Source organism: Netta rufina (genome assembly GCF_964035555.1).
Source record: "Netta rufina genome assembly, chromosome: 4".
Taxonomy (NCBI): domain Eukaryota; kingdom Metazoa; phylum Chordata; class Aves; order Anseriformes; family Anatidae; genus Netta; species Netta rufina.
Window position 1 is genome coordinate 24155424 of NC_140127.1, and position 144179 is coordinate 24299602.

Consider the following 144179-nt stretch of genomic DNA (forward strand, 5'->3'; position numbering starts at 1 on the left):
AATAACTACTACACGTGTATCTGTGTTAGTGTTTTGATTCACATCAGGAGTGAGTTTTCAAAACGAAAGCCCTGATTTTCTCCACCTGCTGTATTTGGGCTCGTATCATGGAATGTCCTCTGAGACCATAAATTAGATTGTTTTTCATATAATAAAATCAGAGCATGCTTTTCAGGAGCGTACTTAATACCTCTTAACACCTTAGGGGCAATGAATCCATGGGACCAGTCTGAAGTTAGTCTGAAGTTAGTTCCCCTGAAATGGGCAGAACTGGTATTGCTTCACTCCCCAGATCCATCCAGCTAAACTTTGCAACTTGCTCATGCAGTCATGGGCAAGGTGCTACAATGCAGCTGGGATAACTCTAGCTGGCTTTTGATTTTTCTTTCTCGGTTATTGAGGTAGCGGTATTAGCAACATAAATAACATCATGCTTTTTAAATAATATTTTCATGTGTTGATCAAGACATCATTGCACCACAGCATTATTCTTATTATGTAGTTGGAAATCAATAGGATTAAGGGATGGAGTGATAAACTGATTTGTAGGCCATATAAAACTGGGAGTAAAAGTCAGGTGTCTTGTCATGCTGTTTAAAGCTGTAAGTGCTCAACCACATTTCATAATATCATAATGGATACCAGGGGATCTGTTAATGTCATCAGCTTCCAATTATTCTCTTGATTAACTGTTTATTTAGTCTCATTATACAGTTGGATGTTCTGTCTTGCTTTGCTGCTTACACATGGCATGGGTGTCCAATGATCACTTGCACCAGTAATCTCATCTCATACTAGGAAGGAATTTTAGGCAGTCATCTGCAGTTCCTACCAAAATAACTTCTTTCCACACCAGAAGCATGCCCAGCAAGAGGAAGCTAGCAGCTTTGGGTGGTTTCTGGTTATGGTTTTAATGTACCTTGTACATCACTAGTGGCAAACGATTTTCACAATACAATGAAGAATGAAAGTCTCTGTTGATATACCTTAGTCGCATAAAGTTAGCATTTTCTGTTTTTTGTTGTTACTCTTAATGCTTGCAGAACTCTTCTGCTGTTTGATTTAGGATTAACACCTAGTCATAATTTCACCTGCAAAGGTTCTCAGAACAGTTCTTACATGTCTAGAAAGAAAGACTTATGTTGTACAGTGAATATGTCAATAAAATGCAGCTAAATGTGAAGGAAGCTGATATAAAATCTCTCTCTCTGTATGGATGGCAGTTAATAACACCTGAAACTTATCAGAGTCCTCTTAAGAAGGAGCTTCAACACTCATGTAGTTTGGAGGATTTGATCTTTACCAGGTGAAGCTCTTAGTGCCATTATTATATTAATATATGTACAGAAAAATTGATCATTGCAAGGGGGAAAAAAACACACCTCAAAGCCATTATTTGACAGTGCTGAGTTTTGCTTCACCAGTCACTGTGATTTCAGCTTAACTTTTGATACAAAAATGCAGTCTTTTTAGGAAGTGAAAAGTCCCATTATAAAAATCAAGGTGTGTGTGAACCTGATATGAAAATGAATACAGGAACTAGATCAAGGATTCACTTAACCCAGCATTTCATCTTCTTGTGTCCCAATGCAGATACTCCTGGAAGTAATACAGGACAAATAATATATATATATTTTTTCTACAAAATATTTCTCTACCATCCAATAGCTGGCGCCTCAGGGATCTTCTGATCCAGAGGTGCATCTTCAGATCTGTGATTTTTTGTGATCCAGATTCTCATTTCTCTTTTTTTTTTTTTTTTTTTTTTTACCACTGTACCCTGCTGCAACAATGTCCACAGTTTAACTACATGCTGTGTTACTACACCTTTCTTTTCTTCTGTCTCCTTTTTTTTTTTTTTTTTTCAGCCCTCTCCCTTTATTGAACTAAAACAAGTTTTTCTTATTTGCCCTTCCTATGTCACTCATGATTATACAGATATATGTTGTATCCTCTTGCAATTAGTCTTTCTAGCCTATTTTCTATTTTGAATGCTTTTAAAATGTAAACAATAAATCATTATACAATTGTGTAAAGGAACAAGGATATTTGGTGTCATAAGCAACCTATAGATTCAATTATTGCAAACATCCCTGTTAAAGATGTTGGTTATCTCAGTATTTGGTACTACCAACAGGAAACAAACTCTAGAAGAAAGTACCAGCGTAATAAAAATATTCTCCAGACTTTTTGTAAATATGAAGATTTACTAATATTTATGTAAGAAAATGCATGAAAAAGTGCCAGTAACATTGTTTAAGTTAGTGGCTGTTTGTGTTTTGCATGTGTATGGGATTAAAAGAATGCAGTGCAGAGAGGGAATAAAAGTCATGTTGTCTTCTAGACTTGTTCTCTTCTCGAGACAAGTTCCTCCATTCCTCTTTGTTTCTGTACAAAACTCCTCATTTTTTCCAAACCCAGGATTCTGTCAGATCATATATATGCACATATGACTACACATATGATCTTATATATATATATATACACTAATATATATATAATATATATATATACACTAATATATACATACTATAATATCTCTCTATACACACACACACATATATGTGTGTGTGTGTGTATAGAGAGATATTATTATTATTATTATTATTAATTATTATTATTATTATTATTTTCCCAAAAGAGGTGAGGGGCTGGAGAGATTGAGGTAAATGTCACTTCTATAGCAGGGGAGATTTGCACAGATCTTCTCTTAAAAAAAATAAATATATATGTATATATATTTAATCTGAATGAACAAATTATTCAAATTATTCCTAGAAAGGGGGAAGACACCGAGATGCTATGATGTCAGAGCACTTCCATGTGTATAGGCAGTGTCGATGTGTTAAGTTCGAGACAATCAATTAGATCTGAGTGCTAAAACTACATTGTTCTTCAATTAGTCCAGAAAATAGAAGCCTAGAAAGGTCAGTTAAGAGGGGAAAAGAGGGGTAGAAAATGCACTGGCTGACTAAATAACTATGCATTAATTATTTAATTTATATATAGAAATGTAACTTAATATATAGAAATTATTCTGGTATGAATCATTTTTAACGGGTTTATATATCAAATTTATCCAAAACTTTTTTTTTTTGTTTTTTTTTTTTTTTTTTTTGTTTTTGTTTAGTGACATAGATTGACCTATTGCTTCCTTCTATTTAGGCAGCATGAAGAAAATGAATGAGAAAGTTATCATTTATATGTAAATAGGAATTTTCAGCCATAGTAGTTTTTATTTGTGGGTAAGTTTTAATCACATTTTTCCCCGGAAGGATGAGAAGTGCAAATTCTACAGAAAAAGTGTAAATTGTGTTCTCATTGCAGTTTTGGTGAAATGATGAGACTTTAAAAATGTTACATTACCCATAGACTAAGGTACAAAAATGCTAATTTATTGCTAGACTGCAGTGTCCAATTTGCATTCCAAATCAGACTGCAGAGCTCCCCAAATGAGTAGGTGCCCTCACAGTGTATTTAACCTATGATTTTCCTGAGTAAATTCATAACTGTGCATATTTCTATGTGCTTCCTCATGTACACTCACACATGTGGTGCTTCACCATTTTAAGAAGGTCCAATTTTTTAACAGGGAATTCAAGTGTACGGATAATTTTGGATATTAGCAATCAGAGAAAGAATTGGTGCAAGCATTGTTTTAAATCTGAGCCACCACCAAATTCCTTTTTATTGCAACATTGATGACAAATAATATATGGGGTGCATATAATTTGCAGTGATTAATATCGTACTAAATTGTGCTTGCATGTGTGTATAAACACCCACATGCGTACAAAATGATAGTCTTATAAAGAGGTTTTCTAGGATATTAAAAAATAAGTGTAATAGTGTACATTTGTTTTTAGTTCCAGATGATATCGATATGTGAGAAGGGGGAAATGAAGAGTCGTATTATTCTTAAATGTGCTGATACGGGAGGGGAGAGGGAGGGAGGGAGAAAGAGAGAGAGAGAGAAAGACAGACAAGTAATACAGCATAAAGAACCCACAGGCATCTGGGCTTTCCCACTTCTGTAGCAAATAGGGGGAATTATGGGTTGGTGGTCTGCTTCACGTTAAGAGGGCACCCCTCCATCTGTTCTCAGTACAGTCTGTTTCCAATTTAAAACACAGATTTCAATGCAAACCTCAATCTCTTTTCTCCATTTTATATGCAAAGTGAGGTTTACAAATCGGTGTCATTGCCATAAGGGCTCAGACCAAATTTCCCCCCAAAATTCACAGGCTGTTCATTTGAATACCTGCTTACAGTGGTACACAATGGGCAGCTTTGAGAAGAAAAATTGATAATCTTCACGGAAGAGTAATTTGAATGAAATTACACTTGACAGCCCGTCTCCAAGCAAACAAGGAGAGTGAGGGAGCCTTAGCTAAGCTCTGAGGACTTGCCTAAGCCTCTGCTGTTGGAGCTTCCCAGGGAAAAAAAAATCCACACTTTTTCCTACATCTGACTGAAGCTTTTGATTAATTCTGTGTAGCTGTTTCTAGTGAAGAAAGGTAGCCATGGAAGAGAATATGGAAGAGGGACAAACACAGAAAGGTATTGTGATAAAATTGCTTTCTGTTTGTGAGGAGATAATTATTTTGCAGTTCCTTGTTTGCTTTAGCAGCATGCTGTAAGGTGAATATCCTTATGTGGCAGATGGGGAAAGGTTGCCTTTTTTTTTTTTCCCCTGTATCACTTACGTTCATTTATCTCTCTGCAGTAGCACATAGCATTAATATAGTGATTTTCATCTTATATTTAATATTAAACAGATCTAAACATCAAATTTCACATTTATACTTATAATTTTGCAAGCATTTGGTGCAGACTGCCTGCCAGACCAGTCTTTGTTAACCTTCATTTATTTCATGTTTTCACGCTTGTCTGGCTGGGTCAAGGGAGCCTAGTGTGAACTATGAGAGAGCTACTCACACAATATTTGGAGCTAGTTGCTGTTGAATATCTAACAATGTAACCAGTATTTACACCTTGAATGAGAATCCAGTCTGAACAAAGACATGGGATATATGTTGTATATAGTTAGGCAGTACTGATATTTCTCTCTGCATTTTTTCCACTTTTGTTTTACTATGTGTTGAAGCAGCTTTGCTATTTACATTGTGCAAATTTGGATCTTGTTGAATTTCATTTTGCACATTGCAGCTGAAATTGCTTTAGCAAGATGTACGTAGCACATTCAGAGCATTTCTGTTCTAAGGTTTCTAGTCAAGTTGATAATAACTGAACACAAGGGGATGTTAGCACTTAAAGATGCAATTTAAGGTTATTGCTGATTGTTTATTAATTTGTGAATCTCTGAAAAACAGTGTTCATAATGTCCCTATACTTAAATGCTATTCTGTACAAGAAGCATTACAGTCAAAGGAATCAAGATTTTTTTTTTTCTCCTTTCACTTTAGTGCAAGCACAAAGGGTAATCCTGATGAATATTTGCTACATTAAATCATGTATGTTCTTCATTTTACATTTATTTCCATTTCTGAGGAGGATTTAAGAACTCACCAAGGTGGTTAATATAAATTGCCTGCAAAGGCATATTTTTCTGAGCTGATGACATACTCTGTTTTCTGCTCCCTGATCAATCTGCTTGCTACATGTAAATGTCATGCTTTCTCATTATAAGTGACCCATTTAGACAGAATACAGCTTTGGATTGTTTATGCTCTTAATTTTGTATACATGCACGGTACATATAAAGAGAACACTAAGGGTAAATCTGCACCCTTGGTGCATGCATACTTATATATAAATAGATTAGTATCTGCAGGTGATTTCAGCAGTTCCTTCGGTTAAATTTTATTTGCAAATAGCAGACTTAATGGGAAAATAAAACTTTTCTGCATATAAAATCAGTGCTTTCATTACATGTTTGAATTACTTAGGTTTTCATTTAGAAATTGAAGATATGCTTTTTTTTTTTTTAAGTCTGAAAGACATTTTTTTTTCTCTTTAGAACAAGTAAATCCAACTGTTTGATCACTGAATCAAAATGTTTCATTGTTATTGCCTGAATAAACAGTGTGAAATGCAAAGTTTCTAAATCTTAATGGGGGGAAAAATCAGAGAAAAAAATGAATCAATTTGTATATTAAAAGCACATGTTATTGATGAACTGTGTCCTCATTGTTCATATGGTAAGCAGTTGAATGACCAAATAGCCAGGCAAAATGGTGTGATTAATAGTGTGATTACAACAGCTAACACTACTTATTCTGCCTCCCCTCCGCCCCCCTTCCCATTTACAAAGCCATGTGTTTCGCCTTTTTTCCCCTTTATTGGTACCCAGCTGTCATCATGGACAGTGACAAGAGAATGATAAGAGCTGACAAATTATATTTCTTCCTTACTGGTGTGGAAGGGGGTACTGCTTAGTTGCTGTCACCATATTTGTGAACCTGTCATTTCAACCTGTCGTGTTCCTACTTTGGATTCTGATGACTTTTAAAATGTATTTAGAGTTTGAAGAAAATGTATGGCTTAGGATCAAAAAGAAAAATTCCTGAGAAATAAATTTGGGGGGATGCTTGAATGCAGATGTTGGAATTTTAGCAAAGTATAGGGGATGATCATGAAATCATGGATCCCTTTAAGGTTTGAACTTTTGTACTTGAAAAGTGTTGACTGTTGTTGACTACTTGATACTCCCCTCTCGTAGTGCCTGTTTTCTGCTTTTACTTAGCATAATCTATCTATTATGTGTTTTACTGATATCTTTAGTATAGTTCCAGACTAGTTCTTCTGACTATAGTGCCCTAAGAACTTTAATTCCTATGTTCTGATTTTCATCCTTCTGCCATTTTGAGTGGAACTGTTTGTTTCTTTCTTCCTTCTCTGCTTCCTACAAAATCAATGGGAGTGTAAATTGCCACTGCTTACCAACTCCTGTGCTCTTCACAGCAGATGTTTTGAACCTCCCACTGAACAGCATTACGTCTTCCTAGCAGCCATGATGAAAGTGAATAGTTTGATGCATTTCATAAATATGATAACGATAGTTCTAATAAGAGCCTTGCAGTTTCGGGAGTCTTGTTATTTTACAGTATGTTATGCAATAAGATATTGATATGTGAAAACATAATTCTTACCATAGTGATTCCAAATAATGATTTTCTGTCTTACACAATCTCTGTACATTCTAGCGTTTAACACTTACAATTTGTTTATGGCTTTAACTTGTAAAATTGTCAGCTGGGGAATGTATCACATCTTGTTTCTGTAAATAATGCACTACTGGAAATGATACAGTTCAAATAAGGATCAGAAATCGGAAAGTGACCTATTTTTTTTCCACTGATATTTCCTTATATTGGCCTTGGAAAATGTTGTTTCTTTTTGCATCAGTATCCTTCATTTGGTAAATGGAAATAATGCTGAAATAATGCTGTTGTCCAGCAGTTTTCATGTGTGAGACTGTTAAAATCTAAACCACGTATAATCTGTATTTATACTTCTGCTTTAAAGTATTGGACTTTTTTTTTTTTTCCTTTGTTGGTATCACTTTTTTTGGTTTGTAAGACAGTGCAGGTCAGGGAGGACGTTTCAAATATATTTTCTAGTCAGCTATCTGTAGCTGTCCAAGAAATGAAGGTGCATAGAAAGTCTGGATGAACTGTGTGCTACAATATGCTAAAAATGCTAAAATATTCTAAGAAAGTAAAAAGTCACAACATCTCAGAAATATCAACTTGTTAACAATTTCCATAACACTGACATTATGCTTCATGCCTAGGAACTATAACTTTGATTGCAAATTTGCTGTCTGGATAATCCAAGATAACTAAAGCCTGTAATTTTGGTGACTGGCTTATTATTCAGAAATGATCAGGTCGACTTAGAAGCATAAGTTTAAGTCATGTCTTTAGGGATGCATGCTAATTTTGAAAATCTCATGCATAAATTAGCATGTGTGTTAGTGGTAGGTCTCAACTGCCAGTGTCTGAAAGACAATGACGTCAAACTGTCAGCTATGCTATGTGGAAAAAGCTCCAGCTCCTGCAGAACAGGTCCTCCCTCCACGAAAGCACTGAGTGCAATGATGTTCCCCACCCCAGTCATTCACCATGATAGAAAACTTCAGAGGGCAGGCACTGTAATTTTTGCATTGTGTGGCACTTAGCAGTGTGGAGTTTAGAGTTATTCTCACTACATATCTATTTCAGGAGAAAAAAAAATCTATAGCACAGCAAAATATACACCACTTGAAAACAAATATGCTTTTTTATGGCTCATCCATAACTTTAGTAGTTTGAATTCCTTTATAAAATAAACTATTGGGAATGGACAGAGCATCTATGTTTGCATAGCAGCAAGCACAGGGAAGAGATGATTTTATTTTAGCTTTCTTGGCTGTAGCATACCTGACAAAGATGGAAAAGGTTACACTGGTAGCATAGAGAAGAAGTACATAATCTTATTGTGACAGGTAATGGTTGTATACTAGAATTAGTGAGTTAGCATTTGGTCTGAATTAGTGATCTCAGTGGATTTGCAGTCTATTACCAAAGCTCTTTTGGTTTGGTCCACAGCATGCCAGTGAAGGAGAGCTTTAAGCAGTTTCAGAAGAATGTCATGGAGTCTAGGGTGCTATCTCATTAGTGTGTACACAAATACTCTGTTTCATGAGAAAGTCATGAGAAAGAGGTTTCATGAGAAAGTCATGAGAAAGAGGTTAACTGCTTCCTTTTACTCTGGTATATGGAGTGAATTAGTAGGATAATATAAACATGCTGAAAGTGACTTTTATTTCCTATTCAGAAATAAAATAACAGTAGAAATAGTCAAACCATTGCTGACATCCTCTGCAAGTTAGTCTTTTAAATCTTTTTACTTCTGAAAGAGAGTTGTCATCCAGTTTTTCATTTGACTACTGCTCTTAAGTAGGTTAAAACAAAAATGAACAAATCACAATATTTAGCACTTTGATTTTTGTGGGTGCCTATATTTGTAAATAAAACCAAAGAGTTAATTTCCATCCTGTAATGTAAATGCTAAACAAGTGTGAGCCACTCTTGTATCTTCAGTTAGATTCTTATGTTATTAGCACTCTGTTTGGCCTTCTAGGGCCTCTGAACTATAATCAGTTTTACAAGTAATTTTGAAACTTTTATATATATATATATATATTTAATTTGGTCTTATAAGTAGCAAGTACAAGAATTTTGCCAGGTGATGTTTTTCATTCAAAACGTGGATTTGCACTGCTTCTTGAAGAAAACCTGATGGGCAGAGGTCAATTTCTCTTTCCTTTGGGAATATGTTTTAAGATCTAAGCTTGTGTTCAGGCTGTATTTTTACAGGTTCCTTCAGAGTAGCATGGTCTTAACTTTCAACATATTTATTAACCTGCTCTTAAAAATGTATGTGTGTGTATGGTAAGAGTCAGATAAAATACTCACTTGACAATTGCAAAGCCACTAACAGAGTAATTTTCCTTCTTAATCAATGTTAAATATGGAAGAAAATTTTAGCATCTGGCAAAGTCACTCATTATATTTCTTGATTAATACTCCTTAGTGGTTAATCAATTATTTTTATTAAATAAAAATGCCATGACATCATTCAATATGAATTTGGAATTAATTGTTCTAAAATTGTACGTTATTCTCCTTTAATGTGATAACTACTGGATACATTACTTAAGATTCTTATGTTAGGAGCTGTAATTTGAATATCCGTTGTTATTCAATAAATTGTGCTGTTATCCACAGATAATCAATGATGGAAATAAATTTAGTCTTCCTTGTTTATTTAATCTTTAACATTGAAGTGTCTCTCTTAATAGCAGAAAACAGTATTTCTTACTGACTTAATGTGATACTAGTCATAGACATGAAAATCCAGCATTAATATGACCTAATTGTACTTTTCTATGAATTCTTACAGGGCAAAAGTATTCAGATGAATCTTTCTTTCAGTGTGTGAGAATTTAAGACTTCTTGGTAATTTTGACACTTATGTGTCAACTTCATAAATAAGCTATTTTAGAAGAAAGTTCTTTCATATGAAAGATATGCAAATGTTTAGAAAAAAGTGTCAAATGTATTCCAAATGTCTAATTTAAACCAATTGTTTAAAAGATACAGTATCAAAATAGTACTATAAATCTGTGCAAAACTTTGCACGATTTTGCACCACAATTGGGGGAAAACCAGTATGCTCTTTTTCTAATTACTCTGAAAAAAATTGGCATTTAATTATGACAAAAATCTTCACATATAGCAAAAATAAATTAGATTCAGTTTGGTGGTTAGGCGCTAAATGGAATTGATATATCTAAAAGTATTTATTTTATATTCTGACTATGCCTTCATTTCTGATCAGCACTTTAAACAATTTTGCCAATGTGATTTTTCAATCTGTCTTCTGCAACTGGTGAGAATCTGGTCTTTCCTGTTAAGTCTCATATGGTGTAGGAAGTAGAAAATCATCAGCTACTACTGAGTACAAGAATTTATTTTTCTGTTTGCATTTATAATACTCCTGATATTTGCACTTGAACAGTTTCTGAAGAATTTTCATTTGGTTCACATAGTAGAGGTTTCTAGTAGTTTTGTTTTTTGTTCCCTGGTGGTGATAACAATACATCAGTGAAATAAATGAATTATTAAAGTCAGTATCAATTTTAGCAAAAATCTGTCATTTTAACCGGGGTGTGAGGGAAGCTATTTGCTGCACTTGTGACTTCAGGCTTTTTAGCAGAAGGTGCATTTGCTGCAGTTTTGGTATATACCTTTGCAGGAAGGTGCTACTGCTGGAGTATAAATAAAACTCAAAGTATAGTATTTGCAGCTCCAATAAGTATCCCTCACTTCTTAGTATCTTCCCATTTGTACCCCAAAGAATGTTTTGTTTTTCTTTTTCCTATTCATAAACAAAACCAAAACCAAAGATCTTTGAGGTTACTGTCCTGCTTTTCTGTTTCTCTGGAACCCTTTTCTTTTTAGCATCTGGAATGCATGAAAATGAAATCCTACAGCGTCTTGTATTACATGTTCGCAGAAGAAATCAAAACAAGTGCTACATGAGGGACTGAAGGAGAGGGTTATAATAAAGTACAAGAATCTTAGGTGATCTGGAGTTTTAATCTTTATTAAGCAAGTCATAGCTGCTCACATCCCACTCCTCTAACTGCAACAGGGTGATTTTTCCATAGGTAATTTATGAATTAAATCACACATTATGGAGAAATATGAAGGAAGACAGTATAGTAGCATAGCAAAGTGATTAAGCAGGGATTGCTTTGTATTAAGGCACAGTGGGGAAAGAAGAAGAGGTAATTATGCTGGTAGAGGTTAAAGTGAGGCGGTATGATGGAAAAAGGGAAGGAAAAAGAGGCATGACTTGAAACACCTTTGAAGGGATTCAGAAGCTTGAAAATGCTATGGAATGATTGGAAGACAGTATTTGACTAGAAAGAATGAAAGATACATTTAGTCTTTCAGACCAGACGTGTAGAAGACCTTAATGGGAATTCTGGCACTTTATGCACAGAACTTGTGTTTTGATGTGGTGTGTTTTTAAATGGCTTCCAAATCTTTACATTTTGTCTTTGAAGGAAAAAACAAACAAACAAACAAAAAAACAAAAACCTGTTAAGGTGTTGATATCATATATCAAATTCATTAATTTTTAGTACAAAACAACTCAAACACAAGCATTCTGATCAGAGTAGTAATAGATTGACATTTGTGGATTAATGTTGGTAAATGAATCATTTGAGAAGTTTTAAAAAAAAATAAATTAGAAGCATAAGTTCAGATTTTCTTTTTAAAATAGAGCATGTGTAGCTTAACAGTTTTTGTTTTCTTGTTTGTATTTTCCTTCTGAGAGTAACCTGTAACATGCTACATTCATGGCAGCTGCATATATGAGTAATATTGCAACAGCAAGCAATGTCTTAGTACTTTGAATTTATGCACAGGTAAGGAAAAGAGGGAGAGCAAATTTGTTTTTACCTTAACTCAAAATTATGAGAGATAGGGAAGACTTTCTTGCTTGGAAAAGGAGGGTATATCACTTCTGCAGTAATGTGATCACAGTTGACCTGTTGGCCTAGATTCTCTGGGGAAGGAAGCCAGCCTGCACACCCCGCCTAGCAAGGTGATGTAGCCAGTGTGGGAGGTTCCACACTGTAGTGGCACCATCTACTACTGGTGAATCAGCTTAAGCTTTTCGTGTGCAAATCATTAAAACTTGCCACCCCCTGATTTTCCACCAAATCTTCTCGGACTCTGTTAGGCTATACGCAATAGCAAGCAGACGGCACAGTTTTAGATCAATTTAAAAGCCTTTAGAAATTTACCATGGGAAGAGTCTGGTGTCTCTTTACAACTCTTAAGTGAGCTGTACTGGAACATGTTTGGCTGTAGCTAAAAATTTAGGCTTCCAAATTTTTATACTGGAGGGAAATAGCAGAAGATCATGGGATCATGGTGACATGGATCTGGTCTATCTCAGGGGATATATGAAGTCTAACGGAGCCAGGTCCTCATGCCAATATTTGGATGACACAGTGCTCCGATTCTTGCCTTTCCAGAACAAAATAGCTAATGCATACATCTTGTCATGTTCTGCTTCCACCTACCAAATCACTTGCTTTCCATCTTCTCTAATTTTCTACTAGAAATCTCATCTCAGACAACCCTTCACCTTCAAAAGCTCTTCTACTTTTATAAAGTGCAGGTTACCAACAGTATGTTGGATGCTTTTGTTGTACTTAATATTTATAGGCTAGAATCTGCATGCAGAAGTTCATAGTGGATGCTGTCATAAGTTTCTCTGTTACAACAAAGAGAATATGGACTGTGGTGGGCAAGACATTGTTGCAGCTACTCTGAGTGAATCCTCCAAGACTGTACTGGAGGTTATGGAAAGGCTATGGAAATCTGGCACTGTTGCTAGTTCTCTTCTGTTCTGTCAGTAATTAAGTCCTGACTCTTAGGGATATTCTTTAACATTTCACATTAGTAAGCATCTGCAGTTTGGGGTGTTTTTATTTTCTTTCTGATGGTGTTTTTCTTTCTTTGTGGAGGTTGAGTCTTTTCTCAGGGATGCTTACACCTGATATGCTCCCTTTTTAATAGGGAGGCAGGGAACAACTGAGCAGAAGGTGCTACAGCTATTTTGAACAGACCCATGCTTCTAGACCTTACCTGAGTACAATGTTAAATACGTCAGATAGATGCTGTAGGAGAAAGGGGATGTAGTAGCTGCTACTGGGCCATTGGATTGGTCCATTGTGGAAAAACCTTTAACTGAGCAGACTTCCCTGAGCAGATCTTTATAGTTATTTTTACTGATAATAATAATGGTAAATAATACCATTTTGAATCCTGCATGTGGCATAAAAGAACTGACAAACTTTTAAAGGATAGTGTTTAAATAAGGGTTATACCATTAACAAGCACATACATGTTGAATTTATGGGGATAGTAGTTTGCTAAGTTAATGTAAATAGTAACAGAATATGCATAGATGAGGATGGAAGTAAATGTTTGAAATTGCCTTGAGAAAAGGACCGCTGACTACTGGCTGCTGTTGTTCATAAAGATATTCATTTATATTATTGAATGGTGTATTATTGATTTTTAAACAGAGTAGCTTTAGCAGGAAATGCTTCCCACTATATGTGGTTTGCTTGCATTCATGACTTACTGATTTTCCACAATATATAGAAAAGGAAGCTTACATTTCTAGCTCAGTGGTACAAATACAGTGATTTACGTTCTTGTGAAATAGTCTGAGCGTGTTTGATTTATAAACCGTTTTTCCTATTTGTTGGGGTGCTTCAATATAGCAGTACATTTGTCTTCAGAGATTTCCCAGCCTTGTGATTTCTCATTGAGAGGTTATTGGCTACCTCTGATCAACCAGTCATTCTGATCCTTCTTAAACTCTTTCAAAATAATAAACAAGCATATCCATGATCTTTCCCTGCCTTTCCTCTTCATAGGTTGTATTTTGTTATAAACCTCTGCAGATTCTGTTTGTAGTTGTCATGCTCTTCAAAAGCATCTTAATACCATGTGGCCTAACAAGATTGCTGAACTAGACTGGAAGAGGGAACAATCTTTCGTCTTCCAAGTGTTCCTTCATAACTGGCTTGAGATCTGCTCCTTTTCAAGCCATAAAATGCTTCTTCCATTTTGTCTTGACTGCATTTGCTACATAATACTTTTCCTTTGCTAGAAAATTCATGGTCCTAGTACATATTAAGGACCACTTTGATTCACACTACCCAGCACTGTTGTAAAAATTAGTACCATTTGATTGTAGATTCATATATTGCTCTTGATTTTAGTGTAATGTAATGCCACTGAAATAATAGACCTAAGTACCTTCAGTATCTGGAAAATCAGTAACCAGGGCTCTGATCCTAAGACTTACATATATGTTTTTGCTGTCATGCACTGTCAGTAATCCCATAGGTTTTATGCAGATTATTCACTTATGCAAAAATGAAGCATGTGCATGGTTTTAAGATTAGGTCCTAACGTTGCCACAGAGTAATTTACATGTAGCTGTCAGGTTTTTGGCAGGAAATCTGTGAGAGGACACGGTGAAGCAATTAAATGGGGTCTGGGAGGAGACTGGAAGGAAGGCTGAATGGAATTTGAGATTTTAATATATATATATTTTTTTTTGCTTGTTTGCATGGTATTACAGTAAATTAATATGCTTTGAGGTCTACAGGGGCCATCTGTAGGTTCCAAGAAATGCTGTTCTTTTTCTCTGGCAGGTTTAATTTTTGTTTATGTTTTTCCTTTGAATTACTAGAGGTTGGACACACTATTAGGCAGAGTAAAATGGACCTTCTAGCAATATTGAAATGTTTTGCTGGTGTATCTTGTTCACACACTTAGGCCAAGCTGATTATCAAATTTACCATGCAGATGGAATTCTGCCCAAGGCAGGCTGCTAGTGACCTTCTTTTTACCTTTCTCCTGTAATATGGGAATGGTCTGCTTTCTAAGATTATCTGGGAGCTTAATTTCATAAAGTTCATGCTGCTAGTGCAAGCACATGCAAAACTGGTGTTATACTTCTTATTATCCTGTAATGCATTATAAGTGAGACTTTCGGTCTTTCAATGCAGATCTGATGCAGCATGCTGGTTGTTTGCCTGTGCTTTGCGGGGAAGAGTGCAGTAGATCTTTGATTTTAAAGCCTTCTGAATTGAGTGTCTGTTACATGGTTGTCTGTGATTGGTGGATTCTGACATCAATGTCTGATGTGAACACAGAAAATGGATATTTGAGATTATTTTTTTTTGCCATGTTAATTAACTGTCCTATTAAAATCTTAAAAAGAAAAAAATATAACAAATTTCAACTATTTGTAGAAATAGCAATATAGAACTTCTAGTTTTATAATACCATTCTCTTATGCAGATAAAATTAATCAGCAAAAGATGCTTGTCAATGTAGCTAACCAAAGTTTAGTAAAACATGTATCTACAATCACACCCAGGGCATGTAGTGCCAAGGCCAGAAAATAAAAGGAAATTTATTGCAGCTGTTCAACAAAATATGGAGGCATTTCTCAAAGATGTCATCTTTCAAAATTATTATAGGTTTATGAACAGTGTTCACTAGTGAAAACACTGGAGTAATTATAACCTAGTGGTGAGTAGGCCTGTCAGGTCAGCTGTGTTTATGCTAATGGTTCAGACAAGATATGTTTTTTGCCTAACCCATCTGCTGCAGTCATTAAATATTTAAGACACAGGGGAACCTGTTATGTACGTTGGGGGTCCTTTATCGGTTTTGTGGACGTGTTTGCACATGGGGGACTTTTGCTGTTAATTTTTTTCTTCATTTTGGCACACGTCCCATACCATCATCTGTACTGCCTGTGCTTCCAACAGATATCTTTCCATTATTACCTGTCATACCCCATGCTACATGAAAACACGTATTTTCTTAAATATTTATTAACAGCCTTGTTACTTTCAGAATCCAGCTCAAGCACCACTACCTTTCCTGAATGCATCTGAAATATGCAGGTTTAAAGATTTTAAAGTACCTGTAGCTGTCTGTTGATGTATTTTGTGAATATTACAGATGTTCAGAGAGCTGAAATACTCTGTTCTCTATTCCTGAGAGACGAATGCAGTTATGTACATGTTTGTGGAGTTCTCTTTTAACTTACGGTTATTCCTACTTGTCTTCCTTGATTTATTTCTCATATAGTTTTATTTTTATTATTATTACCTCTTAATGTAGACTCAACTAGATTTGACATAGCTTCTGCAGTTACTAAATCTTGTGATGTCCTCTGGGATCTCATTTTTCTCTTTCGGTTGTTCTTGCCCTCATAATTCCTGATCTGTTTTGAGTGTGTACAAACTCGGTACTTAAAGTTGGAAAGACTGACTGTCTACTACTAGAGATCTGAAGGTACTGCCACTCAAAAATAGCTGATCTGTAATCATTCCTTTAATCTAATATCCTGCCAAGGCAATAGACTTCAGAGTTGCTACAGAATGTGATTGTTTTATTTCTAAAGGGATAATTTTACTAGGCTTTTTGTAGTCCTTCAGGGACAATGAGTTACACAGTGGTCCAGATGTAACAACCAGTATAAGAGTAGCAGTCATTAAACTAAATTACTGCAGTCAGCTTTACTGTCCTTAATTTTTATTATTTATTTATTTATTATTTATTTATTTTTTTTCTGTTAAGAAAAATGGAGGAAACAGTGGTCTGTTTTCTAAGTGCCTTTATGGTTGTTGGGATAGAATAGCAGTTGCTCTGTCAGTGTCACAGTGTTTATTTTAGTCTCTGAATTAATTTTCTTGGTTGCTAGGCAATTCTACTTCATAGTTTTAATGGAAATGACTAATTCATTCTCCCTCTTCTGCTCTCATTCCATAATCTGCAATGGTTTGAAACTAGATTTCTCTGACATAATGCTTGGCAAATACTCCTGTCAATGTACAGTTTTAGGACTATAGTTAATAAAATATGTCCAGCCCTATATTTCTTGTATGTTCCAACAAAGCCATTATAAATCTAATGTATTAAATACATTAATACAGAACTGGGCTTTTATGTGTAGAGGATAAATATCTGCCCTCATGTCTGACATTTTAGAAAGTTCTAAGGGGTGGGTTGTGTTTGCAGCTGGTACCAGCTGGGCCTTTTTACCTCCAGTGGTGATGGTGTAATATCTGCAAGCTAAGGAACTGAGATGCTCAGCATTTATAGTCAGCAGGTCTTGCTTATTACTTAGCAGTGCAGGAAGGTTCAAAAATAGGTATGAATATTCAAAGAACTGATAACCATATTATTAAAGAAAACCTCTAAACAGTTCACAGTTCCAGAGCTATTTTTTTGTACTGGAAAATATAACACCTTAGGACAGTTTGTTTAAAATATTGTTTTCTGATTCTTTAATCCTATTCTTATTAATGGCAAATATGAATCAAAAATAGCTTTAAATGAAACTTTAGGATAATGCAGAAGCTGGTAAACTGCGCAACTTGGAAATGACTGAAATCTACCTCACTCACCTGTAGCAGGACAAAAAGAATCCTGTGGCCCAGAATATCAGTGGCCATTTTCTGTTGGGCCCTGTGCTCCTGACATCAGTTCAAGGTCTGGCAGCTTGTCCAAAGTGTGAAACCTCAGTAAGAGTAAACTATTAAAAACATCACAGCAATAATTTCCAGCATGCTTGATAATACTCACTGAATGAAATCATTGCAGTAGTGATACAATAATACAATCAAAAATTGTATTATTGGATTAAAAAGTAAGCTAGTAACTTACACATTACTGTTTTAGAGATAATGGTGTCCTAAGAAATTTCACAAAATGTTAAGATACTGGATCAAGATATGAAAGATTTTGTTTGTATGGATTATGGCTTATGTATGTTCTGCATTCTTCAATTTGACCTATAGGAATTACTACAAAATTGTGTCTTTGAAAAAAATCTCACTGTGCCTTTGTTTCCCACCTGTCAAAAATAAACAGAACTTTTTTTTTTTTATTTTTCTTCCACCTCTTCTATGATTTGCTTATTGCGTTAGTAGGTCATAGTCTTCCCACTTCTACAGTGGGACTCTCATTTTAGTTGAGGCCTCTACATACTACAGAAAGATAAAGTATGCAAGGGAACACTTACTGATTTGTTTTAAAAAAAGTACAGCCATTAATTAGTGTTCTTTTTGTATTAAATGTGAAATAAAGGGTAATTGAAGTATCTTGTCTGGACTGTCCCACTTTAGAGTTTCTAACCAAATATTGTATTCAATTGAACAAAACTAAAGGAGTTGCAATCATTATGCACATGGCATATGTGTCATTAAAATGAAGAGTGATAGACCTTGATTTTTAGCAGAGACATAATCTAAGCAGAATGGTGTGATATACATATGGCGGATGTCTGTTCAGTATGCCAAAAGAAGGAACAGTTCAGAAAGTTGTAACTTCAGTCCCTTTCAGTAGAACTTCATTTCTTAGTGATAATAGACATGTGATATGAAAAGTCCAGAACAAATATGATCAGTGTATCTTTTTGCTCATTTCATGGAACTGATGCGTGCCTAATGGTGACAAACTGGCCCATGTTGCTTGCTAGTTTGTTTAAATAATGCATTTTCTCAAGAATATTTTTCTCTTTACAAAGGTGATCACGTTTTTGTCTAATGATGGACAAGTTTGTTTTGTCTTTTCAGCTGAAAACATACCTCTATTAACAGCATGATTGAACTTAACCTCAAATACAAAGAAAATTTCAGACTGAAGGAGATTAGCAGACCTAACTCATTAGAAATATCTTCAATAGACTGTTTCTTGTATTCAAAGAAAGTAGGTAAATCCATTTGACACACTGCCCTCACCAGAAGGGACTCTAAGCATCTTCCCCAGCTGGGCACAGGATGAGTGCCCTATCAGGCCGCCATGACGGAAGCCTCCACCCAGAACCCAAAACAATACCACCATCTAATTTATCTTAGTGGATATACTGTGTTGAGCTCTGTAGTGTTAGAGCAAGATTTGTTTTTGTTCTTTAAGCTACCTTGTTTAAAGGTTGTTTATACATCTTTCTTTAACACTGCTGTCTAACAAGATGTATGCCTAGATTAAGCATTGAAATAAGCAGCCTCCTGCATGTCCTGCCCCTCATTTTGTTGTAAGTCTGAAGTACTCTTAAATAGCAGCTCTTGAAGTCACATGATATGAAGAAAATCTTGGCAATTGCATTTTAAAGGCAAATTTCTGCAGTTCAAGTGTGCACTTCAAGACTTCAAAGGAAAAGTTGTTCTTAAACTTATGTATGTACCTTATTCCATCCACGGGACACATTATGCAAAAGTTTTGACCATGCTGGTTAAGTGCATATGTCCTATACTTATGCTTCCAAATAACTTGAAATACTGTTTTTGTTTGTTTGTGATAAGTGTAGTTCTCAGGGTTTTGGATTTTAATTCAATTTTAGGGCCAAAGTACGTGATGGACCTAGCCTTTGCAGCTAAGACACTGTACAACAGTGACAAGCAATTCTACCTTCCTTGGGGTCTGATTGCATACAGTAAGTGTCAAGAACAGAATGACTGAAAACAATGTCAAACTATTATCAATTTCCCTAAACACAGAAATAAGAAGGTAGGATTTATTACAAAGGAAACAGTAGAAATTAGGTCTCTGAAATTAGGATCTCTAGTATGAGGGAAAAGAGGATGGAACTTTGTTTCAACATCCAGTCAAGAATAATAAAAGCAGAGGAAACTTGCTGGAGAGTATTAACAATAATGCTAACCAGTCAGTCCACTAAATCACCAATTCATGTGCCACATCCCAGATGTGTATGTGAGGACTGTGTATGTGAGTCCTGTCTCAACTCTATTTCCTTATGCTCTGGAAAACAAAAATGCTTTTTAAAGGTACATCTTTCAAGTGGGAGAGAAGGGAGGGGGACAGCTGTATGACTGTTTCTGCTGGTCAACTGTCTTAGAGTGTCAGTGGGAAGTGGCTTCCTGCTGTGATTTTCGCAGAAGGAATTAGAATTCTTCTCCTTCTGCTGTTTGATGAGGACTGTGAATTTCCTACATTTGTAATTTTATTTAGTCCATAAGCATTTGTTTCCTTGCATGATGGGGAGGTAAATTTTAGGAAAAACAAACAAACAAAAGAAGTGAATGGCAGAGTTTTTATTATAATCCAATATCTGAATGTAGACTAGTCATAATATATTGGCATATTTGCCACTGCTTGTAATGACTACCCGAAAGTTGATCCAATCACTTTCAGGATGAGCTCTTTGAATTAGTATTCTGGTGACAGTAGAAGGATGTGGCCTGTTTAAATCCTGTAAATCACAAGAAAACATGAAGAAATTGCTATGCCTCAAAGGCAGATTACCAAAAGCAAGCAAAAGGAAGCTTTTAAAGTTGTGAACTTGGAATGGTTCATTGCTCACAAACAGTAGAACCACAAGTAAGTTATTTGGTCATGCTAGATCATTTTGAGTTATGTGATATTTTGAGTTAAGTGATATTCATCAGCATGTTATTCGTCAGCAAATACAAATACTTGTTGATAATCTTGTGGAATTGTCTCCTTTCTGCAAAGACAGCTTTTTTCTTTATCGATACTTTTTGTTTTGCTATATGTTCAACATCTTAGACATCTTAGATTACAGAGATAATAAACATTTCCTTAAGGGGTCTAAAAAGGAGGTTTTGTAACACATAAATTGCAGTGGCCTTTAAATGTCAGTACCCTGAAATACTGTACAACTAAGTACTTGATTCTGCTAGAAATGTGAAGGAGGAGAATGGGAGTGGCAAAAGGAGAAAGCAAGTGGAAAAATTGTTTTTCCAAGTATTTCCATTTTTTTTTCCTCAAGAACTCAAAGGAAAGCTTTGCATGAATTTTATATAATTTTGACACAAACCTACAGACTTGTGTAATTTGAATTACTTTTCGTAATTCAAAAATTTTGGAAAAACACAATTCTCTTGTTTCTATCTAACCTTATGGCAGTTTCTTGGGAAGGCTGAGAGTTTTATTATTATTTTTTATTTATTTATTTATTTTTCCTGCTGTAAGTTCTGTCTTTATATTTTGACACACACAAACTGTTATTTGTCCATAAGTAAACACTGCCATTCCTGAGAGATACATACTTTGCAGAAAAGGGCAGTAAATATACAGCAGATTGGCTTAGTCATAAAAAAAAAAACAAAAAAAAAAAACAAAAAAAAAAAACAAACCAAGAATGCTTTTCTGAGCAGAGGTATATATGAAGTAGCAAAACGTTTTCAGAATAGAAATGTAATATGGGCCTGCGGTCTTTTCACCTAGATATGCTAGGTGAGTGGGAAGTCATGGCAATTTTATTTTTCATGCACCTTCTGTCTCCCAACCAGTAATATATAAACGTGAAATAAATTTTCCTGGCTATGTCAAAACTAAGCAAGGATGCACCCCTCATTTCCTCAAATGCCTTATAGGCCCCAATGCCTAAGGGCCCCATCCATGAAAGTTACCATATTTAACAGGGCTGTGGAACAGGTGTAATGTAGCTGAGGTTGAACCTCCTCATTTCTGTTCTCTGAAGGCAATGCTTTCTAGAGAGTAGCAGCTTTGCACACTCACTGGATAGCAAGTTTAAAGACAGGTTGTTTCCGGCTGAGGCACAGTGGGGGTGGCTTAGCTGGAGCTTCTGATGAATGATCTGGAGATCACAGAGAGAAAGCAGCTGAAGGGGATATGCAGGAAGGAGGATGGAAAATGAGGAAGAAAGGTGGCTGTATGTGATGGTAGGCAACAGAGTTTAATTGGTAGTTGGGAGATGAGATGAGATGAGATGAAGGCTCTGTTCAAAAGAGACAGAAAATGTACTTGCTAATAAAGATCTGGGAAGGGTTTCTTATCTGCTCTGAGAGAAATAGCAGAAAAACAACAACAACAACAACAAAACCCACAACCCTTTGTCTTATGCCTCATAATTTTGAGGTTTTGGGGATTTCAGTATTTTGTGAGACTTTGTTCATATCTATCAACAAGGAGAAACTGTGGTTTAGTAGATCCAAATAGTACTTACTAGTACTATACAACTAGTACTATTAGGCCCTATTTTTTTTTTCTATTTCTCTGACAGATTTCATACTATGTGGGACAGGAATTACATTAATGTCCTGACTTATTTTACACACAGATTGTTATCTAAAATTGTTTAGAGGTGACTACATGTTTATTACGTGTCATGGCCTGGATTTCTGTTTACTAATACATTTTTTTCATTAAAGGAAATATTCTGTACCTCATTGGTGATAAAATTACTTGGTGACACATCTCTTGAGTCATAGTACATGTTAGGTTGTACTAGGTATGCAGTAACTATTGTATACCATTTTGTAAATACTGCAGTTGCCAGAAAAGCAGCGTGCACAAGTTTTTGCAGAATATTTTTTTTTCTAGATTCTGTGGTACCAACTAAGTTCTATAAACGACGATGAATACAACTTTAAAAAATATTTGGAGGAAAAAGTGCATTTTGTAGAGTACCCGCCTTTCTTGTGACCCAAGCGTTAGGTGTTTCAGAGTTGTGATATTGAAGAGACCAATAAGTCTTTCTCTACTAGCAGCATGCATAGAGCACAATTGATTGTTGGTATTTCTTGCCAAATTAAATTAGGAGAGAGGAAAATGGAAAGTGATCACAGCTTTCCCATGCTCTACTGTTGAGCAAAGCCAAGTAGGTCTGGGGGTGAGCTAATCTGGAAGAAATAAATGATTGCCATTATTCATTGCCACTTGAGAACAAAAAACCCAGAGTGAATAGGACTTCCATCATGAGGAAATTTTGAGCAGCTATGCAGCACACAAGGTGGCTGCTGCCTGGAGTTGTATGGCATGGCTGCTTAAGTTTTCAAAATTTCCAAGTAATAAGGATTAAATGCAAATATCAGTCTTATTTTCAAGATGTTTTCTACATTTATGACATTATGAAGCAGATGGGTTCTGAAGGCTCAGGAATCAGAAAACAAAGAGTACAAGCAAGCAAACTTTTCTTTCATTTTCAATTAAAAAAAATGTTTTGTTTTAAGTATTCAGCATCCACTTTGGGGATATGGGATATGGGGCCCTGGTATCTTTACAGTTTATGGCAATTAATGTAGTCTTACACAGATAATTAGTCTACAACAGCAAAGCTTGTGACCCTGCTGCTGCTGCTTGGGTGAGAGCTGTCCTTCACTTGTTCCTTTCACTGAGACATGGACTTTCTGGCTCCTAAAGCAGGTAATAACAGATCTACTCAGAGGCTGTGTGTCTGTGGGAGTTGTAAAATGCAGTGGGTGGATAGATACTGAGCGTATAACGTTAGGTCATTATATCTGTTCAGTGAAGACCTTCAACACTTGCAGCCACTGGAAAATGAAGCATGTCTGACAGCTCAGAGACTGCCAGGGTTGTATGGTGTTATATGGTTGCGAGGGAGCTGCTGGAGTTTCTGACATAAATAGATGGCTTAGAAGTGTTTAATGTAAAAATAGAGCCATTAAATTAGAGGGTCTCTTGTCTTTTATTCTGTGTCTAGGGGATGTGATAGGATATCTGCATGATATTTTACTCTTGCTATTTGCTATCAAAGCACAAAGCTGAGAGAAGAAAGCCAGAATCCCTCTTCAGCTAGAAGGCGTTTCTGTAGCAGTTACACTGAATCTGTGCAAAGCTGTGTCAGGGGCAGCACTGGCACTGTGACTTTAGCCAGAGAGGAAGCCTTGAGGACTTTAGCATTTTCCCTGGGCAACAACAGAAGAGAGAGAGAAAATGCTACGTCTGCTTCTAGCTGAAGAGTTCCCATGAACTCTTGGCCCTGTATCACTAGTTACCTTGTAGTGCTGTGTAGGATGTGCACATTAATTTTTATAAAAACATTGCTTTGCTTTGAGCAATAAGTCTTAAACATAGTCCAATGATAAAGCTGTTCTTTGGTGATACTTGCCAAAAGCTGAGTGCAGCATGTGCAATTAATCATAAAGTGTTCCTCTAGGACAAAAGCGTAAATTATCTCATTTTTACTGCCCTCAGCCTTTGGCTTTGGGAAATGCAGCACAGTGTCAGAAAGCATTTGTTACTGGTGAATGTATTTTCTGTGGTTTCTCATGGCATTGGATTGGGATCTGCTGGGAATTCTCCCTGAGCTGCTAACTAGGAAGACAGGTCAGAGTTGCATAGGGGAGAGGAGAAAGCTACTTAACAGTGAAAGCAGACAGAGTCTGGTTTTCCCTTCTACATGGGGTTTCAGAAGTGGAAAGAAAGCTGTAGTACTTTCTTCCCTTCCCAAGTGCTTCTGTGAACATCAATGCCAAGCAAAATTTGTGAAGCTTTGTTTCCATGGAGGCAATCAAAAATTCTGAAATCATTCTCTCACAATGATTCTCATTTAGAGATATGTTGAAGGGAAACCAAGGTACTAGCTTTTAGTCAATGGCAAATTAAAGTAAGGTGATCTTATGGAAATATGTAGAAGCTTCACATACAGTCAAGGATAGCAGACTGTGCTGTACAAATTCTTACCAAATCAACAAGAATTGGAAATCATGGTGATTGATTTTTTTTTTTTTTTATATAAACTAGCAGATACTCCCTCTTTACCAGGGCACCACAGGCTTTGAACATGATGCAGTCAGTTCAGGTAATTCTTCCAGTGCCCAGTTTTGCAGAGATGCAGGAGAAACCATGCTGTGCCCCATCTGACATGGATTGGACTCCTGACAGAATTTGCACAGACACAGCAAATCACTGCTGGATATTTGTGTGTGTGTGTACCACAAATTTCATGGACCAATTCCAAGGCGATATTTAGGAATGCTTCAAAGAACAAATTAAGTCTGTCCTATTGCTATTTTCAAGTCCCTTCTGTAAAGCCTAAAGGAAATCCTAAAGTTTTGAAAGAAAAGCTTGCTAGGTTTCCCACCCTGAGGGCAAATTAACGTGTTTTCCTTTAACTTCACTCTTTGGAATAGCGGGAGATTTTTTGGCTGAAACTTTAAAGACTTTAGCCTAGAGGGATACCCTACATAAACAGTTTCATCCTAAATAATTGATTTAGAAAAACGACTAAATAAACTCAAGTGTTTTACCATGGAAAATATTGGCAGAATGATGGAAGTCCCTAATTCTGAGAGAAGTTGAGCATAAAGAAGCGGGCGAAAGGTGTGGGAATAGCAAATTAACATAGGTATGTATCTGTATTGCTGGTGTGGAATATCTGTGAAGAATGAGAGGTTATGGGTTTGATAAAATATATGTTGTGTAAACTATTAATGTGTATAATGTTATAAAGCACTATAATAATAATTTGATGTTCTGAACAGCAAATATGGAGATGAATACGCTGTGTAGGGAACAAGGCAAGACTGTAGACAAAAATAATCCTCCTGGAAGCCAGAAAGGAGAGCCCATGTCTTAATTTTGCATGGCATAGTAGCATGGGCCTAGGGAGCATTTTCAAGATATAACAGTGTGGATTTAATTCTGGAGGAAAAAAAAAAAAAAAAGAAAGGAAGTCAGAAGCACAGAGGAAGGACTAAATGCTCACTAGTGTTGGATCGAAAGAAAGGTGGCTGGAAGTGAAAGGATTGTGAGTGGCTCGCCGTCTATGTCAACTAACTGAACTATTAGTGCTGCAGGAAGATTATGTAATTGTGGTAACATCAGATTGCTGCAGTATGCGTTCATGTTGTCAGGCAACTAAGACGTATATGCAAAATATTAGGAATAAATATGTAAATAAACCCTCAGTGGTTTAAAAAATAGCATGCTCTACAGAGACTGCAGAAGGCTGCAGCTCTGTTTTGCTCTCTGCACGGCTCCTCAGATGCCACCAGTTACTATACGGAATTAAATGCCTCCAAAACAAAACAAGAAATTGCTGATTTTCATTTAAAGTGCCGGGGCAATATTGCTAAGAAACTAAAGAATGTAGGTAAATATATATTAAATATGTATCTTTGCATTTGGCAATATGCCATTATGTACATTTGTTTCTCTTGATGGTTGCCAGTTTCATAAAGCAAATTATTTAAATTGAACAATCTGGATGCGGAGAATGGAAGTAGCAGAAGGCAACAGGGAAACGATGGGGGAAGCTTTAAAGCTGAAGCCTGAACACGCCTGTGGTAACGTGCCTGTGAAGGTGCAGCACACCATGGGGAACACGTAGCTAACCCGCTAACCATATATCGTTTTGAAATGTGAATTCAAGGCGCAGTATTTGTGCAGTTTTTGAGGCCCCAGTAGTGTTGTCCCCACCCGCTGCAAGGGCAGGGCCGAGCCGGGCCGAAACTGGGTCAGGGCGCTGCGGCCGGGCCCTCCTCGCCCGCCCGTTGCCGCGGCAACCGCAGCGCCCCGCCGCGCATGCGCGCGGGTGGCCTGTCCGTCCGTCTGTCAGGTCGTGCGCGTGTTTATCCTTCCCTTCTTATGTTTACATCAATATATGCTATTGAAATGGTATTCCAGAATAAAACTGAAAACACGCCATAAAGCTAGGACTGGTTTCATCTTCAGTGTTTGTAGTAGTGTGTTCTTGATATCCTTAGAGACAGCAGCTAAAACACCAGTTAAGTAAAAATCACTTGTGTAAAGCCACCTTTAGTAAGAGGCAGCACAAGGTGGACGCTACATGTCTGCATGGTGAAAAATAAAGACAGGGGAGCTATGCAGTATCTTTGCTTAACTGAAATAGGTTTGGAATCTGTGGCTCCAAAAATCTCAAGCAAGGAGAGAAATTCCTTTGTATCTTACTGAAGAGGAATCCTCTGTCCCAGCAACATATCTGAAATTAGTTGAATATTTCAGAACCATAATAGATAAAATACTTACCTTCCTGAAAATTACAGGTTTGTCATTATTTTCAGAGTCTCTTGTACCAGTTTAGAACCTAAATGGACAGGAATGTATGGGAAATGCTCTTAAACTGCATAGGGCAGATCACAGAATCACAGAATTGTAGGGGTTGGAAGGGACCTCAAGAGATCCATTGGGTCCAACCCCCCTGCCAAAGCAGGTTCCTTAGAGCAGATTGCCTGGGTAGGCGTCCAGACAGGCCTTGAATATCTCCAGAGAAGGAGACTCCATAACCTCCTTGGGCAGCCAGTTCCAGTGCTCCATAACCCTCACCGTGAAGAAGTTCTTTTGCACGTTGATGCGGAACTTCCTGTGCTCCATTTTGTGGCCATTGCCCCTTGTCCTGTCCCCACAAACCACTGAAAAGAGGTTGGCTATATCCCTCTATCTCCCACACTTCAGGTATTTATAAACATTAATAAGATTCCCTCACAGTCTTTTCTCGAGGCTGAACAGACCCAGGTCTCTCAGCCTTTCTTCATAGGGAGGATGCTCCAGGGCCTGTATCATCTTTGCGGCCCTCCTCTGGACTCCTCTGGAAAAGAGATACTTGTCTTTTTTGTACCGGAGATGCTTATCTCTCCATAAGTTAAGCATCTTCACTTGCAAGTGAAGATGAGAATTAGTAATGTTGTTCATTGCTGTTTTAGTCACTTTTCTCAAATGGGTAGAAAATTGCAAAATTCTGCAAAGGGAATATAAGTTGCTAGCACTTTCTATTTATTATTAGCATTTATATTAATACTATAAGCCGAATATTTTGATTTACCTAGAAAAGCCCAGAGAAGAAAGAACTGCCATTTATCGTAATCTTTAATATAAGTTAATTTAAACAAGGCATCCAACGTTCAAAAGCAATTGGCAATAATTGAATTCATACCAGTTTCCTAAAAGTAGTTCAAGTACAGAGGAAACTGATTTCAACATCCATAAGTTCATAGCTGACCAAATTAACTGATTTCTACAGTTGAAGATTAAACTTGAATATTACCACTAAAATACTTTGCAAGGGAAGGGCTGTGAATGGAAGCGGAAGGAGGTTTGTAATTGAATGGAGATTGAAATCTTTCTCTTGACCAATTCAAGGCATCAATGAAACTCTCGCATCTACAGGAAGCTGGCTTTGTTAATGACATTGCTCCATGGACTATGTGTTCATCTGCTTCAGTCAAGTTGCTGGTAACTGGAGGAGAGGGTATTACTGTTAATTTGACAGGCATTGGTAAAATCAACTTAAAAGTATTGTACTAAGCTGAGGGACATATCAGGTTCTGTAGTTATATATTTTTATTTTTATTTTTTCTTACTTGTTTATTTAAAAAAATAAAAAGGAATTGCCACTATCAGTTTTGCACTGGTTACAGTAGCAGCAGCTTGCAGCTCTATTTTACCATTACTACTGACATACGGACCCAGGCTTTCCTACACCTTTTACATAAATCAGCTAGTCCAAACCATTGGGAACTACAGTGTGGTAATGTTGCATGTCTGGACCTTACAGAGCATGTAACTCTTGTCACCTTCGCAGTGCTTCCTTTTCCTATCAGCTTGTCCAATATCACTTATTTTTGCTGAAGAGGTAACCAGCATTCTCGACCCTTCACACCTGCAGATGTTTTGGAACTAGCATAAAAAATACAGTTTGGAACCCTGTTTTATATAAACAAAAGTTGAAACTACTGGGGATTTTAGAGGGGTTTTAAAATATTTCAAAACATCCATGCTTATAAACAAAGAGCACACTGGACTGCCAAGAAGAAGAAGTGGGTAAGCTCCAATTCAAAATATCTGAAAATTGAGAGTGAGAAAGATATTTATAAAACTTAAGAAATGAGGGTGGATGAACACCAAGTCAATGCCACTGGTGCAATGCCACTTCATGCTCTGCATATACTTTAGGCAAAAGGGGGAAGAATGTGGAGTTAACAAGTTTTAGTACTCTCAATACTTTTTTTTAGGTTCTCTCTCTTTTATTTTCTCAGAAACTATCCGTCTGACTTGGTTCTTGCTCTGCATAGTTAAATAAACCCACCTTTTAATAAAATAATTTTAAAATTAGTTGATTTTTTTTTTTTTTTTTTTTTTAGTAATAAAAGGGTTTAGGGAGAAGAACGGGGCATTCAGATTCTTTTTTTTTTTTTTTTTTTTTTAACATTATTACAGTTTCTAAAGTAGTTAAATTGTCTATTTTAACCTTTCACCTTTATTGCCTAATTATTACCTAGGCTATTAAAAACTTTTTAATTAAAAAAAAAAAAAAGTATAAACACAATATATAAGCATTTTTATACCAGTATAAAAAGGCCAGTATACACGTATTAACTAGTCTATTTGTTTTCCTTAGTCAAAAGATCAAAGAACATTCTTCTCATTCATTTTGGGTGCATGTTTGGAGGAACTCCATGTCATTTGAAATAATTAAGTATTCCTTGAATAAGTGGGTGGAAATCTTTTCTAGAAACATTTTCAGCTTTTGACTAGCATTTTTTTTTTTTTTTCCCCCACTATTATGTAGGGAGACCTTAAATAATATGCCTCTGCAGTGCTTTGAATTTCTTTAAGGCATGAGTACATTGTATTTCATTGGAACAAGTTAAAGAATGGGAGGGACAGAGCTGCAAAAACGACAGGGTCAGTAAATAAAACAAGCCACAATTCCAGTTGTTTGCAGGAGGGCCTCAGATTTCTGGAGGCTGTGCTTAAGGAATTTATGTTCAAGTGGGTCCACAGGATAGCACAGGACATACGGCACAGTCTTAAATCTCACAGCTTCTCTCCCTTTTATTTCCTGTTTGTAGCTTCATAACTTCCAATGCGTTATGTACTTCCAAAATGAACTTTTGATTTAGAGAAGATTTGGGAATTTGATCTTGTTCACCTATAGTGATACATTGTCCTCCTTCAGTTAGCATATTTAGAGATGGCTAGTACCTGTAGCAAGATGTATATTCAGTACTCACTGAATATCTTGTTTTAACAGATGGACAACAGTGAGCATACATGAAGGTGATGCCAGGTCCCAATTAGCAAAGTGTCTTAGGGACAAGGATATCTTTAAGAGGTTGAGGAAAATAACTTTCTCATTCAATAAAAATGCCAAGGCCCCCAAACAAAATAAGCCTAAAAATCCTAACACTTTCAATTTTGATGAGTGATTTGCTGTATATTTAAAATAATGCATTCATTTTTCAGAAAAAAAAAGGTATTTTGAAATTAAAATTATATTTTTTGTTAAATATTATTTTATTATTATTATTTTTTCTCCTGGGGCTGGTTGTAATGTCTGTTGAATAGCCTACTGGAAGTGAAAGTTAAACCAGAAAGAAATTTAAGGCACTCTAGAAGAGATGTGAAGACCCTTTTTCCCAGTAGAGCCTGAGATCCCATAAGGCAGGACTTCTTACAGTATATTTTCCAGTTATGTTTAGTTGGATTGGTGGTTTTGAAAGTGTTAGATATAACTTCTGTTGTATTCTTGGGGAAAGAGCCCATAGCCTAATGGATTTAAATATCACAGGGTCTCTTTACATTTTTCTGTATTTTGAGATATTACTGAAGTTAATGGAAAGCCAGTAATCATCTGTCTCCTCATTTCCCATTTTCACGGTAGTATTATTGGAACATATCCTACAGTAGTCTTCTATTTTTCAAGTTTTCTTGGAAACTTGAAGTTCCTCTTTTCATTTCGCTTCTGTAGCAGGACAGAATTAAAAATGAAGTAAAAAATATGAATGGAATAAGAGGAAGAGTAGTTTTTCATTTTGAGATAGCTTTCTGAAATACAGATGCTGGGTTTTGACCATAATTTTGTCACAGTTCATATGAAAGTAGAAATACATTTGCATGTATGCAGCTTTAAACCACAAATATATTAGTTGTAAATCTTGACATTTTCTTCCACAAGTTACTCAACTCTGCTCCTCAGTGGTTTACATCAAGTGTTTGCATCTTTGACTTCCAAACAGACTAATTTTAAAGCATATCTATGATTTAGGATAAATGAAAGCTATTTCTACTCTATGCAAATGTGTGAATATAAGCTATCTAATACCAACAAGAAGATTTAAAACCGTTTGATTTATTCTTTTCCTTCTCCATCTTCTCCAAAGGCTCCAAGGTGCTTGTCCACAGAGTGGTATCTGTGGCAGTGGTTCATGTGGCTATGGTGGACAGTAGCTCTGTATTTTCAGGTTCTCAGCTCAATCTCTTGCAGTTGTTCATGTAAAACACGTGGACAATTCAGGACCCATCCAAATGGAGTTAGAATTTAGGTTATGTGCATTTTAAACTTCTCAATAAAGCTCACAAAGTTTTGCCTAATCCTGGAGGCTTCTAAAATCTGTATGTACCAAAATATTTAAGCTGCATTAGAGACATCCTAGAGGTGGAACTGCCAGTAACTAGCTTAGCAGGTTTCACATCTTTATGCAGTTCATCTGTGTGCAGGATGTTGCTTTGCCTGTGCTCACTTACAGGTTTTAGCCTGTGAAGTGTGATCCAAAAATACATTTGGGATGGGGAGTGCTAAGTTAATGGCTACAGAATGTGCTTGACGTGTCTTTCTCACCCGCATGTTCCCTGTCCCTGAGTATGTTCTAACAATCTAGCTGTAGGTCAGCTTACAATGGGACTCCTTCCATCTCTGCTGATGTTGGATTCTACTGAAAAGGACTGTATGTAGATTCAGTGGATTAAATAAATAAAAAAAGAGTATGGAGCTGTAGAGAGCATTATTATGAAGCCTAGTGTTTTCATGCACATTTTAAATAAGCTCTCCCTAAATTAATTTATTGAAATAAGAATTTCAAAGTTCGCTTATTGTGCTGGGCTCTCCGATGGTGATATCCCACTTCTGATGCTTGTAATTCTTGCCCTAGCCCTCTGTAGGGAAACTGTATCTTCTGAGGATTTCAGGGGTACTGTAAAAGAGATGAGATACCAAGGTTCACTTTGGACGTATGTCTAGGTGTATCTAAAACAAAATAATCTGTCAAGTTCATTTGTAATGTAGAAATAGTAGTCACTGTGTATCATAACTGTGTCTTGAGGATTGTGTTTTGTTGTTTTGTTTTTTGGAAATGTAATACGATGAATGTGAAGCCCTCTAAAAATACAGCTAATTACTCTCAGATACTCAGCTTCTGTGGTTGTTACTCTTTTAAAATCTTTACAATGGGGTTCAATTAGCATGCACACCTAGTTTCAGTCTTTTCCATCACATTAGAATACACTGGACAAAGCACTCAAGACCTTAATGGGTGCATTTTGTATATATTATTAAAGCACTTTCAATCTGGCCAAATATATAATAAAACATAAACTCTTGCCTAAACAGCTTAAATCTTAAATGATACTGTACATGAAATATGTACTCATCTTGTTGACACTTTCCCCATGCAAATATTAGGCATTTTAATATTTAATGTATTTTTTCCTTTGAGATGTAGAAAAATAAAAGTAGTAGTTCATAGGAGTTAATGGAAGATATTTTAAGATGAATATGCTGGGGGAAAAACAAAGCTCATATAACGAGTGAGACATAACAAAGGAAACTGAAAAACATTTTTTCTGACATCTTCCATATGAAGTTGTTTTATTTATAGCTCATTGTTAAATGAAGTATTCATAAATGAGGCTTGAATAATTCTGTGAAATGTGATAAAGTAACAAAGTTCTGTAAAGTTTAAATTGTTGTTTGTTCTGTCATTTTCTCTCTCTTTTCTTTTTATGTAAATGCATTCCAAATCGCTTTAAGCTTCTTTTTTTTTGGTGACTGGTATTAAATAGGATGAGGAGACTGGAAGGAAATGGCTTTGTTAACATCCAAAATAACTCATATTGAGCTTTCAAAGAAAGCAAACCAACATGGAAAAAGGAAAATAACTTAAATATTTTTTTGTTTGTTTGTTTTTAAATGATTACTATTACAGCTATACTTACCGGTCTTCTTATGGTCTGAGTAGCTAGTTCATTCCAATGTAGTCCTCACTGGGGTTCATACCACTGTTTATGACTTTCCTGTGGTCAGAATTTATTTTCTGTCTGTCTGGAGAAATTCAGCTACACTGATCACAATTGATCATTATTTTAATCAGTAATAGTAAAAATAAAGCCTAATTTTACTGACTGTCCATAAAATATGAAGCAGTATTTTATGTTAATTGAACTGAAGGTGCTTAGTTTGCCAGTAAAAAATACATTATTATGATTGCATAGAACAATTCTTTCCAAGTGCAGAAAGATTTAATATGCACTGAAGACAACTTATTCATACCTTAGCCTAAAGTAGCAAGAGAAATATTAAATCAGAGTAACAATCCTTTATGTGCCTAGGGTGGCTGCCAGGCTGTGTGTGTATATATATATATACACACGCACATATACACACACCTGTAAATCTGTAAACAAACTGTGCAAAAGCAGTATCTGCTATAACACCAGCATAATCAACAGTAGTTGTGACTGTCATTATTATGTCCAGATTTCTTATTAACTTCAGTTGTAGTGAGTAGTTGCACCTCTGTTCTATGCAATACTTCATTACAAGTTTTTCTCCTTGTTCTAGCATTATCTGAATTTGCTGATGTAAGCATGCTGCAAGAAGCAGCTGGCTGCAGTGAACTTTGATAGCTGGAAATAAAGGCTTGATTCTGTGCACAATCTGGGTGTCCTCAGTTATTTGCTAGTTGTATCTTTGCAACCTTCACAAATTTTCAAAATATTTTAGTTTTCCGTCATTAAATGTTATAGAGTTAGTTTTAATATAGAAGATTGTAGAAATGTCATGATAATAAAAATACTTTAAATCACCTTCAAATCACACATACCCTTCAAAATTAGGCTATGTATATGTATATTGCTTTGCTTCATTTGTATATATGTTGCTGTTATTAAATGTTTGTGTAAATAAAACAGGGATCAGTAAAGTCTGCCTAGAAGTTGGCCTTTTAAGCAAACAAAAAACTACTAGAAACGATCAAAAGTGGATTAAGAACCAGTCTTGTATATACTTATATTTTATGTTATTACATGAAAATTTACAAGAATGTAAGATAAATACCGATAAGATTGCTCCAAATACATTCAATATTATTTAACTGGTTAGATCTACTTAGGTTTCAATGGTTTGAGCCAAAGTTATGCAAGTATATGACTGTGCCTCTCCCAAACTGTTGAGTAATCTGTAATTTTAATTCCTTCACTGGTTGATTTGTTCATCCAGCGTTAGCGTTGCAGTGGTGTTATGTTTACTGGCATGCTTTATTGAGCTGGGCTGCCAAAGCAGATAAGTTTCTCAGGAATTTATTCAGGACAGTAGCTAGCGTGGTGGAATTTTATTTTTTTTTCTTCATATAAAATTCATTTCTGAGTTTCATTTTCTTGACCTAAGTGTCAACTGATACAAGAAGCTAGTGCAGAAAAGCATATTGCCCTTCACCTCCTGTAGGTGAAGGGCAATATCATTGCACTCTCTTTGGTGATTTAATTTCTGCTGCATCAGAATATGAAAGTCCCCAAACTGTTCCTTAATCCAGCCTTAATATTTTCTGTCTGTCTGGAGAAGTTCAGCTACACTGATCACAATTGATCATTATTTTAATCAGTAATAGTAAAAATAAAGCCTAATTTTACTGACTGTCCATAAAATATGAAGCAGTACTTTATGTACTATATAGTACTTTATTTATGTACTTTATAGTACTATATGAAGCAGGCCTCTGGTGAGAGCCATGCTACTGATCTAAGACAGAGATCTCTCCTTTTCTTTACTAATTTAACTTGGATTTCTGCTTTTCTTTACTAACTTAAAAAACCACAAGGCACCTTAAGCTTTGGACATAATCAAGCTGTGGACCTAGACTTAAATTAGTCTGAAGCTGGCTAATAGAGATACTTGGTAGCTCTTTTTTTTTTTTTTTTTTTTTTTTTTTTTTTTTTTTTTTAATTTGGCCAGTACACGTGGAAATAGTAATAACTGCTCAAAAATACTGTGGTTGTCCAACTGCAATCTGGACCTGGAACTCTCTCCATAATTATATCGATTTCTTTTTCTTAAGTATTTTTAGTACTTGGTATTCAGTATTTTTCATCCAAGTATATGATTCAATTTAATTCTCTGTAAATGTGCTCGCAGTGCAGAGCTGTGATAGACATATTGACATGTAGATTGATGTGCTTGCGTGCTGCTTGGTGAGATGTCTTACTGACTTCCGGGTTTGCATCTTTTTTTTTTTTTTTTTCCTAAGAAGCTTGGATTGTCTTTTTGACAACTGACACTTCTCTTGTGCTTGCCATTACAAAACTGCATGTGATGGTGACACTGCTGGTTTGTACTTCCAGAGGAAGAACCAAATACAGTTCTTCAAGTTGTTTTTCCTGTTAATACTGTCAATAAGCACAAAATACAAAAACAAAATAATGTTTATGAAATTGTTAGTTACAGGTACCTAACATTTGTCTTTCCCAATTAACTCTGTTTATCCACTGTCATCCTCCTAGAAATCTTGTAGTTAACAGTGATGATGACAGGCTTGTCTTGTGATGAACCTATCAGCCTGCCATTTTAATGACAATAAAGCAAACATTTAGTGCATGTATATTAGCGTTAGACATTTATTTCAGCTTTTGATTGGGATGTCCATTCTATCTATTTATCAAGTGCTGGTGCTTTGTGTGGATCTCATAATCAAATAATCAAATATTGTTTTTCTATGAGCTGTGGTTTGATATACATATATGTAGTAGTTACTTACAGCAGACAGTGATGTACTTATCACTTTCAAAACACTACATGTTAAATTTTTTAGGTATGCAGCACTTACTAAAAATTTCAGAAGTAACACGAAGTTGCTCAGCATGTGCATTCTATGTTTATTGATATTTGAAATGCTGGCCTGATAAATTATTGAATATATTTATCTGGATTAACTCTTTAGGGCTTACTAGTAAAATAAAGTATTTTTTTACCTTAAAGTTGCTTCACACTTGTCTTGATTTTCTAGGGAGGTTTTCAAGGCATTCTGTATGCACAAGGTACTTGTGATATAATCCATTTAAGTCGTATCTATTTAATTTGAACCGTAAAGTCAAGTGCTAGTCTGCTCTTCCTCTGCATTAGCATGTCTGGTATTCTATCTGCATTAGCATATGGTAAAGGTCCTATTTTGCATAGATATCAGAAGTGTATGGGCAGCAGCTCATTCAAGACCAAATCAATTTGCATTTATGGCTTACTCTTTAAGAGCTACCTCTTCATGTTTTGTTCGTGTCAATAATCCTTACACCGATTCTTCTGAGACCCATAAAGAAGACTTGTCTTTGTAAATACCACCACTGGTGCTATGCAGCTGCTGTCCTAGTTGTTGGCTGTGTTCTTGGTCACCTCTTTTAAACACACATAGAACATTTTTGGTCATCTGGCAGGTATTATTATTATTATTATTATTATTATTATTATTGTTATTATTATTATTATTATTAATGCAGTACTCACTAGTGATTATTTGCTAGAATCACCTTTTATATGAGTCTATGAATTTTAGAATATATTATTAGCATCCTGACTGGATGGTGTGCCAATGTTAATTAAGTGACCTGAATAAATTATGTTGAACTCCCCACCCCAGGCATGAATTCTTAGCATGTGAAAAAGATAGGTCTAAATAATCTGTCTTTCACTTCACAGATGATAGAGATGAACATATCAGTAATTAACTCAGCTGTGATTACCATGTCGTGCTAGGACACTAAATGTTATAGCATATATAGTTCTTGTCTAAAGAGGATGAAAACACCAAATTGCAATTGAATAGTAATACTCCTCTTCTAGTAGCACTCTTGTACTACTCTGATGTTGCCCATCTCAGAGATTTCCAGGATGAAAAGCAGTAGGTAGAATAGTCAATGTATTCATACTTTGCCCTTGAAGGAAAGGCTGTCTGTAGGCTAATAAAGAGGATATTTTATTCGAGGACACTTATTTATTTTTATTTTTTAAAGCCCATCTTTGTAATGTTCCTAGGGTCAGTATCTGAATAAGCTATACATAAACTAAATTAAGGCATCCCAGAGAGATTTTTTCACATCTGACTCTCTTTGGAACCAATCCAAAATTTGATTTTCTGAACTGTGCTAATTAGTCTAAATCCCACTATTTTTTTTTTTCAGCTGCATCTGGATTCACCTCTTTTGTGCTCTCAAGTAGCTGAGTCACTGTCTGTATGCCAAATGTTATGATAAATACCCACTTTGAATGAGTTATATGAAAAAAGACTTGACATGATTTTTTTCATTTTTCTTTTGAAATTAGTTAATATGCAAAAAAGTCATTTTCTTGCCTTCTGTTACATACAATTGAATTATCATTACTACAACTAAACATTTGCCACAGAAAATAAAAGTCATTTAGAATATAGAAAGTATTTTTGTACTTTCTTAAAGATACATGAATTCACCAAGATACAGACAAGCATACCTAGATTCGCATTTGCATTCCAACAGAACAGATACATGGCCTTAAAATTAAGATCTTCTGTCTTTCTAAAAAGACTTGGATACCGTTATTGTGGCTTTCCAGGTTTTGCATCATGGTAGCTTTGAATTTTGGAAATTAATCTGTTCAGTGCTTTAATATAGCTTAAGTATGCCTTCTTGATTAAGAAGCTTTACACGTTATATATCTTATAAGTGTGTAAGCAGTTCCTAAAATACACAATAGTAGGTGATAGGGAATTTCGCTGTTCAGTGGTATTCCAGGAAACAACACCATCTGTGCTTCTCTCTGGATTTTACTAAGGGAGTTCAGATTGCAAAACTTGCTCATATTCTGGCCATCTTCAGAGAGGCCAGCTTCAACAAGTCAAAATGTTTTTTAGATGAAAAAAGTACAGTATATTTTAGCTGAAAAGTATACAATTCCCCATGTTTGTTTATTTTATTTTATTTTTTCACCAGCAGATGAAATTACATCTGGATGTTTAACTAACCTAAGCATAAAAGTCCAAGCTGTATTTTCAAGTATTCAGATTATTTTCTTGTTTTTCTCTGCTTTCCACAGATAATTACTAACCAGTGAGTATACCATCTAAAAAGATCTCTGAGCTTTTTAAAGCAACCAGGTTAAAAGGTCTTAAAAAGTGTTGGGCAAGTGTTCTTGATAAACTGTCGTCTTGTGTACAGCATTCATGTAATAACAGTTATTGGGACAGAGACCACATAGTACACATGTTCTCTGATAAAGACATTACAGCGTAGTAACATCTCCACCATTTCTCTCCCTTTCTTAATTGTTGTGTTCCATCCAAGATTTTTCTCCTTGCAGCTTGTATAACAATATCACTTCCTTTTACCTTGCCTATTTTATGGTTTTGTTACTGCTGCAGTTTCATGTTTTAGATAGGTGTTTGTATTGGAAAACCATCATCTCGGAAATTAAAACTAAAAAAAAATACATAAAATCATTGCTAGATTATGTGCCAGGACCCCAAGGCTGGGAGATCTGTCTAATGAAGGTTACATTTTCAACCTATGTGGAACAGTTTCTTTCTGAACTAAAATGTAGTCATTACTAAAACAAAAAAAGGCTTTTGCCAGCACTTAACAACTGAGTAATATCTAAGATGTGCTGGTTTTATACCTTGTTTTGAAGTTGGGAAACAATTTTTTATTTTTTTTTCCTGCTTAAACAATAAGCTCAGAAAAGACACAGATGTAGATATAAAATCCAAATACAAACAGCAATAAAAGTACGAGTGCATGTTTGTTTCTTGTTGTCCAATACTTCCAGAAGTACTATTTAAAAAAAAAAAAAAGCCTTATTGTACCGTATTCTTTTAGCAATTTTTTTTTTTTTTTAATTTAAATTTACTTTTAGCCCTAAATCATAAATAATACATAGTGAGTAACCTGTAATTCTAAAATTCTCCTAGGGTGTACAATTTGCACTACTTTCTCACTGATATTGCTTGTAAAATAAGACACTACATTATTATTTACTCAGCTTGTTATCAATTTGTTATTGGTATCAAAGTTGTTATCAATTGGCTGACTGCAGCAAAAAACTGTTCGATTTTTCCTTGAAGAATGCCATGGACTATTATACTTATTTAAATATATTTGCTATTACCAAACTTATTTTGATGTCTATTTAAGATATTTAGTGGCAGTAACTCTCTCTTTCCTAGTTGTAATATAGTATATCAGAAGTAAAGGGTCAGCTCTTAATGAGGCACTGATTTGTATGTAAGAGGAAGAGATGATAAGGCAAAGTACAAATGCATGTATGACCAACACATGGATGTAAATGTTTATTTCAATAAGCTGCAATACCTGTGTTAATGTAGTAAGCTGTTTTAAAATAATTTGGAAGTCTTTGCACACGTGCTTTTAAACTTTAACTTATTTTTTATTTAGCTTTTTCTGGAAAAGCTTCATATTTCTATGTATTAGAATATTCTATTCCTTTAAGTAATAAATATTAAGACAGTGTCTTTGAGGTACATAATAGCTAGTTACAGCTCTTAAAGCTTTGTGTTTGTGATATTAATTGCCATTAATTTGATCATATTTTGAAAATTAGAAGAACGGATATTAGGTGGCTGGTGCTGAAATGTGGCCAATTCTCAGGGAGTACCAGTTTTCTGACACTTGAATTTCATTTATGATAAGTGTAAATTGCTCAGAAGAAAAGACTTCAGACCTACTATTTAATATATTCATAGCTTAGAAACAGTAAAATTTAAAAATATTTCTTTTGTTGCTATTTCTTCTTGTGTACTTAACCACATAACAGTGCTCTGCATTGTCAGCAAATAGAGGAATGGCATTAGCAAGATGTGCTCCAGCCGTAGTTTTGTTGCTATAGAAACTGTTGCCTCTTTCTCCTATATCTAACAGCATTCTAAGCTATGTAGGCAGAATGGTCCAGTCAAATCAATGTAGTGATTTTGTACGAATGCCATTAATTTTAAACTCATTCTTATGGACAAATTATGGACAAATTCTTCTGAACTGTATTTACAAACACACTGTTTGGCTGGAGAGAGTTAACAGAGAGGACAGAGGTGAAAAGGGGCAGGACTGCACTAGTGAGATTTCCATTACCTTGCACAAAGCATAGAAAACTAGGGAAAGGAAAGACCAGAAAACCCTTACCTTGTTTCCAAAATGTTTATTTTGGAAACAGGTGCCAACAGCAGGTTGTAGAGGTCATGCCATAGGGCCTCTGGCCTGAACTAAACATGGACATTCATAAAATTATCTTGAATAAAAAGGTTTACTTTGACTTCTGTGCAAATAATCCAGAATTTAGTGTTTAAAAAGTGGATATTCTGATCTAAAACCTTTGGGGGAAAGGGGTTTATTTCAGGTTCTATTTTAATAACTTTAACATAAACAATAATTGGGATATACCTCATGTTTATAAGCAATTTGTAAATTGCCTCAAGTGCTTTAGAAATGAACTGCATGGCAAAGAAATTTTATTGCCAAATAACTAAAGGCACTTGCCCTTTGAAAAATAATCTTGGCATATGTTGTTTAAGGAAATTGCATTTTGTTTCCTTTGAATCTTTCTAAAGGTACATGATTTTCACTCAGAAAATAACATTCTTGCTTTAGTTAAATATGTCTGAGCATTTGTATAGGTAAGAGACTTAAGATTCATTTTTTTTTTTTTTTTTTTTTCGGATGTATTTAGTAAAGGTGTCATATGCCTAGTATGCCTAGTTGTTGAATGATCTTGATTTTTCATAAAAGTTTTATTTATTTATTTATTTATTTATTTATTTATGGTAATACTACTTTAGCCTTGTAAATATTAAAATGAAGTTGTGGAAGAAAATATTTCATTGAACTATATATTTCAGGTTGCTTCAACCTTCCTGTACAAACAATATCTTTCGTAGTGGTCACTTTTCACACACTGGGTGTCAAAAGTTTAGGATATTGAGATTTGTAGGAAAACCTTTATTGCAACATAGGTCCTTATTGTACTGGATTGTAGCCTTTAGAGAAGTAGTTCCCAAAGTTTGTCTTTTGGGGACATTGTTTTCTTTGCCACATGTTATGGTCCATGATGGATCTCCCTGAGTCATCTTGGCTGTGTTGGAAACCAAGACAGCAGCTGAGCCTGGTTTAGATGACACCATCTTTTAAAGCTGCCTGGAAATTTTCAAATATATGGATTTTAAATCTGTGTTGGAGTGAATACCTTGTATCTTCTGTTGGATCTTCCCCATAACCTCATGTTTCAAGTACAATTGGCAGTTATTGACAGCTTCTATTTTCAAACTGGTTTATTGCACATTTCCTTATAGGCACGCTGACCAGGCTTATTTCACAATGAATTTCAGGATAATAATAGACCAAAGGTGATAAAGCTACTGAACCTCTTCAGGGATCTTCATTCATTCTTCAGGGATGTTCACTTTGAACACTTTCTTTAATGTGCTATACGTGCATTGTAACTCAAATTGAGAAAAAAAATTCATGTATGAAAAATGTTTATTCTGAATTTTGGGAATAATTTGTTAATTTAATTTACTATTACAATAATGGATAATCAATTTTCTGTATGTGCAGTATAATTCCTCTCAATGAGACTTCTTTCCATATGTTAACTTTACGGAGACTTAGAGGAAGCTTTTATGACAGGTACCTATTTTTCTGTTTTCTATGCTCTTCATGTTCATAGGAGATACAATATATGCTGGAATAGTGTGTTTATCAACAACAAGTTATACTAATTGGACTCTAGAAGTTTTGAATTTAAACAGAAAGTTGATGATTGAAGCTTTTTTTTTTTTTTTTTTTTTCTTTCTTCTGTCTGCTTTATACTGCATGAAATAGTGATATGCAAAGGAGGCAGTAAGGCTGTTTGTTGTAATGAGTTTATGGATTTCTCTGGAAATTTGCTCAGTGACTGAGTTGCTGTATAAGAGCTCTCCAAATTTTGCATGTTTTGGTTCTGTACTGTGAGTACAGTTTCTTGCTAAGAGAGAATTGGTAAGGTATAAGCTTCATTTAATGGCCTGAGGCATCAGGTTTATTCTCTCTGTGGAGCATAAGCCGTTGCTTCAAGGTCATTTGTATGCTCTTGATTTTGAGATGAGTTTGGGTACATGCAGTACCCATTGTTTTTTTCCTCAGTGCTCTGAAAGAAAAGCAAGTAACAAAAGCTGCATATTGAATCCAAGTATCTTAAAAACAGTATTTTCACTTAACTGGCTTTCACATAGGACCACTTATGAGAAAGGCATTTTATTCTTACAGGAGATGTGAAATGGGTACCTGGGGAAATAGCTAACAGAAGCCTACAGAAGTAATGAAAACCAAAGAATTCAGAATGAATTCAAAAGGTGATGATGCAGAGCAAAAAACCTGTGATAATAAAAAGTCTGCAGTGGGGGTGGCTCTATTAAATGATTTTAGTTTTTCAAAAGCTATTTACCAATTTCGTGTATAGCTCTGCTGAACAGGAAAGGATTTGGTGACTATACTGAAAGAGTTTACAGGACACTATTAAGAGTTAGATGGCCATCTGGGGACTAATAATGTCTCTTTGTGAGCAGTGAGATCCACATGTGCTATAGGGTTCCTACTTCTGCATCCTCTAAGAGCATGCAGTGGCTTCTAAGTAAAACCACATTTATTAATGTTTTCCAAAACAGTTTTATATGCTGTGCCACTGAATCCTGGTATAGAGGTTTGACCTATTGACTAAAGATTTGACCTATTGGGTAAGGAGGGAAATCTGTGTGTATCATCTAGAAGTGGCACAATTGAATCAGACTGAAATCTGGTTTTGTCCTAATGGGAGTTCTGTGTATTACTGCAATAGAAATGACCCACAGGAAATTATGGTGGTTTTTACTGTGAAATTTTTACAGGTTTACACACAGATTTCTAAATGCTTTTAAAGGATTACACATATTTAAATTGGTAAAACTTTTAGGTAGAGGGTTTAGTGTACTACACATGTTTAAACAGATTTTTATTTTTTATTTTTATTTTTTGTCCCAGGTTATTTGGTTTGCTTATTTTACTTTTAGTTTAGAATTGTCACTACCTTCACGTAGGCTGAAAATCCCAACTGCATTGTTGCATGTGATGTTGGCATGCTTAGATTTTGTTTCACCTAGTAAAACAACACACTGCTGGAAGTGTATTTTTATTTTATTTTATTTTATTTTATTTTATTTTATTTTATTTTATTTTATTTTATTTTATTTTATTAGAGAGGAAGAGAAAAATATGGGGTAAAAAAGACCTTTTTTATTTTTTTAAACAGTGTATAGGCTTAACAGCATGTTTAATACATCCTCTTAAGAATAAGACAGTTCATTTTTAGGATTTCTTTCAGCTTTTGCACTGAAAAACAGGGGCTGGAAATTTTGATAAGTATCTTCATACAATACAGGCATGTTCTTTTCAGCCTTATGACAGTTGGTGAATGTGCATTAAGAGATCATCTTCCTGTCCCCCACAGGAGATCACCTCCACACAACATATGCAGCATTTATCTGCCAAAATTCAGAAGTCTTTTGAATCAAGCTTTTCAAAAAATTCTTCCATCTGGAGCTCTTAGTGTTTTCAAGAGACTCCACAAATACTACCAAAAGAAATTCCAGAATGTTTCAGATCCTATAGTTAAGCCGAAATATATTTTTAAAGGAGAACATCTTCTGAGCATTGTAAGATAAGAAGCACATAATTTTAAAGCTCTGTATGTATGTGTGTGTATTTCTGTGTTTTTATACATCAAATGATGTATAAAACATTTACATTTAAAATGATGTATAAAACATTTACATTTAAAAGAGGTCAGCGTCATGAACTAGCATCAAAAAATAAATAAAAATAAAAATAAAAAATGCCATATATTCCCTTGGATATTTAGTTTGTGATGATCTCAGTACATCATTCTATTTATTGATAGCAATACTGATTCCAAATTTATAGTATTGGCAAGTTACAACTTTATGCTGATTTTAGATGTGAAAATTATAAAAAGACAAGCAAAAATAGGATGACAAAATTGCAAGCCCTTTATATTTCTCAGCCTATTCTCTTTGGCTTACATATACACGATCTAAGTCCCTAGCTGCCTGGACAGGGTAAGGAAGGAGAAGAAGTGATATTATGAATACTAAACAATCTCTTCAGTTCAGCTTTCTGGCTGGGAAAATTGTAACCTTTTTTTTTCTTCTAGCTCTGCAAAAGCATGCTTTCAGTTGTGGTGCTCAGCACTGAAAATTAGTATTGAAGAAGAGTGGGAAGGAAAAAGGAATAGCTGAACTGCTGTGATTTTATAAATTCCCTAGAGTTTGGACTATTTACTTTCAGTGCTAATAATTTGGAGAATGACAGTTGTGGACTGTGATAATGGTCAGCACTCGCATACTTGAAGTAGCTTTAAATGAAATTGTGAAATAATTTGAGAGTTACATCATATCAGCTGACTTCTTTTAGCCAAAGGCTCATTTTATAGAGTTCTTCTTTCCTAACAGGTTTTGACAATCTGATTTTTACAAATGGTTGTCTTGGTAACCCATTCATTTTGCTTACATCTATGAAAAAGCAAATGAGAAAACGGTAACCTGACTAGAATGGTTTCTTAAATCTTCAATGATTTACTTGTTTTTATGTTCACGCCAGATAACACAAAACCTGGAACCCAAAGTAATATAAATATGTAATATGTAACACTGAATAATGCTGTCTGTGTAGCTCACAGGCAGATAGATGCTCTACCCTCACTTACTCAGTATATAACTCACAGGGGTTTTAATTATAAGCTCTTCAAGGCAGTGACCTCATTTTCAAAGACATCTGTAAAGTGCCAAGCACAGTAATGGTGCTATCAGAAACAGAGAAATTCTACAAAAGTAGTTTGTGAAGCAGAAATTGAATTCTTTTGTTTTTATTTTTTTTTAAACAAACCTTTCCTTTATTTACATACTATTTAAATTGTTGTCAAATTTATTTGAATTGTTATTTTTATATCGTGTTTTAAGTTTATGACATCGTGTTCTCAGCATATGGTAGTAGGACTGAGTATTTGTAGTATGATTGAACATTTGTTTTTTTACTCTTTATTTTAAGTTACAATACTCGAGAGGGGAAGGGGAGATTAAACTTCACAGGAAAATTTGATTACAAAATATGTAAATAACAGGCAAACTATTGAAAATGATCATAAAATAAATTCTTATGGATTACTTAAACAACATGAAATTAGGACATCTCTTAGCTTTTACAGTCATCTTGGATTCAACCTAAAAGCAATTGCTATAATAGCAAATAGTCACACATAGAATCTGGGAAGCAAATATGAAAGGCAATGAGGAATTCAGTTAGTAAAGTGAAAAATGAGAAAGAAAATTCTGCCAAAATGGAACACAGTTGAGCAGTCTTAAAAAGCACACTGGTTAAGGCATGACTGATCACATCTCTAAGTGAACAGAATGAAAGAAACAGGAAAAAAGCCAAGTGCCTTCATGATACACTGTTAAAGATGTAAGGCTGAGAAAAAAATAGCTCCTGAAAGAAAAGGGAAGCAACCAAGTAACAATAAAAATAATATCAGCATGAGTTAAACTGGAAAAGAAAAAAATATCAGGAGAGCATAAAAGCAAAATGAATTCATTTTAGTGAAATGGTAAGGGGAAAGGTAAGGGAAATAAAAGCTTTTAGTTAATTATGAAGAGATAAAGAGAAATTAGAACTGATATTAAATAGGTAAGATTAATGCTGTTTAAAAAGAAAAGGATGAGAGCCAAATCCTAAGGTGTTAATCACTTGAATTTTGCATTGTCTTTTTCTTGTGGAAAATTGAAACAAAATTTGGTCTTGAATTTTCTCTCCCTTTTCTCTCTCTTTTCTCCACCAACTCCCACAGGGATGATAACTCTTAAAATTAAAAAAGAAAAAGCTTTTACATGTGAGTGAAAGATTTGCTTTTGGTTTTATTTTGGGAGATGCAGGGTTTCATGGGTTTCATTTTCCACACCTTGTTTCCTGACATGTTATTTGAGTGAATTGCTCTAAAAGCTTGTTGCAGAGCAAGAGTTCAGGATATGCTTTTATTAACAGTCATGTATTACATCTTACCTCAGATTTCTTTATTATTTTTTCTTCTTCCTTTTTATTTTATTTTATTTTATTTTATTTTATTTTATTTTATTTTATTTTATTTTATTTTATTTTATTTTATTTTATTTTATTTTATTTTATTTTATTTTATTTTATTTTATTTTATTTTATTTTATTTTATTTTATTTTATATTTTTCTAAAAGAAAGGACTGAGAATTTTTTTTTTTTAATATGCCAGTATTCACCTTCCAGTTCCAAACTACTGGAAACCAGCAGAAATTGAGAAAACGGGAAAGTCTTGAAGAAATACAATTTGAACCAAGTTAGTCTATTTTTTGTTAGTTATATTATTAACTTACAATATGCTTTCTCTTATTCTGAATATGGCATGCTGATGTTCAGAAGACACAAATTCTGTAATTCATTGCTGGAAAACCTGTGGTAGTGACCTTCTGTGTAGTTCAACTCATTGCAGTGGTTTGTGGACCGCTTACCCTTTACCCCCATTCTGTTTCTGTTGTACTTGAGATTCAAGGATTTATCTGAGCATTTTATTGAATGCCAGTGTGTCTCAAACCTTACCCAAGTCTCTTTTACTTTTGACCACTGCTATATCAGCTTTTACATGGCCTGTGCAGCTCCAGTGGGGACCTGCATTGTTACCTAATTGATACTGTGGAGGATGTGCTGCGGATATGAGGGATATATTAAGGTTTTCCAATATCAAGCTTATAAGCTTATATCCAAACTCTTTTGTGTGAATTTCCTTGCTATTATCTATTCCCTGAAATCATATTTTACTCAAACCAAAGTAAATAAAAAGGCAAGTATAAGCATTTATTTATACAAACTTAAAACAGGCAGAAAAAATGCTTGTGTACAGAATCATAACAAAAATTGCTCTTAATCTATTACTGTAATGGTACATATGACTCTTCCTCTTCATTCTTCAACTTGCTTTGTTTCCCTCCTGACTGTTACCAGATGTTTTGGCTTTTTTTCCATGCATTTTTATTTCTTGAAGTGTTTAGATTTTATAGCCAATCACTTTCAAGTCTTCTCAGGGATTTTGACTGATTTAATCTTTTTTTTCCTGAAATTCTTTCATGTGTTTCCTTCCGGAGGAGACAGTTGCCATTTAACATGACAAGAAGTTTGAGTTGCTTTCCCAAATTCTTCCTTTGGTGAAAAACTCCCTCCACTAGTGAAAAACTTACTGCCAGTAGCATTGTCACAGGAGGGAATTTGTATACCCTCCCTGTTTTGGTATGTCCCCAGAAGGCATCAGCATTTAGATTGCAGTGGGCAATCTAAGTCATGTGTGAATGCTAAGTGCCCGAAGTCATTGGTCAGTGGATTTGCTGAACAGAAGTTCCTGGTGCCTGGGCACATGGCTGTACATTGCATTTTGGGTAGGCAAGACCTTGACTTTACACGCACAGAGTAATGTGAACACATACATTTTATATTTTATTATTCATAAAATAATTTTAAATCATAAAATAATTTGAAAACATGGGACATAAAATAGAAGGTGACGTGCAGTGGGTTAAACATATGTATTTAGAAAGATCATTAGTGCTCTGTAAGAGAGCATGCTGACAGTTTTTACATCACTACCTCATGCATATATTATCTCTTTCCTCCCCTTAATGGAACAGATTTTCCAATGGAACATTATTTTTGTGAGTAATTTGAAATGGAACTGTAATTCCTCTCTGCTATGTATTTTTTGTTCTAGAAGGCTTTTTGGCATGAGTTTTTGTAAGACACCTTGAAAGTAAGCCTTTACTTTCTTGCTTGCCTTGTAACTATACAAAGATCATGAGATATGAGTATTTGTGCTCCCCCCTCCCCTCCCTTTTTTTTATCACTTGGCAGATCAGAAAAAATATCTTTTTGAGAGAGATTAATTGCTGAATGGGGAAGTCAAAGATACCTATACATTCCTGACACTCTCCTAATGTTTTGCAAGAGTTAAAGTTGAGTTGAAATGCTATCTGATTCCAATGATTTGTGATGAAGAAATTTGATGGGAGCAAACTCAAGTTTAAGTTAGGTAGATATGGACGATGCAGGCAACCTCAGGTAGATTATGCTGTGTGTGTATCTAATAGCTTAAACTTTGTATATACTGAAATGCTACTGTGGACTGTTTATGGTTTCAGGTGGTCTTTTGTGGGGAAAAATAAATAAATCTTGCAACTTCCATTTAAATAAGCTTTATGCAAGGCAGAATGAGTTTCCAGCCTAGTCCAACATTATAATGCATCACTGTTGGCTCTCTTAGTCACGTCTGTCATCTGTTGAGAACATGGAATCGCAGCACAGTGGATGCATCAACACTCTCCCTTAGCTGGTGTACACTTCTCATGCAGAGGGGCCTCCAGGGATGCCTCAAGGACAAAATAGTTGCCTTTCTGTAATATGTGCCCTTGAAAATGCATCCTGAACAGGCTCTCTGGTATTTGATTGAAATTTCTCTTTACAAAGGTCTGCTGTTTACTGGATTGGGTGGACTTCTCTGCCATGCACATATGTCCAGGAAGCCACCAGCCTCACAGGGCTGACATTGACAAAAGGGTGCCCTGCATCCTTCCCAAGAGATTCAAGATACCTACCACTGATTTTGTAGGCAGTCCGAGCTTACTCAGAACGACATGGAAACTAAGCACTAGCCCCAGGGGTACAAACACAACACAGCAGGTTTCTGGAAAAGGGCTGGCAAATATGATTGCCCATATCACCTTACTGATTAAACTGAATCTTAGTGTGAGACCTAGAAATGAAACTTTGCTTCTGAAAATTTACCTCTATTCTCAGAGGCAGATTTGCCTTTCACTCAAAATGAACAAAGGAACTAACAAACTAATCTGTTCATTTTGTTGAAGGTTCACAACATGGAAGAGTTTGACCAAAGTGTTTTTTGTTTGTTTGTTTGTTTGTTTGTTTGTTTTTTGTAGACCTAAGCAAAATTAATCTTGGTCCAGGCTTTTAGGTCAGAATTTATAAACTGTTTTTTAACCAAACACTTCTCTGAATGTTTAGATGGTGCTCACAATCTTTTATAATCTTAATTGTGGTAAGTTTGCTCCATCTAAATCATCTAAAGGCAATGAGAAAGTTATTTTAGTTGCAGTGAGAGTGTCACTCACTCATATTTTATTACAAATCTGGATTTCACAAATTCTGATGTGCATTGAAACTGAAGGTCTTTGGAACTGAAATGAGATTCTTGTGACAGTGAGCTTTTATAGTATAATATAATGATGCATGATGCAACTGTGATACTTTATTTAAATATTGTGTCTTTGATATTTAATTCTGTATTCGAGTAATACATGGCTCTATCTGTGTTTTTGTGTGTGACATTAGTTACGCTTTTCAAGGAACATTTTAAAGGGTCAGCTATGCAGGCATTTAGAGGTGGGCAAGGCATCTCTTGCACATGGATTTTAACAAAGCCCATCATTTCAGATACCTGCTGTCATAAGTCCCTATTATATTTGCTGTTGTTTGAGCTGAATGAGACAGTGATGACTGATCAGAATAAAAAGTAAAGTGAACAGATTGATATCTACCAGCTCTTAGCTGGCATACATTTTGTCCCCAGGCTCATCCAGTAAAAGTATTCCCCAAAGTAAGCACATTATTTATATGAAATAATGAAATTTCTATGAAATATGAATTTGTCTGTTTCTTCTGTTTGAAGAGAGTTATTTTTTGTTGGTTGCTTGTGTTTGGTTTTGTTGTTGCTGTTTGTTTCAAGTGCCTGTAGATATGCAGTAGAAAGAAAAGCGTCCATCTGAGATATAGATGTCACTGTCCCCAGATTAGTCAGAAGCCATTTAGACATTTTGAACACCATTAATCACCAGCCTTGAAAGCAATGTCAATTGTAGTACCAGAAATATCTTCCTCCTAGTAGCCAAAATCACTGGAAATAAAAATATCTTTCCTGACCATGATCTCAGGAAGCCTGAGCCAGTTTTTTCTAGAAGGCTTTCAGTATACTCTGGTTGTACATTGTGAATTCCTGTGCTCTTCTAAGCTCCTGCAGCTGTGAAAATCTGCAAATGAGGAGCAGGAGGGCAGAGCAGCAATTGTTTACCTGACTAGAATCCTGATAAGGCTTGGATTTTATTTTTTCCCTGAATTTCTCTTGTTTTTGTCTTGTTTCAGGATGAAATGTGTATATAAAGGGAAAATTGGTAAGGAAAGTATAATTAATATATTATGGGACTAAAATGCATCTCAATATTTACTTTAGCAGAATTCCCTAGTTGGTAAGGCAGAAAAACCCTATGAAAAACCCTTTATTTTATGTCATTTTACAGTTCTGGTTATGTCCATTTGTAATTCATATCAGAGTACATGCTTTGCGTTTTTGAAATTACTTGCATTTAAAAAAACATCCATAGATTTATACTCATGTTACTTGAAATTGATATATGAATACATGTTACTGGTATAAAGACAGCTCATAGTGGATCTGAGTACCAGGATTTATTTAAGAAACAGCAGGACTAGAGTTTTTCCCGTGCTTTATTATCTCACACTCTCACTCAGTAATGTGTCCACCCAGTGAAGTCCATCCCACCACCTCCCAGCACAATTTTCAGTAAATCTCAAGTTCCTTGTTCAAAGGTTGCTGCTGGCCCATCATGGTTGGGCAGAAAGTTGTGCTAGTGTCTGTGTTGCCTGCACATGTATATATTGGGCATCATAGACTGAGGACCTTGAAAGTACCCCAGCATTTGCCTTCATCCAGTTTGCTGATCTCCTGTATCTTCTCCTATTTCCAGGATCTTTCCTTCAGCCAGAATCTTCATCTTTTCCAGACTTCCTTTTTCTTTTTGACCTCCTTTTCTACCCACAATCCCAGGACCCCAGATTTCCCAATCTAAGCAGCCATTGTGCATGGGATCAGCCTCCTAATTTGTGATAGTCTCATATGTGTAAACACTGGAGGATTTGGGACATGCCACTTTTAGTCCAGGTGTTATCAAAATTTACAATCAGCTGGTACTGACAGCAGCTGGCAAGTTGCAAGCTTCTGCCTAATAGTTCAAAAATTCAGTTTTGGACATTGACCCCTCCCACACAGATACACCCAATTATGTGCCACCTGTTAGTGTTCAGTTTAAGCAGAAGGATTTTTTTATTATTATTTTTTTTCCACCTAGGACTGGTACTGGTACTGCTAAGATAGTACCACCTGCAGTCTGGCCTAGACTCACACTGATTGCTGAACCACTGCCCCACATTTTTCCCTAGAGTTTCATGGTGCAACCTCCCTCAGGGTTCTCTGCTTATGTCATGGTCAGGGTGGTGTGGTGTTGGCCATACACTCACCTTTTGTCTATAGATCAAAACAAATCTCAGTACCCTTCTGAACAGCATGTCCAGCATACAGAAGGATAAATACAAAATATGATGGGTGAAGAGTTAAGTGATGGATCCATGTGTATGGTCCCCGTGTCCCAGAAAGGAACACTGAATGTAGAGCAGTGACTTGCTAGAAGTCTGTGTTTCCCTCAAAGTCTTCCTAAGCTGGAGTAGGCAGACTTGTAATCCTGCAGAGCCTGCAGTGAGAAGGAAGTGTTGTATACACATTGTATAATCTTGGAACTATGAAGCACCTTAGTGAAGAAATACAAATGTTCACACACCTCTGGCCCTAGAATATATGGGTAGGACAGTTCACAATGTTATCAAACTGTAAGATTTTTTTTTCTTCTTTTTTCACCTTGTTAAATGGTAGTTGATGAAGCAAGAAAACATTTACATATTTTGTAATGATAATCAAAACAATTAAGACTATTTTTTCTAGTTTCTTATAAGTGCAAAAATGTGCTTGGAAATAAAATGTTGCAGTTTCTCTTTTCATGTTACATGAGAAATATGAATATTTAATAAAATACTGGTTGTATATCAATGTCTTCCACTGAGAGTTACCAATCTGCATTTATCTCAGATACAGTCTTTGTAAGGTACAAATATCCTTTGTATCTTATAACTGCACATGCTTGTGTATTTGACAATGTGCATTTATAACCTTTTTATAGATGCTTTGGTGCATTAAAAAGATATCTGATGTCCAAAGAATTATGCAGAAAAGCCTACTGACATCGAGTGAGTGTATAAGGATCTTTGCCACCATTTTTGGCAGTCAATTAGCAATCTCTTGTTTATTTATAAACCCCTTTTTTTTATTACTATTTTTAATTTTGTTTGTTTATTTATTTTACCACTGTTCTATAATACACTTCCGAATTCTAATTTTTAAGAAAAAGTACTCCTACAGGAAAAATTCATACAAGTAGGTTGTGTTAGAGAGAATTAATATTCTGGTCATATCCCCAGTGGCAGCTGAAATGAATCCGGTCAAATAATTTCAGGCATAAAGCTGTGTTACTTGCAGCTTGTCCATGAATTTAGCCATTAAGTAATTATGTATAAAGAGGAGTATCTACTGCTTTTGATTTTTTATATATCAAGCATTAGAGGATGATGTATTTCAATAAATGAGCATGAAAAAATCATTTATTTATTTATTTATTTATTAATGATTAACCAGAATTCTTCCAAACTATGCCTAGGTTAGTGAACACTGACTAAAAGTCTGATGCTTGTCTTGTCTTCTGCCTTCACTGATATGAATAAAAACTTGAATGTTTTTCTATGGAATTTATATTTCATAAATTGATTACAATATCAGTATAGTACAGAATTAAGTTTCTAATATTTCTTTTTTTTTTTTTTCTCATTAATTCTGGATATAAAAAACAGATTCTGTTTTCAGGGTTTCCATCATAGCTTGCTATTTGCGAAGACAATTGAATTTGCATGCATATTATCATGAGTAATTTTTGTAAACATCATGACTGTTCAGGTTTTTTTATGCATGATAATAAAACTACCACCATTACTAGGCCAACTCCTGAATTAAAAAAAAAAAAAAACAAACACAACCAAGTATGTTGATTTCAATTTTGTTCTTCCTCATTGCCACTATTTCTGAAGGTTCCTAGTGAACACAAATCTTTATGAACACTTTGGGAGGTTTATTTTGGGTTGAGGGATTTTGTTTTCTACAGATTTCCTTGGATACACTGCATATCAGATAGGCACAAGCAAGGAACAAACATATTCAGGGAAAGTTATAGCAGTATCTGGGATTATTACTGGATATTTTTGAAGTTTCTTTAAAGCTGTATTTCCATGAAAAAGCTAGTTGCAGAAATATATTGATGCTAGATATGTGAATGATTTGGTGACTTGATGCAGTGAAGGACATTAAAGCATCTGGTAACAAAGTATTCTGGTTGTGTTGGATGCCAGGTTCCATCAGTATAACAAAAATCAAACTGGCTGTTGTAACTCTGAGCATTCAATGAGTTTAGATAGAAATGATTGAAGAGAACGTCCAAGAAGAGGTGGGCAGAGAATGAAGGAGTCTGATAAGTGAATGGATTTTGCAGCAAAAGCTGTTTAAATATCCTCAAACTAAAATATCTGAAGTTTGAAATACTGCAGTGTTCCTGACAGTTGAGAAAATACCTAGAGGTTTTTCTGACTCTTCAGGAACTGTTTACTTAAGTTCTGCAGTGTATTTGCAGTAAAGTAGGTAGCATTGTGATTTATTATATTTTACAGAGTGCAGCCTGAAGTCTTCAGCTTCCAGAAATATACATTATTTTTTTTTTTCTAGTTTGTACTTCTCCTGCTAAAGAATTATTTTTATTTTATATTATTTAAATACCCTGAAATACAAATAAGCCTTCTGTACTCTATACATACTATTATGGGCTTGATAGAGTTCTAAACTTCCTAGAAGGACAGTAAATTGCTGAAATGTGCATATTGCCAACTTGCAAAAATCCAACCCACATTATCCCTTCCTCTTGAAGAATTATTTCTCTCCTAACAATAGATGTTTAGGAGTTCTCATTCAGCATTTTTCAAAGCATTTTCACATTATTCTGCTAGCAGATTTCCCTGTAAGTGAGTGAACAGCTGGAACAGAATTCTCCTGTCTATTAAAGCCTTTTTCTTTCTAGGTTGCAGCTGTAGAGACCTTAATAAAACAGCTCTTCCACTGCCCCATTTCATTGGACTGTGCAAGTGAAAATATCTGCACTCTGTGACCTTCTGGAAATGAATGTAGGTTCCAGATCTTGCCTTGCATTTAATGTGTACTTTTTGCAGGCAAAACTAGTGCTAAAATTTCAGTTGTTACATCCTGTATCTTACAGGACAGAGTAGTACTTATATCATCTAATAGGATATGTTTGTTTTTGTTTGTTTGTTTGTTTGTTTGTTTTTTCTTCCAGCTTTGCAAACTTGAGAAGGCCATTGTGAAGATCTCTCTCAGTTCTGATAGAGAAAAAGAGACATACTGATAGATTAGGAGATTCGGATAAACTAAATGTATCAATGAAATCTTTTATCTGTGTTACCTCACTGAATGTAATAGATTCATAGTAGTGCTAATGAAAACAAAAATCTTAAATGGCATCTAATGCAGAAGGAGAGCTCTGACGTATCTAGAATTTAGGTGTCAGGAGGTTGTTTATTTATAACATTTCAGCTGAGAAAAACACAAGAGCTTTCCATTCTGTTACTCTCCAAAGTACATTCAAAGCCTTCATGTATTTTTGTTGTAATACTGACATACTAGTAAAGAGTGATAGAATAACATTGACCTTCAAAGAATTATCTTAATTCTTGCTTATCTAAAGTTAAGAAGTTGTATTCCTACAGAACATTCTTTACCATTTTAAAATCAGGAAGGTGTGTCACTGTTATGTTCATCTGTGATGAAGAACCAGTTATTTAACTGTTCTAGATGTATAAATATCCATGAAAATATTCACATGAAAATATTTTCTTGAATTTCAAGGTGTGTGTTTGTTATTAGTTTCCACAAATGTTGTATTTCATTGTTGATTTGTAAGATCTTGGACATTCAATTTTTCACACCAGGAACATCCTTAAATTAGTGGATGTAGAAATGCTGACAACGAAATATTTGCATGCTTACAGAAATTGTTTTAAACATGAAAACTTCTTTATTGACTTATTTAATCAGGAAATGGTCTAGATGGCTTCTGGAGGTGTATTCTTTCTCATCTTTTATCTTATGATAGAGTGAAAATCTCCACATCCCAAATATTACTATACTTAGTGTAGATGTTCCAGACAGTTCTGTTGTTCCCTTTAGGGTTAGGGAGTAAAGAGAGAATCAGCATATTTTACTCCTTTTATACCTTTCTCATGACATCTAGTAGAGCTTTACAACTCTGCATCATCAGAATGCTAGCACTGAAAATAACCTATAACCCATACAAGCTTGGTAGGTCACTATGGTTCTTTTAACTGTGTGAAAAAGTAAAAAGCTAGTACAAAATCTGCTCTTCACAGTTTGTGAAGTGCCAGGAACCTCTTTGCTTTTATAGCTGCCATAGCTGAGAAAGCAAAAAAACCCATCTACTCAGACATAGCTGTGTAGTCCATGCTATGACCAATAGAACTGTTTTGAATGGTAAAGCTGTTAAATCCTTTGAACAAGAACAAAATTAAAGAAAAAATATTCAAAACTAAAGTTTGATATAATGATAGTATAGAGGTTAGAATGAAATCAGATTTACAAGTAAGAAGCAAGATTGCCACAACTAGGAATCCATAAGGGTTAGAGTTTGAGCTAATTGCTCAATTGGAAGCCCTGAGATACCTTTAAGCTATTATCTGTGAAATCAACATCTATCATATTGATTTTTGATGGTCAGTGAGAAATGTAGTGTTCTACTTCTGTGGTAGAAGACGTGTAATTAATCGTCCCAAGACAAATAGTATGTCGACTATTAAGGGAAGGAAAGGAAAGAGATTAAGGGAAGGAAATAATTAATATAGCAAACAAATATGACAAACACTAACATTTATAATAAGCTCCTTTATTTGTAGGAGAGCACACTCATACTTCTCTCCCCCCCCCCCCACCCCGAAATGATGGAGATGGACTGTCATTCAGGTTCTTTTCTTGTACATGTCTTTATGCTCTCTTTAAAGTTTTGTATAGACTACCAGAGGTTTATATGACAACGATGTCAATGATGTGTCTTACACTTAGCCAAACTCTGCAATGACCTGGTTTTACAGTCATCAAGACATAGACGTTTTGTGGAAAAAAAATCAGTAGATAAGGAGCTCTCAGATTCAACCCAATACACAGAGATAATGGTATCAGGAAAAAAAAAAGTTGGTGGAATTTTGCTAAAGCATTAGTGTCAGACCATTGGCTGAAGACTGGAAATAATGCTCAGCTAAGCCAGCTCATCACTTAATCTTGAATACAGCAAATGCTTTTATCAAGATCAAAACCAAAAACCCTTAACTGTCTTTTTTCTTCAGTTAAGGAAGAGAAGTTACTGTTATCATCTTTAGAATAAAGTTACTGTTTTATTTAATACTGTTCTTTTTAAAACAGGGAGAAAAATGCTTATCCTTTTGATGTCTTCAAAATAAAATTCAAGATTCTGTATCACATTTATGGATGCCAAATAGGTCCTGGAAAGTTGTATTCTTTGCAAACTTCCAAGACAACTAGATTTCTGAAAGATGCTGACAGAGCAGACTCTATCTTTAAACAAATACTAAGTCAGAAGAAATTTGATAATGATCCATGAAAATAATTTCCCTATAAAAAAAAATTTAGTCCTGTTAGCATGAATCTGTTACCCTTGCCTAATGAATCCCTTAGCTGAATATTGATAATTTTGATAATAAGTATACCAAAATTTGTTTTTCCCTTTACTCCTTGAAAGTTGCTTTGTAAATTGTTCCTTAGGGATACCTGGTTTTGCTCTACTTATTGTTAAAGTTTCCATTAGGAATGTTTTCAATATTTTTGTAAGGTCAATTTATTTTGACCATTACTATGATCAAAATAAATATAAATATGGAGTGCTATGAGATGCACAATTATTTTCTGAATAAACATCCATAGATAAAAAAGTTCTTATATTAAATTTTTGATATATTTGACTAAGTTAATCTGCTTGAATGAATAATCCAAGCCATTAAATATAAGACTTCTAAGCATACATGGTATGTGGCTTTAAAGTCATTGTATACTAAAAAAACATAGCTTTTGAGAACCATAAATTAGTTATTGACTCAAAGTATATGTCCCCATTAAGTTTAAGTAGTTTCTGACATTCAAAACATTACTTTACAAGTATGATTTTAATAAAAGTTGCTAGACCACTGTTCATCGTTGCAGAAGTAGCTTTTGAATTCAAATATACTTGCAAATATAATTCCTAAGATTCCTGAAGTTATTTGCCAGTGCTCTATCAGGAAATGATAGAGTGTAAGAACTCATTTTGTCTGAATTAAGAAAGCCAGAAAGCTTTGAAATCTTACAGCTTATCCCACACTAATCTTTAACAAAGTGCTACACACATGGGGTATCAGAACAGACAAGGAAGACTGCATGTCTCAAAACAGAGCAGGTAATTAAAATAAACTTTATATACATTTTTTTTTTTATATACATATTTTTAACTGCAAATTAAGGGAGATGTTGTACCACTTTTTTTGCTATCAAAGGTTGTTAGGTTGTTTCCTTTATTTTTTATTTTTATTTTTTTAATAAAGTAGTTTCATTTTTTCCTTCCCCAAGGAGAATAATGAACTCATGACTCAGTTCTGACATGATCATTACTCGGTGTATCAATGAAAATGCACTATTTCCTGTCTGTTTAGTGTTAGTAGGAATGAAGGATCTCAGATCTTTCTATTAATTTATTTGCACAAATGTATATGCACTCACTTTGGCTGGTTTCTACTTGATTCTTTGTCTTATAAAGACAAATTATTGACAGCAATTTTGACCTGTGCTTCATTGGGAACAAATGTTTTGGCAACTGGCCATTGTAACAGATTTTCTGGGTGATAATGCACATTCTACAATGATCATGCCAAAGCCTGGCATTTCAGATAGCTTCCTTTTCAAGAGCAGGTGTTCATTTATTCCACATCATTCTGCAACCTTGGCAGATGAGCAAAAAAAAAAAAAAATAAAAAAAGCAGCTTTGATCCAGCTCCATAGAAAGACAAGCCTAATGCTTAGGATAGTGGGGGAATAGGGAAGGATGGCAAATTATACATGAATGTACTACTTCATTAACTTGTCTGGGTTCTGCAAGTTTTAAATATTGTAATACTTTGCCTACTTAATTACTTATTTAAATCATTTATGTACTGATGAGTTTGTCTGGACAGGAATCTTAAAGTATCACTAAAAGTATCACTAAAATTCACTTCACAACAATTCCTCCAACCTTAACAACACTGATTGAATAGTGTTTTTTTTTGTTGTTATTGTTTTTTGTTTTTTGTTTTGTTTTGTTTTTTGTTTCCTAATTGCATTAGAGTTCTTTGTTACAAATAACATTTACTAGTTCTGTTCTCTTAAGATGTACAGTTTTTGAATATCTGGACTTTGTCAACATTGTTTTAATTACATATAGTGTAAACCGACAAAATTCTTCATTAATGCAAAACATAACACATGTAAATGTGTGAGGCCTGCTAGGAAATCTATGCTTGAGAACTGAACATATAATAAAAAATACCTACACTGTATCAATAGAGAACATTCTCAGGCTGTGCAGTTCCATGTCTATCATACACTTGAGGATGATAAATATTTGATGAGTTTAATTCTGTACTATACTATTTTCTATTTATTTAGATTGCAACCATCTCTGATCCCTTGCATACAAAATAGTAGATATTTTATCTTTATAGCATTCCTTCACCTTTGCACAGATGTTTTCTGATACAGATGTTTTCTGATATATTTAGAAAATACCAAAATTAATACCAGACTGGCAGGATGATGGAGAACAAACTTAGATTTATTGAATTTGTCAAAATAAATTTTAAATGATATGGAAAATTCAGCAATGTCAAATGCAAGGCAGCACTACTGACCATGCAAATACATTAAGCAACTGACTAGAATAACAGAGTTCTGTTAATTTGCATGTGCTTGTGGGTCACAAAACAAATATGAATTTTTGCTATCATGCTCTCTGGGAAAAAAACAAAACAAAACAAAAACCACACACACACACACAAAAATAGGTAAACTCCAGAGTACTAGAGTAAAAAAGAAGAACATATAAGGTAAATAACTGTCACAAGTTATCCTAGAGGATCTGAGAATGGACTTAGTCACTTCACAAGATCCTTCCTAGAGTGGTGATTGCACTTTGGGTAGTTCATGACTTCTACATTATATATATATATATATATACATACACATTTATTTCTGCTAAATGTTTTGTTGCACAGTCATCACTGACTCTTTAAGGAAAAAAACATCATTTACAATATCTTACCCTACTCAGCATATTTTGACTGTTTATTAAAAATCTGATTTTCATGAACCTGTCTTTAAAAACAAAATAAAACAACGGACACAAAATTATTTTCCCATAATTGTAAATAATTGGGCATATAGCTGAGTCCACTGCTAGTGGCCTAAATTTTCAGATTTCAAAGTCTGATGAAAAAAATTTGGTGGTTTTTCATATACAGAAAAGCAAATATACATATATATATATATATATATATATTTTTTTTTTTTTCTTTGTATCTTTAACTGTATAAACCTCCTGGCATGAAATGTTGAAACAAGGATAAGCAAAGGCATGTGAGAAATTATGTAATGATGAAATATATTGCTTCCAGCTTCCCTATGTGTTTGTGTGTTCAGCATGGAAACTAGTTGGTAGTGTCTGTTTGGAGACTTTATCTGGGATGTTATTTTTAAGGTAAACTTGTAGCATTTTTTTTTCTCTAAATATTTTCCCTTTAAAAATTCTGTACATATATAGCTGCCTCCCTGACCATATGTTCTGCAGCCACGCTGAGACTTGCCCACCAGGAATTGTGTAGCTATTCAAAAAGTGACTCTGCTCTGGGTGTTCAGTGATGGAACCATTTACCACAAATTGACTTTTTTTTTTCCTCATCATCTCTTTGGGTGAATTCTGCTAGGTCAGGAAACTGATGAAATCCCTGGAGGCAGCTGAATTCTTGTTCCCTGTGTGCTTGTGGCTGTAACCTAGCCCAATTCCAATTAATGCATGATTGAAAAGCAATTTGCAAAAACCTTTCTGCTACTGCATGTAACTTACTGGATACGCTCCCTGAATTAAAATAAAATTGAATATCAGATTCTAATTTTTATAAAAATGCAGTGGAATGACTAGCAGTGATCTGAGCATAATTTTGAAAATTTCCGATATTTATCTGCAGCATGTGGAATTATAGTCAATTCCACTTGTTACAATAGCAGTTAGAGCACTTTTCATAGTACTCCCTGGTGATGTTTGCCTGCAGCACATACAAATCTGAAATCCTTGCTTAGGGAGAGAGATCACTGACTTTGGAGAGAACTTGCAGGCATTCTTCAGCACTCAGGTGCTCTTAGATTTGGCTGTCTGTAATGAAAAAGACATTGTCTTTAGTAAACTGTGGAAACAAACTTGTAAGTCACTGAAAGTCATTGTTATCAGCAAAGAATGTACCATTCAAATATTCTTTATCATAACACTTAAAGCATGAGCTGTTTGCAATTTGCTTGTGTTTTGTGTATCTTAGCAAACAGACATTTGCAGCTTTCAATGTTGGATAATATCCTGTTCATGCAATATAAATTGTCAAATCAACAGTGTTTCAAAAAAAAAAAAAAAAGAAAAAAAGTAGAAAATGTGTGTACTGTTGTCTTCTAAGATGTCTTGTTGTAAACTGTCAGTCAGAACATGAATGCCATTAACTTTTCTTTTTCTCTTATGCATATTTAGTATTCTGCTTGTTGGTATGCTCTCAGTGTTGTTGATATCTAATCAGAATAACTACAGTTCACTGAAAATTCAAGACTATGTTACCTTTAAAGAACCATTCCCTAGACAAATCGACAAAATACTGATAGTTGACTTACCAGCAATTTCTTGAAGGTGACATCTAACATGCTGAAAACTATTAGCTCTTTTCAAAGGAGAAAATGCTTTTCATCATTGGAGAAGATGAGGACTAAATTTCAGATGTTGTATTGTTGCCCTGCTTGACCACAGTCTCTGCTTTTTCATTGCATCTGGGGCTTAGCTTTGTATGTCATTTATAAAATGAGACCTGATTTTATTTGTTTCCTTCCACTTGCAACCATTTTTCTTTAGCTAAAGGGATAAGAATTTGACTGCAGAGCATGAGAAAGAAGGAGTTGCCTGTCCTGGGAAATATGTTTGTAGGTGTTAGCAAAATGAAGAAAAATAATAAGTTGTGTTCTGAAATAGATAGCATGAATGACAATGGCACCGATAAATTTAATAAGAAAGATTTTTACAAATTCTGTTTCATTTCCCATGTGTATAGGATTTTATTTGCCAGAAAGCCCTCTTCCAACTTCTTAAGTACCTCCCAATGTGAAGTTTAGGGCTCTGTTCTGTGTTGCCCATTCATGGAAGATGGAGTCCAAGTATTAGCAAGTAAACTAGAACAAGCTTTTCTGAGATCCAGCTAATGTGTGTAATTACAAATGAGAAGTTCAGTACTCTTTAAGTATCTTCACACAGAACAGGTAATGGAAAAGGCAAAGTTGCAAGGTTATCTTAATTTTAATACTTTGTTTTAGAAATCATCAGAGAAAACCAATAATACATATTTTCATAAAGTCCCAAAAACTGTTCCCATAGTGTTTTCTCAGTGTCTTAAAATAAAAGGAACAGGAGAACAGGAGTTGTACGCCTCATATAAAATTTTTATGTCCTGAAAGACAAAAGGTCTGAAAAATATCTTAACATCATATTTTTCCCTTCAAACTTTTTTTTTTTTTTTTTTTTTTTTTTTAATATTTTCTGGAGTGTTAGAGGGTGGGGGAAGGTATTAAAATATCATTAAATATGGACAGAATTCCTTCTTGCCAGACTGTATGGCATTATGAATATCCCCTCACTTAAAAAAAAATAATGTCAAGAGGCAGTCAGGATATTGTCTACTTTTGGTGTGTGGGGATGATATTAGGCAGAAAAGACTTCCATTTGCATTCTTCCATTTGCAAATGTGGGTGTCCTGACTGTATCCTCTTGGCACACTGCAGGCAGTGCAACATAGTTCTGTTCTTGTGCACAATGAGTTTCCCATTCCCACAAAAGGTGTGTGCCTGCAGTAATGAAGAGGCATACTCGTAATCCCTGGAGGTAGGATTCATCCTTGTGTTCCCAAATCTAGACCTTTACAATTGTAAGTCTTCTTGCTATTTTTCCTTGAACAGCAGTGACTGTACTGTGACCTTTTATGAACAGATTTTTCAAGAGTGTTTGCACCAAACCTGCATAGGATTTTACAGTTTCTATCCATTACTTTAAGGAACAAGAATGCAGAACTTGGCTTCTTTCCTTTTCTGCTGTATTTACAGTGAAAAAAAAATACAGATCAGTAAATTAAGGGCCACATTTTGCATAAATGTTTACCTAAGTCAAAACACCAAAGTCAGTTAAGGACAGAATTTGACCTTTGCATTTTATAAGAATCCTGTGGTATTATGAGCACTATGCCTCTGCTTTGTTATTAAATATAAAGGCAGTTTAATTACTAATTATAAATAATGCATTTTAATGGAAGAGTTTCATATGGAAGTTTTAAAAAAATTGACATGAACAGTAGGTGAAGAGGTTAGCCATAGAAAAAGCTGAAAAAGAAATAAGGAGGAAAAAATGAAGCTAAAAGGACTGCCGCAGAGGAAGTCCTGATAAAAATATATTCTGTTTATCATCAATGGTAAAATGGCAGTACTCTTTGTAGAAGAAATACATAAATAAACAATCTGTAAAATACGAAGTAATTGAGTTGGCATGGAGAATTTGACAAAGTTATATAACTGTTGCCTGATTAATATTATTTAGAAAAAATCTATGGAATTAATAAATTAAAATATTGTTTGAGTCTTTAAAAAATAATTAAAAAGTTTTTCCTGTGATTAAACTTTTATATCCTGTCTTCAACAGGTCAGTATTTTGGATTACTTAGTTTCATTAGAGCACAAAAATGCTACAGCATAAAAGACACACATTCTCTTTGTTAAAAATACAATTTAAATTATGTAGATACTTACAGGTAAGTACGATAGTAACAGATATATATCTTTTACATTAAGTTTTTTTTTTCAAATATGCTTATCTTTTTATTTTTTTCAAACATTTCTTTCTGTTGACCTTTTAACTTTTTTTTTTTAATTTTCCAGAAAAATTTTCCAGTAGTAAAATATACTGCTATTAGAATGGTGTTGAAGAGACTGTAATACATGATCTCAGTAACACTTGAAGTTTTTTTGTTTTTTTTTTTTTTTTCTTTTAAAATTGTTTTTACACAGTGACTTATACATTTTTAATTTTAGGTTAGAGAATTATATATTTTCCTTTCCACTAAACATTTAGCCTTTTCAGGAAATATGTATACATATATATGCCATTGATTTTTTAAATTTTAAAGTTTCTGTTTCATTTGTATGCTTTAATTAAACTATACATAATATTAAAATTATATTTTAAATAGGAGTTCACATTATTCAGTTTGTGATTTCTGAATAAGTAGACTTATAAAATGTAGATAATACAAATGTAATACTCATCAAGTAATGGTTGACCTTATTCACCGTGGGACTTGCAAAAACAATGTTAGGTAAAAATCACTGCTGTAAGAAAGAGAAATGTCTGTTATTTTTTCTATGGGTGATAACAGCTATGTATTCCTAAAGCAGCTGTTCACTTTCTGTAGTGACCTTATTTTAAATCACCAGTGTGTTTGATAGGATGATATATTACATTAGAAATCTTTTAAGCTCAAACCTTTTGAGAGAATAAGCAAAAGTCATCTGTACCTCAAAGGCAGACTGGCACACTACCTGGAAATTTTCTTTGGTTTACAAATAAATAAATAAAAACTTAAAAAAAAATGAAAATGTTTTAAATAAGGGAAATCTAATACCGATATTACACATTATTAACAGAATTTAAGACTGCCACTGCTCAAGTCCTAATATTTGCTTCATTATATCCCTGGTTTTATTTTGCATATGTTATACTGTCTTGATTTTTGCTTCATTTCTTTTTCTGGAACTACTTCAGTGAAATAATTTACAGGAAGGTAGGTATGTTTGGCTGTGAAAAATGAGATTAGAGAGCGTCCCATAGCAGTGGAATAACTGTGAAGATCTACAGAGTAAATATGCTGTATAGCACATCAGTGGAACAGGAGATACATGGTAAATGAGAGCTTATGCATCTAGGGTCATTTTCCTTGATACAGATTTTCATACTCTTACTCTTTAAAAATTGTCCCTTCACTGAGTACTTGCTGAAATTAATGTTCCTGCTGGAGTCAGTAATAGATGTTGTCTAACTCTAGTGAGATCTGGCTTAGGTTTTATATGTATGGTCTGTTTTGAAGCCAATGGATGTCTGGCTACTACAGATGTTTTTGTTCAAAAGAAGTACATAACTTATTTCAAGATCTTGGTAGAGGAATTGGTCAATAATGACTCAATTCAAGTGATTTTTTTTTGAGGTTAATATGATCATTAGAGACTTTGGTTATGACCTGTATGGTTATAGTTGTTATCACTGAAAAAAAGTGAAAGGATAAATTTGTATTGAGTAAATCATACCTTTAAATTGTTTATTCTAAATTAATTGCACTTTGATTTCTGTGTTTTATTTGTCTGCAAAACTGTTTATTGATAGATTCAAAAGTTTGTGTTAAATGGGATTAAAGAATTATTTGTCATATAGAGGACTGTAACACACATTCAAAGTTTCACACATTTTCACATACTTACTCTGAAAAATAGACAAAATGGCATTCATTAGTTTTATGGAACTGTTGTCCTTAAAACTGGTCAGGTCATGACTGGATTATTCGGACAACACAGAAGGTTGACATTTGTCTGTCCCATCATTGTCTATTCCTTCATCTTTTTATTCATTTATTTATTTTTTTCTTGAGGTGTTGAAATGACAGTCATATATAAAGTTACCTAATGCTTCCATTAAATGACTATAGTTTTATTGCCAGACATATTTTATATGTTCAGAATATTCAAAAATTTGAATATTTGAATATTTCAGAATATTCAAAATTTCAGACAGGAGCTTTCTATTTTTTATTTCTTTTTTTTTTTTTTTTCTTCTTTCTGTTTTAGTTGACATTATTCTGTCCTTTTGGATAATAAATACAAACTGTGTGTGCATGTTTCATTGAGGAGTATCTCAATGCCTTGGAGAGGAGTGATGGAATTAGGTAGGTAGAACAAAGGCTGGGGGGAGAAGAGGGAGATGAAGCTGCATTTCCACCACTCATCCCACAGAGCAGATGATCCTGCTCTCTCTCAGCTTTGCAGAGAATGAGCATGATTATCTGTTATGGTTGTTTCTCAGGCAAATATGTGTTCAAAGGGATGAAAGTAGGGTGGAGACAGTCTGCAGGTAAAGGGAGCAGATAAAGTCAAAGAGACGATTTTGAGATAAGAACAATGGAAAATAGGAGGATATAGGATCAGAAATTGCACATGATGTGGAATAAAAAGCAAGGTCTATGTGATGCCAGATGAAAGAAATTTTCACTCACTACCACATCCAAAAGCTCAGTATTTCAGAGATGCAGCATTTCACTGCTATCAGCTAACAACTGCAAAACCTACGTGCACTATCAGATTTAGTAGTGGAAAAGTTTATAAAGAATTAGAGATCATTTAAAGCAGCTGAATATTTGATATTGTCCTTATATACTTATTTCCTCTATGTCCTGAACAGCTGCTGAGAACAAAGTATTCACAAATCCTCTAATTGCATTTTCATTATTTCTGAATGTTAAGCATGTACAACTGTAAATGACATCAGTAAAGTGTGCTTTGATCACATAAAGGTCTTATATAAATGTAAGTACTCTGAAAAATCATATTCAAGCTATCCCCATACCTGGACAGGCTGGATGGGGCCTTAGCCAACCTGATCTAGTGGGTGGCATCCCTTCCTATGGCAGCGTGGTTGGAGTTAGATGATCTTTAAGGTCTCTTCCAACTCAGAGCCATTCTATGATACTATCATGAGGACTACCATGAAAAGTCATTTGCTAATTACCCTATTTGTTCCTCTGTTCCACCACCTGAAAGAAAGGGGATGTTACCTTCTCTAAAAGTTGTAATTTATGAATACCACTGAAAGTTTATAGAATGTTCTACTTAAACAGATGAATGCACAGAAAATTCATGGAAGAATGTTCTCTGGATTGCAAGATTTGGATAATGAGCTAAAAAAAAAAAAAAAAAAAAGTTGCTTAAAGCCCAGTGGAACTCAGCCTATTTGTGAATGAGGAAAAAATAGTGCAGAATCACACATTTCAGTACATGCTACATAGTAGTTTTCCATTTGGGAGAAATAGCTTTGTTCAGGGATGAGGAGGTGGAATTAGTTCTATGAACTCTAAGTGAGAGGGATGAAAAGAATACTTATTTTCTAGTTTTGTGTTCCATAACATTGCCATTCACTTTATAATGAGAATACAATTCTTAATGTTATATAAAATTAGTTCTCTTACAAATCGTTATTGTTTCCAGCAGATCAAAAACATGGTTATAGGCATCTACAATAGTTTCAGTCATCATCTATGCATTACTGATACATATAACTAGTTTTTAACTTATTTATTAATAACCAATTTATTCACCACACAAATCTAAATTACATGATATAAAAAGTAAATGTAATGGGCAAAGCATTTTAATTGCTATATTTTGTTAGTGTGAAACTTTGTTAGTGTGAAAATTGGACCAAATTGTTTGTATCGTATTTTGAGGAATTACTTTCCTTCATTCCCTTTAGCTTTAGAGTGATTTTGAAGCTGACAATTGTGTGTTAGCTCAAGCAGTAGTATTTTTTAAAAATAACAAAGATTGTGCATGTTATACCCTATGGGCTTGTGTTTCAGGAGGGGACTGCTCTGTGTCCGTAACTTTAATGCTTATGAACTGTTAGATTAAGATTTGACTCATTAAACAGCAATAAACCTAATGTACTGAAGAGTATATAACAGCTAATCAAAACCCAGTTTTTTGTATATTGTCAGAATTGTCAGTGTCCCATAAATATGAGTCTTCATTTATGTTCATAGATTAATTCAAAGGTGTGAGTGAATATATTTTTATATGTATTTGCATCAAAAATTTGAATTAGTACTTTCTCTGGAAATTTTGCATTAGTTCACACTGCAAAATGCGTTTGTCCAGGTATAAAAAAAAAATGAAAAAAAGAAAAAAAATATTCTGAAGCATGTACAGATCCCTACGCCATTCTGCTAAACCATCAGCAGTCAACATTAAGAATAAATTCTGTTGAGCTGTGATTTCAACATCATTAATATTGTCACTATAAAACAGTATCATTCTAGAACCATTCCATCATTCAAATACATATTGTCCCTCAAGCAAAAAGTCTACCATAGAGCCACCACTGAAATTGCCTGTAGTCTTCAAGGCATTATTAAAACTTGAGCTGGCTGCCTGAAAAAGCTGGAAGGAAACAGAGGCAGAGACTTGATTTTGATATTTTGGAAAAACAAAATTAAGGTTAGTTTTTTTTAGGCCTCAATTTTTTCCATTACTACTCCAGGCACTGAATAAAGAATGGGAGTCACTCCTGTTCCTTCTCTGAAAAATAGAAACAAGACAATTTCAAAGCACAGTTCAGATCATAGGTGAGCTCTGAGCTACACAACAGTTTTCATTAGCTGGTAAGTACCTGGTAATAATGGAAGTGTCCTAGTGTGTTAAATATGTTAGGAAAAGTCCAGTTTGTGTCCACTTTTATAATTATTTTTTATATAGAGCAGCCAGGTTCTCATTCTTATTAGATTTTGCAGCTACTTGTATAATACAACTGTCAAATAATATAAATAGGCTTAAGGAAAAGCAGCAAAGATGGTGGCAGTTGGATAAAAGGACAAGGAGATGGGAAGTGTTTTATAGGGGCTTGTCATTCCAATAAGTTTAAAAAAAGTTATTGGCATAAAAACACTTACAAACTAGTACTGTTTATTGTCACTTATATTTGTGGACTTTAAGTGTTTTCATAGGTGATTACTAAAAAGAACAATTTATTCAAGGATGAGGTCATTCTATTTGGACATAGTTGTGATATATATCTGTCTGTCTCCTATTCTGATATCTGTCAGATATTTGTCTCCTATTCTGTCTTTTATTGAAGTTATAGTGTTAATTTGATTTTAAGTTTATGAGACAGGCCACATGTTTACAGTCAAGCACATTCTCAATACCTTACCAAATGGAGGTTCGTGTAGGCACCTAAGTGGTAACTGAGCCAATTTCCTTGACAAGCTGTGAGATGTGCAGCCAGGAGCTTTCACTTATTTAAGTTCTTTGTTACAATTACAAATGACAGGGTTGGGAAAGGTGGCACTAGTACCTTAAAGGAAGCATACAGCATGTAGGATGATCATTTACCTGTCAAATAATATGAAAAAAAAAGTGATGAAAAGAAAGGCTAAATTCCAGTTTGACTAGCAAGGTTGATAAGGCATTTTGCTTTAAACATGTAGTTCCAGTCAATTCAAGACAGCTTTCCCATGTTGCCAAGACTTGTGTAGTAGAAGAGGTGCAGAGAGTGGCTCTTTGTGATGTTACCCAGCTAAACCTTCAAATGCATCTTCACTACATGAAATCTAGGCCTTTGGTCATGACTCATGATGAACCTCTACTGCCAAATCATTGATTCTCTGCTATCACAATAGCTTAGATCTGTGTTCTGCTAGGAAGGGCAAATCATGTAGCCTTCTCTTTTGTTGACATTTTGGTATCTAGTAATTCTCATCATTTTTTAGGATACTTTATCAGAGTATTTTGGTGCCACAGAGAAAGCCAACAAGGTATTTATTCTTGAAAAATCTGGCCTGATGAAGGAGTACAGGCTAGTGTGACAGAGTACCTAATCTAAATCTACCTTCTTTTCAGTTTAAAGCCATTACCCTTTGTCCCACCACTACCCTCCGTGACAGTGTCCCTCTCCAGCCTTCCTGTAAGGCCCCCTTTAGGTACTGGAAGGCTGCTCTAAGGTCTCCCTGGAGTCTTCTCTTCTCCAGGCTGTATGACCCCAACTCTATCAGCCTGTTTTTGCAGGAGAGGTTCTCCAGCCCCTTAATCATCTTTGTGGCTCTCCTCTGAACTCATTCTAATACTTCCATGTCCTTCTTGTGTCAGGGGCCCCAGAGCTGAACACAGTCCTCTGGGAGGGGGTTGAGAGGTGGGGGGCTCAGTATGTACTTGTTAATCCCTATTTACTTTTGTAGATATATTCAATTCAATGTGTGTGTATGTATAAATATATATATATACATAAATTTATTTCTATTCCATGTTGAAAATTATGATAGAACTATGTATATATATTACCCATATCCAAATCTGTATCAGTTTCCCAGGAAGAGAGGCAGTCATTTTTTTTTCAGATTTCAGTATAGTTCAGGAGGATGGAACACAACAGAAACATGTTTGTTATCTCTGGGAGAAGTAATGGCATATATGTCACTCCTAATCTAGGAGAAAGAAAGTACCTTTTATTGCTTGCTGTGTAAATTGCCATGCTGTGTGCTTGGTAGGAATTAAAACCATGTTTACTAAATTTAGGTGTGTCTTTAATATTAGTTGAAAACTGTCTTTTAAATATCTTTTAGCCCAATTATACATCTTTAATTTGTCTTTGGAAGTTTGTTATATCAGATGGTGATAACATAGAAATTATAGATCTCTCTGACAGGTGGATTTGCTAAATATAGTTGTTTGAACAGCACAGTTATTCTATTGTGGGCTTCTTGAAATAATATTTCTTCTTTTTGACTGGGAAGCATATTTCATATTAGTACCACTGTGCATTAAAACTGAATTATTTGGAACCCATTTAAGCAATCCATTTGAGATTTAATTACCTTGAATATAATTGAACAAATATGTTGAAGGCATCTGATGAAAATGCAATTCTAATTTATACTTCTGATATAGAATGTACTGTGATACTGTGATAGATTATTAATGATCTTACTGGTCTGGGTTTTTTTCTCTAGCACATACTTTTTTTTTTTTGTTTTTGTTTTGTTTCCAATGTGTAATTGTAACTGTAATTTTGAATAGTTAATAAAAACAAGGGACAGTTCTGGATGAAATTATAGCTAATTTTAAGTAGTGTACAAAAATTACAAAGTCTGTTGCCCTTGTTAGGTTTTAGCTGCCATTGTTATCCATGACTCAGAACAAGAGACTATCAATATGAGTTGAGGGAGTGCATTGGTTTGTTTGTTTGGTTTGTTTTGTACTAATTGCACTATTAAAATGCTCTATAACCTACAGTTTCCCACACTTTTCAATGAAAATAATAGTGAACAGAAATAATGTCACAATCTATACATGCACTTAGAATTAAAAAGGTAGTCTTAAATTCGTTTGCAAAGTAATTCTTTGAAAGTTGTGGTGATGACTGTGCTACTGTTTTCCCATAGAAAAAAAAGTGCTTTCCAATACATTTTTCCCTTTTAACTATTGTTGGCACTTTCACAAGGAGGTTTTGCAAACGTAAAAGAAAATTTAGAAGAATTAGAAATAGAAAGAAAATTATTTGTCGGTTATATATCCTGCACTAAGGAGAAAGAGTTCACATATCACTCAAGCACAAGAAAGTAAATGATTGTGATGATGCGATTTGTGTGGATAATTAGCAAATCACAATCACAGCTTCTGCTTCTGCTCAAGGTCTGAACCATTTCTTTCCTTAATGTAGAAAAAAGATCACATAAACAGATGAGGTCAAATTAAGTTTGGCTGGTGCACTTGGAGGTACGTTAGAATACTTGCACACATACACACAAAAAGTGTAAGCATAGTACACAGATTTGTCTAGACAAAGACCGTGTAAAGAACACTTTACAAGCCTTTTAAAACAGAATTTTATATACCTATACCAAGAGTATTACTAATAATAGACAGTAAAGATTCTACTGAGAGGAGCTGAGGTAGCTGCCTATGAGATCTTCTCTGACTGGATAATGGATGTATGCGATGAAACATTAATTTTGGTGGCTAAAAATAGCCGGTATTTGGAGTTCAACATTATCCACTTAAAATAAAATTCCTTGTCTTGTCAAAAACTATTACATTTTCTCTGTGGAATGACATAAAAAAATAAAAGATCAATGCAGTTCTTCCTGTTTCAAGTACCAAAGAAGAATGGTACTTTGAATTACTTCCTATCATTTGTGTAGAAATACATAGTCCCAGCAGATCTAGATTTTTGCCTGAGGAAAAATATTGGTAAATTTAAGAATAGTAAGTATAAATGCTGAACTGTATGAGGTTAAATAGGCTCATTTTGCAGAGTAAAAAGTTTGAAAGTACTGGTGCCTCTATTTCCAGAGGAAAACAAGCATCAAAACCCTATACAATTTTAAAAATCTTTTCTAGCAATTATTTCTGTGTGTTGTAGCTACCTTGTGAATATGGTGTTCAGAGCTCTGAATGGCTGTCACTGTCATACAGACATATACATACATGGTACAGCTGAGTCACATTCTGTACTGGTGGTTCGAAAGCATTTTGCTAGTTAAAACAGCATTTCTTTTGTTCTGTTATTAAACAGCTATTTTCACATTCTGAACAGCTTAAAGAAAAGAATTGGAGCAAATGTTACCTACAGCTCATTACCTTTTGTGGTTTATGAATGATACGTGATATCCATTTTAAAATCTGGTTTGTAAGATTCATTGCTTTTCTTTAGTTTTGTGTTGGTTTGACAACACTGCAAACTCTAGAATTACTCATTAAGTAAGTAGCCAGTAGGCCTGTGGAAGAACTAGATAAATGATAAACGAGTGTTTACTCAATTCTGTCTGCTCTACCTCTGCCACAGGTTCCTTTTTGTCTTTTCTGTCCTTCCAGAAGGTAATAAGAAGGGCTCTACAGGATGTAAAAGTTGTTAAGGAACTGGAGAGATTTGGTAGAGATTTTGCATTTGTGAAGCTGCTTGTCAAACTAGGCAAAGTAGTGCCAGAAACTTGAGCATGCATGCTGGGGAGAGGGTTTGTTGTGGAACTAAGCATCAGTTTAGAGATCAATGGCTGGAGGAAGGGTTGTCCTGGTATAAATCAAGAGCAATTGCCCTCACTTAGTAAGGTAAATAAGTGGCAAGAAAGTTCAGTTTCTACAACTGTTTCTTAATCTGTGCCTTTTGAGTGCATATCTTCATCTATTATTGTGAGGTATTCCAGCAAGTGAACACTTGGTTACACCCTCAAAATGGTGCTATGGGGTGGAGAAATTCTGTTGTCGGTATCTGCAAATGAAAAACATGGAGTAAATCTATGGCGATGGAAGGAATTGGATAGGATACTCTCTGTGGTTCCCTATTATTGAGGAACCTCCTCAGTAATCCAACAGCTGTATTGTGAATATTGGAATAACCTGGAACTGACACTAATCTGCTCTGAGAAAAAACATGAAACTGTACAAGGAATTCACTATTTAAAATTTCATGTTAATCAGCTGGCCTTCTACATTTAATAGGTCAAGTATCAACTGAGAAAACTCAGAAGTTCAATTAACATTTGTCCTCTCACAGATTTTTCTGAAATGATGGATTATTATATCTGATCAAATCTCTCTTCACTTTACAGAAGCATTTCTCAAAAGAAAAAGTTTTTTTCTTTTCTTTTTCTTTATTTTTTTTTCCTTACTTGTTATGTTAACGTACAACTTTCTTTTTATGTAGGGTGCTTTGAATGTTGCATCAAATGCCTGGGAGGTATTCCCTATGCATCTTTGATTGCTACCATCTTGCTGTATGCTGGCGTTGCGCTGTTCTGTGGTTGTGGACATGAAGCACTTTCAGGAACTGTCAACATTCTGCAAACCTACTTTGAGATGACAAGAGTTGCAGGAGATGTTATTGATGTCTTTACCATGTAAGTTAATACTTTATTTTATTTTTTTCCTTTTCTGTGAAAACTGATGAAAAATTCCATGTGGCATATAAATTTAACTCAAGAAATTTTGTTGTAATGAACATTGTAGAAAGAATTATTTAATGTTGGATAAGCTCAGATGAAGTTTTGATAGAGCTGATTTTTTTTTTTTTTTTTTTGCTAATTACAAGCAATTTTTAATGCAATTTACTATCATTTAATACTAAGAGTACTTCACATATTGACGGGCCTGTTCCATACAACATGTTTGTTTTTATCCTGTGATAATTATTTGCTGAAACGTGTAAAATTTTCTACTCTGCAGTCCAAGCAAATGAAGCAGGTGTGTATAACAAGTAACAGATCAGTTCTGGGAATAAATGCAACAGGGAAGTAACTGAAGTGTTGTGCAGAACCTTACTGCTTGTAGTGTCAAACTTTTGTTGCCTCTGGTTTTCCTAGAATTCATCTATTTTGAAGCTTTCATGCTTTCATGCACCGATGGGCTGAGGTCAACTGCATGAAGTTCAACAAGGCCAAGTGCCGGGTCCTGCACCTGGGGCGCAATAACCCCAAGCAGAGCTACAGACTGGGAGAGGAATGGTTGGAGAGCTGCCAGGCAGAGAAGGACCTGGGAGTGATGGTGGATAGTCGGCTGAATATGAGCCAGCAGTGTGCTCAGGTGGCCAAGAAGGCCAACGGCATCCTGGCTTGTATCAGGAACAGTGTGACCAGCAGGGCTAGGGAGGTGATCGTCCCCCTGTACTCAGCTCTGGTGAGGCCGCACCTCGAGTACTGTGTTCAGTTTTGGGCTCCTCGCTACAAGAAGGACATTGAGGTGCTTGAGCGGGTGCAGAGAAGGGCGACGAAGCTGGTGAGGGGCCTGGACATCAGCAAGTCCTACAAGGAGCGGCTGAGGGAGCTGGGCTTGTTCAGCCTGGAGAAGAGGAGGCTCAGGGGTGACCTTATCGCTCTTTATAGGTACCTCAAGGGAGGCTGTAGCGAGGTGGGGGTTGGCCTGTTCTCCCACGTGCCTGGTGACAGGACGAGGGGGAATGGGCTTAAGTTGAGCCAGGGGAGTTTTAGGTTAGATGTTAGGAAGAACTTCTTCACTGAAAGGGTTGTGAGGCACTGGAACAGGCTGCCCAGGGAAGTGGTGGAGTCACCATCCCTGGAAGTCTTCAAAAGACGTTTAGATGTAGAGGTTAGGGAAATGGTTTAGTGGGGACTGTTAGCGTTAGGTCAGAGGTTGGACTCGATGACCTTGAGGTCTCTTCCAACCTAGAAAATTCTGTGATTCTGTGTGATTCTTTTCTACTCTTAAAACTTATTTATGGAAGGCCTTTGTGAAAAATTTTCAATGTTACTTTTTTTGGGAGTCTCCTTCACTTAAGTAAATTAATAGCATTTAATAAAGAAGTTTACTCTAAACATTATAATCTTATTGTCTCACTCAAATGTGATTTTCCTGGGTATTTGAAATCCAAATTCCTATCTGGCTGCTAGTATTCCTAACTAAAGTGGAAGAATCCTACCCACACTTTTGTAAGCATTTTCCTTATATGTTTTTTGGAGAAGTGATTTGATCATCCATCAAAACATTGATATCTTGCAATGGATACTTCCATGTAATCTCAGGGCTTAGCTGTTGTCAAAAGTCAAATCAAATACAAGAATTACTGGGAAAGTCATAGAGAAACAGAATTTTATAATGGTAAATGTATGGTATAAATCCATCTTTCATCCATATCCTGAATACTGTGCACAGTTCTTGTCCCCCCAACTTTGATACACCACAGAAAGCAAAAAAGAATGATTAGAGTTCTGTAATAGAGGCTATATGGTTAAACATTAATTACACTAGAGCTAGAGAAAAGGTGAATAAGAGGTCTGTAAATGTCCTGAAGGAAGTAAGGACATATTGTCTCTTTTCCAGTACAAGAAGTAGGAGGTATCAGAGGAAACTAGCAGGTGTCAGGATCAAAAAGCAGAAGGAGTGATGTTTTTTCAATTGTATAGCAGACCTGTGGAACTAACTGGATACTGTGGATGCCAAAATCTTATATGGTTTCAAGGGAAATCTTGGAAATAATGGATAATCTTGGAAAACAAATCCATTGACAGTTTCTAATGGCATATAGACTTATCCAGCTCAGGAAGTCCCAGATGCTGAAAGAGCAATGTGGAATTATCCTATTGTCTTGCCAGTTCTTACTCTTTTATATCCGTTGTTTGAGATAGGAAATTGAATAAGAGAGGTGTACAGTCTGACCTGGTTCCACTGTTTTCATGATGTATCACATTTCATGAATCTGAAATCTCTTGACTTGTGCAGTGCTATGTCAACATCCTTCCCAAAGCTTCTTTGTGAACCCTAGCAATATTTGTGGAACTAGTAGCCAGAAGGAGGAATTTACTAAATAAGTACATGACTGCTTCACCACATGCAAATTTCTTCTGTCTAGGACTGAGGAATTTAAATGTTCTTGTATGATAATATATTAGGTTGATGGGAAATATGTGACTTCTGCTTTGAGCTTTTTGACTTGTCATTTAAAATAATGGGTCTGACTTGACTTGGCAGCTGAGGTTCATTGTTATCCTGAATGAAAGATCAATCTTCTTACTAGGCTCTAACTTATTTTATTAGTCCCTAGGAAGCCATTAGTGCAGAACAGCCACAAATTGATGCTTTCTCTTTACAGAAAGTTTTGTAGCTTCCCTCTATCAAATAAAGAAAATATCAAACTGGAGATATTGTTCAAATTTCACTGGAAATGATTAAGAGAACGTAAAGGTGATTTTTTTTTCTTGTCATTAAGTTATTTGGCATTTCCAGGAGCTTTTTGGTTTGTCCATTTGTTTACTTAAGTAAGTAAGACTTACTAAAACAAAATATTTATTTGAAAGATATACTAGGATCAAAAGATCAGTTTATTCATTTGTGAAAGATATCTCTAAAATTATGTCTTAAAGGGAGGAGAAGGTAATATTTTTAAAAGCAGATGAGCCATTGTTGGTAACTGGATAAGCTCTAGGAAATATGCAATTGTCAAATTTTTACCGGCTTAAACAGATAGTACTCTGCTTTATAAATAATACTGTAGGGTGATGCAGTGCTTGGTATTTTGTCATAACTATTGATTAACAGTTGGCAATGCAAAAGCCCTGCAGTAACTATTCTTTTGAAAGGCAGAAAAGTAGAAACAAGTGGTGCAGTTTCTACATTCTTAAAACTATGCATACTTAAATGGAAAAGCAACATTATTATTTTTTTTTTTCTGTTTACAAATAATAAGAATAAAAAGATCTAACAGGTTGTGATACTAAATTACACTTAGGTTATGTAAGCCATTTCGTCTCTTAATGTTTCTGCTGCTCTGAACTGTGTCAGGCTGACCTGAAGCCCGTCCCTCAGTGATAAACGTGCGAGAGAAATGCTGCAGTGGAGCGAAGCGTGTTAGATTCTGTTTCATCATGCTAATGGTTGCTGTCTATATATATTTATTAGCATGGTGGATTTCAAATGTCATTCAGTATAAAAATCAATCCATATCTGAGAACTATTTGTGCAGGTGGTAAGAGATAAGGGCTTTTTTAGCTGTGACCACAACTGTGTTTGTTCTGAGCTCAATAACAGCTCACAAAGCATCCTTTATCTTTGTCAATATAGTTACTCATTGCAATTTAAAAGAAGGAGCAGACCCCTATAGAGAATGGAGCTTCTCTCTAGAGAATAAACAAAGGATGTCTGAAGCACACTTTATGTGCCTGGAAAGAAAAGCCAAAGTACAACAAAGCATTCAGAAAGGTCAGTGTCACAGTAACAGCAGCAAAAACTCAGTGTCAGGGCCATGAGGGCCCAGCCTCCCTGTACCCTACCCATTTCAACACCTCCCTTGGTGCCTCACAGGGACACTTGGTGATGGGACTGGGGCTGCCCCCAGCAGGGGTGCTGGGATGGGCCTTGGCCACAATCCTGCCCTACCAGCCCCATGAGAAGCAGCTCATGGCCCCCATCCCACATAGTATTCTGATGCTTGGGGAGGGTGGAATTAATTAAAAACCTATAATGAGGCCTTCAAGTCCCCTTGGAGGGACCTGCCCTTGAGGCTTCAGCCAATAGCAGCAGCTCTGTGAGGCAAAAGAGGCAGTCTGAGCACTAGCTCAGCAGAGCATACATGTTTTTTCCTTCTAGATTCATGAACCCTCAGTCAGGTTGTACATATCAGCTGCATTTCATATTTGCTTTGAAAATATTAATGAGTAGCACATATTCATAATTTTGAAAGATTAAGAGTGGGTTTCCAGGTGGTTTTAAAATTCCTTAAATACCAGACAGTTAAACTGATTTCCTCAAGTTGATGATTTCCCAAGTTAAATTATGGAGTAATCATTGTTAATACTTTAAGATACTGGAAACATCCTGCAGAGATGCTAGGTAGGGTAGAAATAGTGCTTTTATAGCAATGGGTTACAGTAATGAACTCCCTTTTGAACACTTGTTTGGAAAACAGACAAAAAAAAACAGTCCTGGTCTATAATATGGTTCTAAAACCAATAGGTTCTAAAAAGTAACAAGGATTTTGTAAAAGAATTTTGTCTCAGAGTACTGGATTACAGACTGATTTGAAATTCTTCAAAGTGGTGTGGGTAAATCAAATATTCTAAACTCTTGGAAATTAAGAGAAATCAGAAGTATTAAAATACATGTACATATTGTACAAACAGGTAGTCCTTACAGATAGAGAATATCTTCAAAAATCACAGAGCTGAGCGTAGATCTTCACTCTTTACAGTCATTTCTAAATGTGTGGACCTTTAGTAAATTGGATGTTTACTGAAAACGAAAACAATCAAAACACTTTGAATTGTCAGTGAGTGGACTTTTGATAAGGACTACCTTCTGTTACATCACTTCATTGGTTTCTGAATCATTTTTGTGAAACTTCATTCTCAGACTTCTTCACTACCAACTTTATAACTTTTTTAGGGGATACATTATTTTTTTTTTTCCTCTTTTTTTTTTTTATTTATTTTTTCCTCCAACTGAAGAAGTTCAGGGAATTAAAATACAGAAGTCATAAGCTGTGTTTGGGATGCAAATTCCTTCAAGTGAAAGTAGAGTGGATATTTTAGCTCCTTGTAATTCAGAGGGATTCTAAGAACATAAATATGGTGGTTCAATTTACCCTTAAAACTGCCTTTATAATATTTTAACTCTAAGGTCAATGGTTTATGTTGCCAGCTCTGGAATTTAACAACTCTGTAGGCTTCACGGAAACTGGAAAATCTGCTTCAGGCAGATGTGGTGTTCGGTCATTTCTCTGCTGGCTTAATAAACTGCATTGAACAATGTATCTGTGAAGTAATGGATGCTAGGTTCACTTAATAGCTGACTTAGATAAGATTCCAAAGTCAGGAGAAATTGATGGACAATTGTCCAAAACTATATTGTATGAACTCAATTGTCATGTTTTTCTGGTGTTTGGAGCAAATTTCAGAAGATAGTTTTAGGCAATAAGCAGCACAAGGTATGTTTGTTGTATATCCCAATAGCAACTTTTCACAGCTCTTTCTTTTTAGTGTACAGGGCCAGCTGGTGCCATCTGTCATGTTTGTGATATATAGGCCATGAAACAAGGGAATCATGCTCTTAGAGTAGAAAATGAAGAAACCTTCCTGACGGTATCATTAGCAACATTTTCCTACTACAAGTAGAACTAATTCAGGTCATTGTAAATTCACTTCGTTTTAAAGGTGCAATACCAAACAGTATACTAAATGAAGTTACTATATGTAAATCTGTATTCGCTATTCTCACTATTGGAACTGCTATAGATACTCCACAGGAGCCATCTTCTTACAGCTAAAAATTTCCTTCTTTTCAAAATGCAGAAGCCCCAGATTTGGTTGTCGAAGTGTCCAGGTTTGATGGTTGTTAATGACTAGCTGGTGTATAGTCATGGTTTATTAAAAGGATATTACCTAGTAAAATAGTGTTTGCAGATGTTTTGATTTGAGGAAGAATAAGAGCACTCATGGAAGCTTTTATATCTACCCCTTACTGTTTGAAAACAGTGTTTTTTCAGGTAGATGAAGGAATACTATTCTGATCTTCTCTTTGTTTGTGTTGGTTTTGCAGTTATCACAAGTTAAATATTGGTACCACTAAAAGTAGTCTTTTTGTCATTAATATTGCCTTAATATTAATGGAATACTGTGAAAAATATTACAGAGAGATCTGCAGTAAAGATTAGCTAATATGAAATATGTTTATAAATATTTGCATTAGATCATATGATATTTCTGTTTTAGTCATCTATTTAGCATGCAGTAATACTGTTTTTCCCTATACATGTTTGTTCTGTTACAAAAATCCAGTGCTTAAATTTATTATAAGCTTGTTATATATAATATATGTATATATTATATATTTATATTATATTTATGTATATATTGTATTTATTCATATATATGTATATTATATCTACATAATGGAGTTGTAAGTAGTATCAGCCCTACAGAAACTGATGGGTAGACCATGCTTGGTGCTAATGTCTTGTTTGTACTATATTCATTTCATTTATTTTGGATGAAGTCATGTCTGATACAATGCACTGAACATCCATTAGCAGCTGGAGTTCAGAAGGAGCACTCCTGGAGCATATATCCTATTTAGTTTCATTGCAAAGGAATCTATACTGTACAGTCTAAAACACAATGAAAATCATATCCCAAGAAGTGGGGACATCTGAGGGACTCACAGTAAAAAGGAAAAAAAAAAATCCATTTCTGAGCCAAAACATTAGTGGGGGTGAGCTCATAATCCCTACTGCTGAAAGGCTGAAGGTTGACCTTCACTCAGGTCAGCAGTAAAAATGCTAATAAGGGTGATAAGAATTCCCACTAACAGCACTGTGTGAGGTCTTGTGTCTGGATTCTGACTGTGTGTAGGAGAATGTAATTGTTTCTGGAAGGAAGGCCTATCTTTGACCTATGTACCTTGTTAGTTTGTTATAATTTGGAACCACCAATGAGAGCACAATATCATTGAAGGTTGCATTTTCCATTCAAAAGAATGCAGTTTACTTTACTTAGGAGGACACTATTTCCCTGGAATAGTTCAGTCACATGTAGAAAGTAAAACAGCATATTAAGGGTTAGATGCAAAACATAGCAGTCCAGATCTGGTATCATTTAGTAGATGTTCCAAATATGACAAAACACACCAGCACTTGAGAATATGACCTTCTCAAGATTATACAGTGATTAAAAGTAATGTTTGCTACATATGCATCTATATTGTGTAGCCTAATGTTCTGTTAAAAGCAAAATCAGTAGCTGTGTAAGTAAAGTGTGGTATTTGGAAGGTACCTGAAAAAATGCACTTCTCATTTCATCAAACAGTTGAATAACGGAATTCTTAGCAGCACATGTTAATAGCAGCAGAGAATACATAAAGAATGTTTTAGTCTTCATCGGTGCCAATACAGTCCACTGCTTTAAGCAGTCAGATGTATTATTTAATTTTTGTTAAGCAGATTTTTTACTTGGTTGTCTTGAATTTAGATTGACTGTTATCACTGTGTGCCTGTGATTTGAAGCATTTGCAATAGGCCTTTCTGAGCAGGTAGTTCATCTCCATATGACTTTTTAAAGCAATTTTATTTCCATTTAGTCCTAATTTACTTTATCCAATTAATCTTACAGACATAAAATGGAAAATGTATATACCTATGTATATACTAACTCTGTTCTAACTGAAACCAGGACATGTGCATATTGCTATATCCTTTATGTGCCATGAAAAACTAAGACAACTGGTCTTTGTGCAAAAGATTTGAAAAGAGTAGAATTGACCATTACCATGCCAATCTAGAGTTTTAGTATCAAGTTATTGGTTTTATCCTATTACTATTTACTGCACATGACTCCAAGTTTACATTTGTAATAATGAAACAGAAATCCTGTGTTAGGATTTGCTATGTCTTTTTGTGCTAGTTCCTATGGAAAGTTGAATGGGAATTCAATATCCACAGTGTACAACACCATATAATCATAGAATCATATTCAATTCTTCTGGAAGTCTGCATGTTGCTGTGCACTGATTCCAATCTATTTTTGTCCTTCTTCAGGCAAAGAGGGTTCCAGATTTCCTCTGTAGTAATCATCTTTAAAATTTTTTCCAAGTAGTTTTGCTAGAGGTGAGAAGATGGAACAAGCCTAGATTATCAGAAACAACTTTGACACCCATTCTAATCCACGTTATAGTCAAGACTTTGTGTTTTAGTCTCAAACAGTTAGTGTTCATTTGAATTCTTAAATAAACATTTAAAGATCCTTTTTTGTTCCAAGAACATTACAGTATTCAAAGGGCAGAAATATGGTTTGTGCTGCTCTTACTCCTCTTCCATTAGGCTGTGAATCCTGCTGCTTTTGGAAGTGTTCCTTGAAATCTCAGCTCAACTGTCCATTTCCTATGAAGGAAGCAACCAACAAAATTTTAAAGTAGAATGACTTTGTAAAGGAATGCAGAATTCTACCCTGAGTTGTACACATACAACATATATTCACAAATTAATCTGTTAAAAACAGTGGCACATGGCTGCTATTCAGAGTAAAATAACAAAACTTGACATTTGCAGAATGCAAGTGTCTTGCATATTCTAAAATTATGGTCTCTTCTTTATATAGTCCTAACAATGTGCTTTATCTTTGAGCAAATTTGCGTATGATATTATGCAGAAGTTCTTCCAGAAATACAGAACTAGAAGACATACTACTCAACCTGTTTTCTTTTTAGTGAATGTTATTTCTTCCTTAAATAAAAATAAATACTCTTAGGCCTTCATTGCTCTTATCTTTTGTCTGCTCTTAATTCTTTCTACTTCTATCATTTTCCTACAAACTCTAATTGAACATCCTATATTCCAGTTTTGTTCTCTTCCCACCTGTATTTTAGAAGTTTAGATTTTTTATTAACCTAATCTCTGAAAAATCCCTTAAGGAGCTGTGCTGACATTTTCTTACCAGTTTCATTTTTCTCTTCTCCATACTGAGGATATTTTAGTCTCTTACTTCATTTATAGTGAGTTTTTTAGTCTTACTCTACACGTAGTACATGACTATTAACCCTTCTTTCTCCCTGCTGACTGTATATTTTTATTCAAAAAAGGAAAAAATGTCTGCTTGTCTCCTCCCTTTGCTAACAATTCCCCTGTGCTTCATGGTACTATCTTGTTTGCTTAAACTGTTTAAGTGAATAGTATCTTAAATTTATGTTAAGAAATTAAAAACTTCTATGAGCCATGACTTCTACAGATCTTGTACAAATCTTGCTTACCCTTTATATCTTTTCTATTCTCAAAAAACACATTTGCAAAACTGATTCTAAAAGCTGGAGATAGCCTGAGGAAGCAGGTTGCTATCTCAGTCTCTCAGCCTTTTAGGATCAGTGTGTCTGGGGGCAAAAGGATCATCACAAAGGCCAGTTTTCTTTCTTACAGAGTAACAGAGATTAGTGCGCATTCTAGGTGTGAAGATTAAAGTTCCTTGTGATGGGAAAAAATAATAATAAAAAATAGGAAAACTGACTGACACTAGTGGTGATAATTACAATCAGTACTTATCTTTCTAAACTGTCTATTCCAGCTATAAAAAAAGCTGCAATGTTAAATTAGAAATTTTATTGTGATAATTTAACTAGGTTTTTAGTGTCTTTGATAGCTGTGGTACTTTTCTTATTTTAAAATTATTATATTGAAAATATGTATAATTGTCTGAATGTACTTGCATTCACTGAATATACATACAGTTTGGTGTCAATTACATGCACCTGTGGAATTTGAATGACATTATCTATATTTGGAGAATTTGTTATAGATTCAGGAAGAGAAATATGAAGCAGAATTCTAAATGCTAAAAATCTGCTTCCACAGTAATACCTGGTATACTGGAGGGCTAGACCATTCAAAACCTCTGATACATTCCAGCTGAAATGTACACATACATTGTTCAAATAAAAAGGTTTTCTGGACAGCATGAGAATCATGTGTGATAGATCAATTTTAGTGGTTGTTGTTGCTCTTAATTGAAAATAAGTGTCTGGAATGTGTTCATATTTTAACTAAATTAGAGAAAAATGTCCCTAGATCATACGTTGATTGTTCGAAAACAATATTAAATAATTTTGATACAAAAGTATATAGTGGTGTGCAGTAGTTAAGCGCAAATCTTTAGCAATGAGGGTGGAAAATGTACCATGATTAGACTGGATAGTGTAAAGACTTCAGAGTTCTTAAAATTGTAATTCATTTTGGAATTAAAGGTCAATGTTAACTGTTCTTCTTGGTTTATCTGTTGGGGTAGTAAACACATTTATTATAGTGGAGCGGTACTGATTTACTCCAGTGAAGCAACAAGTTTCTCAAGCTCAAAACATTACTTCTAGACATAGTTAACAGGAGCTAGTTTTGAATATTGAAATGCACTTATAACAAGATGGAATAATTACTTATGTGTTCATTTGATTGAAGGAGTCTCAACAACAAAATAACTATTTTTTTTTAACACTCTCCACAAAAAAGTCTTCTACTCAAAGACAAGATCATTCATCAATTAATCTTATTGCTTGCTGATATCGTTTTCAATCTTGTATTTGTCAAAGTGCCACAAAAATACTCAGTAGGAAATTTGTCACATTCATCTCTCTGAGAATGTTTTTACTCACCTCTGACTTGTCTCTGCTGGGATAGTCTACTATGTACTCAGTGACAACCTGTTCATTAAGATATTAGCACTTATGGCTGCCATCAGTGACTACAGTTGAGGAATAAATATATCATTATTTAATAACCACAGGACTCCAGCATTTAGTGAATAAGTATGCAAGATTTCTTATTGTTCTTCTCAGAGTATCCTTAGTATTCACCTGACGTATGTCTTTCCAATACTATCAGAAGCACAGAATTTACCTCTATAATTTTTTCTCTTCTTTCTTTGCTTGTTATATACCTCTTTCCTTCCACTCCAGCCTGCACAATTGTGAGCTGTGCTTGTCCTTCTGCTTTGCCCTTGTCCATCTCACCCACTGGCTTCTGTTCATCATTCATTCTGCCCTTTACCTCCCTGGTTACTCTGGTGCTGCATCTGCAGCATTTGGGGCTTTACTAAAACATAGATGGCAATTAATCTCCCTGAGTTCATTCACAAAGAATTGCATTTTATAAACTATTATAATTTCACTGAAAGATCAAAGTTTATGTGAACTTATGTGCAGCATTAATATAGATGCTGCAGAATACTTTAATACCAACACTGTCTTCAAAACTAATATGTGATTAACTTGTTACTGTTTTAATATATTTTCTTTAAATATAGCATTCTGTCCTGGTTTCAGTTAGCACAGAATTAATTTTCTTCCTAGTAGCTGGTGGAATGCTGTGTTTTGGCTTAGAATGAGAAGAGTGCTGATAACACCCCGATGCTTTAATTGTTGCAGAGCAGTGCTTATACTAAGCCAAGGACATCTCAGCCTTTGCTCTGTCCTGCCAACGGGCAGGCTGGGGGGTGCAGTAAGAGCTGGGAGGGGACAGACCCAGGACAGGTGACCCAAACTAGCCAAAGGGGTATTCCATACCATCTGACGTCATGCTAAACAATATATAGGGGTGGCTAGCCGGGGGGAGGGGGCCGGACTGCTCGGGGTTAGGCTGGGCATCGGTCAGCGGGTGGTGAGCAATTGCATTGTGCATCACTTGTTTGTACATACTATTATTACTTTCGTATTATCCCCATTGTATCATCATTATTATTATTGTTATTATTATTTTTGTTATTTTTTTTTTCCTGTCTTATTAAACTGTCTTTATCTCAACTCACGGGCTTCACTTTCCATTTCTCTCCCCCGTCCCAGAGAGGGAGGGGGGAGGGTGAGCGAACGGCTGCGTGGTGTTTAGCTGCCGGTCGGGTTAAACCACGACAGTCTTTTTGGCGCCCAACGTGGGGCCCGAAAGGTTGAGATAACGGCAGATCTGATCAGAGTGTGTTAAACTAAAATTGGTGTAAGGATTAGACCTGCTTAATAGTCACTTGTCATGATGCTGATTGCTTTAATCACAACTCTGCTGCGCCTGTTTTCCAAATTGAGTATTATAGTACATTATTTTCCGTATTTGCTCTCTGTAGTGTTGTTTCTCCTCTCCGGGCCCTGGTTTCAGACCATTATGGTACTAAGTGTTATAGCAATGGCTTATGAGACGATAAGATATCTGGTCATGACTCTAACTTGGTATTTATACTCAGTAACATCGTGGACTCTGTACTTTGGAAACAGCATCTTGGGAACTATTAGCAATTATACCTATTGTTTTTCTCCATTAGAGAGTCAATCTGTGGAGGGGAAAGGGGAGGATATTTTTCCTTACTTGCTTACTCTCCCTTTCTCCTTCACCACCCCTGTATCCTCCTGGGTCACCTGTAAGAAGACTGTCGTGGTTTAACCCGACCGGCAGCTAAACACCACGCAGCCGTTCGCTCACCCTCCCCCCTCCCTCTCTGGGACGGGGGAGAGAAATGGAAAGTGAAGCCCGTGAGTTGAGTTAAAGACAGTTTAATAAGACAGGAAAAAAAAAAAAAATAACAAAAATAATAATAACAATAATAATAATGATGATACAATGGGGATAATACGAAAGTAATAATAGTATGTACAAACAAGTGATGCACAATGCAATTGCTCACCACCCGCTGACCGATGCCCAGCCTAACCCCGAGCAGTCCGGCCCCCTCCCCCCGGCTAGCCACCCCTATATATTGTTTAGCATGACGTCAGATGGTATGGAATACCCCTTTGGCTAGTTTGGGTCACCTGTCCTGGGTCTGTCCCCTCCCAGCTCTTACTGCACCCCCCAGCCTGCCCGTTGGCAGGACAGAGCAAAGGCTGAGATGTCCTTGGCTTAGTATAAGCACTGCTCTGCAACAATTAAAGCATCGGGGTGTTATCAGCACTCTTCTCATTCTAAGCCAAAACACAGCATTCCACCAGCTACTAGGAAGAAAATTAATTCTGTGCTTATGTTGCAATGCAATTCTGTGCTTATGTTGCAATGCAATTCTATCTGACTTCTTAAAAGGTAGTGGAGTGAATATTTCACTCCTGTCATTTATTTTTTTCTCTTTACATCATGTGAGATCCTTTCTCCTTGCAGTAAGTCTGGCTGTTTCATCTCGTGTAGCCTGATCAGTGGAGATTTTCCTACTTGTCTCTGTAGAGGGTATATCAGGAAGAAATTGATTTCTATATTTGGTTAGTGTGTAGCTAATTATATTTTCCTTGTAGAAGGCTTAAATGAAAGTTATTCCTTTAGTTGCACATAAGGCTGAGGAAAAAGCAGAGATCTTTTGGTACTCTTTTTGTTATGAGCAGCTCAGTGGGAGGCTCAGCACAGATGGTTTAAAGAGCTGTTGCAAGGACTGTGAAATAGTCTCTGGACTTCTCCAAAGCCTTAATCCTGTTAAGGCAATGTTGGCTTGTATTTTCTACAGCACTGAGCACGCTGAGGTCTGTGAGGAGCTGTTTGTGGCATAACCCCCATACTTCAGCCTCTGATGGAGGTCACGCTTTATAAGGAGTATAATATAAGAGTTGGAAGAGATCCTACGGCATAGTCATAAAGTTGCTGTTGGTTTCCTACAGTAACTTAACTTTTGTCAGTAATGGGAAGATAGGCTCAAAACATCATTTCACTGTTAAAACAGTGTTATACCAGCTGAATTAATATCATCTTTGCATCATCTAATACTGTCAACACTGCTAAATTTATTCCACCATCTTGAATAGTTTCTGTATCTATTCCATACAAATATCAACTTACCCTGGTTTTCACTTGTCTATAAAATGTAGTGATGTGGAAAGAAGTTGAGAGGACTTTGTTATTGGGAAATAAAAGAAAAAAAAACATATTCTTTCTTATTCCTAGAACCTGTCTGTTATTGCCCTGTGAAAAATGCTAAAACAGATGCTAGCAGCATTCATTTATTATACATTTCATCCCACCCCTCGCCAGCTAGGTCATAAGTTTAACTGAGTTTTTATGAGAATAAAGCAAGCTTAAGATGCATTCATTGAAACTGTTGTCACACTTCTACATCTGAAATATCAACTGAAAACTTGAATCTGACTTTGAATCTCTTGAAAACCATTCAAATTCAAAGATATGTTAATGGGCTGTCCAGCCTTGTTACTGTAAATTGTGTGTTGAGAGTTATCTCTCTCAATACAGTAGTAAAAGGAATACTAGAGAAAATGTGGGCCCACTGCTGAATGTTGGGGAGGGAAGAGGCTTGCACTAGTGATGGAGGATACAGAGAAAGCAGAGATGCTCAATGTTCTCTTTGCTGCTAAGGTCAGCCCTCAGGAATCCCAGACTAGAGAGAAACTCTGGAGAAAGGAATACTTTACCTTAGTTGAGGAGGACTGGATTAGAGGTCATTTAGGCAAACTTGATGTGCACAAATCCATGGTCACTGATGGGATGTACCCATGAGTGCTGAGGGAGCTGGCAGATATTATTGCTAAACCACTCTTCATCATCTTTGAAAGGTCATGAAGGGGTGCCTGAGAACTGTAAAAACAAAACAACAACAAAAAACAACAGTCCCACTCCAGTCTTCAAAAAAGGCAAGGAAGGGGATCCAGTCAGCCATCCCTGGAAGGATGATGGAACAGCTCATCCTGGATGTCATCTCTAAGCATGTGAAGGAAAGGAAGGACTAGTCAGCATGGATTCATCAAGGGAAAATCATGTTTAACCAACCTGATAGCCTCTACGATGGAATGACTGGCTGGGTAAATGAGGGGAGAGCAGTGGATGTTTTCTACCTTGACTTCAGCAAAGCTTTCACTACTGTATCCCACAACATTCTCATATGTAAGCTCAGGAAGTATGGGTTACATGAGTGGACAGTGAGGAAGGTTGAGAACTGGCTGGATGGCAGAGCTCAGAGGGTTGTGATCTAGTCTAGTGTAGTTGGAATGCCTGTAGCTGGTGGTGTCCCCCAGCAGTCAGTACTTGGTCCAGTCTTGTTCCATCTATTCATCAATTACCTGGATGAAGAATAGGAGTGCACCATTGTCAAGTTTGCTGATAATACAAAACTAGGAGGAGTGGCTGATACCCCAGAGGGATGTGCTGCCATTGAGAGGAACCTGGACAGGCTGGAGAGTTCGTCAGAGAACAGCCTCATGAAGTTCAACAAAGGCAAATACAGGGTCCAGCACCTAGGGAGGAATAAGCCCATGAACCAGTACAGATTGGGGGCTGACCTGCTGGAAAGCAGCTCTGTGGAGAAGGACCTGGGAGTTCTGGTGGACAGCAGGTTAACCATGAGCCAGCACTGTGCCCTTGTGGCCATGGCCGTTGGTTTCCGGGGGTGCTTTAGGAAGAGTGTTGTCAGCAGGTCGAGAGACCTGGCCCTCTTCTCAGCCTCAGTGAGGCCACACCTGGAGTACTGCATTCATTTTTGGGCTCTCCAGTACAAGAGAGACATAGAGACTAGAGAAGGTGCAGCAGAGGACTATGAAGATGAGTCGGGGGACTGGGGCATCTCTTTTATGAGAAAAGACCAAGAGAGCTGGGTCTGTTTAGCCTGGAGAAGAGAAGACTGAGAATGGTTCTTATCAATGTATACCAATATGCTATGGGAGGGTGTCAAGAGTATTGGGCCAGATTTTTTCAGAGGTGCTCAGCAACAAGATAACAGACAAAGGGCACAAACTGAAACAGAGGAAGTTCCATCTGATATGAGGAAAAATATCTTTACTGTGAGGGGGAGAGAGTGCTGGAACAGCCCAGAGAGATTGTGGAGTCTTTTTCTCTGAAGGTATTCAAAACCTGTCTGGACATGATCCTGTGCAATGTGCTCTAGGAGACCCTGTTTGGCAGGGGGTTTGGACTAGATAGATCCCGAGGTACCTGTCAACCTCAACCACTCTGTGACTCTGTATCTTTTGGGTGACAATTAAAAGTGTGATTCTAAAGAACTGTTATTAAATAATTCTTTTCATAACAGCAAAGATATTGATCTTTATGTCTTGAGAAACTCAGTTTGGGTAGTTGTTTGAAGCATGTCAAAATTCATCTTGCAGGTCTCTGGCTTTTTTTGCATCGTACTTTTAAATAAGCTGTTTTATCTTGACCTGGACCATATGACTGCAATTACTAACACCTTAAGCCTGCACATTACTGCTGCCATATCATGTGGATAAACCAAAAACTCACCTTGGCTAGTTTTTTAGAGAAATCCAAGCATGAAATATTGAAAACTGGTGACCCAAGGCAAAGGTCACAGGTTTTTTCCAAGCTTAGAAAATACACTTAGAGAAGAGAGGTCCTTTCAAGTATCTCTACACAAATCTTTGTCATGAGAGAACATTTAGTAGGCAGCATCTCCTTGTAGAAGTCATGAACTTCTGGACAGTGCTAGGCAGGACAATCAGCACAGCCCAATTAATTTTCTTTCTAATATCTTTAGCCTTCTGGGCTCTGAATGGTATACTCTGAGCCATTCTTCCATTTCTTGACCTTTGGGTCCGTGAAATAATATTTTTAAAGCCTCATTGTATGAGAATGTCAGATGATCTGACCTTACTGATTTTGAGAAGAATGTTTCTTGTTTGAAGTTAGGGATCTTTTTTAAAGACTTCATTATTATGTGTCAGACACTTTGTCTGTTGGGTAATAAGCAGAAAAATAATAATGAGGAGAAGATAGCAGTGATTGGCATTGCAACTTGAGAACTACCTGTACACATAGTAAGATTTATTGAAGACTGTGACAAAATACCTTGTCTATAATGAAGTCAAACCTCAGTGCTAGGTGCACTGTGTGACTCAAGGGATGTGCCAGGTACTTGTTTCCTTTTTCTTTTGTTTTAACTTTGCCACTTTATCTGATGAAAAATATATATTTTTTTCAAATTATTCTGACAAATTGGTCTCTAACCTACACAAATCATTTTTTAACTTTTTAAATTAAATGTCCCATTTTTTTTTTTCTATCAATGCTATTTTATTCCAAAGCTCACTCCTGCCCTCAGCTTCAGCTGTTATTATAGGAAATCAGTGCTTAGGCTGACTCCAGAGTAGAAATGTTGCTGCTTAGAATCTGATTAATTCACCCTGAAATTTCAGAGTCAGCTTTAAACAGTTATGCAGATAAATAACTTTTGCTGTTCCTATACAGGATTGACATCTTCAAGTATGTGATATATGGTGTAGCAGCTGCATTCTTTGTATATGGCATTTTGCTGATGGTGGAGGGATTCTTTACAACTGGTGCCATCAAGGATCTCTATGGGGATTTCAAAATCACCACTTGTGGCAGATGTGTCAGTGCCTGGGTAAGTGGATAAGACAACTTTTGTACTTACAACAATTTCATCATGATTTGTATGTTTGTAGTGCATTGTGATGTTATTCATTTTTATTTCTTTAATATTTTCTGATACTTCAGTGGTAGCAGCACATTGCTATGAAGAATCATAGCAATGGATAATAGAGTATTAGAAGTGCTCTCTATACTGGTTAATCAGAAAGTAACTATAGTTACTTAGGAATAAATTAATTCTAACATCTGATTAGGAAAATGCATTCTCAGCAATATAAGCTTGTTGGGCCACAAACAAAAGTTTATAATGCCTTCATCTGTAGTAGGCAAGAAATATTTTTCTTACTAATATTTTCACTTTTAGTTTAGAAATCTTGCCCATTCCTCTTTAGGACAAGTTGAGTCCTGTCATCAAGTTTTGTTTTGTTTTTAAGTGAGAAACAGCCTATTATTTCCTCCTATATTATCTCTGGTTTGAAGATACCATTGACTTATGACACTGGAAAACTTCATTCAAAAAATTATAATTTGAACTTAAACAAAGGTTTCTCAAAGTGAAATGGCTGACTATTTGGGTCTGGGATTATTTTAAGATCTCCAGGTGGGCCTGTAGAATATCAGGTAAGTTATTACAATTTTTTTTTTTTTTTTTTTTTTTTGTGTTTGAGTATTCTGCATCTCAGGTGAGAGGCCTGGACACTTGGTAGCTGTTGGAGCTAGATATTTCTGCAAAAAACATCAGTATCATTACATCATATATTCTGATGAAAGATAAATGGTTAAATGTAGCCAGCTAGCTCTGGGTGTTAAGGTACACTGGACAGCATGCTATAATAACAATAACAATACTAATAATAGAGTTTATTATCATGCCCTTCCAGAATTGTCAGAATTTATGTTATAAAAATGTAATGTTTTGAAATTTGAAAGCATTTCTTTTTATATCGTCAAAAATGTTGGGTTAAAGTTTCATCCGAGCAGTTGTATTTCTACTTTTTATTTATTTATATATATATATATATATACATATATATATATATATATTTGTATCTTAGCTTTCAAAAGATGTACATTAAGTCTCCATATAAAGATGTTTAATCTTGTGAGTTGCACTCACTAGTACTATCTTCTGTATATTAGTGTTTAGGAACCTTGTATTTAAATGTGTGAAAGGGATTTTTCTGCCATTGAAAATTATATTGGCTACCTAAATGTCTGTGTGCTTTTTTGTCCATGTTTTTCAAATGTTTAAACTAAAATTTGAAATTTCTGAAATATTTACAGATTTTGCTTTGCAAGGAAAACCATGAGAGATTCACAAACGTTTTGAAAAAATACCTCTGAGGGATGTGAATGTGTCATTTCATCTTGTCCTAACCAGACAAGTTATTCTAGAGGCAGTGAAACTGCACCATATTGACATTTGATTCTTTGTGTAACAGAAGGAACGCATTTCAGTGCAGGCTCAGCTGGTTTTCCCACCCAGAACAGTTGCATCATTTCTGAATGCTAGAAATGAAGCTCATATCTCAAAATCAGATACCATATCTGGGTATTCTCATGGCAAAATACCGACTTGTCAGACAGCTGCATCTTCCTTCTGATTGAATACTACTGTATCTGATGCAGAATGCTTCTTCATACAGAATGCTCCTTCATTTATAGCAATAGAAAAGCTCTCTCTAATAAAGCAGATATATTTATGGGTCTGAACTCCCTTAATCCAGTGTTCATTATGGAAAGCATTTAACAACAACAACAACAAAAACTCCTATTCACATAGATGCTAATGAATGCTTTAAATAGCTCAGCCACTGACAAGAAATGGATAAGGTGAGCTTCATATGTTGACCTGACCTTTCAAATTGCATAGTTCAAAACCAAAATCACAAATTATTGTCACAAATGATCCAGAAAGTAGCAGAAAAGTCATTTTCAGAGGGAATATGTTACGACACAGATGTATCCCCCCTCACTTGGAATGCCTCTGAGGTTGCAAAGATAAGGGCCTATGCTTCTTCAGTAGTTATAGAATCATAGAATGATTTGGGTTGGAAGGGACCTTAAAGACCACCCTGCCATGAGCAGAGACACCTTCCACTAGACCAAGTTGCTCAAAGCCCCATCCAACCTGACCTTGAAGGCCAGGGAACCTTCCAGAATGGGGCATCTCCAACTTCTCTGTGCAACCTGTGCCTCACCACCCTTAGAGTAAATTTTTTTTTCCCTAATGTCTTATCTAAATCTATCCTGTTTTAGTTTAAAGCTAAATGACCCCCCCCCCTTTTTTTTCTTTTTGCAAGTGACTATATATATATATATATTATTTTTTTTTCAGCAAAGATAATGGCCTTTAATTCTTATCAGTTAGTTCTTTTAAATTAAGCACTTCAGTCTACTGTCTGAATTTTGGTAGGATATATCCCACTTCACCCCTCTAATTTAAGTTTAGGTAAATAATGCTTGCTATCTAAACACTTCTAGAAATAGTAAAAATAAAATGTATTGATGGTTTTATGTTTTCTGGAAGCCTTGTTAGTTCTGGATACTAGAACAGTGTTATAATTTCTTTAGAAGACTGGCTTCCTTGTATTCTTCTGTGTTTATTCTTGAAATAGGAAGGAAAAGCCCTAGCAATAATTCAGGACAAGGCTGAGTGGTTATTAAGTGTCTCTCTCATTTTTATGCCATTACTTTTCCAACTTCTTTGTTAATACAGATATGATTTCTTAAAAAGAACAGTGAATGTAAGTTTTTTCTTTTTATTTCTCTGTCTGACATACTTTGTAGAAATCTTCTGCAATGAGCTCCAAAAATTGTTTTATGTTTATAGATGGCTTCAGTCTGTCTTATTTCTGTAATCTGTTTTTTTTTTTTTTTTTAATGATTATTTTTTATTTATTTTATATTTCCAGTTTTTCACAGTCAGGGATATCACACTTAAAATCATAATTTTGTTTGATCATAACAGAGATCATTTATTGCCCGTAGGCTTCATTGTTTCCTTCAATAGAGTGTCTGAGGCATCATAACATGCCTTGCTAGCAGCTTGTCCAATTGTTGCTTGTTGCTCTTGTGCTTGTTGCTCGCTGACAGAATTTGTATTGTTGGTGATAAACTGGACAAAATTGTTTTAGCATTAAACTGTGCTCTAAGTACATCTTTCACTTTGAGGACAGCATTTTTCCTTGGCATGTAAGCCCAGTCAATAAGCAATTTTTGTTAATGGAACTATTTCCTGAAAACGTGCTGTCATATGTTTCCAAAGTCTGCTTGACTGTGGTACCTGTTAACCTTTCTGCACAGGCTCTGTCTTTCCATTATGAGACATCAAAAACTAGTCAAGCTGTTAGTTTTATTTCCCCCAGGTTTAGATCATCTTTCTCAGTTTTAACTTGAATACTTCATTAGATGATCATCACTGAACCTTGTTCTCACCTGGCTGCCTTTGTCTTTTTCACTCCATGTAGACATCTAACTCTTTTTATAGTTCTTTAACTGACATGTGAATGTCAGTGGCATTATCATAAATTCACACTTTAGTGGTCGAAGGTGCATTCTCTATAAACTCTCTGTGCTTTCTGGCCTGTTTGTTTCTCAGTTCTCCCACAGAAAACTTCTATCACCAAAATCTGCCAAAACCATATTCAGCTTTTTGTTCTTCATATGAACTGCATCTTGCTATTGGTGTCTCATAAATTTATAGGTGTATTTTCTTGGTAATAACTGAGAAATGTTTTCTGCGCCTGCTGTCCCAGAAAAGGAAGAAGGGGGTAACCTGTAGTATTTTGTGGACTAAATTTATTCCCTCACTGCTTGTATCCTTTTAGTCATGTGTAATGATTAGCATTCAGGTTAGGCTGGTTAGGCCAATTCAGCAACACGAAGTATTTTTAACAATATACTTCTTTCATCTGAAGAGCTTTAACAATTTCTAAACATCAACTAATAAGTTCCATCATACTGTGGTTATGAATAAAATCTTAGTAGCATGAGCAGCAATAAAAAGATCCTGCAGTCTCAGGAAGGTAATACTTCTCAAAAGTGTGAATGGTCACACTTTTAGAATCTTCTGGCTGATTAAAAGCTCAGTCACTGACTTTCACTGCTTGGGAAGCCAGCCAACAAAAAAAGGGAAGCTCCATAGTCCTTGATTCTCTGATAGGCTTCTCCAGTCTCAAGCTGATCACTGAAAAGAAGAAAAAGAAGAGAACTTTGAGAACGTGAAAATGTAAGCATACACATTTTGAGAAAAAGTAATTACAAATGTCAAACAAACTATGAGAAAGAAGTGTTTTGAAACCATCACTGTGTTAGAAATAAAATCCTATCTGGAAGACTGCAAAACTAGACAGGAAATTCTGCTGTTGTTAAACAGCAGATAAGGTCCAATGCTCTATGTAGGACTTCAGAAATCTATCAGACTACAAAAAATGACATGTTTAATGTCATTTTAGCTAATGCTAAAATTTTTAAGTAGCGTAATGCTACAAAACCATCAACATAATAAAGAAATTTCAGAAATAATAAAATCAAATATATTGTTTACAAGAAAGTAGCACAGGGATAAATCATAAAATCTTCAGGGAAAACCTAGTCATCCATCATTGCAGATTGATCTTTTTAAAACTGAGTGCATTCTCATGGTTATGTAGTTATGTTTATTTACAAAGCAAAATTTCAATAACATGAAAGAAATTGTTAGAAAATCTTCTTTTTATATTTGTGATGCAGCTGTGTAATTTTTCTCCCCCACTTCTACCAGTAAATCAATTCAGAGTACACTAGAAATGTAAATATTTTTACAGGCTACTAACTCATTTAAAAGAATCAGACATCATGTCTGGAATATTTTAACCTTTAAGGGAAGGAATTTAAAGGAATTATAGAAAAAAAATGCATGCAGCCAAAAAGAGGAAAGTAATGGTGATAATTGACTTTAATTTTATCATGATCAGTTTTTCATCCATTTAAAATATTTATGAAACATAAGTGTTTAAAAAACAGTCCCATTAAATGCATGCTTCAAAAGTTTAAATTTCAAGGATTTGATTATTTTCTGGTAACAGATTTTAACAATCTAGAGAATGTCATATTGTCAACTCTTTACTATGTAAATGAACTGCAATTAAGCAAACCTGAGAAGTTATTTTGGCTGTTACAGTCTGCCCCACTATTAAAAGAAATTTGGACTAATATTGCAATATTACTGGCTTTTTTTTTTTTTTCTTCTTTTTCTTTTTCCCTTCTTGAAACAATTGACTTGAATGCCAGCCAAGAAGAATCAACTACACAAGAGTAATAACATAGCATGAAATGTAACCATGTTTCAACAAGAATCTTGGAGCTTTGCCTAGGAATATAACATGTCAGAGATAGAGAAGATGAACATGTTTTGTAGAGGCAATAATAAAAGACCAACAAGTGCGTGTTAGGAGTAGTGAGTGTGATATTCTAGAACAAGCAGAAAAGACTTTGCAAGTGTGTATGTTCTGTGATTTATAGCACATTTAGCAGTACTATCAAAACATCAGTCTCTTTATTCCAGTAGCATTATATGTAAAATGAGATAAGTGGAAATATTCATGTTTCATCTTTTACTTCTATTCAGGAATGAGGCATGAGGCATGAATATAGGAAATGCGAGTTAGCACAGAATGAAGAATACTAGGGGAGTCCATTTGGTTGTAAGCTCCTTAACAGTCCTTAAACATATTTAGATTTCTTAAGAAGAAAGCGTTTGAATGCCAAGGGAGGATGGCTAGGATGACAAACAACGATCTGTAACATCTTAAACATTGATATATCAGTGAGTTTAAAGATATCTGTATAATTAGGTTTTTATTAGCATTGAAGTCAAACCTATAGATGATTGAATGCAAGTGTGACATTAGAGAGACAGAGCAATTTAGAAAGAAATTGAAAAGATCTTCCTGATAATGCTTATGGTTTGCCATCTGCAAACTGCAGAAGAGAATTTCTAAGCCTTTGAAGAGTTTTGGAAGGAACATCTTAGATCATCAAGCTGAAAATAAACAAGAACATTTTATAGGTGTATCACAGTAGGTAATAAATCTAAACGAGATATAAACACAGCAAGGCATCCATCTTTTCACAACTCTTTGGGTTTAGAGCTCATGTCAGGGAGTTCATATAAAATGAGTATGACTAAATTAAGAGCAAGTACAAACGTTAGTACTGAGTGGTTTGCAACAGATAAAATTACACAGTAACAGGTTTTTAGAGTTGAGCAATTTTTCAGGCACTTCTGAATTTGTTGCTATGTTTCTGTATATATAGATCGATACATTTATTTTGTAGTGAGCAGCAATGTCTTCATACAGTAAAATGTCTAGAGTAACAACTGAAGTTTACTTTGTTTGCATTTCAATCCATCTCTTTGTAGTAACAGAATTTTTAAACATTTTGTAATCTCTGTCTCCATAGTGACTGAAGCAATCATAAAATGTTTCTTTAGGGAGTATTAAAATATTTTTAACAAAACTAAAATAAGAACAGTATTAGAAAGTCAATCAATATGCTTTTCATGGGCCCAGTGTCCATAGATTTTAAAAAGAAAGGAGTACCTGAAATCAGGTTATTAAAACTGACAGGGTTTTGTTAATGTTTTTGGTGGAAACAGGATTCCACCCAGCTGTGACTGCCATGAAAGTTGTGCAGTATACATATCATTTCAGAATGTACTATGAAATCTCCACTTATCTGTGGAGGTTTTATAATAAAATATTTCCAAAAGGGTTGATGACTTGCTTGCTTTGACATAAGCTGTTATTAGCAATGGAAAGCTTGTAAAACCTGGTGGGAGGGTTTTACCAGCCGTGAAGGTGATACAAGAATAACTGCTTCAAAGGGTAAAGATTTGTTTCATTAGTGTGATTATCTACTTCAGTTATTCTTGTTTGTAAAATGAATTTTGCCATTGTTTCCACTTTATTTTGTGTGTTTGGCTTCTTACAGTGAAAACTGAGCTGACCAGAGAAAGTCATTTTCACTACAAATAAAATACACAGAGTAGAAAAGAACAAACTGTGGTACCTCTCAAAGATAACGTACTGCTATTTCATGAGTCTTTGGCTTGTCACATGTTAGAATGCTGCTTCAAAGGAGAATGATCCCTATGAATCTCAGAGACTGAGTTCTGAATTTAATTCCTAGAATGAACAGGCTCCTGAAGTATTTCTCATATGCCTTTTGGAGCAAAGAGAGTAGATTAAGAAGGAAATTATTAAAAAATATATATGTTTTTGTCCTTCACCTGTGATTTTTAAACAAAAATATTCACAATTTCATTCAATTATAACAAGAATTTATAAGCTAACTTCTCCTGTTGCTAGAATATAATAACTTGTGCAAGGTAAACCTTTTGTATTTTACTGCTACTACAGCAGAAAGTGTTCTAGAACAGAAAATGTGTTATCGCCCAGATCACTGATAGCATTGCTTCACTAATTATTGCTTCACCGATAGCAGTAGTAGCAGCTTCCAGGGAAAGATATTAACTTCCAATAGATTTAATATGGAGTTTTGCACTTTAGATATGTGAAAATAAGGAAATTTCTTTATTTTATTATGACATGGATTTAAGTGCATAATTGGCCACCATCTCATTAGTAAAAAATGGCTAAAGGAGGGAAAAATGAAGTAAATGAAGTTCTTATTTTTGTAATTTTTTTTTAAATTAAACCAACATTTGATCCCCTTTTTCTGAGCCACTAAACCAAAGATTCATATTTTTAAAGGAAAATAAACAAGCATGCAATTCTAAGTAGGCAGTTCCTGTGACTCCCAGCAGTGATCATCTGACAGATTTCTGTTGTTCTTATTCTATGCCCCAGGGAAGTGTTCTTTTTTTTTTTTTTTTTTTTTTTCTTTTAAGGCTAATGAGCCCTGTTTTTTCCTCTTTGTTATAGTAGTGCTTTGCATTATGTCAGTACAGATTTTTCTTCCTGTTCTAGACTATGGAGAGATAGAGAGAACTACCAATATTAAACTGGAATTGTTACTTTCATATTAAGCTTGATCTTTTTATTCCTTTTGGTGGTAATCACAGACTGGGAAGATTCCTGAACTTGTGTGGATCCTAGTCTTATAAACAGGAATAACGATTCAGTAATATAACTAATATAAAGGATTTATTTCTGTTTGTTAAATCATCATACAAGTTCTACACTAAGTACTGTACTAAATTTCTTAAATGTTATTCCAAAATTTCAGAAAAAGGCTCAAAAATAAGGCCTTAGATTTACTTGCTTTTGACAAACTCATAGCATATGAACTGAGGAAGCTGTCTTTACCTTTAAAATACTGCTAGAAAACAGTAAACTGAGAACATAAAATAGTAAACTGAGAATTTATAGTTTGTTCTGAGAACACATGGAGAACATTCTTTCTTATTTGTTGCTTCTACTTTAGAAAAGCTATATGCAACTCTTTAGCTTGATAATAAATTAAGATCAGATATAACATTTCAGTTGAGAATTCATAGCCCTTAAGTGAATCTATATTTCCAAGTGAATCTATACGTGAATCTATATTTCCAAGTAATTTTCCAAGTAATTACTTGGAAATGAGTGTCTGGGTTGAACCAGATGTTGGCTCATCAGCTGTAACATGGAGAGAAGAAAAAATGCTTCTCTTCTTTATTCACCTTCATCATTTACTTTCTTGCATCCTTCTGATAGTTACTTTTAGTGCTGTAAATTCACTAGCTTTTCAAACTACTGCTGAAAGTCTCATCTACCTAGGGACAATCAAGAAAATTAATCTGAATCGAATTTGGAAATGGATTAATTAAACTACATTAAAACCCTAGGTAAATACACTTCCTCAGAATTAAAATGGCTTTTAGTTAATATTCTTTGGAAGTGAGTTAAGATAAATCAAATTCAGGTCTCTTTAATAATGCTTGACAATGCCCATCCCATATCATCAAAGTAATAAAACTTCCTCACCTAAAATTCAAACCTTTTGTTGCTTTGGGTTGTTTTGCCTGAACAGGTCCAGATGGACAAACTATGCTTCTAATGATTTTCACTACTGTTTACAGCACTTTGCATCTGAAATTATTTGGTTTCAGTAACTAAAATCTGCATTTATATTAGGCTTTTCCCTTTCTCACCTGATGTGAGAGATCTTGCCTTAGACAGAAATACAAAGTGGTTTCTATTTTCCCTTTATTTACTGCTTAAAGTTTATTTTTAAGCAGATTGTGGACTGGCTTATTCTGCTTTCAAAAATAGACCTTATTTCCTATTCTCGGAGTCAATGTTTTTCTGTGGCAAGCAGTTACAAAAAAGTCAGTGTGCTGATTTTTTTGTTTCAGCAGTCTGTTTAGATTCATCAGCATTTCTGAAGCCATCAAATCTTGGTGCTATTTGGATTCAACATTTAGAAGTTGACTTACTTTCCACGTTTAACTATGTAGCATCTTAGTATGCTTTCCACAGTATAAGATGAGAAGGTAATTTGTTACTGATGAATGTGTCTGGTAGTTGTCTCAGGTTAGCAGCAGAGTAGTAATGTAGCATGCTTACACATTTACAGAGGCAGGGTGTGCCAGCAACTACCAGCCCAGAAGGCAAAGAGAGTTCAATGCTTCCTACAGGCAGATACATGCAGATTGCTATACTCTGGAGGCTCAGGGCTAAAAAAAGAAAATGTGTAGCCTTTGGAGAATATGTGTTACAAAGCGTATCATTTAATGTATTCCTTACTAACAGCAGTAAGCACCCTAGTTTGTTCACTGCGATTAATTCTCTTGTATTTCTTTCTTTCCCACATATGTCTAAATATAGTAACAAAGTGACAAATAGATGGTCTCACTGATTCAATGCTAGTGAGATTCTGTGATATCCATGGATGAGTCATTTTTGTTAAGACACAGATTTTAATAGTGAAAACAAGCACAGTGTATAGTATTTCATTATTTCATTATTTTGTATCATGAAAGATTGCAGTAAAACCAATCACAGTAGTCTCTTGTCTTAAAGAAGTAATGATGGGAGAGATGTAAAGTTATGCTTCACAAAGCATGCAATACTGTCAGTACTTTAGGTGTGGTGCTTTGCATCAATCATAGACCCAAGAATGACAGGATGTGGAATAAGCTTGCATTTCTGGAAGTATCACTGCTTTGTTCTTCAGAAACATCACGTTAGTGCTCTGTCATTCACTTTGATCACGTCATGATTTGATTATCAGACCCAAACCATAATGTAAACAAAGAAAAAGATGAAAACAATCAGAAATGCCTTTTTTTTTTTTTCTTTGTGATTTTTTTTTTTTTAATTGTGTCGGTTAAATTTTGACTTACCACTAGTTTTGTTTTTCCCTCTTTTTCTACAGTTTATTATGCTGACATACATCTTTATGTTGGCCTGGCTTGGTGTTACGGCTTTCACTTCTCTGCCTGTTTACATGTACTTCAATCTGTGGACCATTTGCCGAAATGCCACTTTAGTGGATGGTGCTAATCTCTGCTTGGATCTTCGCCAGTATGGTACGTGCAAGATTTCACAATAGAAAATGTCATGTTGTTTTATTTCCATGTATCTGAAATGATCCGCTTCAATTTTTCCAAAATGCTTGTTTCTACCATTTTACCCACAAATCAAGGCAGTATACCAGTCACTGCATTTTCAGGCCTGATGAATATGAAGAACAATACATATAGTAACTCTCTGTGATGCTACTGGAGGAAGAAAGTGGGGCTACAGGATGAGCTACGGAGTTTAAAAAAAAATTTGCAATATAGGCATTCGTGTGTTTGTGAAGGATGGGGAATTTGGACAAAAGGGGGTTTGGAATCTTAAAAAGTCTGAGAATTCTTGGGGTGGTGATGATAACTCAGTTCTGTTCCGCCACAAGACTGACTTAAGTCTAGATACTCTGGTCTTGATGGTTTCTCAGCCCACAAAGCTTTGTTGAATCTTATTCTTGTTGGACACTTCTGTGAGTCTCGTTCCTTTTTTTCCTTCACCTAATATAAATGTGTGGTATGTTTTTAATTGCTCTCAAGATATAAAACTACTGGATTACTTAAGAATGAAGGAGTTTGGTTCATGCTGAATATTTCACTTACCCTGAAACAAAATAGTTCAAAATTATTATTTTCTTGATGTTTTCTTGAGGAATTTTTTAGATTTATTTATATTTGCCTGCCCCCTCCTGCACCCCGATATGACAGGTGAAAAAGTAATTGTCTGCACAGATCTCATCAAAAGTATTTGTACTTCTCTCTGAGCTTTTGTTTTGCTATTTTTTAAAAACTAATTTTATCGAAAATGAACATATGTATACTTACATGTAAAATGTAAGTTCTGTGACTATATCTGTTTCCTATAAATTCAGTGTAAAATTTGCTCATCCCTAACAAGAAATAAAAATACCGTATTTCATGATTGACCAGTTACAGCAATTTTTTTTCATGCTTTGATTTTGTACATGGACATTAGCTGAAGTAAGCAGTATAAATTCTGTTTATTCTATCTGATAGAAACTGTTATTAAAATAAAGTATGTGTTTGGGTAGTGCTGTTTTTTTTTTTATATAACTTTTGAATGAAGCTTTGTACAAGATCAACGCATCTGAATACAATATACAGCACATTTCCCAACATGAGGGTAGAGAATATTTATGAATATACTGGCATGGTAAGTGTTTACACTGGCTGCAGATTATTTTCTGCTGTTTTGATTATTGTGCTGATTAAAATCTAGAATAAAGGAATAAAGGTGCTTTTTTTTTTTTTTTTTTTATTATTATTATTATTATTGGCCAAGAAATTATTGCCTACATGTTTCCTAATAAGCTTTTACTAAATAGTTGATGTGTTAATTTTATGATGACTGATTTTAGGAAAATTTTATGTTGTTGTTAAATAATTTCTGTATAGGAGCCAGGAATTTGTATTTCTTAGCAACCTACTTCAAAGCCAAGAAAGCTATGCGCTAGGAACACTAAATACCGTGAATATCTATTCTGCTCCAGGTATTGTCACAATTGGAGAGGAAAAGAAGGTTTGCACCACATCAGAAAGTTTTATCAAGATGTGTGACTCTAATGAGGTGAGTAAATGTGATGATGCTTTTGTCAAACCTGTATAGGAAATAACTGATATATATGTCTTCTCACTTTTTATATTCCAGTTCTTCCTAGAACGATAAAAAATTCCCAGTGGAAAATATAGTCATCAAGTACTTCTCCTGCTCTTTTACTATGTACTGGATTTGTTCAGTGTTGTTTCTCCAGCCATTAGTTTTCTAAATATCTTTTTTTTTTTTTTTTTTTTTAAGGATTCCATTGTCATGTATATTTTTACTGTGATGTTTTTGAAAGCTAATGCGCTTGCTGCACAATGAAGAGGTCTATATATGGAATCTCTATTTGAAGATCTTGATTACTGTTGTGACAAGAGAATAATGTTTTCAAACGGATTTGACCAAATTTTGCAGTGTGTTAGGATAATAACTCCTCATACATTTTTCTTTGTAGTTTATCCTTTAGGCAAAGGCCTCCCATTTCATTGCAGCAGGGTTTTTTGGTTTTGTTTTTATATGATCAGGATGAAGATAGGACAGACAAAATAATGCCTATATAAAACAAAAGGAGAAATTAAAATCTCAATCCCTCTGAAGTCAGAAGGTGCTTCACTAAATGTTTCACTGGGTCTTACTCTGAATAAATATTCCTAGCATGAAGTTACACAATAAGCCTTCTTTTATACCAAAAGCATCTATGTAACCCTGGCTGTTCAGTCAACAGTCACTATGTTGACTTCTGAGTAAACCAGATCACTGAAATGAAAAAGAGATGTAATTATTTAGTTTGAGATGGGATGGGGAAGGTGGTCAACTTTGATTACTTAAGTAAATTGGTTTCTATTAAAGCACCGTGCACAAATTTTACTGGAAAAATTGGGAGGGAATTAAATCAGTATATGAGGCTAGAAAACTACAATGACTGAACTGTGGCTTTAGTGGATGTCACTGCCACTAAAGAAACTATAGTACTGCAAAAATATTTATTTTTTTTTGAAGTGGCTCTGTTTATTTTTGAATAATATATTCTTAAAATGTTCTATGACATTTTTTCCTTGATATGAGTATTGTAACAACACAGGCATGTGTACAATGTCATGTAGCAATGTCAATCTTTTGGAAAAAGTATTAGCAATCATTATTTATGTAGTAGCAGGAAGGTAGTTATTTGCTCTACGTTATTCAAACTTTTTGTTCAGTTTTCGTTTAATGTTACCACCATAAAAGTTCCTTTCTTTGTCCCCCTCTGCAGCTAAACATGACATTCCACTTGTTCATTGTGGCACTTGCTGGAGCTGGAGCAGCAGTCATTGCTATGGTAAGCTTCCCAAAACCACTTATTTCCTTTGTCATCTGAATCACTAATACATTCTGATTATTGCTTAGTATCAGTTACTCAATTTACCTGCTATTAGTATAATATATTTCTGTAATTCAATACTACCTCTTATATTTTATTATTTTTTTTTAATTTATATTGTTGATTCCCTTTGAAGTAGAATACCATGACTACCTCTTTCAATACAAAACACTGTCAAGTACCTAAGAATTTTTACCTCTCTTTTGTTGTATTCAAACAAGTGTCTGAAACCCTGTGTCTCTCTCATGACCATAATAATATCCTTGTATGATCTATACTTTCTGGGTATTCATAGGATTACCATGCTGTTATTTTAAGAGCAGGGTCCTTTTATCTGTAATGTACATGCATGTGAATGTGTCATCTTTTCTTTCAGGACTAATTTCTGCCATTTTATAACAAAGATTGCCTTGGATTTGACAACACTCTTGCCAATGAGAATATTACAGTGAGAAAAAAAGTCTGTGAGCTAGTGCCCTGATTGTTAGAGGACACACAGCCAAAAGCACGACAGACACCAGCAGAGTCAGATCATGCTCCATTTTATTGCCCGAATAGCGTAACTTTTATAGTGAACTTAACAGGGGCGGATAGTGTTTTCACACAAGATTATTGGTCAAAAGCACTCAGACAAACAACTAGAAGAAAACATCCCCACCTGCAAGAAAACAACCCCCCTTGTGATTAGCAGTCAAGAAAACAACCCCCTTGTGATTAGCAGTCATGTAGATCTTGTCCTTGAAGCCAGCTGCTGGTAACAGTATTTTTCTGCATTCCTCAATTGGGTGATGTGGGAATCATTGTCGTGGGAGCTTCTCATAGTTATTCTGGTAGCTTGGTTTGCTCAGCTACAGCAGGCCATGAGATTTTCTAAGGCCTACTCCTGGTTGCTTAAGGCAAGCTCAGATCGAACAATTGTTCCACGGACTCATGTCCACGGCCTGTATGCCAATTCCCAACACCTGAGCAAGAATTACTAGTGCAACAACACATCATCAGTAGGGTAAAACTAACAGTCTTTGTCTGTTTTGTAAGCCCAAACATCAAGATAATTTTAGAGTCGGTACTGTATGGTCTAGGTTGCTACGGTACATGTTGGTACATGGAAGGAAAAAGTACTATTACTCTGCACTGATGCATTTCGTAAGAGAACCTTTAGTGGTGGTGATTGCTGTTACTATTGCTATTGATATTTTTTCACTGAACCCTAAAGCCATACATTTTTTGTTCTCCCTAGAATTACATGTATAAAAAGAGACAGCCAGAAAATATTCAATGAAGCTAGTATTCCTGTTGCATTACTGATTTTTTTTGGCTTTCCCTGCCGTATTTTCAATGTTACATGACACCCTGAAAACAAAGCAGAGAGAGCTGAAGGAAGAATACATATTTTAAAAAATTTGTTGTTGTGGTTGTTTGTTTCAAATCATAAATAATATGTACAATAGTGTAATGAGCGACTTGGTGAGGCTATTGGCTCTGGGACAGACACGTTCTGCAGTGGAGTGGGGGATCAGACAGGCAGGGCTAACTTTTCCGGCACAGAGCCCACTGGAGGGAGCCGCCAGGACCCGGCAGCCCTCATGAGAGGGGTGAACGAGGCAAGAAGGAGGCGTAGGTGGAGCCAGCAGCGCCTCCTCCCCGGCTGTTCATAAGCTGCCCATAGGGAGCGCGAGTGACCAGCAGCATGGCAACCAGGATGGGCAAACAGGGCGTGGTGTGGCAGAAGGGTGAGGCGCAGCAGTTTGCGCAGGCAGGGTGAGCAGGAAGGGCAAAGCGCTCCCCCCCGCCCATACGAACACCTCCTCTAATGGCGGTCTACTGCTAACTCAGCTGCAGTGGTGTACACCAGGCACAGTGTGCTCTCCAGGAAGTCTGTACACATCCAGACCGACTGCCTGCTCAAAACTGTGGCAGTTCAGGTCTCTGGGTGCAGAGAGTGCCTGAGCCTGTTGCTACCACCTGTGGGGGGCAAAGAGACCGTGTGCGTGAGGTGTGAGCAGGTGGATGACCTGGTCCGCCTCGTGGCAGAACTCAAGGAGGAAGTCGAGAGGTTGAGGGATATCAGGGAGTGTGAGCGGGAGATAGACTGGTGGAGCGACTCCCTGCAGGGCCTCAAGGAGAGGTATCGAGGTGAGACACCCCAAATGGGGGTGGACCCCCTGCCCTGTTGCTGTTGGGCAGAGGCAGGGGGCCTAGGAGTTGAGGAAGATTGGAAACAGGTCCCTGCTCAACATTGCAGGTGATGCCCTCCCCCACCAGCCCCACCTTCCCAGGTGCCCTTACGCAACAGGTTTGAGGCCCTGGAACTTGAGAAGACCAGTAGCTGAGGAAGAGGTAGAAAGTCTTCCCAGGAGGATGCCTACGGCGAGGAAGTAAACTCCACACCTCAGTACTGCCTCCACCAGGACAGAAAGAAGGGTGATTGTTGTGGGCGACTCCCTTCTCAGGGGAACAGAGGGCCCTATTTGTTGGCCTGACCCTACCCGTAGGGAAGTCTGCTGCCTCCCTGGGGCCAGGGTCAGGGACATTGCCGGAAAGCTTCCCAACCTGGTTCTCCCCTCTGACTATTATCCTCTTTTAATAGTCCAGGCTGGCAGTGATGACACTGAAAAGAGAAGCCTGAAGACCATCAAATGGGACGTTAGGGGACTGGGACAGTTAGTGGATGGAGCGGGATTACAGGTGGTGTTTTCATCCATCCCTACGGTGGCAGGGAGGGGTACAGAGAGGACACGGAAAGCCCACCTGATAAACACATGGCTCAGAGGCTGGTGCCAACACAGAAATTTTGTTTTTTTTTGACCATGGGGCACTTTACTTGGCACCCAGCCTGATGGCCACAGACGGGTCCCTATCTCTAAGGGGAAAACTGATCCTGGGCCAGGAGCTGGCAGGGCTCATTGAGACTTTAAACTAGGTGTGAAGGGGGACGGGGCTGAAACAAGGCTTGTTAGAGCTGTGCCAGGGGTAACAATGACAAGGCTGGGAGAGAAGGCAGTGGCCCAACTGAAGTGCATCTACACTAATGCACGCAGCATGGGTAACAAACAGGAGGAGCTGGAAGCCATCGTGCGGCAGGCAGGCTACAACTTGGTTGCCATCACAGAAATGTGGTGGGACCACTCTCATGACTGGAGTGCTGCAATGCCTGGCTATAGGCTCTTCAGAAGGGACAGGCAGCATGGAAGGGATGGTGGTGTGGCTCTCTATATCAGAGAGAGTTTTGATGTCACGGAACTTGAGGCTGGGAATGATAAGGTTGAGTCCCTATGGGTTAGGATCAGCGGGAAGGCCAACAAGGCTAGCATCCTGGTGGGGGGTCTGTTATAGACTGCGAAATCAGGATGAGAAGACTGATGAGGAGTTCTACAGGCAGCTGACAAAAGTTGTGAAATCATCAGTGCTTTTTCTTGTGGGGGACTTCAACTTCCCAGATATATCCTGGAAGCACAACACAGCCCAGAGAAAGCAGTCTAGGAGGTTTCTGGAGAGTGTGGAAGATAGCTTCCTGACACAGCTGGCACCTCCCTACCAGGGGAGGTGCCCTTCTAGACCTTTTCTTCACAAACAGAGAAGGACTGGTGGGAGATGTGGTAGTTGGAAACTGTCTTGGGCAGAGTGACCATGAAATGGTAGAGTTCTCCATTCTTGGAGAAGCCAGGAAGGGGACCAGTAAAACCGCTGTATTTGACTTCCGGAGGGCCGACTTTGAACTGTTAAGGACACTGGTTGGTAGAGTCCCTTGGGAGGCGGTTCTGAAGGGCAGAGGAGTCCAGGAAGGCTGGGCGCTGTTCAAGAACGAAATCTTAATGGTGCAGGAGTGGTCTGTCCCCACGTGCCCAAAGGCGAGCTGACAGGGAAGAAGACTGGCCTGGCTGAACAGAGAGTTGTGGCTTGAGCTTAGCAGGAAAAAGAGGGTTTACAATCTTTGGAAAAGAGGGCAGGCCACTCGGGAGGTCTATAAGGATGTTATGGGGCAGTGCAGGAACAAAATTAGAAAGGCCAAAGCTCGTCTGGAGCTCAATCTGGTGACTGCCGTCAAAGAGAACAAAAAAATGTTTTTACAATTATATTAATGCAAAATGGAGGACTAAGGAGAATCTCCAGCCTTTATTGGATGCAGGGGGGAACTTAGTTATGAAAGATGAGGAGAAAGCAGAGGTGCTTAATGCCTTCTTTGCCTCAGTCTTTAGCAGCAAAACCAGTTGCTCTCTGGATACACATTACCCTGAAGGGTAATGCTCCCCATCCCCATTCCCTGGTGGAAGGGGATGGGGAGCAGAATGTGGCCCTCACTACCTATGAAGAAATGGTTGGCAACCTGCTACGGCACTTGGATGTATGCAGGTTGATGGGGCCGGATGGGATCCACCCGAGGATACTGAGAGAACTCGTGGAGGAGCTGGCCAAGCTGCTTTCTATCATTTATCAATGGTCCTGGCTTTTGGGGGAGGTCCCAGTCGAATGGCGGCTAGCAAATGTGACGCCCATCTACAAGAAGGTCCGGAGGGCAGACCCGGGAAACTATAGGCCTGTCAGTTTGACCTCAGTGCCAGGGAAACTCATGGAGCAGATTATCTTGAGTGTCATCATGCAGCACTTACAGGGCAACCAGGTGATGAGGCCCAGTCAGCATGGGTTTAGGAAAGGCAGGTCCTGCTTGACGAACCTGATTTCCTTCTATGACAAAGTGACACACTTGCTGGATGAGGGAAAGGCTGTGGATGTGTTCTACCTTGACTTCAGCAAGGCTTTCGACATTATTTCCCACAGCATTCTCTTCAAGAAACTGGCTGCTCGTGGTTTGGACTGGCGTACACTTCATTGGGTTAAAAACTGGCTGGATAGGTGGGCCCAAAGAGTCGTGGTGAATGGAGTCAAATCCAGCTGGAGGCTGGTCACTAGTGGCATTCTGCAGGGCTCAGTACTGGGGCTGGTCCTCTTTAATATCTTTATCGATGATCTGGATGAGGGGATCGAGTGCACCTCAGTAAGTTCTCAGATGACACCAAGTTAGGTGCGTGTGTTGATCTTCTCAAGGGTAGGAAGGCTCTGCAGGAGGATCTGGATAGGCTGGACCGATGGGCTGAGATCAGCTGTATGAAGTTCAACAAGGCCAAGTGCTGGGTCCTGCACCTGGGGCACAATAACCCCAGGCAGAGCTACAGGCTGGGAGATGAGTGGTTGGAAAGCTGCCAGGCAGAGAAGGAACTGGGAGTATTGGTGGATAGTCAGCTGAATGTGAGCCAGCAGTGTGCTCAGGTGGCCAAGAAGGCCAATGGCATCCTGGCTTGCATAAGAAGCAGTGTGGCCAGCAGGGCTAGGGAAGTGATTGTCCCCCTCTACTCGGCTCTGGTGAGGCCGCACCTCAAGTACTGTGTTCAGTTTTGGGCCCCTCGCTACAAGAAGGACATGGAGGTGCTTGAAAGAGTCCAGAGAAGGGCGACCAAGCTGGTGAGGGATCTGGAGAACAAGTCCTACGAGGAGTGACTGAGGGAGCTGGGTTTGTTCAGCCTGGAGAAAAGGAGGCTCAGGGGCAACCTTATCACTCTTTATAAGTACATTAGAGGCTGTAGAGAGGTGGGGGTCGGTCTATTCTCCCATGTGCCTGGTGACAGTTGTGCCAGGGGTGTTTTAGGTTGGATATTAGGAAGAACTTCTTTACTGAGAGGGTTGTGAGGCATTGGAATGGGCTGCCCAGGGAAGTGGTGGAGTCACCATCCCTGGAGGTCTTTAAAAGATGTTTAGATGTTGAACTTAGCGTCATGGTTTAGTGGAGGACTTGTTAGTGTTATGTCAGAGGTTGGACTCGATGATCTTGAGGTCTCTTCCAACCTAGATAATTCTGTGATTCTGTAATAGTGCTTTATTCTAATAATTTCATCAAGTTTCCTAAATCTGTTTTTTTTTTTTTTCCTGCTTCCAGCTGAAGAAAATGAAGACTAAATAGTAATGATTGTAATATATATATTAGTATTATGAAAACATGTCCAAAAAAATATTATTTCTCTGGTGCTGCATTATTGTTTTGAACTTTATTCACTAGTAATTATTAAATGCTAATTTGTTCAGATAACAATTATGTATTTCAAATAAGATTTTTGAATCAGTTCAGCTACCAAAAGATTTTCAGTGAAAACGAACTGAATATACCTTCCTTCAATAGAAACAAGTTTAGTATGTACATTGAGCCATGTAAGTTCAAATACATGATACTTTCAATAAAGCTTTAAAAAAGCTCACAGTACCATATCAAAAATACCTTAGATGTGCTACACCAAGCACTGATCCACTAGGAATTCATTTTGATGGCTCCCATCTATTATCATATTTTTAAGGGTTACCCCTATCCAAATATGCTTTTTATTGGATTCTGTGACTGCACAGAGCAAGCATGATAACACTCTGATGATTTCAACAGAAATACAAGTTAAGAAGAAGAAATATAAGTTAAGGACATAAGTGCTAGTAAAGTTCAAATGCTAGTAAAGTTCAAATACTGATAAATGCTTGTTTAGCAAGATTTATGTCTTTTTACCCTTCGTTATGTTTGAAGCTGTGTTGTAAGTATTTTTATTTGTTCATGAATTTGTTACCTTGTTTTTGACGCTCAAAGTAAAGACTAGCACATTCTACTTTTCAATGGTCATAATTTTAAAACAAGACTGCTTCTATAGATTGGGCAGTGTGCTTCACCCTCTATGGTAGCCGAAAGACGGGACAAAACAAAAGGGAGAGCTCAGAATCTAGTTGGACAAGCAGGTATTAACAGGTTCCCTTTCTTTAAGGGAAGTTTAATTTCTCAAAAGAAGTAATTTAGGGCAGTGTCCTGGTTTCAGCTGTGACAGAATTAATTTCCTTCCTAGTAGCTTATATGATGTTGTGTTTTGGATTTTTGATTAAAATAGTGGTGATGACACACTAGTGGTTTTAGTTATTGCACAGCAGTGCTTGCACAGAGCCAAGGCCTTTCCAGCTCATCATGCTGCCCTGCCAGCACCAGGAACTGGAAGGAGATGCAACCAGGGCAGCTGGCCCCAGCTGCCCAAAGTGATGTCCCACACCATGTGGTGGCATGCTCAGCAATAACAGCTGGAGATGTTAGCAGGGGGGCTGCTCTTGCTCAGTGGACTGGCTGAGCATTGGTCAGCAGGTGGTGAGAAATTGCACTGTGCATCATTTCTTTCTTTTTAAAAAATATTTTAAAAATAAAATATTAATTAAAATTAAAATCAATTAAAAATAAAATATATAATAAAATTATTATTATTATTATTATTATTATTATTATTATTATTATTATTATTATTGCTTTCATTTCTTTTTCTTTAAGCTATTCTCACCTCAACCCATGGTTATTATCCTCCCTTTCCCCACAGTTCTCTTCCCCCTCTATCTGGAGGGGAGTGAGCAAATGGCTGCCCACCAGTCTAAATCACAACAAGCAGCTGAATGTATTTTGTCTCCTAAATGCCTCATATAGCAAGGAGAAAGATCCTGTGCTCAAATCAGCAGAAGGTGTCAACAGTTGGCTAGGGTAAGGAACAAAGTGTGCAGAGGCCATTTAAGTCACTGGAGAAACAAAGTCCTTCCCTGTATGTGCTATTGCAAAAATAAACACGAATATATTAAGTTGATGAAGTTAGTTTAGTGTCTTTGTATATATTCACAAAAGTAGCAAGTCTCCATGTCTGTGAATTTTAATGAGATTTCTTAACAGAAAATTGAAATTAAAATACCTGTCCTTTACAAAAGGAAAGCACGTGAATTTATTGCAACTTGAAAATATTTCTTACAGACATTTTCTTTAAACAAGAACAGCCCATCTGACTGAAGTAGTAAGCATTTTGTATCTGTTATCAACCAGCAGTAATACTGCACCATCTATGAAACTGCTGAATAACTGAAATGGTAAAATCACCATTTTATGTCTTTTAAATGACATTTGGTCATTACATTGATATACTTCACTCTATCATCAGTTCTGGAGATATAGACGTCATAAAATTTACCAAAGAAATCAGTTTGCTCATACACATTAAGACCATCTATCAGCAAGATACTTTTCATTAGTCTGTAGTTTTAAAATACAACATATTAGAAAATGCTTATTGCAAAAACAACCAAAAAATTGTTAGAATTTGCAAAGACATTTAGTTATAAGTAACAATTCTTGCATAGCTATTACTTTAAACCTTTTTGGTCTCAGGTTTGTATAGGAATGTTGATTTATTTATTTATTTATTTTTTTTTTGGACAGTTAATTGGAGACCTGTTTAGTCTCCAAGAGAGAATGCTATTTTAGGTTCAAAAAGAAAATTGGTCTATAAATTAGTTGAAGTATAGAAAAATTCATACTTTCAAGATTATATGGCAGGGGAAACTTGATTTTGCAGAGAAGGAAAATGTCAAATATTTTACTTTGAAAAATTATCATTCTTAGACTTCAGCAGGTGTGGTGGTTTTACCGTGCTGGGCAGCTAAACCCCACAACCGCTCTCTCACTCCCCCTCCTTTAGATGAGGAGGGGGAGAAGTAAAGCAAAGAACAACTCACGGGTTGAGATAAGGATAATTTAATTAAAGGGAAATAATTATAATAATTAAATAAAGACTACCATGAACACAATTTAACTAAGGGGAAATAAAAGGGAAAGGGGAAAAAAGGGAGGAAAACAAACAAACAAAATAAATGAAAGCAATATGGAAGTGCAGAGGAAAGAAATTACTCTACTTCCCACAAATGAGCGATGTTTGACCACGTCCTTGAAGCAAGGCCTCAACGCACGCAGCCGGTGTTCGAGAGGAGGACCGACGTCTTCTCAACGAGAGCCCACCCCTCCCCTCTTCTTCCTGTTTCCACCTTTTATTGCTGAGTGTGACACCACATGGTATGGAATATCCCTTTGATTGGTTTAGGTCAGCTGCCCTAGTGATGTTTCTCTCCTCACTTTTTTGCCCACCCCCTTGGAGGGTTAGAGAAAGGCCCAATGCTGTGCCACTGCTGCTCAGCAGTAGACACAACACTGGTGTGATAACACTGCTGTTCCAGCTACAAGTACAGAGTACGGCACTGTATGGGCTGCTGCTGGGAAAGTTAACATTCCAGCCAGACCCAGTACAGCAGGACATGAAAAAATCCTTAAAAGTGTTCTTTATGTTGTAGGTGCTATATGTGAGTCTTAAGCACAGAAAAGTTAGTCAGGATTTTGAACTATACTAAATTTGGGTTATGTATGATTATGAACATTACTATTTTTACTTGTGTCTGAATAGAAATAACAGGATACACAAATGATCATTGAAGTAATGCATATTAGTTTTATTGTTCTCAATGTTGTGCCAGATAGAAACCAGACGGTTTAGAGTTGTTTAAACGTAAACACTGCCATCCCAAAGGGTTGCTTGACTATCAAGTATCCCGCCTGTGATATACTACACCACTACACCAAAACTGAATTATAACATATACATTTTTCCTTCTCAAGGAAGGGAAAGTTTGTATCTGAGCAGTATTCTTCTGCCTAAAATTCCACATAAACTGAGTTTAGTTATGTCCTCTAGAGGTTCTCTGAAGAGGTGATCAATTATCCTGAAAAAAGAAGCAGGGAAATGTATAAGTGGGCTAGTTCCTCCCCTCCAGGTGTAACTGTGTTCTTTTGAAAGATATTAACTGCAGGTAAGGGGAAAAGAAGTTCTTCAGACTTTTGCCCTGCTGAGGAAAGGAAGAAACAAAGCAAAACAAAAACCCAAGCCAACCCAACGCAACCCTAAAAAAAAAAAAAAAAAAGGAAAAAAAAAAAAAGGAAAAACACAAACAAACCCTTCCTAGACTGGGTGCAAATTCTACAGATTTGAAAAGTTGAAGCATACCTTATCTTCAGGAAGAAGTCTAAGCAGGAACATTTCATAGAGTATGGAAGGACCCTGCGTTGTCTTTTGTATGTCTGTAATTGAACATCCCGAGGCAGAGAGTGGAAGCTGCCCTGCTTCAATTTGAATAAGCCTTGACAGGGCCCCGCTAGCTTCAGGCTAGTCAGGTTAGGGAAGTGTGAAATGCAATTAGACAGCCACTTAGAGATGACCTCCTTTGTGTGATAATGTTATCTAGGAACTTGGTGTTAAATAAAAAAAAAAAAAAAAAAAAAAGTGGTGGGGTTCTTTAATATATAGGTAATTATATCATAAATATGTATTTGAGATTGTCATTATTATATAGGCTAAGATAGTTGTTTCCAACAACTCCAACAAAATGGGAGTTTTGATCAATGGTCAATGTACTTTCAATGTACTTGTTTTTTTTTTTTTTTTTGTTTTTTTTTTTAAGAAAAATGCCAAGTGAAAATACAAGACATTAGTTTTAAATTTGACTCATACTGGGATATTACCAAATATTTTGAGTCTACAAGAATCTTTCCCCACATGGGGCCTACATGCCATTTTCATCATAATCTTAAGCTGCAAAGTTTTCTGGTTTATATATTTTAAAAAGTCAGGACGATGTAAGTGCACTGCTCAGATACCCTCCACTTCTAGAATTCTCATCTGTGTACTTAGACGTTATTTTTGAGAGGTTCATATTTTATTTTCAGTTGAAATCTTGCCCTCAAAAAAATAGCATCTGTTTTCATCTGTTGCAAATTGTAATTCTCTGAGAATACAAAATGATTAGGGTTACCAGCCTGTTTCTTTGAGTTTTGGAATTTTGTCAAGAGTTTTACTGGGGAGGGAGGAGGGGAAGTAGCAGTGGGTAAGGTAAGGACTTCATTCATCTTAATGGGGATTTGACAACAGTGTCTCTCGTTTGATTTAGAACCCAGATACTAGTCATGGTGATAACTTTTGCAATAGTTCAATAGTTTAGCTTGATACAAAGCATTTCTTTTTCCTGTGCACTAAATGATGACCAGAAACACAGCGTACACTACCATCTCCAGCACTTGCACTATTGTCACGTTTTGCTGCTTGTATTGTTCTATAGATATTAAGAAGCTTTGAAGGATACACAGAAATACTGATGTGTACCTTTTTTTTTTTTTTTTTTTTTTTTTTTTTTTTTTTTTTTCCCTAGAGGACAGATTCTCTGAACAGTTGTTTCTATTTTATGACACTGCAACTCAGATCATTTTCCTCGGATAGGTGTCAAATGAAGAACAGGAGAGCAGCTTGCTGCTCAAACAGATAGCTGGAGTAGCTTTAAACTGTAGATTTAAACTGTAGACAGCCACAGCTGTGAAGACTAAGAAAATTACAAAAGGGACTGAATGCAGAGAGCTTCTGAAGGAGAAACATCAAAAAAAGTATTTTTGGCAGCAGTTCCTTGGAGACCACAGCTTCAGCCTTTTTAGTGACTTTGTGTTAGAATTTTTCACTCATTTGTTTATTAATTGCCACTGTTCAAAAGACTGGACATCATCAGGTCATTAAGCTCTGACATCCATACTGTGTGATTTTTAAAACAACTAAGCTCCATCTCAAAAGGAATTGGCTATTTTACATCCTCTATTTGTAATGGAAAACATGAGCACAATGTAGTTTTTCTACTGCTAAAATACCTTTCACTAACTCTCAGATTAAATTTACTCAAAGCTGAGTGAAAACATTTATTGATGTGACATAATTGCCAATATCCTTTAACTGGTGTTTAATCCTGAAAAGTATTCATAGACATCCTGTCCTCCCTGTTTGCTAGTATAAATAAACCAAGATTTTCGTGAATATATCATTGTAGCTCATCTAGTGATTTGTGATGGCTGCAAGCAAGTCAGATCCAATCTCCAATACCCACTATAAGAAGGGGAAGTTTTCCCTTTCTTTTCAGATCTTTTTGTATTTAGTTTTTGGATGGAACACTGGGAAAACTCCCCGTAAAAATAAATAAATACATAAATAAATAAAGGTTGATGAAATAACTAGAGCTATAGGTGGAAGAAAGAAATTGTGGCTAAATGGAAAGGCAATGCTAACTTTAAGAAAAATTCAGATATCTCCATAATTATATTGGTTATGTAGTCATAAGGCTGCAGAGTATCTATGGCAAGTTTCAGTCTTAAGCAACTGCTTTAACAAATAGTAATTAAGTAGGTAAAGCTCTGAAAGAAATTACCAGAATGCATTTTTCCACATAGATTTACAGACTTACTAAGTTGGTGAAATTTGTTGAATTTCAATTCTTTTAAATTTTTACACTCATTGCTACCAACTGCTAGTCACACTAACAGTAACTCAGCTATGAGCTAAGTAATTAACATTGATTATTTGAGCATTGATTATTTGAGCATTGATTAAATGAGCTAAGATTAACAAACCTCAGGGTTGAACTTTGTGTCATATTGCTGTACTAGTAGGTCTTGACTTAGCAATGCCTCCCTTCTGATAAAATCCCAAACTCGATCCTCTAGTTTTTGAAGCATGAACATGTATTCTGACTAAGTTTGTTGGTGCCTAACTCCATGTTACCTTTCTTACAGGTCCATTATCTCATGGTCTTGTCTGCCAACTGGGCCTATGTGAAAGATGCTTGCAGAATGCAAAAATATGAGGATATTAAGTCAAAGGAAGAGCAAGAGCTTCATGACATTCATTCTACTCGCTCTAAAGAGAGGCTCAATGCTTACACATAAAAGAAACATTCTCTTACTTTCTAACATGTGAATGCTTTGTTGTTTAACTAAAGGTCATTCAACCATTTTAAAAACAATTGAAAGTGCTTCTCACAAAAGATAGTCTGGGTGACATATCACCCATATACAATTCTTGGTTGTCTAGCACTTGGTTTCTTAATTAGTTCTTACTTTGTGTGACCATTCTCTACCACAGAGCTCCTAAATAGCCTTTCTTGAATCCTTTTAAGCTAATTAGTACTGCTAGATGAAGGATACTAAACTACTGTCAAATACAAATATGTGTTTGATTTTTTTAATCACTTTGTATGTGTTATGCATAACACCTTTTGCATTGTTTCTTATATGTTTTTGAAAAAAAAAAAAGATAGCTTTTTATACTTTTTAGTTTTGAGTTCAATAACTACTTTAACTACAGGTATACTTCAAAGGGACCATTGTACATGATGTACAATATATAAAGAAAACACTAATGACTTTCCTTTATATTTGGAAATCTTGCCAGGTGGACCCTGATCAACGTGAATGAAGGTCCTAAGAAAGTTTTAAACAATCAAAGGTGCAATTTCTAAATTTGTAATAGTGGGTAAAAAATTGAAAAAAAAAGGAAAAAGACAAAAAAAAAAGAAAAAAAAAAAGAAAAAAGTGCTTCTTATCTTTGTTAACATGGTATTATTATTGATGTTTTTAAAGAATATTCTCTTGTTCCAAGTTCCATGGGTGATAATTCCTGTTTGTATTGTGAGCATGCAGACCGTGGTGCTAACAATGCATGGCCACTTGCCTTTTGAAGGAATTCAATACCACGGTTACCTGTTAAAGAGTTATGGTATATAGACAATTGTTAATTAAGTGATATAGTTATCCATAGTTTTTTACAGAATGATCTCTCTTTAATTAATTCAATGATGGTTATGCTAAATTGGAGCTGTTCATGTGATGATGTGAGAAATTACTGCTTAGCTACATTTATGAAAGTAATATATCAAAAATACAGTGACCGTAGGAGTCAGAAGTCTTTTTACCTGCTTTAAAAATTTAAATGGATTGCACCTGTTTGAACTGTACAAGATATATTAAAGAATACTTCCATAAATGTTATAGCTTGGCTTCTAGCTTTCCTACACATATTTGTTTACCTGTATTATGTTAAAGTAAGGTGAAAGACCACTACAGAGCTTATTATTTGAAAGTGTAGTAATATATTTGAACATTTATTTTGATAAGAAAATGGTATCAGAAAGATAGGTCATCTTAATTTGAAAGAATTACCTGTATCAAAAACAAAACAAAAACCCCTATTTAAACAAAATCTGTATTATTGGACCAAATTTGGTGGATTTTTTTTTATTATTTTTTTTATTTTTTGTCCTATTTCTAATGCTACAAGAATGCTGTAAAGTGTCTTTTAAAGTGATGTAGCCTGACAAGACATTTTTGTCAGTGTTAAAAATCTTAGGTAGTTTTGTGCACTTATTGGACCATTGTGAATTCTCTCTCAGTGTAAGTGCATTTCTAATAAAATTTCTTGAGTAAAACTCTTCTTTGTACTATTACTAGTCATGCATCATCAGTAATTTTTAACAATTCTTGTAGTAAGTGGAGGGTAATACTATAGTTATTTGTGGCATGATAATGCAATAAGTAGTATTAGTTGATTGATTTTTTTTTCTTTTTTTTTTTTTATTATATATTTTTTTCTTTTTTTTTCTTTTTTTTTTTTTTTTGTCAACTGGGGTCAACAGTTTTCTGATAATGTGCAGTACCAGTATTACAGTTCTGCAAAAAGTATTAGGAACCTCTCTTTTGGATTCTATATTGTAGTGTTTTGGTTTTGTGTCTTAAAACGTTTGTGCTGATTTTTAAAACTATGTCTTTTAAACTCATGTAATGATGTTAATGCTTTTGGCTCTTCTCTGGTATTAGAGTTTGTATTTTCACAAAGAATGCTTTGTAGCAGGCATTACAATTAATCTGTTTTGTACATAAATGTGCCAACAGCTTGATGGTGGCGTTTTTGAAATGTAGAACAAAGTGCTTGCAAAAATGTAATAAACACACTTGTGTACTTTGTGTACTTATTAATTGTTCGTGTTGTGTAATTTTTTTCTTTGCCTATACTTACCGAATCACTGTAAGCAGAAGTGGAAGAAGCCAGTTCCTTCTGTTGCCCTTGCTATAGTGGAACAGTATTCTCAGTTGTATATATTTTTTGTACAGTCCACTTTCAGATGTTGCAGGATATAGATCCTCTGGCAGAAATTATGAGAGCAAAAAATAAAATTAGAAAAAAATAAAATTAGAAAAAATAATCTGGAGATGTTGCATGTGTTATAGAACATGTCTCTGTCAAATTTATGATTAAAAAAATAATAATTTCAATGGAAGAAAATCCAAAACCAAGAGTGATATTTTCATACCTTTCTTGACTCTAAATTCTCTCTGGACTGTACCTCTGTCTAATCACATACAGTAAAAGTAAAATATGCAACTTTCCCATGATGTGAAATTCAGTTATAGGTAATATGGGTACTTCATTAAAATTCCTGACCGTTCCCAATGTGTAAATTTCTTCAAATGTCTTAAAGAACATTTAGGATCAGAAATTATATATACTAAGAATAAGAGAGTAATATATATGTATATATAAAAGAGCAGAATACCATAGTCTAGGAAGAGTAAGGTTGCACAGGCATACTTGTTGTAATTTTAACCTGTCAGTCATGAGAAGTGCACAAGATTGGCATTACTGAGGTCTCATTTGGAACAGCTTACAAGAAGTTGGTCTGGCATCAACATGGAGAGTACTGAAGATACTGGTACCTGGAAGTTACAGTAGCTAATACTTTATAACCTTGATAACAATTCTGCATTACTTGCGTGCATGTAATGTAATTTAAATGGTTAAGAAAATGTTGTCTCTGTCTGTGTCAATTAACATGATAACAAGGAAAAGTAATTATGATATAAATCCCAAATGTGTTTACTTCTCATTAAACTAGCTGTTATTTAGCTCTTTTTGTGCTCTTGATGAGAGCGTGTTCCATAATAGCAATTTTTCATCAGTAGCACAGGCCAAGGAAGCAGCAGAGCTTCCCATAACACAGCACATCAGTCATAACTGATTCACTTCAAAGTATACACATATTTGGTTTATTCCAAACTCTTTTCTGCTTCCTGGCAGCTAACTTATCTTGTGGTAGGTTTCGTGGATCTTGATTTCTATAGACACTTCTGTGCTTAGTCAAACTGTGACTATTGTGCTTTTCAGAAATGAGGAAATCAATTGTAGATAAATGTTTGGTACAGTAATACTTTATTTGATTTATTATATTTTATTTGCTGCAGAAAAGGATGCACTTCAATGAAGGCTCCAGTTTAAGAATTTCCCAACCCTAGGTCCTCAGTTTCTTATTTTCATCATAGTTTGCCATTAGTGTTATTAGTACCATCGCTAATCAATTATTAACATACTAGCACTATTGATTATTAGCACTATTGATGGATAATCAATAGTGCTAATAGCATGTTAAAAAATAGATGCAAAAACTGCTTGAGTTACAAAACCTTCCCACCTGTTTATCTCTATCCCTATCACCTTCCCTTCCCTTCCCTTCCCTTCCCTTCCCTTCCCTTCCCTTCCCTTCCCTTCCCTTCCCTTCCCTTCCCTTCCCTTCCCTTCCCTTCCCTTCCCTTCCCTTCCCTTCCCTTCCCTTCCCTTCCCTTCCCTTCCTTTCCCTTCCCAGAAGGGAAGAATACCTTCCAAGGTATTTTATATATCAACAGGATCATATCAGTGTTTCTGTTTTCAGCAAAGTCATAGAAATCTACATCATCATGATTTTGGCAATGATGAAATTCACCGCAGATGCAGGGATGAGTGTCCATAACAAGCATGGAGAGAACGGTGAATTTTAAGCCAGCCTTACAATGTATCATGTAGTTTGTCTATATAGTTAAAAACAAGAGACACTGAAATTTGCTAATTTCATGTTAGCAAAAATAGAAATGGTGAATGACTCCCCACCCCCTCAAAAAAAAAAAAAGGCAAAAAGAAAACAAACAAACAAAAAAAAAAACACAAGCAAAACAAAAACAAAAACAAAAAAAACCTCTAGCCTTATCCCACAGATTTGAATGTACATATTTATCCTTAAAATATATAATGCATATTTATCCTTAAAAGAACAGATGGCTGAGAGAAACCTGTAGCTGCAAGTTGTAGTTTTAATTGTCACAGTAGGACCAAGTAGCTGGTGGTGTGGCCATGGTTTCCCCTGTGGTGTGCTCTTGGTTTTCCTTCCCAGCAGGAATAATGTGATGGCATAGCAGATGTGTTGCATGTGCAGCAACATGAAACAAGCAGGTAGAGCTTGTGTCATTTAAAGCAGATCAGTGCATGATGCAGAAGAGGGCTACTACTGCACAGACATAATCCTGCTCCCACTGTGGCAAGGGTCCATTTTATGAACAGACATGAATAAAGTCAGAATTTCAGGGTCAGCAGTCTGGGAAGTCTGTTTTTTATATCATTTGCTGAAAAACAAATATTAGGATTTTTGCAGTGTAATAGTTAAAAGTTAAGTGATTACGTATTCATATAATTTACATAGATACACAATACATTGTCTGATAAAACATGTCTGTTTGATTTGTTTTTAGTATGCAATTAACCAGTGGTCAGTTATCAGTTTGTTTGTTTTTTTCATTTTTTTTCTAGAAACTACAGCAAAAAAATGGGTAAAATTAATGGGTACCTGAATAAATCAGGTACCTGAGAAAATAAAGCATGTTTTTTTTTTTTTTTTTTTTTTTTTTTATAAATTGAAGTCTATTAACAAACCTATTGGAGTCCCTTGAAGGTGTCAGCAACCATGTGGATATCAACAGTCTGATTAATTCCCAATTTATTTAAACATCATTTTCACATGGTTTCTTGTCAAAAGTATTTTAATATTAATTATCCATAGGAAAGTTCTCATACATGTTAAAAAAAAATTAAATGTTAACAGGTAATAAATCAGACAGTTCTTAAATGAGAGGAAGGTTATTTCTGGACTTCAGTTTCTGGATTCATCATTGAGGATTGTTATTCCTGCAGCTGCATGGACACATTCCTCCCTCTCAGAAGGAGTATTCATTTCTGTTTTACAATGATGTTTGTTTTGGACTTCTCAGTCTTTTGGGTAGCGTGGTTCTCTTTTCGTAGTTCCTAGTTTGAATTTGTCTTATCTTTATCATTCTTGATCTCTTTGTGTTATGGGTGGTGAGCAGCAACCAGTTTCATCACTGAAGACCCACCGTTTCTATTGCCATAGAAAATTCAATGGTAAAGTGAACTTTTTTTCTTATTAAAAATAGCATTTACTCTATTATAATCATCAGATATTTGTGCAAATGATATGATCATCTATAAAAATAATAGCAGCTTTGGCTCTCTGTGGGTCTATTCAGCTTGATTTGATTTCTGCTAATAGCAGGCCTCTAGACCTTCATCCTTCATGCTTTTTTTTTTTCTTTTTTCTTTTTTCTTTTTTCTTTTTTTTCCCCTTTAGCTCTTCCAAACCACCTGACAGTTATGTTAAGCATGCCACCACTTAGGATTTCTCCCAGAATTTAATGTGTATGTGCATGAGCAAAATTTTTTTTTTCTGTCTTAATTTAACCAGCTAAATGCTGTTCTTCCCCTTCCCTCACAGTCTCTGGGGGGTAACCCTGGGTGCTGGAACTTCATGCTTACTTGCATCCAGTCCTTTTCCTGGTAGCTCCTTCACCAAACCATCACTGTCCTCAGGCAAACCATTGCTGTGCCTATCTGTCACCTTCATTTGTGCAAGTATGGTCTGCCCCAGGTAACTGAAAATGGTATCAAGACTGATGTTACCCGACTGAGCAAATGTGAAGCTGTGCCCAGTTAAGACCCTGCCATAATCATTCATCATATTTTTTTCCTGAATGTTCTTATCCTGACTGTTTAGATTTGGGGAATATGCTCAGTATGGTAAGGTTGTTACCCTGTGAATGCTATGGAGAACCTGTTAACTAAGGAGAAAAAGCTGAGCCTCTTAGAGCAATTTCTATTGTCCTTCAGTATTCTTAAGGTAAAAACATGGGAAAGTGAGGAAGGAGGGGAATAGAGAAACCTTAGATACTATGCAAATCTGTGCTATGCAATAATTTTCAAACAGTACTCAAGATTTATTGTTGCTTTTCTTTCTAACATTATTAGGTCATTATTAGGTATGATTTTGTTTGATTTGAAAATAGATTATTTTCATAAAACTGGGTGGAGAGTTACACTGGGACAAAGCAACTGATAATCAAAACAACAAAACTTTTTTTCATGAAAAAAAATACGCTAGTTGAAAGTAACAATGTGAGTTTATACCACAAGATATAAGATACAATATAGTGATATATTAAGTGACAATTAAGTGAATATCTTTGTGTTTCATGGAGAGGTTTTTATCTGTGTTAATCTCTTTACAGGGTTTAGTTCTTGATAAACAACTCTACTCAGCTCCTGGACTAGGATATGGGTCAGATCTGTAAAACAGGTATTTATGAATAGACATGCAGACAGTTTGATTGTTTATGGTCCAGAACTTGAGACTGTGTGCAAATAAAATGTTGCAGTAAAATTATTGTTAAATTCAGCAGTATAGATTTTCCCAGGAGGTTTAACTCCACAGTAATCCATTCTTTGTAGTCATGCTCTTTCCTAAAAAAATAATGAATTATTTTTCCTAAAATAATTTTTCCTAAAAAATAATGAATAAATAAATAAATTATAGAGAGTCTTCTGAGTGAAAACAAATTTGTTTTCAGAAAAAAATACACAAAAAATACATAACCTCATATTACAATTCATTTTGTATGTTTAAATGTTTTGAAGATTATTCTTCTTCATTATGAAGCAAAGACCATGTTCAACCAGAATAAAAGACTATATTGCCTTGAAAATAAGATGTCAGAAATCTCATTTTCCTGCAAGAAGGTATCTTCCCTTATTTTATATTTTTCATTTTGACAGTTGCAGTTCTGATTTCATATACTGACCTGATTTAATTTATTCTAGGTTGTAGGGAGACTTTTTCAGTGGGATTCCATTTGTTTGATACTGAAGTTTCTCACCATTTAAAACCATTTTTGATTATTTTTGAAATACATTTTTTTTTTCTACATGAAATTTTTGAAAAATCAAGAATCTCAGGTCTATTTCTTTTAAGGAATTTGTTCTGAGAAATCTAACTAAATGTGCTTACCATTTCCTTTTAAAGCATTACAATTTTCAGGTGTCCGAAGTTCAAAGTGAATCTTTCACCTAAATGATTTAATTTACACAAAAGCGGATGCAATCAAGTAAAAGTACAGTGGCAGTACAGAAATTCTAGACAGTTTGTTCTGAGCTACATGTCAGTGTTCGGTGCAGCTGGCTTGTATATGCAGTTTAAACAACCTTCCTATGAAATTCAGGCAGTTTCTCCCTTGATGATCACTCTGTTTGATGTAAGTTAAATAACCATCAATTAATTCCTTAAAAGCAGTAAAAATGTTATGGAATTCATATATTTATTTTTTTGTCCTTATGACAGATGAGTGTTCCAGTAAAAGCAATAAAAGACACTATTGTAGGTAAAGTCTTTGATCTTCATGCTTATTCAATACTAAATTTACATATGATTTACATAAAAAAGCAGCACAAGGAGATTATCCATGCAAGGTAATATTTTGCAACTTAATGATAATGAGGAGGCTAAATGGGAGACTGTTAAATCTCAATAAAATTTGTAAAATACTGACATCTGGTGGAAGAAAACACCTAAAGCAGAAAGCTGTGTTTGGTTGAAGATTTAGTCACTTTCAGAGTATGACTTGGAATAATGACTTTCAGTAGATTATTCTAATCTATTCCTTTTCTAGTTCTGTATATTTGGAATTTGGAATAACTGTCAAAACAGTATTTCTTTCTACAAGTATATAGGTAGAATTATCCTTAAGTCTTAGTCATAATTGGTAAATTTTCAGGAAATGAATTATAAAAGAGTTTCAGTGGTGAACTTCACTTCTTGCCATTTCTTATTATTCTATTTTTTTTTAATTATTATTTTTTAGCAATTTTTTTCCCACCTACTTTAAAAATAACAATTGTTAAGAGTTATTGTTGCAGGAAAATTATCTGAAAATTTAAAAAGTATTTATTTATATGTGTTTTTTTTTTTTATTTTTTCTAAATATTGCAGGTAAATTTTATAAAAAAACGGTATTTATGATAATTACTTATGTTAGCTGATGGGAAGCAAGGATGCTAGCTTTTGAAAAATTATTTTATCACTTTCTGGAATAAACATACATTTACTTTAAATCAATGTGTGGCACTATCCACTATTTTATCTAACCCTATTTTCTATTAAAACAACAATCAAAAATCTAGACTCACTTGAAGCAGTGGGTGTGGTTGGTTCACAAGTGATGGGATTGTGACATCCCATGAGAAAACTCTGCTTCATAAGAATTGCAGTAAGTGGTGTTACCTTCACAGACATGGAAGTTAATTACATGTTACCTCGACAGCTAGGTAGTCAAACAGTTGTTCAAAAACAAGTTGAGTTGTAACTAGAACCTTAAACATTAAGGGGACTAGACCAGATGATGCCTATGGTCATTTTGGATGCCCTAGGCTCTCTCTTCTGGTCTTCAGCTGCCACTCTAGATAGGGTTTCAGACAGGATATATCTTCCACCTGTTAGCACTGTGAAGGGTATCAGTTATGCTAAAACATGCGCAATGACACTAAGTTACTAGATTTAGGTAATTGACTCTTACATCTTTTGATCCCCAGTGTTTTGGCTCTGGCTTCTCAGCACAGGAAAGGCTGTAGAGCCAACCTTGCTGCTGCTGTCTCTGGCTCAGCCCTCTAGTCTGGGCTCTTTGTCAAGACAACAAAAGCAAACCCATCTGTGGCTCTTCCAGCTCTCACAGGATCCCAGGCAGAGGAACAGCGTGTACATACATTGCACATATAGCACTGCTCTTGATAGAACATTTCCCCTTAACAGATGATTAAAGTACGAAGTATGAAGTAATAAAATTTTCATTAGTGGTTATGACTATTACAAATATGAACAAAATTAATTACTAAAATAATAATTGAGGGTTATTAATAAAGGGTTGCTCTTTAGGGCAGATGAGAACCTTAACCCTTCATGGTCTGGTACCTTTGTAAAGGCATACTTAGTGACTGAAATGGAAAATTTTAATTAAATTTAATATCAAGAAAAAATACTAAAAAACAACAACAAAAACAACAAACACATGAATTCAGTTCACCTATGTTATTTTCAAGTAAAGGGAAGCTTTTCAGAAATTAAATCATCATCAGAATAACATTTTGGAAAGAGGAGAAAAACCTTTGCAAATAAAATAAATAATTTAGCGGAATGTCTTGCCAAACATGTAATTTTCTTAGCTTTTCCCTAGTTCAGTTTAACAGTGAATAGTTACTTCCAGGAAGAAACTTCTAGGCTAGAACAAAAATATTGTTTGAAATTATTCAAATGTATTGCTATTAAGTGAGATAAGAGTGGGATTCAGATCCACAATATGACAACTACATGCATCCTTATGCATGGGGGTCTGGATGTGCTCTATTTAGTGCCTAAGTTCCCATCTATCATGTGGAGTCTATTAAGCAGTTCAGAACAGTGAAAGATAATGCCCAGGAATTTGCCAGTTGTAACACTGCAAGGTCCATCAGCTATTGATATTACTCAATTCAATTGCCTAACCATAGGTATTTATTGAGGAGTTCTAGGATATCCCACTTGGCCTCCAGTTGCCAGTGCAGAAAGGCATAAGCTTTCTGCAGGTTTTGTGCCAAATCTGTTGAGACAACTGCCAGCCCTATGCATATTCTAAGGCATCATCTCATATACATATGTTTAGATGCTGAGTTGAGCCTAAGATCTAACTGGCTTCTAATCTCTAAATCTTAAAATTTTGCTTATATATGAACACCTAAATTTAGGTGTATAAGCATTCTAATACTTCAGAATTTTCCAGAGGTAGGAGCGTTATTTGGAGACTAAATGCTTGATCAAAAACTACAGAGACAAAGGAGTAGTAAGGGGTTTTATTTATTTATTTATTTATTTATTTATTAATGTTAAGTATTTTCTTATAGCAAGCCCAGCCTAAGCCAAGAAACACATAACCTTATGTATTTGAGCTAGTTTAACTAGAACACGGTAACCAAGAAAACTTGGGATACAGGTCTCCTCTCTCCATCTAGGTGGAGTTTGATGTACAGCACATTATCCCATTATCTGCCTGCATGTTAGAACCAGGTCTGCTATACTGTTTGCTTCCTTTTGCACACAAATCCTAAATATCAGAGGTAATATCTTAGTGATATGCCTGGAGCTGTTTTCCCTCTCAGAAGTCCTATTTCACCGGACTCAGGCATACATTCTTCCAGCAAATGTGATGGGGCTGTATTTTTAAGGTTTTATAATGAAGCCTAAAGGCCAGAACTGAAAGGAAAAGTTACACTATGAAATAAACACAAGTCCAAAGATAAACTCCTTAACATAATTTTCATGCACAGAGCACAGGGAAGAGGAGTTTTCCTGAGAGCAGCACATGACAAAATGGCAATTCATACAAGCAAAAAGAAAGAGGCAAAAAGGCTGAAGTTTAGGTACCTTATATTAGAGAAAAGAAGTTATTGGAATAGGAGCACATGAAGCAGAGCAGTAGGACTGCAGTACAGAATTTGGATCTGTATAGTTTAAGCAGAAAAGATAGCTAGGGAGAGAAATCAGTGAATGTGAGATGAGAAGGGATCCTGACTGGGTTCCTGAACCCTGGATTTCCTTTCTGAAGTTTGTTAGACATAGGCTTCTTGGCAAACATTTTATCTTAAAGGTAATTAAAAACTGGCTGCAAAGAAAGTCAGCCTTCTATGTACAGGATAAGGCACCAGAATAAAGGACTACATAAACTTAAATGGCAAAATATCTCCAGTTGGATTTCTAGTTAAAGTGGAAATGTTGGCAGAGTTTAAAGCATGTTAGCTGTGAAAGTCTGACATTAATGTCATAAAAAATGTGTGAAACATCTTCCTGCTCTCCTCTCAATGTTACTTCTGTCAGTCTCTGTAGTCTGGAAAGAGACCTGGAACTGAGCTTAAATGCAGATAAAGGGACTGTCAGCACTTAATTTTAAAATATACTTATCTGAGCTTTTTTTTTTTTTTTTTCTTTTTTTTTTTTTTCCCCTCTGGTTCATTGCACTTTCCACATGTTAATACTTATGCTGATGGTGACAGTATCTCTCCTTAGCTGCCACATAACCACCAGTGCTTCCATATGTGATGCGTGGTGTTGATGTTTTGATGATTTGTGTAGGCCTATGCCAGAGAGAGACAGGAGCTGGTGGAAAGCAAACAATTCTGATGAATTGGGGTAGATGAATTGATGTGCAAATTAAATGAGGGAAAAATGGGAAAATGGCAAATGGGTATTGCTACTAGGATAAAGAGGATGTGTTTAAAAACCAAAACAAACCAAAACAAAACAAAAAAAAAACAATGGAAAGACAAGACAAAATGAAAGATGGCAGGGTAAAAAAAAACTAAAGGCCTTAAAGGGATGAAAATGAATCAGAAATTGATGCAGTGTAGCAGGGAGCCTTGAGAATAAACACAGAGCAGGGACAAGTCATGCCAGGAAGAAGGGATGGAGTGGATAGCCAAGGAGGTGATAATCACATTCTAATAGGAGACTGGAGGGCAGAGCTGAACGAGTGGGAGATTGGGGGGGGGGGGGGTACAACACATGGAAGAAGAAGTTTAGATGAGATGTGAAACTATTTAGCAGTGTTTGTAGATCCCAGATACAAGTCCTGAGAGAAAAAAGCTGTGGACAATTTACAAGTAAGAAATAAAGAGTTCATTTTTAGAGATAATAAGTATCCCTTGACAGTACGACGTCTGGGAATATCTAAAAGAAATACAAAGCTAAAAGAAAGCTGAAAGATCTAGGAGTCTGTGAGTCACTGCAAAGTGACTCAGTCATTGACACCATGTAAGAGGATCACATAGAAGTGGTGAATGGAATGAAATAAGAATTTCAAATTTATTTATAAGACCAGAATTATAACAAGCAGCAAAAGGTTTTGTATTGTGTTGGGTCTGTCTGAGCTGGAGTCACCTTTTCCCTGCAGCAGCCCACACAGTGCTGTGCTCTGCCCTCATATCTGGAACAGCACTGATATCACTCAAGTGTTGTGTCTATTGCTGCATAGTGCTGGCACAGCATCAGGACTCCTTCCAAGCCCCCAAGAGCCAGAAGGCTGGGGGTGGGCAAGTGATGGAGAGGGGACATTGCCAGGGCAGCTGACCTAAACCAACCAAAGGGATAACACCTGATGTCACACTCAGCAATAAAAAGGGGGGCTCTCATGGGGGAGGGGGCTGTTCCTCCTGAACAACCACGATGCGTTTTGAGGCCCTGCTTCCCAGGACGTGGCCAAACATCGCTTGTTGATGGGAAGTAGAGAATATTTTTTTCCCTTCTCTCTGTGTTTCCGTGTGGACTTACTGTTTCTTTTGTTTCTTTTTCTCTCCATTCCCTTTCCCTTTAATTAAACCTTTCACATCTCAAACCTTGAGTTCTCTGTGTTGTATTTTCTCCCTCTTCCTCTTTGAGGAGAGGGGGAGTGAGAGAGTAGTTGTGGTGGAGCTTGGCTCCTTTACCTGAGTAAAACCACCACATATATGTGGAATTTCTTTGTTGTGTTCTAGAAAAGATGGGTAGAGTATTAAGAATTTATACAGTTTATAATTAGAGCAAATAAAACAAGCAAGTTCCTTCCTTAAGAATGCAAATTTACTTGATACTATTGTTTAATCAGTCTCCTGTAGTTTGCATTTTTACCCCATGACTTCAGAAATTGAAAAAGTCTTATAGAGACTGAGTATTCACATTTCCAAAACCTACTAATGTACCACTGAACACTAAGGGCTATGCAGACTGTCTGATTAGGCTGGTACCACTTGCTGATTACTTTTCTTTACAAAAATAGTGGTCATAATGGAAAAGATTAGCCCAACAAAACCAAGGAAATTAAAAATAGTGCAAATGCCTGCTTTCAGGTTCAGAAGGTGTTATATTTTCACATTACCAGCAAGATATATCCTTTATGGCAAATGAATTTGCTTACAACACTGCCCAGGCAGGACAATCTGATCTCCCAAGAAACACACAGCTTGTCCAGCTTTCAAAAAGCTTATCCAGTTATTGTTGTTGTTGTTGTTGTTGTTGTTGTTGTTATTATTATTATTATTATTATTATTATTATTATTATTATTATTATTACATTTTTTGGCTATTTTCAAAACCTTCTAATTTCACTTGAGAAATTTCTGTGATAAGAGGTGAAAGACAAGGCAGCCCAAATATTTTTCTTCTAATATCTGCTTGTTTTGTTATCTAATCATTCTAGTTGTCCTAATCTGACTCTCTATTTCATGTTTTTATAATTATTTGGGGTGATAAGAATCGTATGTTCCCTGACTGGAATATTTCATTCAAATGGTGGGATTCTCTGACTAATGTAGGTGGTAAAGTGTCCACAGCTTTTCTTGTTATCTAGTCTTATCTCCTAGTTTCCTTCTGTTTGCTGCATCTTCTTTTACACAAGTTTCCAGCTCTCAGGAATGCTTTTTTTATGCTTTTTTTTTTTTTTTTTTTTTTTTTTTTTTTAATCCTATATTTGTTTAGCAATAAGCACAAAACACAAAAATATGCTGGCCTGAGAATGCTACATGATAGCAAACAAAGTTATGAAAGATTGCTTAGTGTCATACAGGTTTTTCTGGCCCATCCTTTAATGGTTTACTCAAATTAGCTGGAGGATTCTAAAATAAGTGGAGGGAAGTGGCTGTCAGAACTCAGTAAAATGCAGAAATATTACTGTGTGTGTAAATGAAATGAATATGTTGAGAAAGAGAGAAAACCCTAAAAGTGTATTGATTTCTGTATTGTGTGAACACATCCTTTTGTAATTTTATTACCTTCTATTTCTGAAACTGAAATGTTTTGTTAATTCGATAAATTATTTTGCTGTGTCTCACATGAATGAGAATTGTGGTGGTTTTACTGTTCTAGGCAGCTAAACACCACAACTGCACTCTCACTCCCCCTCCCTAGATGAAGAGGGGAAGAAGTAAAGAACTCATAGGTTGAGATAAGGATAGTTTAATTAAGTTCTATTACAAAAACAAAACAAACAAACAAACATCCATAAGAGTTCTAGTACAGAAACCAAAAACCCAAACAAGGTTGATTACTGGCATTCTGATGCAACGCAGGACTACTGCTGCCCTAAGCTTCTAAAGTTCTTTTTGTCATCAGGCCTGCACCCAACACCATTTGTCAAGCTTTGAGACACATTGAAACACATCAATTAAAAATTTAATTTCCTTATTCAAAAATATTAATTAAAACATCCTGCAGGAAGCCAGTTTATATGTTTTGCACTTAAGATTGCATTCTGATTGAGGTGAAAGCTGAATTTACACATTGAAAATCTGGTTGCTTCTTTTATTTATTTTATTTTATTTATTTATTTTTAATGATAGCAAAGAACTGAATGCAGTGATCCCTTTAGGGATGCAGGGATCTCTCTAGGTCTCCTTTTCTGCCTTCATTTCCAATATCAGAGGAAAAGCGCATTTTCAGTGCCAGAAGAGAAACAGGAGATGAGAATTTTACAGGGGAACTGTCAGTTAAACAAGTTTTACACAGCTGTTCTCTTATCTTCAGATCAAGGTAAGTTTTTTGTTGTTGATTTTTTTATTTTTATTTTTTTTTAATATAATTTATCCATGTCTCTTTCCACTTAAATGAGATACTCAGTGCTTCACTGAATTGTTTTGAGTATGGATAGGATTAATGCTCAGAAATATAGTGGTATTTTGCAACATCCTATGATATCTATTCACTACATTTCAACTCTTAGTAGCTGTGTCTCAGATTTAGCTTTCCATTCAATAATGTGGGTATGAATTTTGATCTGCTGTCATCTCCCCTCCTCACCTCTTATCCCCTCGTTTGGTGATTTTGGTGATGAGCTTAGGCTCGTCTAACTAAGAATTCACTTTTGGATCTGTAAAGTCCATAACAGGACAAATTTAAGAGGATTTATTTGAATATACTAAATATTACAGATACATTATTGACATGGTTTAGATCATGTCAAGAAATTCATTTTTATACTAAAAATAGTGTATGCAGAAGATTTCCACAAGGTGGGGATGAAGTGATGTTTCTTATCAAGGTTTGCTTTTTACAGGATTCAGGTTATAGTTTGTACTCTGCAAAATTTATGGAATAGATATTTCAATTCAATCAGGGATTCAAATAAAATAGTCATGAAAACGCTATCTTTTCAAAGTGAGGTATAATATATGACAGACTTCTTTTAATAACTTGAATAACTTAATCCTAAGGGTTAGTAAGCATGGGTCAATACTTTTTACTTTGTTAGACTTAAAACTGATCTTATGCTTCCTTTGTCTAATGTTATATTACCCTAGATTTAAATTCTAACTTTCTAGTTTTCTAATTATGGAAAAACATGTTGCCTTATAAATTCATCTTGTAATGCTGAATCCAAATAAGAATGGCTGTTGCAGAATAATATGAGAGAAAATTAAATGCAAAACAAACAAACAAACAAAACAAAACAAAACAAAAAAACCAACATGTTAATCAGAACTAAGGAAATTATGAACTCAGTATAATAGGAATAAAAGATTTTACATATTCATGGTTTAATGAATTCTCTTACTAGAATGTTGTGCCTAGTTATTACATTTGTGTAGTAATCTTATTTCAAAAGGGACACAAAAGATTTCAGAGCGGGTCCACTTACATATTTGAAAGAGACTTTAAAAGCTTTTGTTTATTAAAGAGTAAGATAAGCATTGGCTTGATCAAGAGATAGATGTAATTATACAGGAAGTAGAAAATGCATGGTATTAGGACCCAAGCCCTAATAAATCTTGTTAATTTAACTATGTGCTGTATTTACACACCATCTAGACATGGAAGAAATACTGAATATGCCTCAATCAAGTAAAGAAGAGGCTTGCATACATTTGCTTGCTTGCAAGCTAAGCACACGTACATCCAATTTCAATGATTTCTACATAACCATGCCAGGTTACATCAGGGCCCAATACCCTCTGCTGTGATTCTGTTAGATTTTCCACACATGGAGGGATTAATGCTTTAATACTCAATTTACTTAATCAAAGTTGTTTGACTCCACAAAGGATTTTGAATTAGCAGAATACAGCAATGTATTGAAAACACAGTACAAGCACAATATAGAAATTGTATCACAATAAAAGCTTGTTTTCTATTACCAATCTCTGCTCACTGTCACAACACTAGACATCCTGATCAGTTGGGAGGAATACATAGGTTGAAGACAGGTCAAGCCCCTAGTCTTCTTCTAAGTTAATTTTGTTGGTTGCTCAGTTCTTATTCACTTTGTTGGGCTGAGACACTTATATGTTTCTCCCTTGCTAGCCTGCCTATCTCATGAAGACACTCACACCTATTTTTTTTTTTTTTTAACACAGGGAAGGCCATTTACACACCCAGTTGATTCATTCAACTGGTACAGACATTTATCTAAAACGAAGGCCACACACTAGTCCTCTTTTTTTTGCTAAGGGAAGTAATTGTAGTCACTCCCTGTGTTCTTCCATGAAATTCATGAGCACATCACCTGTGCCAGCTTACTCGAGGCTTCTTCTATTTGTTAAAACCAGTTCTGAGTTCATTATTTCAGCTCTTGATGCTACTAACCTGCTGTGTTTCTGTTCACAGATCTCAGCTACCTAGCTAAAAAGATCTCAGCTACCTCAGCTAAAATCTAAAAACAAACAAACACACACACACACACAAAATGTTTTTTTGTTCTCTGTCTTTTATTTCTTCCTGTCTTGCTACTTGGTGGTAACTTAGCCAAGTAATGGAGGGAGCAAGAAATTAACAGAGAAAAGGCAACCTGGATTCTTAAGCAGACCTGGATTCTTAAGGTTTCCAAACCTTGATTAATGAAATAAAGTAATTTAAATAAGATGTGAGTTTGACTTCAGACTCAGAGCCTCCAAGTTGAGGACTACCTTGGGAAGAATACAAACCTATTGGCTAAATTTATTTGCTCCTGGGTCGGCTCTAATTTTGACTTCTCAGAAGGTCAGAGTGTTTTGACAGCTAAACTCTGCCTGACTGTTGCCATCCACTATTTTGCAGTAGGACATCAGAATAGGTAAGAAGTGTACTGACTGGTGTGTGTACTGGTGACCAATTAACCAGTCACCCAGCATCCTGGATCTGAGCTATGGATCCTAAATCAAGGACATTTCATTTCCTACATCTATTTCCTCATCTAATTATGAGCCTGTATTATCATGTCTCTATCATGCCATTTCTACTGGTTTTATGCTTCTTATCTGGATGCTAAGAAGATACTCAAATTCCAGTCAAAACCAGCACCACGTTTAATTAAGGCCATATAGATACACATATTACATTTGTTTTTATATACTTTTCCATGTAACACTGCATGTGTCCATTGCATACTTCCATAAGTTTTGGGGCCAATAAATATCCTTCTCATTAGTGTTATTGAAGCTGTTTATAAATTACATACTCAAGACTGAATCAATAACATGGCTCCAGTAAAAAGTACACGCATTTTTCAGGCCTTGTTTTAGCTTACATGCTCGCTTTTGAAAGTATTGTTCTTGATCCTCTGAAACATGGTCTATATTGGAGAATTTCTATTACTAAAAAGATACGTTATTATACAATCTCAGCAATTCTTACCCTTCAGTGTAGATGGCAGAGTACTTTTATTAACAGTAAGACAAACACATTAATTAAAGCTATTTAATTGCACACATAACTTAATAAAACTTTTATTAGCTCGTAGCACTTCCATTAACTCTATTGGTTCATTAACTTTGATACAACAGAGAAGTGCAATTTAGTTGTAAGCAAGAAAGTAATAAAGGGATAGTTCGCGCACTACAGGACAATTTACAGAAGCAATAAAGTTTAATGTTATTTAATTTTTCTTTTAAAGGTTCAGTTTAGATTATGATATCAAACATCTGGGTAGTGAAGAGGGGCCATTCTGTCCTAGTATGGCATTTATAGTTTGCGCTCAAAAGATTAGAAGGAACATATAGAAAATAAACAGTTTCCCATAGGTGATGTGGTTCTGGGGCAGTGATATTTTGAACCTCTGCAGAAGCCTAGATTGTCCCATCAATGAAATATTGAAATGAGTTGAATAGGACTTGGATAGGACATCCATTACAATGAACAGATACAAGACTGCTTTAAAAGGACTTGCCTGTTTTAAGGCTGGAGAGAGGACCTGAATTCTAGAATATAGGGAGGATATAATGATTTTGAAAATAACAGAAATTTCTGTTTTGTAAGAAATCTTGTCAAGGGTTGAAACAGAGTTCAAGCTGTGTTCTGTTTATGATCTTAGGATTATACATGATTCTATCTAACTAAAATTAAAAAACAAAAAAAAAAACAAAACAAAACAAAAAAAAAACAAAAATAAAAAATCTAATGTGAACAAACGTTAGAAATGCAGAAATGGGCTCTATTTTTCTGTCTTCTCAGGTAAGTGCTGTAGAGGTGTCTAAGGTCATCATGCTTAGGCCTGTGACTCTCATATTCCTGGCTGCACTTCTGCTGCACTTCTGTCTAGATTCAACAGGAAGCACAGAAAGAATGCTTTAATGCTTTCCACTGTAGAAATGACTTGGTGGCTAGGATAATCCCATTGTTTTATCTTTTTATTTTTTTCTCTCTCTCCTTTTTTTTTTTTTTTTTTTTTTTTTTTTTTTTTTTTTTTAATTCTTAGTGAGGAAAAGGTTGATAAGATATAGTGAAATGCAATTTGTCTTGGAGTTTGTGTACATGATGCTAGTCACCCTCTCTAACAGTGACAATAATCCAATTCCATGCTCTTTCCCGGCTCCTCATTCCTGTTATTCTTGACTGCAATGGATCCCAAACCACGCCTTCATCTAAATCTCTCTTGTAACTTTTATCACGTCACCATCACTGTACTGGCTCCCTTGGTCCTGTTCTGGTGTTCTGGACCTAAGTCCAGAACTGTCTGCGTTTTTTAGCCAGACCTTGTGAGAAGCATGTCTGGGAGAGACATGAGCTTCTGATGAGTTGATTGATGTTACCTGCCAGTCTACAGCCAGTAACAATCTATTGTCCAGCAACCCAAAACATATGCACAATTGCTGTCAAGACCTGCCTGTGATTGTTTATGTCTAGAGGTGGGTTGCACATGTCTAGTTTGCAAAATTTGCATTAGGCTCTTCTGCAAATGTGGCCTTTTTCTGCCTAATCAGGCAATTTGAAATGAATTTCTTGCTGTATGTCAGTGTACCAAGCATGCATATTGGTTCATTTTCCTTAGGGAACTGAGGTGTGACACTGTTCATTTCCTGAATTTCAAAGTGCCTGAGGCAACTGGATTCCTACCTCTGCCAAGAAAGTGGCACCTTCTGGCATATACAGTAGCAGAATTTCAGGTGTTTTGGTGAAGGGTACCAGCGGATATCTAAGGCATCTCCCAGTGTAGAGTTGGACAAAATTGCTCTACTCTCATTCTGTTTTGGATGTTAGTTTACATAAATGAACAAGCAATACTGTAATTGTAATCTGCTGTAAAAAGATCTGTGTGTGCCTTCTCATTTCTTGACTTATGGGCTACCATATTTTAGCAGTAATAAATTGAGAAAACTAAGTTAACTGCATGGCCACTATGCTTTTCTCAAATTATTAGCAAGTGAATTTTTGTGGAAAAAAATGCAACTGTCACTGAAATTGTTCACTTGAAAGTTAGAAGCCACTGAAGATATAGAAATGGAGTGAAATATGTATGAGGAGTCAGATAAATTTCTCATCAGAAAACATAGTCATACAAATGTCAACATTCAGTCTATATCTCTAGGTTAAAACATAAACCAACATATTTATTGCAATTCATATATGCAGAAAGGAAAGTGAATGAGAATGGATACCTGATCAAATATCTGAGGATTGTCAGAAAACTAAAAAGTGCAAACAGCTGAAGAGCATAGCAGTCGTATATCTCAAAACACAGAAAGAATAAAATGGAGGAACTTTCCAAAGATTGTGCAAGGCATTATTTTTGTCCCAACTTTGTAAATCACTCTCTCATGTTCAGTTTCCATTTATCTACAATTCTTTTAAAAATGTTGCAGGTTTAAACTCATCTATCAGCTATCTCAGTCAGCCATCACTCACTCAGTGTAGTGCCACTTTCACAGAAGGTGGTTTATGTGAAAAGTTAATTAGTCTTAAAAAGTTAAAAGTTAATTAGTCACTGTTAGAAAAATTGGAGAGCTGGAATGGTTGCTCATGAATTAGATGGATCAGGACCTGCTGTCATAGGCAGATGGTTTGTACAGACTCTTTGCCAAGTTTTACTTTTTTTTTTTTTTTAATATTATTATTATTATTATTTATGCAAGGAAGATTTCTAGGAAATTCAGTAGAAATTTTCACCATATAAAACACTGCAATATTAGCTTAAAGTAGCCACAAGATGTCATTGTGGTACTGCTCAGATAAACCCTGTTAGGGCTGTAAAAATCATATATCTTAACGAAAGTTAGAAAGCAAAGCTAGTTTGCTCTTCCATAAACTCATCTAAAATAATATATATATGTGTATATATATATAAAGACTTATGTTATCATGTATTTAAAAACATACTTTGGAATACTTTGATATATTTATTTTTTTCTAACCACTTTGGAATACAGAAAATCTAAATACTCAAGTTCTGTATATCAGCATTTCAAGACTGTTAGCCTTCTTTAAGGCATTCATGGATAGAGTAAAAACAGCTTTGGATGAGATGAAACAAATGATAATATGAGGAAAACCAACAAATAATAAAAAAAAAATTAAAAGAAAACAATAAGAAAATTAATGAAATTCTACAAATGCTTAGGAGTGTTAAATCATTTTTTCAATATGGTCTTCAATCTTAATTATCCCTTCTAGAAGGAATCCTGATCTTAGAAAAATAAGATTTTTTTTAATATTGTACACAGTTCTTGAAAACAGAAATTTATATCCCTCATGAATATGAGGATGTAATAAAGATATTTTTTTATGACTGGTTCATGATTTTTAGTTTTTATTTTCTCCAATATATAAATATTAGAAATTTAATGGATATTACCAAAATTATTTTCTGGTACAATAAGCTATAATTTTCAGACCTGGCTGCTTTTAGTTGAATTCTCAAGATCAAGATAATTATGAGACAGAAGACTTACAGAGAAGCTTAGGCATGATAGATTTTGAATAGGTCATAATATAAGTTAGACGATGCAATATTTAAATTAAACTATTAGCCATTTTGTCAGTTGGAAAAATTCCAAGAAACAGTCCTTTGGAATGTTAGGTGTATTGGCCAAAGATTCACACTAAATGGCAAATTACATACTAAAATGGCAACAAGTATGGCTTACTTAATCTTGCACCTTGCAGAAAGTAAGGTACACTGTTCCTTGAGTCAGGAAGGTACCTTCACTCTTCAGAGGTTCATAATTCTTAGCCATTTCTGGAGGTTAGTGTCCTCCAAAGTATTATATGAAGTTCTCTGTTGAGAAGTGAAATGTAATTAATGCTGGAGAGAAAGAAAGAAAAAAAGAGATTTATATACTTACAAGGGCTGTACTTAATATGTATACTTAAAGAAGAAATATTGGCAACACACTGATCTCAGTGACCTGTGCTCAACATCAACACCTAGAACTGAGATACATAGAACAGAGATTTCTCTGGTGAAGTTGCAATATTGTTCTACTAAGAATTTTGACTCTATGAGAAATTATGACATTTCAAAATGTCTTACTCAACAATGAAAAATTCAATCACTCCTATTAAAAAATGAATGCAGTGTAAAGGTGCCTTTTTGTTCTGGTATCACAGATGTTTCTGATCTAATTAAGGTTTTTATTTAATAAGGTTTAAACACCCTGGAGCTGGTGTTTTTTCTAAGTCAATCCATGTTTATTCATGAGTCACATGGGCTGAATAGAAGCTATTGCTCAGTCTTGCAATTGGCAATATTGAATGCCAGTTCACATTTTGTAATCTGACTCCCAATACAATGATTGGGAAATATTCAGAGGTGCCTTTATTTTGAAAAATAAGGCTTTTTTTTTTTTTTTTTTTGATTAAATAATTGTACATTTGCTCAACATCTCTTAGCCATTTTATGAACTTCAAACAGGATTAGTTTGTCTATGTGAAAAATAAATGTTACTGTGAAAGGAAAAATGCAAGTAATGTTTTTTGTTACATACAATAACACAATTTCCTTGGATTTCCTAGGATTAAGATATGGTTATTGTTTCTTCCTGAAAAAAAAAAAAAAAAAGTTATCAAAAAAGTGACAAATGGTTTTAGCATTAAATAAAGAATATCTCTGATTCCAGTATAATGTGTTTTTTTGGGGCAAACATTTTGCAAGAGCTAATTATTTTTATGTGTGCCAAACCTCACTTTTTTGTTTAACTTACAGTAATCTGGAAACAAACAAACAAACAAACAAAATATATATAAAGAATGTGGATCAAAGCTATAGCCATAGGGCACTTAATAAAAATGTACAGCTAGTATGCAAAATACATAAATATGTTTATTATTGTGTCAAACAGAAAGTATCAATTGATTATTTTTATTAAATTTTCTTAGACATCTTTTAGGCTTCAGAGGAAAAATTGATTCTTATCTACTTTACTTTTTGTTGTTAAAATTTTATCTAAATTTATCAACAGAATGTTTGTGGGAACACAGACGAGGTCTTAGAGAAAAATCTTTGCTAAGTTTTGGACTAGGTGATAAGGATTTGTAAATCTATGCATGTTCATAATATATTAGATAGAAGAATAATGAGCCCTCAGCAGACAGTAGTAATTTTACAGAAGATTATTCAGTAAAAATATCTGAGAAAACTATATGGGGAAGAATGTTCAAACAACAACATCAAAGGGTCTATTGTCATGGTAGGAACTCCTGTTGCTAAGATGATGAGATACACAATGGTGGTGGACACTCCTGTTGTGCCAGCTGAGATATTTAAAGCAGTGGTGTTGAGAGAATTGCTGTGATGACAGACTGCCTCAGCATAATGCTCTTCACTAGAAAAACATGCAACAAATGATAAGGCAGATGATAGTGTCTTCAGAATATCTTTCAATGTGAAGGCAATAGTCATAAAGCTTAATAATAATTCATAGGATGGAACAGGGAAAGGAAATTATGAGAAAAAGGCTTTCTGAGGACCTGAACTACTGGTAAAGTAAGTAGTGCAAGTAAAGGAGGTGGACTTTTCCTCTTTGTTGTGAAAATCTGTGCATGAGGTCATGTGATCATCAACATTGGAAGAAAGAGAACAAAACTTTTCTGTGTGAAATAATATGGCAAATGATTCTGACTGGTCATCCATTCATGGGATAAATAATGTTAATTGTTGGGGAATCTTGATAATGACTTTCAGCTACCAACATGAAGACATTCTTGAGTATGGAAGGAACCAGGGGGACAGCTACTGACAAGCTCAGTTTTGTTGAAAATGTAGCAAATGGTGCTCAGTTACATCAAATGAATCTTCTGCTCATCAGGAAATTTCAAACTTTTTTCTGCTACAAAATCAAACAATTTCTCCCGTCCTTCCTGTTCTGTTCCCAACAGAATGGAAATTCTGATATTCTGTCTGCTGTAATCAGAAATTGCTGCTCAGGCAAGGAAGACCAGCTTGGATGTATTATGCTGCAGTGAACTTGCAAAATAATTGAAATACGTATCCATGAACTGGGAATCTAGAATATTTATTCATATTCACCCTCCTTCTGATTTGACTTAATTTGACACAAAATCTATATGGCATAGTGGGGTCTATGTGCTGTATCAATTCATTATGTTTTGTCACTAAATATTAATTTTTCATGGGTACTACTGACATCTGAATTTTTTTTTTTGTTTTCTCTATCATTATTTAACTAAAATAATTCATATTGCACTTACCTGAAGCAAATTTCAACCCGGAATATTTCATCTTCTTTCCTTTTGTGCATATTTTGCTTCCTTTCCTCCAACTATGAATTAGTAAGTTTATCTGAAAAATATATCTGTAGTGTAATAGTTATATGCATATATAATTGCATATCCAAATAGAGAAATACTATTGTCAGTATTTTAACACATGGAACAACTCTCCATCGCTTCAACTGTATTTACATAGGGTTACAAAGCAGTATGAAGTCTCTAGGTTTTTCTCTATATGATTTAGAGTAAAATTGAGGCAGAGATCAAAAAGAATTTTCCACCTTAGAGCTATCTGTTAAAGACAGATCAATTTGTGTCCTGGCTCCCTTGATTAATTTGTTTCTTTTCTTCTCTCCTGTATTCAACTTATCAGTCTTGGCCTTTCTCAGGTAAACATGCTTTTATAATAAGAATGACGACTGATTCAAACCAAAAAAAAAATAGGGCTAGCAGCATTTTTTTGAAAATATGCAAGGAACACCAGATCTTCCTTGTGGAAACATCCTTCCAAATGAAACTCCATTGCTCACAAAAGATACATTGATTTTTATGCTTTCTACCAAAGTCACAACATCTTTCTGAACATCAAAGACAGTCTCCTTCTCTGATCCTCTGTGTAAAATTAATCTCCACTGCTCATATAACATTCATACATTTATTGGAAATGTAAGGAGTGGGATTGGATTGAAAAACAAAACAAAACAAAACATACTTAACAACCATGGAAATCGTGGATATAGAATTAATACTGAAGTGTTTAAGAAAGGGATATTTTTCCCTAATTGTTCAGTTGCAGTAGCAATAGCAAATAACAATAGTAATAACATAAAATACTGTATTTGTTGTTTGAGAGTTACATAACATTGAAAAAAGTATATCTGACACACAGATGGCTGTTTTTCACCATCGAGTACCCTAAAATACAACATTTTAATTTTTCCTCGACTCTAGTGCAGAATTTTAGTTTCTTACATATTATTTGGTGAAGAATCTGCAGTGAGGAGCATCAGAGAGAAAGGGAGAAAAGCCTGGAATATAGAAGGGAGGGCAAGTAGTTACAAACAGGTACTTTTTATTGAAAATAAAGTAGTTAAGGTAAAAATTGTTGCTCTGAAAGTGGTCGTTCTCCCTCCTTAACCCATTCTGAAAATGAGCTTTAAGCTCATTCTCACCATCACATTGCTTTGCACTTGACTACACTGTGTAGCTCAGTTAAATAAGCTACTATTACTAACAGAAATATTATGCTAATCCCTAATGACATTCAGTATGAGTGTCTGTATATTTAATGTGAAAATTTATCCTCTGCAAAATATAAATACTAAACATTTGTGTCAGTTCAAGAGCTCATATTCTAGTCCCATAATCTAAGCTATAGATAGTCCTCCATCTCTCTGAATAAAATATAGGTTAAGTGAAAATCTTATGATCTTGTTTTACATAATGGTACCAGTTAGAATCTGAATTCTTTAAATAAAAAAAAAAAAAGCTTTTCTTCACCCAGAGATCAAAAAGAAACAGAGATAAAAATAGAAAAAACAATATTACAGAAGACATGTTTTGAACTTCTATGTCTCATAATTTATGTAAAAGCTAGTCAAGTAAAGAAGGACACTTTCAGTTGGGACGATTTGTGGTAGTATATTTGGCTTCAAAAGTGGCAGAAAAATTGCACAGGACTACAGCAGCAGTTAATGTAGCAAAGATACTCTAGTTTGAAAGATTGCAGGGGTGTAAATCACCAGGGCTGTAATAATGAGTTCTTTCTCATTCTGTAATATCGAGTTATTTTCTCATTCTTTTCTAAACGTCTATACTTCTGATTTTCCAGAATTCTATACGTCTTTACTAAAGCTGAACTGGGAGTAGTGTCAGAAAATAGACGGTGACAAAAAAAGTAAGAGGGGAAACGAAGAGCAAGATATATGAGGTGAGTGACTGGAGGTAAAAAAAGCTTTTTTTTTTTTTTTTTTTTTTTTAATGACTTTCTTTTTAGTTTCTGGAGTTTGTTGGTATGATGAGGATTTTGCTAGTGTTTGTAACTAGACTGTTGCTAGAAAGCAACAGTCTGGATGTTTTTATTTATGCACTAAGCAGAAATGATGCAAAAAAGCACTAGATGAAGGGAGTAGAATAGAAAATAAAAGTGACTCATGGAAGGTCAATAGTGCAGTCATGAACAGGGTTAAGGTTTGTGCCACTCTGCGGTGGCCTTTCTGCTGAACTATACTGTTTTTGACTGTTCTTACATTACATTGTTTAGATGAAACATGTAGAGGTTAGAGAGAGAAATCAGAAGACCCAAGAAAGCTACTTGACTTCTTAGTTCACTATCTGCATCATTTTCAATATAATTTGTCATATGAAAGGATTTTTTTTTTTCATTTTCTGTCTTTTTTTTTTTTTTTTTTTTCACGCGTGTTCCTTTCACAGAGTATAATATATGAGCTGGTTAGGAAACTATGAGGGAAACATATAGGTGTAGTCTTAATGAGCAGAGAAAGCTACTGATGGAACGTTACACAGACTTCTGAAAAAAAAAAAAAAAAAAAAAAAAAGAACTTTAGGAGAAGAGAATATCACTAAAATATTCTATTTAGACTTCCAGTGCTTTTGGAAGTAGACATGTATACATCAGTAACAGAAAGAGAAAAGAAACTATCATACATAGAGTGAACTACAAGCATTTGATAAATAAAAATTAGGGTACTTTATTCAGCACTTATAAAGTAAAGAATACACATTTCATTCAGCATTGAAATATCTGAAATAGCTAGAGATATAGCATTATACATGGAGATTAGGCCAGACCTGAATTCAACAGAAATGGAAAAGGAAGTTACAGAATTTTAAGCAGTTCTGCGATACTGCAGCCTATGTGGCTACTGTGAAGATTTGTCATCCCTAATGAATAATGCATACAGTACAGTTTATTTCAAGGGAATAATAGGCTACCTAATAAAAACTTTGAAGGAGGTTACAATGTACCTGTCTAAAGTGAACAAAAAAAAAAAAGAAAAAAAGAAAAGAAAACAAAAGAAAAACTAGCTATCTCATTATCAAACTAAATTGTAACAACCCTAGCAAAAAGAAGCAGCTTATTGTCCATTCTCTTAGTTTCCAGTTATTCTATCCCTTCCTTCTGAAGATGCTGAAGATGCATTAAAAATATGACATTTTCCATGTTTAAAAAAAAAATAAATCAATTTGCACCTTACTAGGTGCCAATATATATTTTTTTCTTATGATATGGAAGTAAAAAAATGAATGACAAGATGTCATAATATGCCACTGAAAGCTAAATTCAGTATGCTACCCACCAAGAATACAAGGATATGGAATATTGACTTTGTGACATTTTTTCCTCTGTCTTTTTTTCTTCATTAGCTTTAAAATCAGAGAAGAATTTGCTTGAGTGTGTTTACTGTTGCTTATTACAGTTGACACTTGTAA

At 35.5% G+C, this 144179-nt stretch overlaps 1 protein-coding gene across 1 annotated transcript; it reads left to right on the forward strand.

The window, feature by feature from the left end:
• Positions 1-4523: 4523 nt before the first annotated feature.
• Positions 4524-116508, forward strand: GPM6A (glycoprotein M6A; the record flags this gene model as incomplete). The annotated part of the gene is made up of 7 exons (XM_084286759.1): positions 4524-4560; positions 72882-73074; positions 90321-90477; positions 100830-100983; positions 102474-102550; positions 103776-103841; positions 116356-116508. The coding sequence occupies 7 exons, from the start codon at positions 4524-4526 to the stop codon at positions 116506-116508; spliced, it is 837 nt and encodes a 278-aa protein (XP_084142885.1).
• Positions 116509-144179: the final 27671 nt, after the last annotated feature.